This window comes from Nelumbo nucifera, chromosome 1 (genome assembly GCF_055504915.1).
Source record: "Nelumbo nucifera cultivar China Antique chromosome 1, China Antique-T2T, whole genome shotgun sequence".
Classification (NCBI taxonomy): Eukaryota; Viridiplantae; Streptophyta; class Magnoliopsida; order Proteales; family Nelumbonaceae; genus Nelumbo; species Nelumbo nucifera.
This window is the reverse complement of record NC_142649.1, coordinates 29,313,125-29,457,303: the sequence shown is the minus strand read 5'-3', so window position 1 is coordinate 29,457,303 and position 144,179 is coordinate 29,313,125. Positions and strand designations below refer to the sequence as shown.

At 39.9% G+C, this 144,179-nt stretch overlaps 2 protein-coding genes across 6 annotated transcripts; both read right to left on the bottom strand.

Moving 5' to 3' along the window:
- Nucleotides 1-21,096: 21,096 nt before the first annotated feature.
- Nucleotides 21,097-25,645, bottom strand: LOC104589944 (phosphatidylinositol 4-phosphate 5-kinase 2-like). The gene is made up of 8 exons (XM_010248425.3): nucleotides 24,261-25,645; nucleotides 24,005-24,169; nucleotides 23,666-23,831; nucleotides 23,432-23,542; nucleotides 23,135-23,328; nucleotides 22,876-23,006; nucleotides 22,663-22,756; nucleotides 21,097-21,912 (listed from the first exon to the last, which is right to left on the bottom strand). Exons 1-8 carry the CDS (start codon nucleotides 25,451-25,453, stop codon nucleotides 21,600-21,602), a joined length of 2,367 nt encoding a protein of 788 aa, XP_010246727.1. The 5' UTR covers nucleotides 25,454-25,645; the 3' UTR covers nucleotides 21,097-21,599.
- Nucleotides 25,646-77,092: 51,447 nt separating this feature from the next.
- On the bottom strand, nucleotides 77,093-140,452 carry LOC104589943 (oxysterol-binding protein-related protein 1C-like). 5 transcript variants are annotated; one of them, XM_010248421.3, is made up of 10 exons: nucleotides 139,158-140,452; nucleotides 138,561-139,067; nucleotides 135,168-135,267; nucleotides 115,592-116,043; nucleotides 103,753-103,908; nucleotides 93,222-93,389; nucleotides 92,999-93,139; nucleotides 77,781-78,011; nucleotides 77,558-77,671; nucleotides 77,093-77,427 (listed from the first exon to the last, which is right to left on the bottom strand). In XM_010248421.3, exons 1-10 carry the CDS (start codon nucleotides 139,779-139,781, stop codon nucleotides 77,260-77,262), a joined length of 2,661 nt encoding a protein of 886 aa, XP_010246723.1. In that variant the 5' UTR covers nucleotides 139,782-140,452; the 3' UTR covers nucleotides 77,093-77,259. The 5 variants fall into 5 exon arrangements, with proteins under 5 accessions (XP_010246723.1, XP_010246725.1, XP_088752408.1 ...); XM_010248423.3 differs by having other exon boundaries at nucleotides 138,711-139,067; XM_088896282.1 differs by having other exon boundaries at nucleotides 138,744-139,067.
- Between the last annotated feature and the right edge of the window lie 3,727 nt (nucleotides 140,453-144,179).

Genomic DNA, 144,179 nt, shown 5'->3' with positions numbered 1-144,179 from the left:
TTCAAGTTAGTAGTGGAACAGCCTCCATAGGTCGACAGCCGCTGTACTGCATTAATTTCCAATGGTGGTCGATCGAAATGGCCACCACCCAGCTTCCTTGTTATATCCCTCCCTCGCTAGATATCTAATTCAATTTGTTGATTCAAAAAGCAAAAAGGGTTTCCTGGAAATGTAGTAGAAATTTATTTACATAGGGATCGATCGATTTGCTAGATCCGTGTATTTATACAACTCATCCTCCTTTTTTTTAGCTACGTGATGATCTGAAAGATTAACTAATATGTAGACTAGACACCCCAGATTGACCATGATTTCTCTTCCTAGTTCCTCCTCTAATTTTCACTGTTAAAGTTTGAATTTTCTTCTCTAACGACGTCTGATAGGTGACCCTTTGGATTCTTCATGCTTACTTTGTTTGATTACAGGATTCTTCTCTTCCAGTTCTAACTTTTAACTACTGAATTAAAGTTTGAACCTTTTTTTTACTTAGTCATAATTTTTTAGTTATTGGAGGATATGACAAGTTAACTTGGGACTGTCCATCTGCAACCCAACCCTCTGGGCTTTCCAGATCCCTTCCTGGCTTATTCCATGGTCGCCTGGTCTTACCACTGTCGATTGGAATCTTCTCTTCTTCTTCTTCTTCTTCTTCTTCTCCTCCTAACTTCTTGTACTGTTAAAGGTCGAATATTTCTGGCTTTATGCCTTGCCACCTAATGGATTCTCCTCAACTCGTCTTAACTTGGGCCATTTATTCGATAGATGAGCTTCTGGGTTGACGATGTGCATGTTAATTCATAGAATACAACTGATATGGGTTATTACAACTTATTAAGCTCTTTCCTTCCTGCTAGCTAAGTGCCTGTCTGGGGGGTGCAGAAATTTTGGTTAAGTTGCTTTCATTAAGCTGCCTTGGAGAAGCCACAAAAAGAAACTTCTTGTGAAAGCCTTCTTTTTCTCTTTTTGAAGGCCAACTATTCTGAGCTTTCTGGTTCTAGGGTCGACGGTTTTAGCCACCGGTTTTCTGGTTGAAGGCTTGACCATCCAGTTTGACATTAGGACAGTCTATTCTGATAAAAATTAATAATTAAAATAAAAATATTCAAAAAACTGTTGAACAGGTTGACAGACTGATCCAATGGTTTTTTGCCAAAAACCAAATTTGAGGTAAAATGAAACCGGTTGTCTGTATAATTTACAGGCCAAACGGTCCAATGGACAATTCATAAATATTGCCAAACATTGATCATATGCTATCTGGGTGGGCCCGACTTCATAAAGGAAAGCGAAAGCGAAAGCTCTCCCAAGCTGGTACTTATTAACGTTTGGATAAGCTTTTGCTTTTTGAGCTTTGGGCTGTATAAAATAAAATTGAGACAGAAAAAGTATTTTTGGGCGTTTATACCAAAGCACAAAACGTCATGGGCTCTAGCAGAAGCCACAAATACCAGAAGCTTATCCAAATGCACGATGAATTATTGAAGCTTGAACCTTCTTTTAATGGCGTGAAGATATGAAATTATAACATAGGCCGTCTGAGGACATAGAGCTTATAATGCACCATGTCAGCCATGAAAACGTGAGAGAATATAACATAGACCCTCTCCACCTTTTGGGCTCTTCCTCTCCCCAGTCCCGACTCTGAAACTCACATGAAGACGTGGAGAATATAACTTAGAAAATACCTCCTCTATATTGACCATGTGCACGCTTAACTATAAGGTCTCATTCCATGGTGGTCTATGTCCTACCACCTATTAGTCCTCTTCCCATAACTTCTAAATTTTGAAGTTTGAATTTTTGCATAAGCAAACAATTGAGCCGAAAAGAATAAAAGGTTTTGTTGTAACATGAAATTAGGCTTATTAGGCTGAAGTTGCCACGTGGACAAAAGAATAAAGCTGCAAATACAATAGAATCTTACCTAGGATATGTATCCACTTGTACAGATGTTCCTTCACTAAACGACATGTAGCAGATATTTTTCCGAGTAAAGCCGGCCGGAGACCGCAGTTGCAACGTGTCAAGCCATAATTGGATTAATAGAGTCTATCCATTGCTTCTTCCTTGTCATGCATGTATTTGAAAGATCATCTCGTTCCCACTTGTCCTCATATATGCAACCACTAGCACCCATATGTAGTAGGATTAATATAAGGAAAATAAAATTAATTTTAATATTAGGATCCATTTGCTTTCATAGTCTGAATCAGAATTGGAATCAAAATTGGAATTGGAATTGGAATTGAAATAAACTGGAATGGGATTTCACTTTAAAGGGAAGGGAGAAAACATATTCCCTCAACCATTCTAGCAGGAATGAAAATGGGATTCTAATTCTATCCAACCAAACAGTTGGAACCAGAATGGCCCACTCCAATTCCCGATTCTAGGCCTCTATTCCCACAAACCAAATGAGCCCTTAGCTTTTGATAATGGGGTACCAAATGGAAAATTACAAGGTGCATTTAGTCAGTCTTCATGATCTCTAACAAAGAGAGGAATGTCTCTAAGTTGCAGACATTGATATCACTGAACACATATGTGCTTGATAAGCTTTAGACCATAACTCATTCACAGTTAGTGAAAAGTAAGACAACAAACAAATACAACTTTATCACTTTCTAATTCATGTCCCCAAAATCATAATAAGATCATAATGAAAAGAATGTGAAGCAAAAATGAATTGAAGTTTCAATAATTCTAAACAGAATTTCCCTTGTGCCTGGAACTATTAGTGCCGCAGATTCACCACCACATTCAAAGTTTCAAACCACACACACAAAAGGGTGCATGTATCATGATCCACTTGGAAACATTTTTGTTTAATTTCCTCCATTATTAGTATTGTCATTTGAATTTAATTTCCACAGATTTGATTCATGGATTCAAGATCAAATGTATCAAAATCATGGAGATACGCGCACAATATGCAGTCATCATATTGGCAATTTCGTTTTTGTTTGTATTGTGGATGAAAATTCAACTGCATGTGACAGAGCAAAGAACACTTTGTTTCTACATCAAGCATTACTTTAAATCAACTATTTTTAATTAGTAAAGGCTATTCTAGTAGAATGAAAAGGATATCATAGAATTGATTTTAGAGTTTGGAGAATTTTAAAGACTGGCCGGTTCAAATTAGTTGCATCATCTACACAGAAATGAAAAGGACATCGATGCAATTATACAAGGAAAAAATGCATCTGATTTAAGCTCTGGAAGGATATGAATGTACCTTCCATGGAATGAATCATTGTTATCTAGATATTCTTACTCATATAGGTTAGGTTTCCCTAATCTTCCTTGTCTTTTCTTGAGAGAGAGAGAGAGAGAATTGAATAAAAATGATCAGAATTAATTTGATATTGGGAGGTTGCAAAAGCAGTCATTACTTGGTGTAATAGTAAATTCTCGGCTGGGTTGTAAAGTGTGAAAACACAGGTTTGAGACTGAGAGCGGCCACTTTGTTCAAAAATAAATGTCAAATGTCAGAAATAGCCGGGACCAATATTGGATACCTAATTTGCCTTATTGGGAGGTTGAAAATCTAGAGAGGAATAAAACAGCAAACAATTCTGCATGAAAAAAGTTGCATTTTAGATTGACTGTAGAAGGATAAGTGTACCCCATTTCATGACCAGACATCAAACTATAGCAAATGACTTTGTGAATAACAACAAAACATCTTCATTGCTTGAGTCCAAGGCCTTAATTAAGATTCCTCACTTACTACTAAAGTTATATAGCCTCAATCAGTTCTTTTTGGTAGGCAAACAGCATCAATCAATTGGGAACTGGTAAAAGAAGCTTTAGTAGAAAACTAGAAATGCAGGAAGAGCACAATCCAGATGCTTTCAACTGTACACATCCATATATACCAAGGAAAATTGCATACATCTAGTCAATTAAACAGTGTTGTAATGTTTAAAGTGCTAAACTTTTATTGAGGTTCAAAGAAGAAAACCTGAGTCACCAAAAGGAAATATCGTATGAACATCCAAGTTTTCAAAATTATATTGATGCAAGACACTAAAGTTTACAACCATCTGCATCATAGAATGCTAGGGCCCGTTTGGTTCACGGGAATGTATAGGGGTCTAGAATTGGAAACAGAATGGATCGTTCAGATTCCAACTGTTTGGTTGGGTGGAATTGGAATCACATTCCCATGGCATTCCCCATTTGAGGAATGGTCATTCCATCCCCCTCCCTTGAGAATGAAATTCCATTACAACCTATTTCAATTCTGATTCCAATTCCTATCTGAAACAAACAGACTATATATAGGAATAGATCATTCCAATTCCAAGAGGTTTTGATTCTGATTCCAATTCTGGTTCTGAGTGTAAAACCAAACAGATCCTAAAGCCTAACCATATCTGATCATCTATTCCATATGCTTGAAACACAATTGTTCATGTCAGCTTATTCTTTTATATTTACAGGTCAGGGAGGAAAATAGAAAGAGTTCATATTAATTATATACTCAATTCACATGTTTTCTTTTATAGGAACATTTATATATTGACAATGATCTAGCTAGGCTTTATCTTAGCCTTGGTAATGAAAACAAGTACCCCTTCTAATTAGGTAATGTTTGAATTATTAAAATCGATAGAAGCCTTTCTCAAGAGAAGAAAAGGAGAGACAAAAGCTCTTAGGATTCAAATCTGTTTGAGTTGAATTAGAATATGAGCTAAAGTTAGCTTCAAGTCATTTGGTAAATACTCTCTCAAGCTTTGGCTAATATTTGAAGTGATTATTATATTAAATTAAATGGGTTTTTTTTTCTCAAATTCACTGATAATTTTGCTTTCAAATGATTCTCATTAATTATATATTTAGTTTTAACTTATCTTGACATTTGACAAAATAGTGATTGACTATTTACAAAATGGAGACACAAGGGCAAAATGGTCACAAAACTCATAAGCTCCTGTTACACAGTTGAAATCTTAATAATTGTTTTTTAACACTTTTCTAAGATAAATTGTATTTGAATTCATGTATTATCACTATCATCATCATTGCCAGTTCTGTTCCTGTGGTTCTTCTTAGAAGATTATGATATCACATAAAGAAACAGGAAAATAACTGTTGCATTATAAAAGCATCATCAATGTGGACAAAAATCAATCATATTGAAAGATGATGGATTATCAGTAATATAACCCACAAAAAAATGTGGTAACATGCAATGTTTGGGAAAATTCCCTGAATTCTTTTAAATGTTTGAAGGAAGAAATATTACCGCAAATTTGTTTTCTGGTTATTATTTTTAAGGACTTTTGTATGGAAAATAGATGTTTTGATATTCAGGAGCAAGGTTCAAGTTATTGCCCCGATAATCGGTTTTTCTGACCGTTGATCGGGTTCGAGATATAATATAGTTGTAGGTAGATTTCAAAGGGAATAAAAAATAAAAAATAAAAAAAAAAATAGATTTGCTAATAAAAATGGCCGGGACAGAGTAGGATAAATTTGGACAGCCCAAAAGTATATATATATATATATATATATGGGTTTTCATATAATAATGTTTCTAAAAAGCAACTCTTAGCAAATGCTCCCCAATATTTTTGTTTTCCACAGTCGAAAGCTCAAAAAGCAAAAACTTATCCAAATGGAGCCTTAACCTCTCTAAGCAATCAGAAACATGAAAAGAAAAGAGCCCTCTTTGTCAACCGGATTGATATTATCTACTTCCAGGAATGACTTTTGAGTCGCTTTCACAAATTCTTTATCTGCCCCCCGTAACTGAGCAAGGGAACATGACCGGTTCGGTTCTGTCTGAACCGATGTAATTGATCATATCTACCTATACCTCTACTGTCTGCATTCACATACCTGTGTGATTGCCAATGTTTTCTTGCATCCAAAAACTTAACCATTTCTTCTATTGTGTCATCAATTACATACATTTATTTCAACCACTTGCATCCAGAAACGTAGACCATTTCTGACCTTCCTTTTGCCTTAAGAGTAGATCTGTCCATGGCCGGGTTTTGTGTCCAACTTTATACGGTCTTAGGCTCAGGTTTCGGATTGGGCCTATTAGAGTTTTAACAAAAGTCAAGTTCGATCTCGGCTCTTGAACAGGTTTACTATCCAGTCCAAATATATATAAGTACATGTTTGGATAGAATTATTCCTTTTCCCACTCTTGTCATTGGTGAATTCCCTATTCAAACTGATGCTTCTTTTATTTTCTTTCTTTCATTTTACATTTTACAAGCATGAATAATTTTCATCGTTCACTATGGCTGTATTTTGCTTTTTCTTGAAGCTTAAAGGCACATTCATTCAATTTTCAACAAGATTATATCTTGAAATTGAGTATCGACCTTACAAACATGGTTTTCAAAACCGGACCAGACCGAATGGTCAGACCGGAAAAATTAGAAACCGGTCAGGTGATCGATTTCAGTTTTCCCCAAAATAAAAAATTTGTCAAAAACTATTGATTTTGGTCAACAAACTGCTGATCTGAATAATTAACCGTTCGAACCATCCGAACGATTTTAACTGTTTTTTTTTTATCAGAATGGCCGACCATTAGACCCGGTAACCAGATCCCTGACCGGTTCGGTCTCCGGATCGCTTTTAAAAAACCATGCTTACAAATGAAAGAGGTGATACCCGATCTTTAGAAACATAATACTGATTAACATATGTAGCAAGTTTGTGAGATAATCGATTACAACCTTGAGATACAAAGAGCACTAAAACTTGAAAAAAACAAGATCTGCACTCCTTAATTATATGGTGTAATCTTCAAGGAGGGTGTACCGTCTATGTGGGAATTGAGCAGATCCACAATAATTTAAACATCATTCTCAAGATGTAAAGCTTGTAAACCCAATCTTCGAGCCATCCAATAATTATTCGATAATGGTTAACAGGAAATAAAAAAGAAATAGAAAGTTGAGAGAAAATTCTTAAAAGATTTTTACTCAAGTTTTAATTTTTTCTTATTTTTCGATAAACCAAACAAGGCATTAGTGGAAAAGTAGAAGAAGATGAAATCATCACTTGTTTTACTTTGCCATAGTCTGCGTTTGGCCCAAAAATGAAGGGAGTAACCGAGTAAGCCACAGTTAGCCACATAGGCCATTATCAAGCTTGCAGCCTACACCATTTAAAATTTGTGTTTTTCAGCTAAATTTTTGCTCCTTTCTCTTTCACATAGCAAAGTTAATATATTCTTCCAAACAGGCCCTAAATGACTGATATGTACCACAAGAGTTGAGTTGATGGCATCTCTGTGGCAGGGGGCTGGAGCCTGGAGGTGCAGAAAAGATGGCAGCAACCCCTGGGGTGTTGGCTCTTCATTGGAATGCAGATTGTCTTTTCAGTGAGTTTGCACTTTACACAGTCTCTTAACTAATCATTCCGAGTAAGACCTTCATCCCCTCTTAACCCCCAATAATCACTCTCTATCTCTCTCTCACCATCCACAATTTCCAATGGCTAAATCAATCAATCAATCAATCGATCGATCAAAATAAAGAACTTAACACGTGTCACATGTCGAATGAATCTATATCACTGCACAAGGGCCCCACCCAGTATCTAAATCTAAAGTATCTACTAATCCAATTCGTCACTTTGAGTGGGACCCATAAAATTATCGGTCCCACGCCTTTGCATGCCCAACACGTACCCATTAGTCAGACCCTCAGATTATCTTTGTCTCACCCATTAAAAATTTGAATTCTTGATGCATGGGGTGTGAGAGAGAGAGAGGATTCAAAGGCAGTGCCCCAGTAGGCCAGTACAGTAATTTGGTCCAAGACAAAGAGCAGCAACACTCAGTGAGCCAAAAGAAAAAAAGAAAGGGCGGGAAACTGTCGGTTGGTCTGAAACATACTAAATAAAATCATTTTCAGAGGACAATCTTGTCCTCCTGATTTAACCTTATTTACCATTAGCCCCATCCCGTTTCGTAACGGCTGAATTTACTGAACTTATTTGCTCTTCGCTTTGTCTTTTAGTTGAAATATTTCAGAATATGACAATTCTATCCCTTTAAGACAACCACATAACGCCATAAGCAACTCAGTTCAATTGGAGGATAATCATCACAGCCGTCGAAACCGGCAGGCTTTGATAAGCCAATTAAATTGATAGTTCAAACTTCAAAGGCTTAGCATTGATCCAATAGAAGAATGAATTATTGAATCAAAAACCAATTCTATCCCTTCAAGCCTAGCACAGTAACTCTTGAATTGATCTTAATTGTTAAATATTTCCGTAGAGCATTGATTTAAATAAAAACCAATCACGTGAAATTACAGTGTGAGTGCAATCAACCTTGGTAGAAATGAAAAACCCAAATCCAAATCCACAGAAAAAAGGAAATGCACCTGCACCCCATGATTTGGGAATCCACCCAAGTGAGGGATTGCAATATGTGATATGTCTGCCTAAGTGCCTAGTGCCTAGGGATTTGAACTTAAAAATTAAAACTAATTTGGGTTCAACCTCTCAGTAAGGGAAGCACGCCCCTGATATTCCACAATTTCTAAATACTCCACCCCAAATCCATGGATTTCGGCATGATCAGATCTGGTCAACATTTTTTTAATGTGGCCCAAAAAATCTTGCAAATGATGAAGAGCGCCAAACAGCCCTAAGCGTCTTAACAGCAGCAGCAGCAGCAGGCACATGCACAAAGCTGTAGTCTGTAGGTCACAGAGACTAACAGCTCAGTCCACGCACTCCTTTTCAGTATTCAGTGTTTATTAAAATCACCCATTTGGATGTCATTTTAAACATTCTTAATTCCTTATCCTCTGCCACTCTTTCCCTACTTGGACTGGTTAGCCGGTTGATCGGTTAACTGTTTGGTTTTTTTTTAGGTTAATCAAAAAACTGAACTGATCTTTCCATTTTTCGAAAATATCAAATCGATTAGTAGCATTTTTTCAATTCGGTTTTTTGGTTAAATTTAGTTTTCGGTTTTTCAGTTTTTTATAAGCACCCTAATGACATCTCAGAAAAGTGTTTCGCTTTTTCGCTTTACAATTAGACCTGTTCATGGGCCGGCCGGGAGGGCCGGGCTTTCATTCTGTATTAACAGAATTTTTTAAGGCCCGAGCCCGAGCCCGGCCCGACCATCAGGCCTACAATTTGGGCCCAAACCCGACCCTCATAAAAAGCCCGAGCCCGAAATTTAGCCCATACTATTAGCGGTTGAATAGAGAGAGAGAGAGAGATTATAAAGAAAAGAATAAAAATTTTATATATTAAATTATAAATATATATTTTAATAAATATTATATTATTTATATATTTTATATAATATATAAAATACATATTATATATTTTATAAAATATATAATGCTGAGTCGGGCCGGGCCGGTCCGGGCTCGGGCCAGGCTTTTTTGACAAATCCCGAGCCCGGCCCGAAACACAGTCGGGCTTACTATGTTAGGCCCGAGGTCAGGCCCGCGGGCCTAATTACATGACCAAGCCCGACCGGGGTGCGGACCGGACCATCGGGCTACCTGGCCCATGAACAGGTCTATTTACAATTAGACCTGTTCATGGGTCGGGTCGGGCTTTTACTCTTCATTAATGGAAATTTGTTAGGCCCGAGACCAACCCTGATAAAAAACCCGAAGCCCGAGGACTCACCGCCAATGATTGTGTTCGTCAGAGCTGAGTTTGTGGTGACTGTGAGCTGCGACCTGTGATTTTAACAGCAGTTATCAGTTTGCGTTTGAGCAAGAGAGAGAGAGAGAGAGAGAGAGAGAGAACTCATCGCCGTCGCCGGTGCCTATATTCACCGCCTCGCCGTCGTCGGTGTCTGAGATTTGAAAGAGAAGTGAGATTTGAGAAGAGGAACGAGAGAGAGAGAGAGAGAGAGAGAGGACTCACCGTCGGAGTTGTTGCGCCGGTGAACGTTCGCCGCTTCGCCGATTGTATGGCTGCCTGAGAGTGTGAGGACTGAAAACTGTGGAGGATGTGGAGAAGAAAGGTTCAGCTGGAAAAAGAGGTGAAAGAAAGAGGGATATTTGACTAGGGTTTTTAGCTTTAATTATAGGTCAGGCCGAGTCGGGCTCAGGCCAGGCTATTTCGGCAAATCTCGAGCCCGGCTCGAATTTATTGCAGACTGGACTTTTTAGCCCGAGGTTAAGCCTGTGGGCCCATTTGCATGTTCAAGCCCGTCCGAGGGGCAGGCCAGGCCAGGCCGGGCATGAACAGGTCTATTTACAGTGTGTCATAGACTGTGATATAGAAAAGATATGATATCTGAAAAACTTTTGATCAATCAATTGAAATCATAAACGTGGTAGCCAATCAGGTGTTATTTATCAAAATTTATGAGTGGATTTTGATCGGTCAAAACTCTTCCTATACCATATCTTTTCCACATCATAAATTTTTCCTATACACTATTTTGAGGTGTTTTGCTCTATTGCAGCCACATCAGCATTTGAATCTGCTTTTGGCCGTTTTCTCAAAAAAATAGCAACAAACGTAATGGAAAAAAATGCATCATTAAAAAAATTAGGCCAATAACATTTTTGACATTTTTTGCTTCTCCAAACATTGCAGCTAATGTGGTTCCGACATGTGGCAATGGAACCAAATACATCCCAAACATTGTCGCCTCTTTGTTTGGCACCGGTGCGATTCATAAGCGATTCATTTTTTAAAGAATCACCTAACGGTCGAAATTTAAAACATAAAAAATGTATTTTATTAAAATATGTTCTCTTGGTAATGACAAATGGATTCATCTATAAGTTAACTCTCCAATAGACTTATTTTCCTTGTTACTGAATAAAAACTAACCCATTAAGAAAAACAAAAGGCATAGAAACTAGACTAAGAACCAAGGGAGCACCCATCAAAGTTGAACTCTGTCTCATACACTCCACGTGGCTTTCCTTCCAATTAAGAATTGATGTTGGACTAACAATTTATAATTAAATTTATACGCCAATTAGTAGGACCCCAACTAATGAAGTAGGATTACCATGGTTACAGAAGAACGATGCCAAAACAGAGAATTGGGGCAATTCCAGGAACAGATATTTCATGGAGCCCACAGGGTTCTTGACTTCTTGTACAGCTCAAAATAGGTTTAGTAACATCTATGCTTAGATTTAAGTAGTTGGTTATTTGCTTTTGGACTTTGTTCTTAGGGATATAGAAATTTCCATTAGTTTTTTTAGATAGATAGAGAAATTAAAATAGAAAAAAGGATTTACTAGTGCCACTTCCCCCTCCATATTTCTTATCATACAAGAAGGGTGGGATATTAGTAAATATAACCAAATAAAGGTGATTGTTAGGAGTGGTCACGAGCCGAGCTCTTCATGAGCTATTTGAGCTCGGTTCATGAAAAGCTTGGTTTGGCTAGGTTTCAACTGAGTTTTGAGTCAAGCTCGAGCTTAATAGAGCTCGGCTTATAAGGCTCGCGAGCCGAGCTCATATATATATAACATTTTCTTAAATCGAACTCGAGCTTACGAGTTTTTGACTCAAGCCGAGCTCGAGCTCAAGGTTCTAGCTCGAACCAAGTTTGAGCCTTGTACTACCTTGGTGAGCCAAGCTCAAACCTCGTACTATTCGGCTCGGCTCGGCTCGAATCCACCCCTAGTGATTGTAAATGAGATTTTTAGAGAACTCCACAAATATTCAACTATCCTCCATATATGGCTTTACTAGAAACTTAGAACTAAATACTATATCTAGACCATGGTAATAAGACTTGATAGAGAATGGACCAGATTTAGAACATACCCAATATCTGGAATCTTGAGTAAGAATATCAACTGAATGAGATTGAAGCAGAACCAATAGTTCTGACACCTAGGATAGTTTCCAGTCATTAAAATTTCGCTTGAATTCTGGAGAACAACCAATAGAACCTTCTTCCACCACATACACCAAAATACTCCTGTTGCCACTTGGAAACTGATGAGGGGTAATTTGGCCCGACTTGTTAGCACACGGACACGTGGATCGACTTGATGACTGGACAACGACTCAGCATTCCTTACCACCTCAGCAGACTAGGTCAACTCGGGTACCTCGGCTAAGACCGAGGTCCGAGCAGCTTGTGATGGTTTGACTTGCCAAGGTGACATGTAGGCAATTCCTAGAAGCTAGCCAGCCTTATCCTTATCCTACCCGGATTAGACGGACTGAATAAGTCTTATCAGCTCACACGAAGCCCACCTCCGAGTGTGGAACGGATTCCTGGTAGCACGGGTTGGGAATCTCGGAGGTGTTTCGTAAGACCTACGGCAGCTTGCCTATATAAGGGCTTCAACCCTAGTGCTACAAGGTACGCGCAATTATTACTCACTAGCTCTCTTACTTACAAGCTACCAGCTCGCTCTAAATCTCCTTTGTTAACTTAAGCATCGGAATGCCCACACTGGGTAAACCACCTCGGGTCCTCTGAAGCATACTTTCCTTGCAATTCGACTGGCCAATTAAACAGACCGACGTCCAAGCTTCCATCCAATTAGGAGCAACAAGATCGTACACCATCAAAAACCAACATGTACAATTTTGAAAACAAATCACATATAAAGGCTTCACTTGTTCAAACACCCGAATGAGCGATTGAAATCATGGTGGGACTGGATGTAAAAGGGATCTGTTTGTGATAAGCTAGAAATGTTAACTCGAAGGAGTTGGGACTGGATGTAAAGCAAATGGCTTTAATAGAAATAATATGGATTATTATTGAGAGAAATATTAGGGAAAACTTTTCCACTTTCTAATAAGGACAGAAGGTAGAAACGGTGAACCAATAACAGGGGTTCATTTATCTATTGTAAATGGTAAGTTTAACACAAGTTAGAAAACACTTTAACAGGGGTTCATTTGTTCGTCATTTACCTTGCAACAACCCTGTTCGACAAAGGCAAGAGTAAGAAGAAATCCCTTCCAACGACTATCTGCAATGGGATGCATTAGAGGTTAGGATAAAAAAAAACAAGTGTCGATGATGAGAAGAAAAAAATGGTGTTCGAACAGCGGCCTCACCAGAATGAATGTCGATGCAAAGGAGCCCTCAACGGTGGCAAGAAATGTGGAAGAGGAAGCTGAACAACCAAAATAAGGGTTTTTTACTGTGGGTGTGCCTTCCATTATCATGGGTGTGCGAAGCACTGAATCATTATTATCTGACGTGGCAAGTTGCCACATTGGATTAAACCTGGAAGCACGTTGGACTACGTTTCTGAATCGGTGGGCTAATTCAAGAAACGTTAAAAAGGTGTTTCCCCTGAAAAAGTGAAATTGGGAATTCCGAGGCAAAAGTGTTTTTTGACCGTTTCTTAGAAAAACAAGGTGCCAAACACGATTTTCACACCAATTCTGTTTGTTTGCTAATGTGTCATTGTTGCCACTTCAGCAAAAACGAATCGCTAGAAAATCGCATCGGTGCCAAACACCTTGCCATTAGGGTTGCAAAACAGATCAAATCGAATCGGTTGCAAGTATATCTAAATTTCACTCATTTATATTCAAATTTGAATTGAATTATATCATAGGATATCTAGCAATTCAAGCCAAATTCGGATTATAATTGGATAGTAGATAGTCTAAATAAATTAGATTAAAAATTATAAAAATATTATACATTATTAATAAATGAACTAAAAATTACTTCAATATTATTTTTATGAACAAAATTAATTTAAAATTACTTCTTTAAAACTTGAACCTATGACAATTTATTAAAAATACAACACTCAAACTGAATTTAATGGTAGTTAGACATAATATAAATTTTAAGTATTATATAAACATATATATTTAAATTAAATTGAATCGAATATCGAATAGGGGTGGATTTTAATTCGAACTAGTGGGGACCCGTGCCATGCACGGGATTTATCAAGAGAAAGATAAATAATAAAAAGGGTCATACACTAAAATACCCCTTACAGTTTCATGGATTTACTAAAATCTACCTTATAGTTAGCATTTTACTAAAACACCACTTCTAATTTGCAATGGATTTAATTAATCTTCCATTAGATGACAGTGTTGACCTAATGTTCATTTAAAAAAATTTAATCAAAAGAAAATAAAAATAAAAGTACCATTTTACCCTTAATCACACATGAGCAACTACTTATTGGCTACATTTGTTCAATTGTTAGGGGTATTTTTGGAATAAAAAATCATGGGAAGGGCAAAACAAAAACTCCTTAATGAAATCGTGGGCCTAAGGCCCCAACCTCGATTCTAAAATTAACCCCCATCCCCATTCCCTGACGGGGATGGGTTCCACGTGGGGACCTGAATCCCCAAAATATTTTTAGACAATAGTATTTTTTTAAATAAATAAAAATTTTAAATTATAAATAATGTTTTAAATATATTTTGATATATATATATATAATATAAATAATATAATAGTATATCTAATATAAATAACATTTAATACACACACACACATGTATGTATGTATGTATATATATAATCGAGGTCGGGGTGGGGCGTGGACCTCAATCCCCATCCCCGACCCCAACATCGATTGGGGATTCCTATTAATCCTCGTCCCCACCCCCGCCTCGCCAAAACAATCCCCATCCCCAACCCCATTGGGTCGGGGAAGTCAAGTCCCCATCGGGGATGGGGAAAATTGCCATCCCTAAAAGTGTGTTCTAATAAATGACCCTAATAGAAACACATAAGAGTATACAATTGTTTTATATTTTCAACTTTTTAAATAATTAATAATTATTCATATTTTATATACTACTTTTAATAAAATTTTAATAATACAAAAATAACAATAATTAATTTCAATTAGGTTTATTTATCAAACTGATGAAACCAACCAACCCAATTAACTCGACCCGAGTTGGTCGGTTTTCTAGTATTCTAGCTTGGCTTTGGTTAAAAAATTTCCCAATTCGATCAATTTGGATCAGCTCCACTTTGGCCATTTGTAAATCGACCAAAATCGAATGTCCTAACCATAGATATATATTAATATTTTATATTTTAAATATAATTTTTAATGTAAAAAGTGGAAATTTTTCCATATTTCTTAGTCTAAAATGTTTTATATCATAAATCTAATTTTTAAATTTATTATTTAATAATCACACTGTAATTTTTAAAATTAAATTAAATTTTTAAGTTTAAATCTTTTGAACAGATTGACCAAACCAAAAAATCGACCCAAACCAATACAACTTGAGTGGGTCAGTTTTCACAAAAGTTTAGTTGGTTTCAGTTGACCAAGTCCCTGACTTGACCAGGTCAATTTGGTTGGCCAAATAGCCTACGACTGCACCAAACCAACTCATGAACACTTATAATTTCAGCTAAATTAATAGTCTTATCTCTAATAAATAACAATAGTTTAATCTCCCATAATTATTGAAAATTTATAGAAAAATACACAATTATTGAAAATATATTGATAATTACAGAAGTTACAAAAATACAATAAGTACTAAAAATATATTAACTTAGTTAACAAATAGTATAATCTCAAATAACAGTTTAATCTATACTAAATATTAATCAATAACTTATAACAACAACACAATAAGTACAATAAAGTAATTTTAAACATTTCAATAATAGTACTGTAATCTCCAATAATTATTGAAAGTTTTCTATTAAATAACTTAACAAAATAAATTTATACATACTTATTGAAAACACAATTATCATAAAAGACAATAAATATTAATTTTAGTGTATAAAATTATATAATAAATATAGGTTAAGTGTTTAAAATTATTATTAATAAATATTATTTTTTGAAAGTTATTTTCTCAAATTATTACATGATATAAGTGAAATTAATTATTTATAATATTACGTAAAAATATTAAATTATTATTAATTTCAATATTATGTTATAACTACTTTTCTACTTTTTAGATTTTTTTAAATTTATTACATAATTTATTTATTTTAACTATTTAAAATCTAGTTATGTTAAATATTTTGTTATTTAAAATGTTTAGTTATTTAAATACTTAAATAATATGTAAAATATTTAAATTTTTAAAATATTAATTATTTATTGAATTTAATTTTCCATAAAATCATAATTTATACTATGATTACATAATTTCATTATTAAATTTGTAATATATTAAATTATTATTCATTTAAATATTATGTTATAATTATTTTTCTACTTTAAAGAATTTTTTTAATTTATTACATAATTTCGTTATGTTAACTATTTAAAATCTAGTTATGATAAATATTTATTATTTAAAGATTTAAATAATATATTAAATATTTAAAATTTTTTGTTATTTGAATTTTATTTATTTAAAGATATTATATATTACTAAATATTTAAAAAACATTTAAATTGATAATCCAGAAAAAAAATAATTTAAATTGTTAGTACATAATTTTGTGATATATTTTATAAAAATATAAAATTATTTTTTGTGTTTTTAATAAATATTTTAGTTATTTTATAACTTTTTTAGAATATTTAAATAATTCTTAAATTTTTTATTCCATGGTTTCTTTAGATAGATATAGATAAAAAGTATGGGAGAGGATAAATAGGAATTAGAGATAATTTAGGAGATAAACTCTCTACTAAATTAGAGATAATTTTGGAGATAAATAGGAATTAGAGATAATTTAAAAGATAAATAGAAATTAGAGATAATTTAGAAGATAAATAAGAATTAGAGATTGATGAATCATATTTTTGTGCTAAGTACCTCGTCATTTGGTTTGCTTCCAAGTGGCCGATGACTCAGAGGCCGAAGTGGAGAATTTTGCTGGGTGAGGACCTGGATGCCGAGCTGACCAAGCCAAGTTGGGAGTGGACTAGGTGTCGAGCTAACCAGGCCGAGCTGGGGGCAGGCTAGGTGTCGAGCTGACTGGTGGCGAGCTGGATTGATTGTTGAGCTTCGTAATTCTTTAGAGACCTGCAAGGAATCAATGTCAGAGGACCCGGGGTGGCTAACCCGGCGAGGTTGCTCCGATGCTTAAATCAGTACTTTCATAATAGACTGCGAGCTAAAAAATCATAAAGTATGAGAGCTAGAATATGCTTAAATGCCCTCCCATGTCATTGGGGTTGGTGCCTTTATATAGGCATTGCTTGGCGTGGGCTTCATGCACCGTATCCGAGATTTCCACGAGGTCGTCTAAGTGGTTCGAGATTCCCGGAGGCAACCGCCATGCACGTTGACCACCCTCCAGAATGTTCGATACGTGGACCAACTTCCAAGGATCGTGGGAGTGTTGGGATATGCGTGTCGAATTTGTCGGCGAGCACGTCTCGTAGGTCGCCACCTAGACCTCAGTCAGGCTAACACGCCCTCGAGGGAGGTCATTCCTTGCGCCGAGGTAACTTCGGCCAGTGACGAGGTGCTGCAGGTCAGCCCTGAACGAGGTGCTTCTAGCCGACCTGAGTTGTGGTTGAGGTCGCTAGTTCAGCATAAAGGCTGGCCACCAGGTCGGCGTCAGTGCCAGGTTGCCAGGTCGGCGCCTGTGCCAGGTTGCCAGGTCGGCGCCTGTGCTAGGTTGCCAGGTTGGAACACCATCATCTTGGCTAAGTTGTTACCTAAGTGGTTCCGGGTGTCACCTAGTTGTTCCGAGATGCCACATGTCACGATGTCATTGGAGGGCCAAATCCGCCCTCATCAATTGCCCCCACTCCCGAGCTGAAAGTAACTCGACGGAGGGAGTAGATTGCTCCTTTTGGCATGGAATGACTAATTCGATGAGCTTGTAAGCATCGATCCAATTTGCTTCTCAAGTCGGAAGAGTCCAAGTGTTTGCAGCCTTGTGCAGGACCTCACCATCTTTATTTTCGGGGCCCGAGAGCGAATTCATCTACTCGAGCAGCGGTGGAGCAAGTACCCCAAGGACATCTACCTTATTGAGGATGTGACCATCAAGAGGTTCTGCGATCCAGCTAAGTACCTCAAGAGTGAAGCTCCTCATGCCATTCTTAAGAGGGGGTTCTGTGTGACTGCTCTATCAGGTTGCTCCACCTAGGTAGATTTCGGCGCAGCGTCCTTCGAACTGGTCCCAGCCAGTGAGTTTGATGCGGAGCTTGCAACCGAGGTGGAGGTCGGCTATGAAGAAATCAAGTTTGCATCCATCATGGTGCTGAGAGCGAATTAGTCTTTCCTTTGTTTTCTCGTGCTGAATGCAAACTGCTTTATGTTTTGTCCATGCAAAAGAGGCGACTGGGTCTCACGTGGTGCCGAGGTCTTTTATCAAATCGGTACCTTAGGCCCTTAGGCTCTGGGAGCGACTCGCAGTCCACTCTCCTTACCCTTGATTTTTCCCATGTCGAAGAGGCAACTGGGTCTTATGTGGTGCCGAGGTCTTTTATCAATTCGGCACTTTGGAGTTACGGCTGCGCTGCATCAGCCTCGTTAGTGACGCCAGTCACCTACTCCTACAAAAAGCTACTGGGAGCTCGACCTATGGGGGAAACACTACTGACTTTTGGTCACCAGCTCGCGCGGGAGCCCTTGAAGGATCAACCGGCAAGGGCGTCCATGCAGTTCATTGGCTGCCAACTCCCGCGAAAGCCACGAAGAGCTCATCTTGTAAAGGGTACCTCGCAAAGAGGATTAATGAGGCTTTATCCGAGTTGAAATAAAGTCGGTAGAGCTGCTTAGTCTATTGGCCACTTCCTGCTTAGTCTTTGAGTTCATAAAAAATGGAAATTAGAAAGTGAAAGCTTTAGTTTCTAAAAGGTGAGAACTTAGCTTTCTGGAAGAAGAGGACTTAGCCTTTCAGAAGATGAGAACTTAGCTTTTTGTAGCGTTTCCCACAGACGGAGCCAATTGATGAATCAATTTTTTGTGCTAAGTACCTCGTCATTCGGTCTGCTTCCATGTGGCCGATGACTCAGAGGCCGAAGTGGAGAATTTTGTTGGGTGAGGACCTGGATGCCGAGCTGGGAGTGGACTAGGTGTCGAGCTTACCAGGCCGAGCTAGGGGCAAAGGACTCGGGGTGGCTAACCCGGCGAGGTTGCTCCGATGCTTAAGTCAGTACTCTCATAGTAGACTACGAGCTAAAAAAATCATAAAGTATGAGAGTTAGAATATGCTTACTTGCCCCCCCCCCCCCATGTCATTGGGGTTGGTGCCTTTATGTAGGCATTGTTTGGCGTGGGCTTCACACACCGTATCTGAGATTTCCGCGAGGTCATCTAAGTTGTTCAAGATTCCTGGAGGCAACCGCCATGCACGTTGAACACCCTCCGGAACGTTCGATACGTGGGCCAACTTCCAAGGATCGTGGGAGTGTTGGGATATGCGTGCCGAATTTGTCGACGAGCACGTCTCGCAGGTCGCCACCTAGACCTCACTCAGGCCGACATGCCCTCGAGGGAGGTCGCTCCTTGCGTCGAGGTCACTTCGGCTAGTAACGAGGTGCTTCTAGCCAACCTGAGTTGTGGTCGAGGTCGCTAGTTCGGCATAAAGGCTGGTCGCCAGGTCAGGTCAGTGCTAGATTGCCAGGTTGGCACCTGTGCCAGGTTGCCAAGTCGGCGCCTATGCCAGGTTGAGACACCATCATCTTGGCTAAGTTGTTGCCTAAGTGGTTCCGAGTGTCACCCAGTTGTTCCTAGATGCCACGTGTCACGATGTCATTGGAGGGTCAAATCCACCCTCATCAGAGATAATTTTAGAAATAGTGGGAGATAGTGGGAGAGATAGTTTAGGAGTAATTTTAGAAGAGATTATTTAGGTTATTGGAAAAATGCATCTTATTGGTTGTTTAAAAATGACATAGAATTAAAAAATAAAAAAATAAAAAAAAATAGATAAATACTTTTTATCAAAGGAGAGACATGAGATCCCGTTCGGAGGCTCGCAGCCCTAATTACCATTTTTTCAGAAAACGCAATGTAAACAAAAAATGCAAAAAGCTGACGTATTAATTTATCGAAACGCAACGATGTCAGAGAAACGCGCTTTTCAAGCAATCGATGCTACGGCCACCTCCTACGAAGCCTACAGCATCTACAGCTCTAGACCTCTAGTCCCAGACTCCCAGAAAAGCCCACAAAACCCGAATGACTAGACTGGTCGAGCCGGACGCATCAATGAACTACGTACGGTTCAACCGTGTATAGATGTTTACAGGTGCAAGTATTGGAATAGATCTGGACCGTTAGTTAAAGTAAAAGGGAGGGTCCCACGCGCTGACATGAAGTGATTGGGCAATCTAGGGGATGCCCAGGAGCACGTGCAACGTGTACGTACGGCCTTTGTCTCCACACTCCAACAACTCACTCGTAATCTCTTCGCGATATACTCCCCGTCCCCAGTACTAATCACCACCTTCTAAATTTTCACTTATTATTGTAAAAAAATTTAAATTTTCAATTATTACTGTAAAAAAATTAATTAAAAGAAAATACAAAAAAAAAGAAAAAGAAAGAGAGAGAGAGAGAGAGAGAGAGGTACGGAGGGTGTTTGTTCGAGAGAAAGAGAGAAGTGTGGCAGAGCGGAGATTTTGACCCCTTTTGTGAGCAGCGCGAAGCCCGATGCCTCTCTCTTCGCACTGTCTGGGGTTAGAATCCGTTAAATGACCGAACTGCCCTTCTTATCTCTTACGCTGAAGAGTGAAGAGACTCTGTGTTCTCAAACATCTGATTCAATAGTGCCACGTGGACGGTAGACCTTGCATCATTGGATCAGATCGTGGTCAACGTTCTCTGTTGACATACCCCTTTCTCTCTCTCGTTCTCTCTATTTCCACATCTCTCTCTCTCAAGTTCCTCTCCATTAAGGCACTAAACCAATTTTGCTTTGCCGTATTGGTTCTCTTTTTTTTTTTCTTCTGTTCTTAAAAAGAAGCAAATGACTTTTGTATAAATAAACAGAGCAGGGAAAATTAAATAGAGCAAAGAAAGGTTAACAGAAGCTCACACCAACGCATCTTCTTGTGCTTTTCTCTTCTTTTCATGGCTTCTTCCCTCACTGCCCCCCTTCCCCACTGGCCCAGTCCCACTGCAAAAGAAACAAAGACCCCAATGGAGAGAGAGAGAGAGGATGAGTGAGTGGGTCTGGTAATCTTTCATCACAAGGTTTCTTCCTTGGGAACTCACGAGAAAAAGAGATACAGAAATCACAAGAGCGAAATAATAGAAAAATTCAAAAATCTTAAAATTGCTTTATCTATCCTTTAGCTGTACTGTACACTTCTTATTCTCCGATCACCATTTTAAATCTCTCACTCGGAAGCGTTTTTTTCTCTATTTTCCCGTATCATCTCCCGAAATCTTCACATTTCCTGGTTACCCAAAAAAAAAACGAAAAAAGAGAACCCAATAAAACAAAAATAAGATTCCAATCCTCCCGCCTGTTTCAAACATATACAGATCCTCCCGACCCGAACAGTTCATGTACATGGCTGATCTCCAAAATTCAGCCATGAAGGGAACTCCCCAATTATCCGCATATCATCGCCACCAGCAGCGCCACCAATCAGTCCCAGAAATGCTTTGGGCCAATTACAAGCCACCACCTGGGACCATCTGAACCCTGGTTGAAGCTCCGAGGGATATGACCTGCAATTTGATTGCTGATCGATGGATCATGTTGTTCCCACCCGTGTTACTCTGTTGTTGCCCTCTTCTTCTCAGCTACCTGTCCTCTATGAATATTCTGCGTATAAAATCTCGGAACCTCTTTGAATAGAGCTTTGGATCAACTGCGGATATGGAGGTTGGGTCGACCTGCAAGGACTTGTATGCATGCTCTAGCTTCTTGCTGATATCGTAATCCTGGAGAATGTCAATGATCCCGAAGTAGAGGACTACTTCATAGATCTCACCAGTACCTCGCAAGGGTGTCAAATTGCCACCCCCACTTGGGTTAAACTGCTCAAAATCACTCCTTCTAACCACCTGCTCTGCTCTTGCCGGCATATTTGCACCTAACCGAACCAGCGGCTTCCTGCCGGAACAAAACGCCCTCAACATCAAAATAGAAACCCAACTTCGAAACCATTATGCATGATCATCTCCAAGAGAAATTATATAATTCAAAGCAAGGCTTAATCTTTTCCTACATAGCAATTATTATGTTTATCTCTTGTTTCCTTTTGTTTCCAATTTGGGATGCATGGACAAGTATACAATCGTATATTCAGTAATTTTAAGTTATTTAGAATTATTAGGTCACAAACCACTCAGTTTGAATCACTATTTGCTAAAACTTGAAAGATACAGACATTAAGGATTAATTCTTTAACAAGAGATTGAGATTAAGCCAACTGAAAATCAAACTAAACTTTGTTCTCATCCATGAAGGAAAGATCACCTTGTACATACCCCACCCACAACTGTTGCATGAAAACCAACCCCAGTTTCACCAAGACAATCCAAACCACTTTAAATTATTCCCAACACCATCAAACTCAAATGGGAAAATGATTGAAGAATCTAAACCTAAGGTAGGAAACTCCAACCACAAGATGTGGTAATGGTCGGCAGTCTTTGTGATGAGAAATATTCTTGGATGATAGAAACAGCAAAGTGAAGGACCATTTGTTTTGATAAATAGCAAAAAAACAAGACCAAGTTTAAACAAAAAGACTTGCTTCCATAATTTCAAAAAGGTGACTTGTAATTTACGCCCAGAGTGGACGAACAAAAATTTAGGAAGAACAAAGACAATCAACTGAAAAAAAATAAAAAAACATACCGGCCAGCCGGAATCCGGCTCATATCTTGTGGTGCTGCTTCAAAAAACTGGCATCCATTCAAACCCTTTTGGTCTTGATATGAATCCATCTTGCCTGAAATCAGCAGAATCACATCCATTTTAAGCCATGTTTTTAACTCAGACATATCTACCACCATCAAATATCTAAAAGAATCCAATAAAAAAGAAGGTAAAAATTGGTTTTATCCTTACAGGAAGTCATAGTTAATGGAGAGAGCAATGTCTTTTCATCAGAGTATTCGTCACAGAAGTGAAGACCAACCAAAAGACTATAATCCATTATTCTCTCAGCTTCCAAGAACTCACAATCTCTATCAATTTGACTGAATAAAACCAGTGAACCAATGTCATCTCAAGCACCATATAATCAGATCAATGAAATAATGAATAAAGAAAAAAAGAACTTATATTCAATCCACTTACAAATTAAATGAGATATATTCTTACTAACCTAATGAGCTCATCAAACCAAGACCGTTGTAGGCGAAAGACAAAATTGAGATCAAGATCCTTAAGGGTGGTTGTCTCATCGATTTCCCCCTCAGGCTTGTCAGTTGTTCGGCCATGAGAAGACCCTTTGAGATCAAACCGCCTATGGATGCGATACTCAGAGCAAAATAAATTTCCCATCACAATGAAACGAGTCTGATTTCCAACCAACAAAGTGCAGTATTAAAGAAATGAATTATGAGTTGAAGAAACTGCTTAGCTAAACCAAACCCATTTAATTCTAACCTTCCAAGCATACCTTCTGGCCGCCCACAGGTTTTACACAATGCACACCAAAGAACTTAGTGACCAGGGAGTTCTCATACCGACAAACATGTTGGTAATAGCTTGGAAGCATTCTAAGAAGCACCTGAATATGGATTACCAAATTGCAGTTACAACCAATCATCTCGCCCTTAATTCTGCAATTGAAAAGATTTTTTTGTTTCTAAGATTTAACGGATTAATAGGTCAGAGAAGGTAGGTAACTGACCTTGACCTCAGATTTCTTCACGGTCTTAATCATGAACCGATCATCCTGTGTAAGATAAAAGAAGCTTCCACTCTTCCCTGGGGAAGAGAGCTCTCTCAGCGCATCATTTCCACAAATGGCTAGCATGTAATCCGCGGGGTCGATCTGGAACAACTCTCTCAGATGTCTGAACACCGAATCAAACACAATCAACACCATGAGAGACGGAAATTTAACAGAGACGAAAGACTCCGATGCTTGAAACCAGAAGACTACATCCTATTAGATTCAAATTCATCATGAATATTCAAACAGAAAGCAAAAGTTCTATTGGGTATCTTCTAAAAAAATAATTGGTACCTGAACACCATGGGGCAGTAATCCTTCCACCTGAACTCCACGGACTGATGAGGGGGCGTAACCTTTGATCCTTCCGGTGGAAACCTCGTCCAGAACTTCTCCCTGGGATCGAAATCACCAGGCCTAAGGTTCCGGAGTATCGACGCAGGCTTCCCCACGGAATACCTAAAAAGATGACACGACCGTGATTCAAGAATCGTACCAACAGCAATGGGAACAAAATGAGAAACACTGACCAATCCATTCAACAAGCTACCTGATACCCAGTTGGAGATTAAGCATCAAATCATAGTTCTTATGCCCCTTCGATATCGTCTGCCCGGGTTTCTTAACCTCGCCGGTGAAACAACACGGACTCCTCCGCCGCAAGGCAGCCACTCCCTGATCCAAGTTCGTTCCGTCTCGATAAAACATCGAGGCTTCCACATTATCGATGATATCACAAGTGATATCACCAGCTTCCCCATCTGATTCCCAAATGCAAATCCGAGGAAAATTCCTCTCGGCCAAGCTCCCCCTTGCACCATCGACCGAAGACCTCTTCCTAGTTGCCAACAGAAAGTTTTCTTCAATCAATGGACTCCTCTGATTACAACTCTGATCCTTAACGCTGCCGGGATAGAACGTACCATTGAGTTGCTGGTTTTTGAGATCCTTACCCCAACTACCCACATAGCAGCTCCCGTCCGGCCACGTGAAAACCCCATTTCCCTTCGGAACGCCGTTATCCCACTGGACATCGTACCGATTCCCATTAGCCCAAATCAAAACCCCTCTTCCGGACATCACACCGTTCTTCCATTCTCCGACGTATTCATTCCCGTTCTTCCACACGTACCTCCCATGCCCCTCCTGTAGATTTTTCCTCCACGAACCCTCGTAGAAATCACCATTCGCGTACCTTTTCTCACCAAACCCATGCTTCCGATCAGCATTCCATGATCCCCGGTACGTATCTCCGTCAGAGCCGATGAAGGTACCAAACCCGTCCATTCTCCCACCCTTAAATTCGCCTTCGTAGGTGGCTCCAGATGGCCATGAGAACTTTCCCTTCCCGGAAGCCTTCCCCCTCCGCCACTCCCCTTCGTACATACACCCATCCGTCCAGAGATACTTCCCGGTGCCGTGAGGCACGTTCCCGGCAAAACTCCCCGTGTAGAGATCTCCATTCGGCAGCACCTTCTCGACGGTGGCGCTTGTGGTGGCGCCAGCGCCACTAGTGGGTACGGCGAAGGCAGCAGATGCGATTGTAGTAGTCGGCGCTACCCTCCTCGTACCCGCCTGAGATCGACTTCGGCCGACGACGAACGGCGCTGGAACCACCACGGCAGTAGCCGTGGCTGCCACCTCGGGCTCCTCTTTACTATATTCCTCAGATTTCTTCTTCTTGTTGCCGCTGTTGGTGTTATTATTGTTGATTCCTTCATTAACCAATGAAGTCTCTTGCATTTTCGATTTCGCCACTCAAACTCGCCGGAAACTCGCCGGAACCTGCAGCTTCACCAGCATTTTCCCGGCGACTTCTCTCTCTAGATTCTTTATCTATTTTTACTTCGTTTTTCTCTCTCTCTACTCAAGTCTTTTGCCTCGAGCAGCAGCTGAGAATCCTACAATCTACATACAGAATCAGAGAAGATAGCCAAAGCAACGAGAGAGATACCCAAGAACCCAAAAAGAAAGAGAGAGAGAGAGATTTATACCAGAATGACTATAATGCTCTTAACTTTTGAAACAATTCCTCAACAGCATCTATGATTTCATGATGACGTGACGAAATAGCCTACGGACTGGGAAGCTATAAAAATAATAAAAATGTAATTTAGGAAAAAGAAATTACCCCTGCAAAACCACAAAAATTAAATTACAAAATTACAAAAGTTCCATTGCAGAGGTAAAGCTGCGTTTGGATGAACGGTGGACCCGTGACATGTTGGAAGGTTTGACGATTCTGTCTCTTTCTCTCTCTCTGGAATCTATATTTCCTTATGTTGGTAAAGTTATGTTTAGGAACTTTATTAGTTTAATCGATTTTTTAGGGCTTAAAATGGAAGTATAAAATAAAATCCTTATTTAATATATGGAATTATTCTCTTGATTTTAGGTTAATTGTGGGGAAGTGTTTCTTATTCTTGTTTGGTGTCTTCATTTTGTCAAATAATCTATTATTTTGGCAGATAAGATTTATACCATTATTCTATAAGAATTTAATATCATCTATTTAGACCATTTTTTTAAGCCCATTTATTTAGACCATTAAGTTCACAATGAGATGCTGACAATATACTAAAATAGAAGCCCTTGTCAATCAATTTTCATCAAAAAAAAAAAAAACTATTAGGTGAAATGTTGAGATCAATCATTCATCCTTAATGAATCATTGTTGTGTTTGGTTTGGTGGGCTCATGTAGCAACTTCTCCATGCCAAAGTATATTGAATTTCAAACCGGTTCAACCACCCTCTAACTATCATAGGTTAAAAGTATCGACGCGTATCACACAGTATCATATAATATATATTGATTTTTTAGGATCACTATGCTAAATATAGAGAATTAGAATATTTTGATAAATTTGATCATTAATAAACATGTTAACATATTCATGCATAAATATATTTTGTTAGAAAATTAAAAAAAAAAAAAAACCAGTCGGTTGACAGGTTTAGTGCTCAATTTTGTATCGAATGTATCAATCTTTTGAACCATCTTTACTGAGGGTTGTGTGATGATAGTTAAGTGGCCAAATCGAATGACTTATTGCTTTGTCTTTTAGTGAATGCCATTAGTAATAAGTCATTCAATTCAGCCACTTCAGTACATAACATATAAGGGCTTTTTTTTTTTTCACAATTGCTGAAGTGGCTGAATTGAATGGCTAATTTCTCCATCTTTAAAGAGCTCGGTTTTAATCATTAAAGAGGCTCCTTAAAAATTTATTCACTAAAATACAAAATAATAAATCAATTCAATTCAGCAGCTTCAGTGCATATAATAATATACTTAAAAATTTTTTTAGGTGGGTATTTACTATTTAGTGGTCCATGGGCTTACCGTTCAACTATTTTCTTATAAAATCAAGGGCCATTATTTAATTAAATTAATTAACTGGACCAGCTAATTAATTCAAATTATTTATTTATTATTTAAGCCTTTTAAGCGGAACGAGTCGACTTCTTCTGGTTGAATTTGTTAAGTTTTGAAACATGCGGGGGCGATCCAAACGGTCGCTTTTACAGTTGGGCCGGGGGAGACTGAGTTGGCACGTTTAATGGGCCCACGGGCTGGAGTTTTAGCTGTCGTGGGCCCATGTTCGTATGTCCCTATCGAAATGCTGCGCACTTCTTTCGCTCTCCTTCTGTTTTGTTCCTCCGATGGCCACGTGTCGGTCGGAATCGATGCCGAAGATTCGCGGTAAAGATCGGCTCGTCAAGTCACGCGCTTGCTGGGCCCACCGCCCCATGTGATATCACTCCGACCCGGTACACTACACTCGTATTTCCAACACGGAATTCGTTCTCTTAATTACGTAAATGCCCTCCACAGTGTTGTTAAATATCAGAAGTTGTGTAAAGCCTGGCGCTGCTTGGCACGCTCCAAAAGTGTTGGGCTGAGGGGCAGAATTGTCATTTTATGGGTGATGTCATTTTCGACTTTTCCCGGGTGCAACGAGCCGCGAGGAGTCTCCACGTCACATTTTTATGATCCTAGAGAGACGTTTTTCATAGGGTCTGTTTGGATTATTAAATTACAATGTAATCAAGGAGAATGTTCCTCGACACTTGCAAGTTACAAGCTTGAGTTTGTTCTGGCCTTCTTTCTTGAAGGGACCACAATTATTTGGGATCACAAGATTCCTGACCCGACCCGTTTCTGTATTTTGCTCGGATTCTTCTATATGCTTCTCAATCAAATGTATTGACCCATCACAAACCTGAAATAGATCAAGGGGACCACTGTATTTCGATATTATGAATCCTAACATTACTTGTTTTGTGGATTGCCGACCCGGATCCATATCTGAATAACATGATCCATTTTTGTCGAGTTTGGGTTTTTTAGTCAATGGGTACACAACAGGGGTGTTCATGTTTCGGTTAACTAAACCGTGGGGTTATTTTTTTAACCGAATCAATCTAATCGGTTTTTTAAATATCCAAATCAAAATCGAATTGATGCAATTGGTTAATCGGTCGATTGGTTAACTGTGGTTCAGTTTTTCGGTTTTTTTATGCACTCAAAATTAAAAAAAAAAGGAAAAAACCTTCTCTCTTGCAATTTCAAGAGACCGTTGGTCAGTCGGAAGCCATCTTTCGGTTTGAGCTTTTTCCCATTGGGGAAGACGAAGAGAGATGAGATACTAAGAGAGTAAGAACTGAGAGAGAGTGACTGAGAGAGATGAGAGATGAGAGACTGGGAGAGATGAGTGACTGAGTGAGAAGAGAGAATGACTGAGAGAGAATAACTGAGAGACCATTACCCGTCGATCGGTCGGAGGCTGTCCATTGCTGTCGGTTTGGGCTTTTTCCCGTTTGGGAAGATGAAGAGAGATGAGAGGTTGACAGAGTGAGAATTGAGAACTAAGAGAGAAAGGGATTAGGTTTAGGTTAATTCGAAGAAAGAAGAAAGAAGGGGTATAAGGGTATTCGATTTTAAAAAATATAAAAATAAAAGTATAATATATAATACAATATATATTAGTATATATATATTTCAGTCAGTTCAATTAACTGTGAGTTTTTTTAAAAAATTAACCGAATTCGAACTGATCAATTCGATTAACCGATTTTTCGATTTAATTATGATCGGTTCAGTTTTTCATTTTTTTTTCTCACCTCTAGGTACAGCCCGATCCTAAATCAAATTCCACATTTAATTAGGGTTGTTAAATGGATTGGGTCGAACAGAAGCGAATTAACTAAATTGTTTAGGGTTTGGGTCTGCAATATGTCTCCCAATTATAATTAGATGATGATGTACATCAGCATATTACAAATATACCCCCAGTTAAATACCTATTATTTTCTGTCAGCTTTGGTTTATGCTAATCCGAGAGGTCAAGTTGGTTTCAGTTTGGTCTGTATAAATCGATCAAAATCCATTCGATCTGATTATATATATATATATATTTAAATTTAATTTTTTTAATATAAAAAATAGAAAAATCTCATATTTGATCATTTAAAATATTTTTTGTTTTAAATTTTATTTTTTCAATAATATCATTGCAATTATTAATTTTGTTGTTCTAAATTTTTTATCAGATCAAACCCTGTTTTTTAATTTAACAAATTAGTTCTGATATATTTTTTGAATTCACCTATCAAATCGAGCCGTATTGATAATTCTTCAATCCGATTAAGTCGGTTCAGTTGGATGAGAGTACCGACTAAAGCCTGTGAATCGGTGTATGAATCCATAGATGTATGAGTAGATAAAATTGTAACATGGAACCTGGATCTTGTATCCTAATACCATGACATATGAAATGTCAGAGCTGTAGGGATGGGCAAACGAACTTCAGAATAGAGCTCTCACCTCTCACCATCTTATGGTCCCCCCTCCTTCATTTGGATTCAATGAGTACAAGCTTGTCTTTAGAGATTCTTACAGGAGCCAGTGGGTCCTACAACAACCCGATCGTAATTGGTTCTTGATGGTTCAACCCACATGGTTCAAAACACCCAACCCAACCCATTTTGATTAAACCCAATTTAAGCCCAACCAAGAACACTTAGCCCACAAGCCATTACAGCCATGCTAACCACAAAACAATGAAGACACCCCAACCATTAAATCAGCATCCCTTGGCTTTTTTGTTTCTTAGCAGGCTGGTTCTTTCCAAATGGTTTGAAGCCGGGCTGGTTCACATGGTTTGATATCCGGTTGGCTCGATATTTTCACCCCTTGCTTAAAACCTAAAAGGAGTTTGTGTTCCATTTAATGGTTTCTTTAACACAAATTACTTATGGCCAAATTCTTTAATACAACTTGAATTTGTGGGTTACTTAACCCAGCCCTTAGAAGGAAGGTAGTCGTGTACTTGAGGACAAAGAGAAGTTCTTAATTAAACAAAACATGGTTAATTCCATTATTAATAGCTCTTGCTTTTTTAGGCTCTAGGCAAAGGTAGCTTTTTGGCTCCTTGGCTTAAGGCCCTGTTTGGGAGCGTTTCTGCATTTAAGAGGAGCTGCTACAGAGAAGCCGCTCAGGTTGAGTAGGTGTGGTCCGGATAAGCTACTTAAAGTATATTCACGTTAGAGTTGTTAAAACAGCATTTCAAAAGTTGCTTTTCGGCTTTCTGGATTTTTATCAAACATATCAGAAGCCACTGCCGGAAAACCCTCCCAAACGGGCACCGAGTACAAGTATGACTCAAACAAGAACTTGGGGCTTTGAACAAAAGCCACTACAAGGACCAAGGTCCAACATTCTGTTACACTATAACAATACCCATTTAGGATTTAAGACCCGGGTCCTATCCGGATCCACTCAAATATAGACAAAACCATTTTTTTTTTCTATTTCTGCAAATTTGTCTTTGCAGGTAGAGAGTTGTAGCTCCCCATTTGGGCAATTGATTATAAACCACATATATATTGCCCTAACTTAGATGTGACAAGACATGAGCCTGATATTGGGGTCCATAAATGGGCAAACATGGAACCGACCCCCTTGCACTCTCACAGCAAGAAAGATATATTCTAACCCTAAAAAGCTTCAAGCAAGAAGAAAAATTATATTTTCATATGGAATGGGCTTTTGTTGGTTAGATTGATGATCATGCTGCTGCTAACATCAGTTTCTATCAATATCAAAGAAGAAGAAAAAAAAAATAATAATGGAATTTGGATCTACTTGGTCCTTCACTAAAACATGGTTACTGCTTCTACAAAAAAAAAAAAAAAACATGGTTACTGCATCCACAAAGCTTGACAAATCAAGTATTCATTATAATATTTTATACATGAATTAGGCCAATAAACTTAGTAAGTCCAGCTAGGTATGACTCATGTTTGCACATTTTATTATTAGATGTGGCAACCCAAGATGGATTCACATTCACTTGATTTCTTGGTACCATCTTTTGTTGATCTTTGTCCAAGTTCTTCTACTATTATGATGAATTAATTAAGCTAGCTTTTAGCTTGAACTAAAAGAAAAGGGATATATCTAGATCTATTTGCTTGAAACATGCATGAAAAGGACTAAGCAAAAGTTAGAAAAATAAAAATGTAGCTGAGCAATAAGGATAGAGTACTTTAATTATCATCAATTATCTTTTGAAACAAGAGTAGAAATCAGCAACTTTGGAACATATCATACACCTCTGTGTCTTCTTCTTCAATTCATCATCTGTATTATCACCTCTTGCCTTAACCACAAAGGTTGAGCCTTGGGATTTTCTTATTTAGCTTGATGTCATTTTGACTTAATTACAAGATAATTTGTCCCAAAATTAATAATGAACCACCTATTTATGATTTTCCTATTAATCTAATCTAGACACCTTATCTTGTTATAATAAACACTTCCTTCCAAAAATAAAACTAATCAATATACCTTTTGGCTAACTCCCACTCATTATTCTTCAAAACAAACAAACAAACAAATAAATAAATAAATAGATTCTAACTCATCTATAATCTATATCAGTGCATGGGCTTTCATTTGGTTTGGATAAGTGGTCCATGTTAATTCTGATTAGAGACTTTAGCAATCAGAAACTCAGAATGGATGGTAGGTTTCCCTAGCCTATATACAATAGAAATTAAAGCATTGTACTTTATATGCATATGCATTAATTGGACATCCATCCAAAGGTGATTTAATTTCTCTATTGTAGATATATGGGTCCTCCAAAAGGGTTATTTATATGACGCTAGACATGCTTTAACAAAAGAAAACTTGATACTTGCTATAAGTACTATCTCTCACCAAAATTTGAGGGTTTATCTTTCCTCCCAGTTTATATACTTATTCCCCCAAAACTTTTGAGATTTTATTTTCAACTTTGTTCCACCTTCTCCTCACAAACTGTCATCACTTTATTCTAAAGATAGAGAAAAGACATGCAACTATGTCAAATGAAGGAAAAAAAAGGCTAAACAACACTCTTCTCCAAGGTTTTTTAAGTAGTACTATTGTTCGAATCTCATCTTTCACAAGTTGATTTTTATTTCCCAAAGCATGTTCTTTTTATTTCAATTGTATTGTCCCATGGAGCTCACATCTGCGCCCCCACATGCGTATCTCAGCGTGCATTGGAAACATTTCTTATACTTGTCATTGGGACATGTTCCCAATACATGGTTGAGATGTGCTGTGGGGCGCTTGTGAGGCACGCTCCATAGGGTGCAGATGTGAATTCTGTCCTATGTACAAATCTCGTTTTCTCTCTTGTCTTCAGAAATACTTTTAGACTGTTTTTGAGATCTTAATTTTCGATCGTTTTATTTAGAAATAATTATAAAACTATATGTGTAATCAGTAAGTGCAACAATGAATCGTTCAAAGTGTAAGATTAGTAAGCACAGCTTTAGTAATTTTTTGCATATAGTTCTTGTAAAATTTACCTTGGACTCCTAATAAAAAGATTCTTAGGTACCAGGTCCATCCTTATTCTATGATATTTTGAAATTTATTTCTATATGTAGAATCACATCTACAAATCCAAGCTATCTATCTTGCTATAGTAACATAATTCCCCTTCCATCCATAAAATCTAATCCTAAGAATACATAAAATTTTAAGAAAAATTAAGGCCCAGAGAAAAATTATAGAATTTGTAGCATTAATAAATGGGAAAATTCCCGATAGGTATCCTGTACTTTATGCCGAGTGCCAATTTAGTACTCGAACTTTAAAATGTGACAATCTAATACCCAAACTTTCATTTTGCAACAATCTAGTACCTATCTTCAGTTATGTATATCACGTGACCTCATGTGCAATTTAAGAATTTTGAAAATGTCAAAATTACCCTTAATAGTTCATATGCACCTCTCTCGATTCCAACAACAGCAAAGACCCATCTTCATTCTCGGCTAGGGAAGAGCGCCTGGAAACACCCGAACCAGATCGGTGACGTCTCCGCCTCCGACATTGACGGGATCTTCCCATTACTCTTTCATCCACCTGAGGTCTTTCTCTCTCCTCTTGAGCCCCAAGACCAGAACCGTCGCCGCCCGCCTTTAGCTACCTTGAACCTTTCGACTCTTCTTCCACTTCAATCCAACAGAGCCCTAAAGAATGTCTCAAGACCAGCGACTCTAGACCTTCTACCACGAAGCTAACAACGAAGATTTCCTTGAGAACTTCCACTGTTAGAGCCTTAGGTATCTCATGCGGTGCTCATGCCCAGATTAGTAGCTTTACGGCCTCGAGGTCCCTCTAGTAGAGGTTCTCCTCTACTACTCTGACGAAACCCGGAATAGCATTTCCCAACTCCCTGAGCGTTTCCAAGCACCAGGCATGAAGTGGGAGTCCAAATGCTCTTACCCTCCACCTCCGAGTTCCTTTGCACCTGCAATTCCTCCCAAGGATTGGCGACCGCCGAAACAGAGACAACTTTTTTCCTCGTATTGGGTATGGACTCTGTTCACAGACGAGTGTTTACCACACTGGCATGGACGCTATCAAGGCTGACCTGGTAGGGAGAATGAACTGGAGAAAGCAAGAGAGAACGAAGACCGTTGGAGAGTGGAAAGCCAAGGTCTACAAACAATGGCGGTGAACAGTGTTGGTAAATGGGGTCACTGTAACTTTAGAGGAGAAGCTTTGAGGCGCGTCTGAAGACACTGTCTTTAGAACGTTATTTGCCCCCATTCAGTTTCACTGAGTTTGCTGTTGGGTTATAGGCAAATTCAACAGAGCCTTGGGCGAGAATCTACAACCAACAAAGTTGAAGAATCTCCGAAGAAACCTTCTATGAGACTGTAGTAGACCGAACTAAGAGAGAGAGAAAGTGGATTTCGAAAATGTGTGTTTTTGAAGTTTGATTAATGCTCCTTAAATAGTTTATGAAGAGGTATGAAGAAAAGGTAGGTGTTGGTTCAGAGAAAGCACCTTGAACAGTCACAATTTCAAACATTGTGACTGTTTAAAAAGTAGTTAATAGTTAATGACTGTTAACTTTGAATTGTGCCTCTTGATCACACCCGATCGAATCGTGACCGTTGATCTCATTGACGGTGACCAACGGTCAGCATCGCACCAAAACCAAAGCCACCCTTCGCGAGCCACGTGGGTGCGCACAAAGTGTGCCTCTAAAGAGCCTCATTGCGCTGCACACACACGCGCACACACGTTGCACGGTATCAAACTCCCATACTCTCCTCTACTATTTCTAAGGAGTGTAAATCAGCTCCTATTAAAATACTGGAAACAAAGCTTATAATTTTTCAATGTGGGACAAGTTCAAAATTGGGTTTTGTAAGAGAAAAACTAATTTTTCAATCAAGTGTGCAGGTACAATTTTTCATATAATTGACCAGTCAAACCCATTGGATTTAATCTCTTATGAGATTAAAATCCAACAATCCCCCACATTGATTGATCAATTACATAGTTCTCTCTTAATTCAAACTACTATGACACAGTTATGCATACAAAAGGTGTTTATCAATTTAAACCTTTTGTTAGTATAGATATCTCATAGCCTTGTCAAAGTTATTGGTGGTAAGACCTTAAACCTATTACTCTCAAGACAGATCAGAGACACCCATACACACAAAAATGTCCACTCTCTACAAGAGTTTCAAGTTTTGCTCAGCACTGTTATGGCCATGTGCTTTTTTCCTGGTTTCATGAACAATCCCGAGAGTAAATCCAAACTCTCATGAGAAGCGACACCACTTCTATGTTCACATAGGTGAACTTCCACTATGTGTTCCGTTATTTGACACATTTCAAAACATCATTAAGAGTTTAACTCAACCGTTCATCATAACGGACAACACTGTTTATGTTGTGATGGGAAATTTCTCAATGTTAGTGTTAACAGTCACATTGTTGTAACTTGTTGTTACCCATTAAACCCAATACTGATGGTTTTTCAGTTCAGGTCAGGTTACCATTACAGGTGATTAAGTAAAGGGTTTTAATCACATCTCTTTGGTTGTCATTCTTACCAATTTTCTGGCCAAGCCATTGGTAAGAGGATCAACCAAGTTTTTACTTGACCTCACATAGGTTATAGTGATGACTCCATCTTGAATTAGTTGCCTAACAAATTCATGTCTCAGACTTTATATGTTTGGACTTACCATTGTAGGTACCACTGTAGGCTCTTGATAGAGTTGCCTCACTATCACAGTAAATGGAAATTGGAGGCATAGGACTACGCCAAAGTTTTATATCCAATAATAAATTCCTAATCCATTCAGCCTCTTTTCTAGCAGTTGCTAAGATTATGAATTCGGATTCCATGGTCGGGTGAGATATACAAATTTGTCTCTTGGATGCCCAAGAGATCGCACCCCCACCAAGGACGAAAATCCATCCAGAGGTGGACTTGTTATCTCCATTACCGGTAATCCAACTTGCATTAGTGTACCCTTCTAGTATAGCTTGATAATCACAGTAAACCAAGCCAAGTTCCAAGGTTATCTTGAGATACCCAAGAACTCTCCCAATTGCCTTCCAGTGCTTTGCACTGGGATTACTTGTAAATCGACTGAGTTTACTTACTGAAAATGCAATATCAGGTCTAGTGCAAAGCATAGCATACATCATGCTTCCTACTGCACTAGCATACTCAAGTTATGCAATTTGTCTACTAGTATTTTCTACTAGCTTTATAGTAGAATCATATGGCGTGCTATATTCTTTAAACCCTAAATGCTTAAATTTCTCAAGTACTTTATCAATATAATGTGATTGGCTTAATGTATAACCCCTACTATGCTTTTTAACTTTTATTCCCAAGATGGTATATACTTCTCCTAAATCTTTCATCTTGAAGATAGAGGATAAGTAGTTTTTAGTTTCATTTATGCCAACCATATTTGTACCCACAATAAGCATATCATCAACATAAAGACATTCAATTACTCCATAATTTTCAGTGAATTTTGACTAGATGCATCTATCAGCACTATTATGTTTAAAACCAAAAGCTAGAATTCAAGAATCAAATTTCTCATACCATTGTTTAGGTGTTTGTTTTAATCCATATAGTGATTTAACCAGTTTACAGACTTTCTTTACATTTCTAGGAAGAACAAATCCTTTTGGTTGTTCCATATAAACCTCTTCATTTAAATCACCATTTAAGAAAGCAGTTTTAACATCCATTTGATGAACAGATAAGTGATAAATGGATGCTAATGCTATGAATGTTCTAATAGAAGTTCTTCTAGCCACTGGTGCATAGGAGTCAAAGTAATCAATCCCTTCCTTTTGAGTAAATCCTTTGGCTACCAATCTAGCCTTAAAAGTTTGTACAGTTCCATCAGTGTTGTATTTTCTTCTAAACACCCATTTACATTTTATTGGTTTTGATCATGGAGGCATGTCTACTAGTACCCATGTGTTATTTGACATTATTAAATCCATTTCATCATTTATAGATTCCTTCCAAAAGACAACATCTCTAGAGGTTATGGCCTTGCTATAGGTTTTTGGATCATTTTCAATGTTTGGAACAATGGGTATCTTATTTAAAATCTTCTCTCTATCAGTCTCAACCAGAAATACAATTGACTGAGTAGAGATAAAATCCGAACCTAAGTGTTTCTTTGTTCTTTGTCTTTCACTTCTTTTAGGTCCTATTGTAGGTGTTACAGTTGTGTCATTTATTCTTTCAGTCTCATTATTATCAACAGGTATTGAGATCTGAGTTTCTCTTTCAGGTTTTCTGTCATTTTCTGTAGATTCAGAACACAGTTTATTTTCAAAGAATTCAACATATCTAGTTTCAATTATTATGTTGGACTTTAAGTCTAGAAGCCTATAGGCCTTGCTATGTTCTGCATATCCAACAAACATACTTCTCTTAGCTTTGAGTCGTAACTTGGTTCTTTTAGGATCTGGAACTCTATAATATGCTAAGCACCCCCACACTTTTAGATATACTAAATTAGGCTTTCTTCGTATCCATAATTCATATGGACATTTGTTATTAACTCTAAAAACAATTCTATTATGCAAATGGCAGGCTGTTAGGAGTACTTCCCCCCACAGGTTTAAGGGTGCATTAGCTTTTAACAACATGCAGTTTATCATTTCTGTAAGTGTTATTTTTCCTTTCGGCCAGACCATTCTGTTGAGGGGTATAGGGAGCAGAACACTGATGTATTATATCAAATTCTTTACAAAAATAATTAAACTCATTTTTAAAGTATTCAACACCCCTATCACTTCTAAGAATTTTAATTTTCTTTTCTAGTTGATTTTCAACTTCAGTCTTGTACAGTTTAAACATGTCAAAGGCTTCACCCTTAGTTCTCATAAGGTAGACATAGGTGTACCTAGAAAAGTCATCTATAAATGTTATGAAGTATCTCTTACCTCCTCTAGTTAATACACCATTGAATTCATAGATGTCAGAATGAATTAGTTCTAGAAGTTGAGAATTTCTCTCAACACTAGGGAAATGTTTCTTAGCCATTTTAGATTTTACACATATCTCACATTTTTCAGTTGATTCATTACTGTAAACAATTATACCAAGTTTGCTCATGGTCTTTATGGATTTAAAATTCAAGTGTGCTAATCTATCATGCCATAAAGAGAAAGAATCAACAATATAAGTAGAAACTTTTCCTTCATTAATACTTAATTTGAACATACCATTACAACCATATCCTTTTCCAAAAAACATCCCATTCTTGGATATGATTAGTTTGTCGGATTCAAAGACAACTTTGAATCCCCTCTTACAGACAAGATTTACGAAGACCAAGTTCTTTCTAATGTCAAGAACATGGAGAACATTCAGGAGAGTTAGTGTCTTTCCGGAGGTGAAGTTCAACTCTATGTTGCCTCTTCTAGCAACTTTGGCACATGTTTGGTTTCCCATCTGTACCTCCTGGCCATCAGTCACTTCTTCATATGTCTTGAACAAGGACTTGTCCTTGCAAACATGAACTGTGGTGCCTGAATCAAACCACCATCCAGAAGACGAGTCTGTCATGTTGACTTCAGTAATCATGGCCACTAGATTGTCTTCTACCATGTTTACAGACTTGGTACTCCTTTCTGATGTCGGCAGACTCGGGCTAATGCCCCTTCTTTCCACAAGCATAGCAGGATCCTTTCTTATTGTTGTTCTTATTGAAATTCCCATCCTTCTTCTTTACTTGTAATGCAGGGTTAGTCTTCTTCGATCCGTTTTCCACAAAATTGACCTTAGAGTTCAGCATACCGGCCAGGGTCTTATCCCTACTGTCTCTAATCCAAGACTCTTCTTCAATACGAAGGTGTTGCTGAATTTACTCCAAGGTAAGTTCTTCAGTCTTGTGCATAAGATTCTTCCTGTAATCCTTCCAAGAGGGTGGAAGTTTGGCAATGATTGCTCCCACTTGAAAAGATTCAGGAATGATGATGTTAAGGGATCGAATTTTATTGACTATCACCTGTAGTTCATGAACTTGCTCCAGTATGGGTTTATGGTCGTTCATGGTGAAGTCAAAGTATTTTGCAATAAGATACTTATTCGTACTTGCTTCTTGCACCTTGTATTTGAATTCCAGGGCCTTCCAGATTTTCTTTGGAGATTTAAGTTCCTTGTAGAAGCTGTAGAACCGGTCTGATAAGGCATTCAGTATGTGTCCTTGGCACAGAAGTGAGTCATCTTCTCATTTTGCTCTTTCCTTCTTTAGTTTTCCTGAGTCTTTACCAGTGGGTTCAGGAAGTGATTGCAGATTCGGGTCCAATAGATAGTATAGTTTTAGTGTGGTCAAAAAGAAGATCATCTTGTCTTGCCATCGGTTGAAGTTTGCTCCATCGAACTGGTCTAGTCGAACAAGATCTTGGTTCAACATCTTGATCGAAGCCATGCTTGCTTCCGCCTTCATTGCAGATTAACGTTCTAAAATTGTTGGTAAATGGGGTCACTACAACTTTGGAGGAGAAGCTCTGAGGCGCGTCTAAAGACACTGTCTTTAGAACGTTATTTTCCCCCACTCAGTTTCACTAAGTTTGCTGTTGGGTTACAGGAAAATCCGTTCCCAGGATACAACAGAGCCTTGGGCGAGAATTTGAAACCAGCAAAGTTGAAGAATCTCCGAAGAAACTGATGGTGCGCAATCCGGCCGGTCTTAGCTGTCAACGACCTTGCCACTGAACTGAATTGCATGGAACCCAGTGTAAAGGCTCTGAAGCTCAAGTTAGAATCCTTCAAAGGCAAGATAAAACCAGATAGCGCAAAGTTTGCATACCTTGTTCTTGGGGGGTAGAGAGCCTTTTATAACCACCTCGCACACTCACTCCTAAGCTTCTGTCAGGTCGGGTATGATTACTTCCGTGCTTCTGCCAGTTCGGGTGTCATCACCTCTGCTGGGGCAGAACCGCCACTGCTCTTTTTGTCAGAGCCGTCTCTGTAACTGGAGATGGCGGTGGCAGGTGGCCGTTGAAGTGCGGCTGTCAAGCGTTAGATCCTGAGTCAGTCAGGTGCGTCGCCCCTAGATACGGACTCCTTCGGTGTCAGGTACGGTGTGGTTTGTCTAGTTCGGCGTCCTGGAGGCGAAGTGCTGGAGTGGTGTACGAGGTGAAGTCTTGAGTTCGGATAGGGGAGTGTCCCGAACTGCCATGAGGTGGGCCAGTTCGGGTCACTGCTTTGTGTGGCTCGGGGCCTAAGGGAGAGTTCAGGCTCCTCGTAGGGAGTTCGAGCTCTTAGTAGGGAGGTCGGGCTCCTCGTAGGGAGTTCGGGCTCCTCGAAGGGAGTTCGGACTCCTCGAAGGGAGTTTGGACGGCTGGTTTCTTCCCTTTGGTGCTTGCGCCCTGGGTACGCTGTTTTAAGTGCCGAGCTATTCGTTTTTGCCACGTGGAGTGATTGCAAGGTCGGACCAAATCTTCCTTCATCAATTGCCCCCACTCCTCATGCTAAGGGTCTTGCCCTGGCGCGGGGAGTTCGAAAGGTGTCAGGTGGATTTTCCCTGCACTTTGAATCTTGGTTCTGATGGCGCGAGGTGCATTGTCAGGGTTCCTTGGGTTTCTTCGAGCGCCTAAAAGGCGGGAAATGTGCCGACCTGCCTAAACGCTGATAGATGCGACGGTGTGCACTTTATTTCGAAATTTCAAAAAGGCATGCCACTTGGGAGGCGCGATAGCAGGCGTCTTTTCAAATTTGAAAAAATGCGCCGCTACCGCTTTTATTGTGAGGAGACGTGTGCTGGCATTCCATCAGTTTCGAAAAGACGTGCATCGGCGCTCTGTCAATTTTAGGAAGACGTGCGCCGGTGCTCTGTCAATTTCAGAAAGACGTAAGCCAATCACGTCTCGGTCTCAGGGGACGTGCGGTCAGTGCGGCTGTGGGCCGTCGGATTGGCTTTGATCTAAGTCGTCGCTTTTCGATCACTGTGAGTATAAATAGCGGGGGAGGGGGGGTACCCCAATCGTTGTCACTTCTGTATTTCTCTCGAGCTCGCGTCTAAGTTTCAGCTCGCATCCAGGTTTTTCCAGTTCGCGTCTAGGTTTTTTCAGTTCGCGTTCAAGGTCTTTTGCTCGTCCAAGCTCCTGTAGTCTACAGCCTTTTTTCGGGTGAGTACTTTCCTGGAATCCATCTTACTCCCTGATGTCTAGCTTGGATAGCTCAGATAGTCCTTCCAACGGGTCTGATGCAGGTTCTACGAACCGAGTTGCATCCCCTGATAGCCCTAGCGAGCCGGAGGTAGAGCTCGAGGAAGAGTTCGAACTCATAGGCCGAGGCGCTTCGGGTAGTTTGGCGTCCACCTCTCGTCGGGGTCGGATGTTAGACAAGTTTGGCCCTTCGACCATGACGCCCGAGGGGCTTCAATCCCTCATTACCTACTATAACTTGCCCGGGGAGTACGCTTATTTCATACCTTCGGGTAGCTTTCCTTGGGAACACGGTCCTGATGAGATCGTGATATTCCGGGAGCAGCTCGCCATGGGGCTGCAATTGCCTTTCCATCCCCTCCTTGTCGAAGTCTTGAACCACTTCGGCGTGACGGTCGGCCAGCTTCACCCGAACTCCATTCGAAATTTGGTGGGGACAATCTCCTTATTTTGCGAAGAGAGCTTTCCTTTGGACTTGGAGATTTTTTCTTCAATCTGGATGCTTAAGAAGCAAGCAGGTCCCCTCCCCGGGCGTAGGTGGGCATATTACCTGTCTCCTCGCCCGGGCTTTAAGCTTTTACATGAACTCCCCAACAAGGTCCCAGCATGGAAGCGGGACTATTTCGGGGTGCGAAGTGTGCTAGGGTGGCCGTTTCAGACCGGGTGGGGGATGGCCACTCCTGACTCCGGGGTCACACTTGACAAAGAGACGGCGAAGGGCCTTCGGCAATGGGCGCGGCTTGGGCTGAAGTGTCAACAGTATCTGACGGAGGCCAAGCTCATTGCGGCCGGCCTGAGCTCGGGTAGGTTCTTCACTTAGAGATTCTGTCCTACTGTCTTTCTTGCTTTTTACTGATGGCGAACTTCTTTTCGCAGGTGTGATGGACTCTCGAGGGACCCGTGGTGGGCACTTGTTCCAAGGCATGAAGAGGAGAAAGCGGGTTGCCAAGCGAACTCGCGCCGAGATGCCCTGGGATGCGGAGCCCGAGGTGCCGGACTATCCGTCAGAAGATCTGCCCAGGGAGCCCGAGATGGTTCCTCCAATGTAGGAGCCGGCAGGGGTCCCTTATGCTGAGACTACTTACACAGGGGCTCCTACATACTCCGGTGCTCCTACTAACTCCGGGTATGCTCATACGCGAGCTGGGCCCTCAGGCTCGGGGGCCTCGGGGGATTTCAGGAGTGTGCTGTCGCTGACCCATGCTCTTCAAAAGAGTAAGGAGGCCATTTTCCCCGAGGAGGTCACGACGTGGACTGATCTCCCTTTACATCAAGTGGCCTGTCGTGCCGTTACCCATGCCATGGTGGTAAGTGTTCTCCCTTTTTTAGAGCTCTTTGGCTTTCGTTTTGTTGGTTCTTTTGATCACTCAGTTCTTTTTGGTAGGTGAATTCTTCTATTCACGCCTTGGCGGCTCAGGTGAAGAGGAGCTCGAGGCAGGCGCGAGCTGCCAAAGAGGCTCTTCGCACTGCTGAGACGACTTCGCGAGCTGCTGAAGTGGCTGCTCGTGCTGCCGAGGAGGCTGCTCGTTTTTCATGGATCAGGCAGGCGAGGTCTCAGAGAGATGCCGAGGCCATGGGAGTGGTGGTGAAGCACATGGCAAATTTGAGGCTGGATCTGCAACATCAGGTTGAGTACCTTCAAGAGGACATCAGGGAGAGGACGCAGATCTTTTCTCAAGGTATCGAAGATGCCAAGAAGAAGGCTGTCGATGAGTACTTTGCTTCGCGCTTTGATGATCTGATGGTGGATTCATACAGGAGGGGTTTTAAACTAAGCCGGTGGATGATCCGGAATACATACCCCAAATTCGATTTTAGCGCCATATCCACTTCGCGCATAACTCAGGAGATGGCTAATGTTGCTGATGGTGAGCCAGACTCCGAGGGTGAGGCGGGGCCTTCGGGTATTGTTGAAGTGCCTTCTGATAATGAAGAAGTAGCTTCGGGCTTGTAAATTTTTTTTAAATGTACTACCTTACTTTTGAAATGGAATGACTTTTTGGTTAAGTGTTGGTTGTTCTTTCTCCCGAACTGAGCATATTTGTCGAACTAATCATACGTCCGATCTATTTCCTGCCCGGGCTACCGCACTCGTGCGACTTATTTTGGTGGTGATTTTATCCACTTTGCTTGATGGTCTATAGGTAGTATCACCTTAGGTTGATGATGTTCCATGCTCGGGGTACTTGCTTACCCTCTAAGGTTTCGAGCTCGTATGCCCCCCTGAGTGCTTTCTTTACTCTATAGGGTCCTTCCCAATTTAGTCCGAGTTTGCCCATGCCGGGTTCGGGTACCATGATCTTATGGAGAACCAGGTCGTCGACACGGAAGCTCCTCTTCTTTACTCTGGCGTTATAGTACCGAGCTACCTTTTGCTGGTAGGCCACTGTTCGGATGTGCGCAAGGTCTCTTACCTCATCTAGTAGGTCGAGGTTGGTGCGTAACTCGTCTCCGTTTGTCTGGTCATCGTATGCTTCTAGTCGTAGTGTAGGTATTTCGATTTCCGCCGGGATTACCGCTTCGGTGCCGTAGGTGAGGTTAAAGGGGGTCTCTCCCGTAGCGGTTTTTTCCATGGTTCGGTGAGCCCATAGGACACTTGGTAGCTCATCCGCCCACAACCCTTTAGCTCGGTCTAGTCGTGCTTTCAGTCCGCGGAGGATGGCTCCGTTCATTACTTCTATCTGACCGTTTGCCTGCGGGTGTGCGACCGACGTGAAGTTCTGACGAATTTCCATATTTTGGCACCATTCTTGGAACTTGATATCCTCGAACGGTTTGCCGTTGTCGGAGATTAGTACCCGAGGTAGCCCGAAGCGACATACTATGTTCTTCCAAAAGAAGTTCTGTAAGTTTCGGGCTGTAACTGTTGCTAGAGGTTCAGCTTCTATCCACTTTGTGAAGTAATCTACTGCCACAACTAGGAACTTTCTCCCACCTGTTGCTGGCGGGAATGGCCCCATAAGGTCGATGCCCCATTGTGCAAAGGGCCATGGACTGGTGAGGTACTTGAGGTCGGCAACAGGCTGATGGTGGATATTGGCATGCTTCTGACACTTGTCGCATTTTCTGACGAGCTCGACGGCTTCGGCCTTCATCGTTGGCTAGTAGTATCCTTGTCGAAGTGCCTTTTGAGCGAGGGCTCTGCCCCCCAGGTGTCCGCCGCACAGACCTTCATGAGTGTCGCGGAGTACGAGCTCGGCTTCGGCAGGTCGTAAGCAATGCAGGTAGGGGAGCGTGTAGGATCGTCGGTACAACCGTTCGTCTATTATGACGTATTTGGCTGCCTGGCGCTGCACCCTCTTGGCTGCATTGCGGTCCGCAAGGAGGGTTCCATCTAGCAGGAAGCTCGCGAGTGGGTCGATCCAGCTCGGCTCTGCTTCAAGAACGTGAGCGACCTCTTCTGCCCCATCGAGAATGCTGGGCCAAGGTAAGTCCTCTATGTACACAGTTCTCATGGCATTGTGACTCGTGCTGGCTAACTGGGACAGGGAGTCGGCCTCAGTGTTCTCTGACCTCGGGATTTGCCTGATGAAGTGTGATTGGAAGATGAGCAGAGCCTCCTTTACTTTTGCCAAGTATGCAATCATAGTGAGCTCGCGTGCTTCGTACTCGCCTGTAACTTGGTTGACCACAAGCTGGGAATCACTGCAGATAACTATGTGCTTTGCTCCGACCTTGTGCGCTAGGTTTAGCCCGGCTATTAGTGCCTCATACTCCACCTCGTTGTTGGATGCCGCAAACTCAAAGCGTAGTGCGTATTCCAATTTCGTCCCACTCGGGCCGCGTAGCACTATTCCAGCCCCACTGCCCTACTGGTTCGAGGATCCATCTACGTGAAGGATCCAAGGCTCCTCATTCCAGTTTGCGTTTGGCCTAACCAGGAGAGATGCTACACTGGCTTCTACTTCACGGGGTTCGGACTCTATTGGCTTGGGAGCTCCGAGCTCGCCCGAACTGGGGATCTCGGGCTCGACCGGCTTGGGGGTTTCGAGGCTAAAGGTGCACTTGGCGATAAAATCTGCCAAGGCTTGGGCCTTAATAGCTGTTCTTGGCTTGTACTGGAGGTCGTACTCGCTGAGTTCAATGGCCCATTACGTCAGTCGACCGGAAACCTCGGGCTTGAGTAAAACTTGCCTCAGAGGTTTGTCAGTCAGGACGATGACGGTGTGAGCCTGGAAGTACGGGCGGAGTTTCCGAGCTGCTATCACTAGTGCGTATGCTAGCTTTTCTATCTGCGGGTACCTTGTCTCTGCTCCCTGCAAAATTTTACTAACATAATAGATGGGTCGCTAGACCCGGTCTGCTTCTTTTATTAGTACCGAACTGACCACCTCGTCGCTTGCCGAGAGGTACAGTTCTAAGACGTCGCCCTCCTCGGGCCGGGCTAAGGTTGGCACACTAGCGAGGTAACTTTTTAGCTTGTCAAACGCGAGCTGGCAGCCTTGGGTCCATTCAAACCCTTTGCCTTTGACTGCTTTGAAGAAGGGTAGGCAGCGGTCTGCTGATTTGGACATGAAGCGGCTTAGAGCGGCTATGCGGCCGTTTAGCCTCTGAACTTCTTTTACTTTCCGGGGTGGTCTCATATCTAGGATGGCTTTTATCTTGTCCGGGTTGGCCTCAATACCGCACCGGTTGACAATGTACCCTAGGAACTTGCCCGAGGTAACACCGAAGACACATTTGTTAGGGTTCAGCTTCATGCTAAATTGACGCAGGATTTAGAAGACAGAATCTAAGTCTTGTATTAATTCCTATGAAAACTGTGTCTTGACGACCATGTCGTCTACATAACATTCTATCTTCGTGCCAATCAAGGGCCAAAACAGCCTATTTACAAGTCTTTGGAAGGTTGCCCCGGCATTTTTTAATCCAAAGGGCATGACCTTGTAGCAGTACAGGCCGAACTCGGTTATGAAGCTGGTTTTTTCCTCATCGAACTAGTCCATCCTGATTTGGTTGTAGCCCGAGTAGGCATCCAGGAAGCTTAGCAACTCATGCCCCGAGGTCGCGTCCATTAGGTGGTCAATTCTGGGGAGGGGCAAGCAATCTTTCGGGCAAGCTCGGTTCAGGTCGGTGTAGTCGATGCAAATGCGCCACTTGCCGTTTGCCTTTTTCACCAGCACTGGGTTAGCTACCCAGCTCAGGTAATAGACTTCCCTTATGAAATTTGCTGCGAGGAGCTTCTCGACCTCCTCGTCGACCGCCCTCCAGCGCTTTGGGGCTAAGTTGCGTTTCTTCTGTCTAACGGGTCTGACTACAGGGTCAGTATTAAGTTTGTGAGTTATCAGGCTCGAGCTAATACCGGGCATGTCGGCCGCGGACCAGGCAAAAATATCTAAATTTTGAAGTAAAAAACTCACCAGTTTGGTTCATAGTGGTTCCTCGACGGAAGCACCGATCTGTAGTGTGCGAGCTGGGTCTGTAGCCGAAGTCGGGACTGCGACCGTTTCCTCTGTGGGCGAAGCTCGTTCCTCGCCTTGCTCTGCAGGCCGCTCCAGTTCAAGGTCGTTGGCCACCTTGGTTTTTTCCTTCAGGGCGGCAATATAACACTTGCGGGACTCGAGCTGGTCGCCCCACGCTACCCCCACACCGAAGTCTGTAGGGAACTTCATTGCCAAATAGTAGGTGGAGACCACTGCCCGCATGATATGCATGATTGGCCGCCCTATTATGGCATTGTATGGGGAGGGGGTCGCGACCACCAGGAAATCATGGTTGAGTCTGACTGTACAAGGCCATGTGCCGACTTCCACAGGTACTGTTATTTTTCTGAGGGACCTAACTTCCTCTCCGCTGAAACCCACTAGAGGAGTGTTCGCGGGCTTCAGCTCGCTCCTCTGTAACTGTAGCTGGTCAAATGCTGACTTGAAGAGGATGTCCGCTGAGCTGCCCGAATCTACGAGTACGCGTCTGACCTCGAAGTCGCTGATCCTTAGTTTAATGACAAGCGCGTCATCGTTGGGGTAGTGGATCCCTCGTGCATCGTCTTCTGTGAAGAAGATCGGTTCTTCAGTCTTTGGTCTTTTTGGGGGGTTCTGTTCCTCGAGGGTCGCTTCGCGAACTGACGTCCGGGCTGCTACCGAGGTACACCCTGCTACCATCAAACCTCCCACAATTACATGGATGGTTCCCCGAACTGGCCTCTCTTCCGGAGGCTGTCGCTGCAACGGTTCGGCTGGTCTGCTGCTAGATTCGGGGGCATCCTTTCCATGCTCCCCTTGCCGACCTGCCTTATTGTTATTATTGTCATGCTGTACAAAATTTCTTAAGTATCCGCGACGGATGAGTCCATCTATCTCGTCCCAGAGATTATTACACTGTTCGGTACTATGACCGTGGTCTCTATGGAAACTACAGTACAAATTCTTATTTCTATCGTTCGGATTTCCCTTTAGGCGAGGTGGCCACTTTACGTATGGGGCATCCTTGATCGTCATTAGGATCTCAGTCCGCCTCGTGTTTAATGGCGTGTAATCCGTCTGAACTACTAGGGGAGCTCGGAACGACTGGTTCGGCTTCGACTCTCGGGCTGGGTTTTTCCTGTTGATTGGGTTGGAGGGCTCGCCTTCTCTCTCTCTTTTCTCATTCCCGCTTTCGGTTCGTTGGTTGATTTCTTCCTCTGTTCTCATGAACTTATCCGCAAGCTTGAGGAATTCGGCCACGGTTGCGGGCTGGTTAGCTATCATGTGCCATTTGAACTCTTTGTGCGTTACTCCTCTCTTGGCCGCCGCGAGCTGCACCGCGGGGTCTAACCGCGGTATCTGTAAGCATGCTTCATTGAACCGCTTGATGTAGCCCCAGATGGATTCTCCTTCCCTCTGGACTACTCCGAAGATGCTTTCCTCTGTTCTAGGGCACCGCTTGCTGGTGACAAAGTGTGCGGTGAAGACCTGCACGAACTGGGCCCAGCATTTTATCGACCCGGGGGCCAGGTTCCTGTACCAAGTGCGGGCTACCCCCCTGAAGGTGGTGGTGAAGGCCACGCATATGCACGATTCACTGGCCCTGGCGAGGTGCATTTGGGACTGAAAAGTGTCAACGTGGTCGTTGGGGTCGAAGGACCCATCATACTTGTCCAAAGGTGGGAGCTTAAAATCTCTGGGCAAGGGGACCGCTAGGAGTTCTGATGCGAGGGGGGAAGGAACTGAGAGAATCGAGGCAGCTCCTACCTCGTCCGAGCTCGTCTCTTCCTTGCCTCTGAGCTCTGGCAGGACACGGGTGGCAGTTCGGCGACTTCGCCGGCGCCTTCGTTGTTGAGTGGGCCTGGTACTGGCGCTGTTGGCCTCTGTGTTGCCGAGCTCGATGGGCCCGGAATGCTGGTAGTCTGCTGCCAGGGCACCGAATCGGTTTTGCGTGAGCGGGAACTCGGGCTTGGAGCGCTGAGGTGCCGACCTTGTGGGCGAGGTTCCTGACCCGCCTGCGAGCTGCGCGGCGGAGATGATTTTTCTCTCTCTTTAGCCTGGGGACAAGGCCTGGCTGTTAGGGGGGTTCTGGGGCCGGGAGGCCTTTCCCTGGTGGGGGCGTCCATCTTGTCGGGAGGCCTTAACCGGCATCGGAGCAGGGTGTCGAGGTGGAAGTAGTGGTTGGTTCAGCGGCAGTGGGGGGAACTGCTTTTGATATTGATACTGGGAGATGTTGTGCAGTACTTGGTGCTGATGGAGCTGGTGTTGCTGGAACTATTGCATTTGGGCTTGCATTGCCCGTATGCACTGCATCAGGTCGTCCAACCGGTTTTGGCTGGCTGCCAGGGGGACGACAGTTGGTTCAATAAAGATTGTCTCGATAGGGGGAGGAAAGGGGATGCTCATGGCAGGAAGGTTTACAGGCGCCACTACTTGTGGCGCATTCAAGCTGGAGATCCCATCCACCGAAAGGGGGATGGTGAACTGTTCGACGCACACCACGGGGACTTGAAGTTGTTCCCCGGTGGTGTTTGTCTCCGTGCCACATCCGGCGTTGCTGGAAGAAGCCATGAGTGTTGGGTTTTTTGAAGAAAAGAGGTTATGAGAGTTTGGAGGGAGGCTTTTTGAAGAGGATCCCACAGACGGCGCCAATTGATGGTGCACAATCCGGCCGGTCTTAGCTGTCAACGACATTGCCTCTGAACTGAATTGCAGGGAACCTGAAATGGAGAAGATGAGGAAGCTCCGGGGGAAACCCAGTGTAAAGGCTCCGAAGCTCAAGTTAGAATCCTTCAAAGGCAAGATAAAACCAGATAGCGCAAAGTTTGCATACCTTGTTCTTGGGGGGTAGAGAGGCTTTTATAACCACCTCGCGCACTCACTCCTAAGCTTTTGTCAGGTCGGGTATGATTACTTCCGTGCTTCTGGCAGTTCGGGTGTCATCACCTCTGCTGGGCAGAACCGTCACTGCTCTTTTTGTCGGAGCCGTCTCTGTAACTGGAGATGGCGGTGGCAGGTGGCCGTTGAAGTGTGGCTGTCAAGCGTCAGATCCCGAGTCAGTCAGGTGCGCCGCCCCTGGATATGGACTCCTTCGGTGTCAGGTACGGTGTGGTTTGTCTAGTTTGGTGTCATGGAGGCGAAGTGCTGGAGTGGTGTGCGAGGTGAAGTCTTAAGTTCGGATAAGGGAGTGTCCCGAACTGACATGAGGCGGGCCAGTTCGGGTCACTGCTTTGTGTGGCTCGGGGCCTAAGGGAGAGTTCGGTCTCCTTGTAGGGAGTTCAAGCTCTTAGTAGGGAGGTCGGGCTCCTCGTAGGGAGTTCGGGCTCCTCGAAGGGAGTTCAGACTCCTCGAAGGGAGTTCGGATTGCTGGTTTCGTCCCTTTGGTGCTTGCACCCTGGTACGCTGTTTTAAGTGCCGAGCTATTCGTTTTTGCCACGTGGAGTGATTGCGAGGTCGGGCAAAATCTTCCTTCATTAGAAACCTTCTGTGAGACAACTAGACTGAGAGAGAGAGAGAGAGAGAAAGTGGATTTCGAAAATGTGTGTTTTTGAAGTCTGATTCATGCTCCTTAAATAGTTTATGAAGAGGTATGAAGAAAAGGTAGGTGTTGGTTCAGAGAAGTCACCTTGAACAGTTACAATTTCAAACATTGTGATTGTTTAAAAAGTAGTTAACAGTTAACGACTGTTAAATTTGAATTGTGCCTCTTAATCACACCCAATCGAATTATGACCATTGATCTCATCAATGATGATCAACGGTCAGCATCGCACCAAAACCAAAGCCGCCCTTCGCAAGCCACGCAGGTGTACGCATTGTGTAGATTGTTCCTTATCAAGAGCAATGTTTTTTTGTCAAGTCAAAATGTGGTCTAATAAGGCTAATAAAATTGTGTAGTTAAACCCAAAGAGTTAAAATTAATAAGGCCAAGTTGAGCTTAGAAACCATGCCTTTTAGTGAGATATTTAGATGGGCTCAAAATTTGAAGAAAATCTAAAGTTCTGTTATAAAATAATGTTAAAATTTGATTTTTATCACTTTAGTACTTTTTTCATGATCTCTTCTTGTTTGACCTTGCCTTTTTCTTTTATTTTTCAAGAAATCTTCCAAAACTTGAAGAAAAAGTTAGAAATTTTTTTTTTCATGAATTCTTCCAAAATTTGACACTGTGTTTTATTTTATTTTATATATATTTCTATGAAAAACTGGAATAATCCTGGATGTTGTTCTAACGAAGTTTAACCCTTTGAATGAATCCATTCAGAAGTACGACTACAGTTGTTGAAAACTGATCTAATTTTCTTTTTTGAAGCCTGTCAAGGCAAACCCTTTGAATGAATCCATTGAGAAGTACGACTACTTTGAATTTATCAAGTGGTAGATTTGTTGAAAACTGATATAATTTTCTTTTTTGAAGCCTGTCAAGGCAAAATTGATTAATTGCTTAATGAAATATCGTTTTGGATATATACAATCAGGAAGAAATTCTGGAGGCCTAGCTAGACCATGTATAACGATGAGAAGGAGATAAAGCAAAACATTATAAGCGATGAGCCACTTCGTTGGCTGATCATCTATGAACAAAAGTAATTGAGCATTGAGAGAATTGAGTCAATAGTGTTGAAGATAATGTGCTCACGTCCAATTCAGATCAGTCTAAGCTGCTCAGGTAACTAGTTGGATTAGTTCTATTGTACAGCCTAACTAGATAACTTGTATATCCACTGATCAATCAGAGTAAAACTCTGAGTTCAGTTCTATTGTAACTTATCTTCTTATTTATCATTTTAAATGCAGCAACCGAATCACCCAATATCTGTGATCGGTTTTTTTCTTAACTCCTCTTGTCTTTCATGGTATCAGAGCCTCGTCAGTCTGAAACCATGTCCACTCAATCCGGTGCAGTTGTGTCAACCAATGCTCATCCATCTTTGTCGCCCTCTACACTTGTTGTTTTTGGAAACAACAGTTTCCCAAACACCATCTCGGTAAAGATGGATGGTCGTAACTATCTACTCTAGAAATTTCAAATACTTCTAGCATTGGTCGGAGCGAAACTAACGGGGTATGTAGATGGTTCTCTCACATATCCCTCTCGGTACCTTTCGGATAACACTACATCCAATCCAGCTCATTCGTCGTGGGTCAAACAAGACCAAATCTTGCTTAGCTGGCTCCTTGCTACTCTTACCGAACCAGTGATCGCACAACTAGTTGGATGCTCTACAAGTCGAGATGCTTGGCGCATGTTGGAGAACTTATATGCATCCAAATCAAAGGTTCGTATTACCCAACTTCAGAACCAACTTCTACTTGTCAAAAAGGATGGTGATTCCATGCACGCTTACCTTCAAAAAATCAAAAGCGTCACTGACAGTTTGGCAGCTACTGGATCACCTCTTTCAGACTCTGATATTACTCACCATGTTTTAAAGGGGCTCGGGGCTGAATACGATGCCTTTGTCACATCCATTCAGACTAGATCCGATGATCTCAGCTTTGGAGAACTCCAGGCTCTTTTGATCAATCAGGAGATTCGAATTGAATCTCATATGCAGTCTCTATCTTCGTTTCCCTCTGCTAATTACTCGTCCAAGAATTCCAGCCCAAAGCCTCGATAGTTTGAGAAAGATTCCAAGGACTCCAACAACACTGGCAAGTCTAAATATGCCAATAACCCATGTCAGGTCTGTGGGGATCGCAATCATCCGGCTTTCTGGTGTCGTCATTGGTACAATCAACACTTCAAACCTAAGTCCAAGAAGACCGCTGCACCCAATGACTCTGCACCAGCAGCATATAACACGTCTCTGAATGCTTCAAATGAGGATGACTGTTGGTACCCAGACTCCGGGGCAACTAATCACATAACCTCGGACTTAAGCAAACTACAACTACATTCAGAATACACTAGTCCTAATCAGGTCACTGTTGGCAATGGTGAAGGTTTGGCAATATCTCATACTAGTTCCAGTACTATATCATCTGCCTCTTGTTCTTTACTTTTGAAAAACATCTTACATGTGCCTAATATACAAAAGAACCTACTCTCTGTGGCTCAGTTTGCTTTTGATAATGATGTTTACTTTGAATTTCACCCTCACACTTGTGTTGTTAAGGATCGACGATTGGGAACACCTCTACTTCAAGGGACAACTAAACATGGTCTTTACAGTCTACCTCTATAGATGAATAAAGCTGATGAATCAAATAAAACTGCATTTCTCGATGTTCGCACTTCAGTAGATACTTGGCACTCTCGTCTCAGGCACCCATCATCAGCAGCAGTTAGCATGTTGTGAGTGGTTTTAAGCTTCCAGTATCTAGCATGTCTTCTTCCTTCTACTCAGCATGTCCACAAGGGAAAAGTCACCGATTGCATCTTCCACAAACCAATTTAGTGTATTCAAGGCCTTTAGAATTAATTGTTTCTGATCTATGGGAACCTTCTCCCATCACCTCCATATGGGGCTTCAAATATTATATATCATTTATGGACTGCTATAGTCGATATTCGTGGATTTTCCCTCTTTTTCAAAAATCAGATGCTTTTAGTGTATTTATTAAATTCAAACAACATGTTGAATGCTTGCTTGGCCATCCTATCCGGTTGTTTTAGTCTGATGGAGGAGGTGAATTTTGTACTTTCGTTCCTATCTGGCAAAGTTGGTGTTCACGCCCAAAGAGGACAGCAAGATCCACTCCTGCTGAAGATGACACAGCTATAGGTGGAACGAAACCAGCAGAGTGCGTCCTACACACTGGATCCTTCTCAAGAACCCTCTGGAAACTCTGAGCACCAAATCTTTTTCAGTCTTTTCTGCAAAACTGATGTCAAGAATTGATTTCTTGATTTCTTTCTTCTGCAAAGATCAAATCTTGCAAGAAGGAATGGCGGCGGCTGGAGGAGAACTCCTAGGATGAAGATGGCCGAATTGCTTCTCTTCTCTATGAAGTGTGAATGAGATCTAATCTCAATTTGCAGGATGCTTTCTTGATTTTCACCCTTGATTCGAAATCTGATATTTTTCTCTTAGTTTTTCTCCTCTTTTCTTCTAGATTAAGAAACCTCCTAATTAGGAGTTATCCCAATCCAAATCAGTATTTGGATAGGGGATGATCTAAATCCTATCTGCAGATTAAGTTAGCTTACTGATAATCTTATCAGGAGTTTACCAGATCCAAATCTGATTTGAATTTGGTCTCCTAGAGTGGATAAGGTTAAAAGGCCCTATCATTTTGCTAACATTAATCTCAGATCTGCCCCATAGATGGGTGATCAGATCAGCCCAGCTCGAAATGGGCTTTTGGCCCATTTAAGTGTTCAGTCCTTAACTAGTTTCCAATCTGCTGCCCAGTTGGGCTTCTTTGTATAGCGTGGGACCCAAGCATTGATCTACACAATAGCCACATGGGTTCGGCCCAGCCTTTATTACAAGGCCTATCTGAATATACTAAAAAGCTCAGTGAACCCCTGAGCCCATCACATGGACCCTATGGGCCTGACACTTACATTAAGTGGTCCTTGGGCCAAGCCATCTTATAAAAACCCAAGGACTGTGGGCAGGTGCAAGATTAGCCCATCAGGTACTATCCTAAACGGTCTTACACTTAACCTCTCAGCCCTTAATAATCAAGCACTGCCCGATAAGAGAGGACCTCTCCCTCGGCTACAAGGAACAGTGCCGCACTCTCTACTCACATGGATCTCAGGAATTAAAACCATTTGCAAACATTTTGAAACCGTACATATACATATATATATATATATATATATATATATATATATATATATATTTATTAATTTTGCAAAACAAAATTCCAACGATTGAAATCAACTGCCGACAGTTTGGTTTCCATTAGAGAGAGTGTATTCCCGATCATTACCTTTGTCCGATAAAGGGGTTGATCCTGTCACTATGATCACCCACTTAGATGAATTCTCAGACTGTCCCAACATACCCAGGTTTTGATCCCCGCTAAGGATCTCACTGATTGGCATATCAAAGACAGCCTGATCCGACACCTAGTGAAGTGTCATAATCGAGTCTAGGGGTTAGGTGTAACTTTCTAGTTTTGCCCATCTGTCTCCAAGGTCCAGGGCAATACTGGAAATCTGGTCCAGTTCAAGGATTCGAGTAATCCCATACTGCCTGTGCCTTGGGTCTTACCCTGGTGGCCGAGACAGGCCATCGCAACACTTGGTGGCACACCAGTATCAGCCTTGGTAGGATAAATCTCCCCAGACTTATCCAATGGCTGTGAACATTTAAAACTAACACGAGTCTCTATAAGTGTCCAGTTTTAGGGTCTTACACAGAATTATACCAAACAACATGAATCAAACATGCACTTTATTTATTTACACTAAATGTCAAAAGTACATCAAATCGGGTTGAAGATAAGGGCATACAAAACTGTCTAACAACTCCCACTTGCACTTAGGTCCAATCTGGTACAAGCCGGAGTCCCATACTTTCCACGTGTTTCTCAAACACCTTCAGTGTCAGTGGCTTAGTCAATGGGTTTGCCACATTATCCGCTGATGCTACCTTCTGAATTAGGACATCCCCTCTACCAACGATCTCCCGCAGTACATGGTACTTCCTCTCGATGTGCTTTGAATTCAAGTGGGCCCGAGGCTCTTTAGCCTGGGTGATCGCTCCATTGTTGTCACACAACAACGGGATGGGTGATGTGCTGGATGGAATCACTCTCAATTCGTGTATGAATTTCTTCATCCACACGGCTTCCTTGGTAGCTTCACTTGCGGCAATGTACTCGGCCTCGGTTGTGGAATCTACAGTGGACCCCTGTTTGCTACTTTTCCAGCAAACAACACACGATCCTATCGTGAAAACATACCCAGATGTAGACTTTCTATCATCTGGATCCGACTGGAAATCAGCATCGGTATACCCTAGAACTTGTAGTGAACTACCAGCAAATACCAAACAAAACTCTTTTGTCCTTCGAAGGTATTTAAGTATGTTCTTCACAGCAGTCCAATACTCCTACCCTGGGTTGGCTTGGAATCTGCTTACCACACTCACCGCCTGAGCAATGTCCGGGCGAGTGCACAGCATGGCATACATGATGCTCCCTACGGCTGAGGCATAGGGAACATCTCTCATGCTCTCAATCTCCTCAGAAGTCTTTGGAGACATCTTCTTGGAGAGAGTGACTCCATGCCTGAAAGGAACATTTCCTTTCTTGGAGTTCTCCATGTTGTATCTTTTGACAATTTTGTCAATGTAAGCAGCCTCGGATAATCCAATTATCTGCTTCGATCTATCTCTATAGAGTCGAAGACCCAGTATGTATGGAGCTTCTCCAAGATCTTTCATGGAGAACTGCTGTGATAGCCATACCTTGACCTAAGTCAACATTCCTACATCATTCCCAATGAGTAGGATATCGTCCACGTACAACACCAAAAAGGTGATCTTATCCCCACTGGACTTCCTGTAAACACAGGGTTCATCCGGATTCTGCTCAAAGTCAAACATTTTGACAGCTGAATCAAAACGGATGTTCCAACTCCTAGAAGCCTGCTTAAGTCCATATATGGATCTATTAAGTTTACATACCATGTGTTCCTGACCAACAGCAATGAAGCCTTGCGGCTGCTGCATGTAGATATCTTCACTAAGATCTCCATTCAGGAATGCGGTTTTGAATTTGTTATTCCCCGCATGCGATGAATTTGTTATTCCGTTTAACAGTAATCATATTACTAAAATAAACAGTATATCCATCAATACACAGTTTAGAAACAGAAATTAAATTTTTTCTCAAGTTCTGTACATAAAGACAATCTTTAAGTACACACACTCCTTCTCTAAATAATAATTCTACGGTTTCTATTGCCACAGCTGCAACACTTGCAGTCGTTCCCAAGAATAGTGTCATTTCGCCTTCACTCAATCTTCTGCTAACTTTGAACCCCTACAGTGAGTTACACGCATGAGTTGAAGCCCCGGAGTCAACACACCAGGACACAGAAGTAACTAACATATTAGTTTCTCTGACACAAGTTACGATGTTACCTTTCTTAGATTCCAGGTAGGCAGGACAGTTCCTCTTCCAATGGTCGGTCTGCTTGCAGAAGGGACAAACATCAGATGCCTTGTTTTTCTTCTGCTTTATAGGCTTGGCAGCTTTCTTCTGGGGCTTCTTTGCCTTTCTCTTTTTTTTGCCTGATTTGTTAGTTTCAGCAAGCATAACCACAGGCTCATCCTTCTTGAGTAGATCCTCGGTCCTCTGCAACATATTGCTGAGTTCCTGGACGCTGACATTCAGCTTGTTCATGTTGTAGTTCATTGTGAACGCATTGAAGAAAGAGGGCAAAGAATTCAGGATGGCATCCACTTGTGTGCCAAGATCTAGCCCGGATCCAAGAGCTTCAAGTTTGATAATGTAGCCCTTCATTCGAAGACAATGGTCATGAACTTTCTGCCCTTTGGACATCTGCGCGGTCATGAACAGTTTCAGGACCTTCTGTTGAGTAGAATGGTTCTGCTCTTCATACATTGTCTTTAGACTGTCCAATATGTCATTGGCTAGTTCGATCTGATCGAACTGCCTCTGTATTGAGTTGTCTAGTGAGGCAATGACAAAGCAGCGGACTAGGGAGTTCTTATCCTCCCAATCTTGGTGGTCCCTCCTACGGGCCTCAGAAGCCCTATCACCCGGACGCTCCGGGGTAGGATTTTTCACCACCTTATCTAACTTTTCAGAAGTTAGGATCAGCATAAGATTTCTGTACTAGTCGACATAGTTTGGGCCCTTGCTTGTTATCGTCTAGAAGCTTTGCGAATTGACCGTTTGCCATTTTATGATAAAACAACAAAGATGTTAGTCCACAACCTTAGTTTGATTCATGTTACCTACATAGATATGGATTTTAATCTATGTTCCATTTCCATTTGTTCATCTCTGATATTTCCCTCCTTTCTCAGTGACAGAGACGATGAAATGTCTCTAGAAATGTGGGAAATCACATGGGGTGCGTGAAGCCAACTGTTTTAACTGCATAACCCCACCACCTTTCTGTGACAGATCATATCCACTCATCAAATGAGTTTCCCTTTGGCCTCTGTCAGACAAGGTTCAGAGCCGTTTTCAGGTAAACCTTTCTGTCCAGTGAGTGCTCATCCATCATATTCAATTTATGCCAAGGTACCATGAGAGAGTTCCCATTTTCTGGTGAAACCTCTCCCACATCGGTCTATGACGCCCCTATCATCTTATGAAACACTCTGACAGATCCAACAGCAAATGGATAGCCCAATTTTATGGTGCGTTTCCTCATTACTGAAGGACCCATCATTGTGCTAATGACGGAAGGCCTTTAGAGAGTCCACCATATGGATCTCCCTATCAGATGCACTCATATTTGCTGGAGGGAACTAAATTATGCCCTAGTTCTAATTTAGGTCAAACTAGAGTGGCTCCCACTGACTTTTATAAAGTTAGATTTCTGGTGGGCCTTAATCGGCTAGGGTTTCCGCACGCATCCCTTTTCAGGGTAGTGGGGCCCACCAAGTAAGGAGGGGTCATCCAATGACCTTAAGGGACACCATGGCAATGATGTGCATTCAGCCATGGTGTGCGCAAGAGCCACTAACGAGTCATCATGGGCTGAGTGCTTATGGCCCATGGTCGCAACACATCAAACATCCAAACATCACATGTAAAGGAAGAATTGATCCAATCAATCAACTGCTGTAAAGCCCAATAAACAGCCCATTTAAAAACATAACATTAACAGTTAATGTTGACTAGGTATATGGGCTGAATCGCAGTTAACAGTTCAGCCCATACAACTTTTCTCACAATAGTGGGCTTTTGCAGTTTTAACCATTTAAAACTGGGCTTTACAGGTGGGCCAAATTAATCCCTGTAATTGAACATCAGATTTGGAACTGCAAGAGGGAGAAAAATTGGACTGAAAACAGTCCCCTTCGAACCCTAGATTCGGTCCAAACAGTTTTGGTCCAATCTAGTCCGAAATTATCTGAAACTGATTTTCAATTAAGAGTTAATTCATGAAAGATCTGAAATTAAACATTTTGATTTTAAGCAATCACAAATCAACTATGGACTGTTCGCACCACCTGCAAAACAGAGGTTAATCACTAGGGTTGCAGTTTTACAAACTGCAAATCATAGAAAGCGATTTCTCCATCTGCAAATCCCCAGCGCCACCTTCTTCTTCCTTCTTCTTTAATCAAGAAAAAAAAATAATAGAAATTCTATTTCTATTAATTAATTACATTCTTGATCAAATCCTATACATTCAGTCTAGAAAATAAAAAAAAAAAATTATTTACAGACCGAATTGAATAAAATAAATGAAAAAAAAGGAAAAAGGGTGCGTAGACCATCTGCGCCAAGTCTGCACTGCGATCTCCAGGTTCGAACATTCCATTAAATCAAAATAAATAATGAAAAATTCTAAATAAATTTGGATTTAACAGAAATTAATTTCAGATCAATCGCCCTTAACAAGAAATAGTTTCTTGAAATAAAGAAAACAATCTGCAAAAATCTTGGCAGAACATCTTCTGTCCATCTGCGCAGGTTCAGATATGATTTTCTCTTGGTTCAAGATTCGAACCTGTGGCTCTGATACCACTGAAAGAATGGTAGGATCCATCTAATGGACGCCATAAAGGTTACGGAATGGGTGGGCGAATTTCAAAAATTTTCCTACCTTCTTCAAACTGGGAATCATATTCCCTTAATTTAGAATACAATATTCAAGGATCCTACTTGAACCTTAATCGAACCAGATCTGAACCAAAAAGAAAATGGAGGATTATACCTGATCCGGAGAAGCAGTATCTCCCAAAGTTGGTGTTCACGCCCAAAGAGGACACCAAGATCCGCTCCTGCTGAAGATGACACCGCTGTAGGTGGAACGGAACCAGCAGAGTGCGTCCTACACACTGGATCCTTTTCAAGAACCCTCTGGAAACTCTGAGCACCAAATCTTTTTCAGTCTTTTCTGCAAGACTGATGTCAAGAATTGATTTCTTGATTTCTTTCTTCTGCAAAGATCAAATCTTGCAAGAAGGAATGGCGACGGCTGGAGGAGAACTCCTGGGACGAAGATGGTCGAATTGCTTCTCTTCTCTCTGGAGTGTGAATGAGATCTAATCTCAATTTGTAGGATGCTTTCTTGCTTTTCACCCTTGATTCGAAATCTGATATTTTTCTCTTAGTTTTTCTCCTCTTTTCTTCTAGATTAAGAAGCCTCCTAATTAGGAGTTATCCCAATCCAAATCAGTATTTGGATAGGGGATGATCTTAATCCTATCTACAGATTAAGTTAGCTTACTGATAATCTTATCAGGAGTTTACCAGATCCAAATCTGATTTGAATTTGGTCTCCTAGAGTGGATAAGGTTAAAAATCCCTATCCTTTTGCTAACATTAATCTCAGATCCGCCCCATAGATGGGTGATCAGATCAGCCCAGCTCGAAATGGGCTTTTGGCCCATTTAAGTGTTCAGTGCTTAACTAGTTTCCAATCTGCTGCCCAGTTGGGCTTCTTTGTATGGCGTGGGACCCAAACATTGATCTACACACCAGCCACATGGGTTCGGCTCAGCCTTTATTACAAGGCTCAGCCGAATACACTGAAAAGCTCAGTAAACCCCTGAGCCCATCACATGGACCCTATGGGCCTAACACTTACATTAAGTTGTCCCTAGGCCAAGCCGTCTTATAAAAACCCAGGGACTGTGGGCAGGTGCAAGCCCATCAGGTACTATCCTAAATGGTCTTACACTTAACCTCGCAGCCCTTAATGATCAAGCACTGTCCGACAAGAGAGGACCTCTCCCTCGGCTGCAAGGAATAGTGCCGCACTCTCTACTCACATGGATCTGGGGAATTAAAACCATTTGCAAACATTTTGAAACCGTACATATACACATATATATATATATATATATATTAATTTTGCAAAACAAAATTCCAACGATTGAAATCAGCTACCGGCAGTTTGGTTTCGATCAGAGAGAGTGTATTCCCGATCATTACCTTTGTCCGACAAAGGGGCTGATCCTGTCACTATGATTACTCACTTAGATGAATTGTTAGACTGTCCCAACATACCCAGGTTTTGATCCCCGCTAAGGATCTCACTGATTGGCATATCAAAGACAGCCTGATCCGACACCTAGTGAAGTGTCGTAATCGAGTCTAGGGGTCAGGTGTAACTTTCCAGTTTTGCCCATCTGTCTCCAAGGTCCAGGGCAATACTAAAAATCTGGTCCGGTTCAAGGATTCGAGTAATCCCATACTACCTGTGCCTTGGGTCTTACCCTGGTGGCCGAGACAGGCCATCCCAACACTTGGTGGCACACTAGTATCAGCCTTGGCAGGATAAATCTCTCTAGACCTATTCAATGGCTGTGAACATTTAAAAATACACGAGTCTCTATAAGTGTCCAGTTTTAGGGTCTTATACAGAATTATACCAAACAACATGAATCAAACATGCACTTTTTTATTTACACTAAATGTCAAAAGTACATCAAACCGGATTAAAGCTAAGGGCATACAAAACTGTCTAACACCATGGGCCCATGCATATCACCTGCTGCGTCTCTATAACCTTTGCAAGAACAAAATATTCATCCTATGACTACACGAGCCAAGGCTGGCATTTTTTGCCCCTCCAAGAAATGCTCGTTGGTCTCTACTCGGTATCCTTTATTTGAGGTGGAATCCACATGCTTCTCATCTGCTAATCGCCATGCTCATTGGAGAGTTGCTATGCAGGATGAGCTTGATGCACTACTACGGAATGGTACATGGGATTTGGTCCAACCCAATTCCAATGCTAATGTTGTGGGCTATAAGTGGGTTTTTCGTATCAAACGAAAACCTGATGGCACTGTAGACCGCTACAAGGCACGACTGGTTGCCAAGGGGTACAATCAGCGTGAAGGCCTAGACTACAGTGAAACGTTCAGCCCAGTTATTAAGCCCACAACCCTTAGGGTTATTCTCATTCTTGCTATTTCTTAGCACTGGCCCTTGCACTAGCTAGACATACAAAATGCCTTTTTACATGGAGAATTATCTGAAGAGGTTTTTATGCAACAACCACCCGACTTTATTGATCATGATCATCCAAATTATGTGTGTTGCTTACGCAAGTCCCTCTATGGGCTCAAACAGGCCCCTTGGGCCTAGTATTCGAAGCTCAGTTCATTTCTCACTGCTGAGGGATTTGTCATGTCTTAATCTGATGTCACTATTCATCTCTGCTCATGATACTACACCTTTGTATGTATTTGTCTATGTTGATGACATCATTGTCACTGGGCCTAACTCGGATGCCATCTCCAATTATTTCAGCAAATGGGCTTTTGCTTTGCACTCAAGGATCTCGGCCCACTTCATTATTTTTTGGTTATTGAAGCCATACGCACCAAATCTGGGCTCTTTCTCTCTCAAAGAAAATATATGCAAGATCTATTACAAACTCTCTCTATGGATAGCATCAAGCCCATTAAAACACCTATGGCGTCCTCCACTTAGCTCTCTTGCAATGATGGTGATCCCCTTCCGGATCCCAGCACTCACCTTGACTTGGCTTATGTAGTCAACAAGGCGTGTCAATTTATGCACGCTCATACTACTATTCATTGGGCCTTTGTTAAGCGTATCCTCCGTTATGTCAAGTATACTATTGATGCAGGCCTTTGCATTCAACCATGTGCTTCTTTTGATGTCCAAATATTTTCTGACTTTGATTGGGCTGGCTGCCTCAATGATAGGCGGTCACACGGTGGTTTTTACATCCACATTGGTGACAACATTGTTTCATGGTCTTCCAAGAAGCACACCACTAAAAGAGAATAATAAAGTCAGAAACATTTAAAATAAAATTACTTGTTTGAGCCAACTTGCTTAATTCCAAACTGTTTAAAATGAGTATGTACATTGACTCAACATTGGAAATTAAATTCTACTAAGTGACAAGTTGATTTACCAATTCTTGGCTTCGTAGGCTGTATTTGTTTTTCAAAGTAATGAAGAAACAAAAAAGTTGAGAGAAAGTTTATATAATTATAGGAAAAATCTATGATGCCCGAGTGACATGAAACTAGTAAGGCTTTGGCCAATCAAAATCCTCTATGAATTTTGATGAAAACCCACTTGATTGTCTACTATTTTTATGATATGATGCGAGTTGATTGGTTATGGTGGTTTTTGATGCCTTTTCCTTGTTAACGATATCTGAGAAAATATGTCCATGCATTTGTAGATCGTTAATTTTCTTAGAAAATGGCGATGTATCTTGTTTGGCAGTGTTGCTATTAAGTACCAAGTAGATACAGCAACACTAAATAGCATTTTTTTTTTTGTTTGGTAAGACGTTTCTTGCTCCACAGTTTTTCCAAAAAAATGGTTGCCTTGTCAATGCCACATCATCACACCGCGTTGCATCAAATAGGATGTTTTCATAGGAAGCAGGTTCCACAATTTGACAGGTAGTAACTAGTAAGGCATTTTCCCATTGTTTTCTCAAAAAATGCCGAACCGAATAACAGTTTCCATTGTCAAAAATCAAAACGCTCATTTGGTGCCAACATGGCACTGTTTTTTCTTTTTTTTTTTTCACTGAAAAACAAACAATGGTGCCAAACATGAAACATCCCCTAAAAGTTTTTTTGTTTTTTTGTTTTTTTGCACCATTTCTTTTCGGCATCACAGTACAACCCTTATTTATATGACATTTCTATATATACATATGCAACTGATTAATATCCAAATCCAAAATAACGATGTTTGGTAGGGCTTTCGTTTATTAATAAATAGTGTTAGTTCATCACTATGTAGGCATTTGTCCCAAAATGTTATTTCGTAAGTCTGTTTATCAAATAAATCTCTGTCTTGGTTTACATGCAAGCCAATTGTTGAGGGAAGCTTTTGATGTAGCGCGAACTGGTTATTCTTAGCTGGCAGGGGCCTCGCTCCTAGGTGGCAATGGACAACACCTGAGAAGGAGAAGAAGACGAAGGATTCCCGGAGAGCTCGCCCGGCGGGAACACTCCGATACTTAAGTTAGAACTCGGTGGAGAGCTTAGAGAGTAGTAAAGGAAAATGAGCTTAAGTTAGAATTCGGCGAGAACACCCCAACTCCGAAGTTCGTGAGGAACTTCATCGCCAAATAATAGGTGGAGACCACCGCACGTAGAGTGTGGGTGATGGGTCGTCCTATTATGGCGTTGTACGGGGAGGGAGTTGCGACCACCAAGAAGTCGTGGTTAAGCCTCACTATGCTATGCCAGGTGCCGACTTCCACAGGTACTGTGATTCTCCCCAAGGGCCCGACTTCCTCTCCGCTGAAGCCCACCAAGGGAGTACTTGCGGGCTTGAGGTCGCTCTCTTGGAGCTGAGGCTTGTCGAATGCTGCCTTGAAAAGAATGTCTGTCGAGCTGTTGGAGTCGACGAGGACACGCTTGACTTCGAAGTCATTAGTCCTTATCTTTATGACGAGCACGTCATCGTGGGGGTAGTGGACCCCGCGCACGTCGTCCTCAGTGAAGAAGATCGGGTCTTCTGTCCTTGGCCGCTTCGGGGGGTTTTGCTCCTCCCTTCCAACCTCTCGAGCTGAAATCCAAGCTGCAGCCGAAGTGCAGCCCACGACGATCGAACCTCTGACGATCACATGAATAGTCCCCCGAACTGGTCTCTCTTCAGGGGGCTGCCGCTGCGGCTGCTCTGCTTGCCTGCTGCTGGGCTCGGGAGCATCTCTACCCTGCTCCCCTTGCCGACCTGCCTTATTATTACTGTTTTGTACAAAATTTTTTAAGTATCCGCGACGGATGAGCTCTTCTATCTCGACGTGGAGGTTCTTACAATTCTCGGTACTATGACCGTGATCTTTATGAAAACTACAATACAAATTCTTATTTCTTACATTGGGGTCCCCTTTCAGCCGGGGTGGCCACTTCACATACGGGGCATCTTTGATCGCCATAAGGATCTCGGCCTGCTTCGTGTTCAGAGGTGTGTAGTCAGTCCTTTCTGCTGGAGGAGCTCGGAAAGGCTATCTTGGCCTTGCCCCCTGAGCTGGGTCTTTTTTCTTCTTGCTGTCCCCTTGGATCGATGACTCACCTTCCCTTTTCCTTTTCTCGGACACACTTCCATTTTTCTGGTTGATCTCCTCCGTTCCTATGAACTAGTCCGCGAGCTTGAGGAACTTGGTTACAGTCTTGGGCCGATCGACCACCACGTGCCACTTGAACTCTTTGTGCGTGATGCCTCTCTTGGCTGCTGTAAGCCGCACTGCGGGGTCCAGGTCGGGTATTTGTAAACAAGCGTCATTGAACCACTTGATGTAACTCCGGATGGTCTCTCCTTCCCTCTGGACTATGCCGAGAAGACTCTCCCGGGTTCTCGGGCACCGCTTGCTGGTGACGAAATGGGAGGTAAAGACTTGCACGAACTGCGCCTAGTTTTTTATTGACCTGGGCACAAGGTTCCTGTACCATGTGCGGGCTACCCCTTTGAAAGTGGTGGAGAAGGCCATGCACATGCTGAACTCACTGGCCCTAGCCAAGTGCATCTGCGACTGGAAGGCATCGACGTGGTCATTTGGATCGAACGATCCGTCATACTTGTCCAAGGGAGGAAGGTTGAAGTCCTTTGGCATAGGGACGGCTAGAAGTTCTAGAGACAGGGGGACGACATTGAGAGGAGCGGAGTGGCTTTCACTTCATCCGAGCTCACCTCTTCCTTACCCTTGAGCTCGGGCAGGTTGTGAGTGGCAGTTCGGCAAGCTCGGCGGCGTCTCCGCTGCTTCGTTGGCTTGGCATTAGTACTGCTTGCTTCTGTGTTTCCGAGCTCGATGGGCCCAGGAAGGGGCACTGATTGCTGTTGATGGCTGTGAACTGAAGGGCCTTGTCTACAGTCCGCGGCCAGAACCTTGAACTGGTTCTCAGCGAGCAGAAGCTCGAACTGTGAAGGCCGAGGCGACGCGGGTCTGACTGGTTGAGAGGCCCCCGACCTGACTACAGGCTGTGAGGTGGGGGGAGTAACTTGTCTTTCCCTCCTGCCATGGGATGAGACCTGGCTTCTTGCTTCTGAGAGGGTTCTGAGTTCGGGAGGTCTCTCCTTGGCGAGGGAGACGCTCGCTGCGATGACGGGGTTGGGCCTGCTGCATAGCGGGGTGTCGAGGTGGAACTTGCTGTTGATGCTGAGGCAGCGGTGGAAACTGTTGCTGGTACTGCTGTTGGTAGACGTGGTGTAGCATTTGTTGTTGGTACAACTAAAACTGGTGGACCTGCTGCATTTGAGCTTGCATAGCTCGCACGCAATGTACCGGGTTTTCTAGCTGGTTCTGTCCGACCACCGGGAGAACTGACAGTTTTGCAAAGGTTGCCTCCACCGACGAAGGGAGTGGAGCATTTATTGGCACCATGACCTGAGGCACGCTCAGGGTAGGGACTCCGTCCGTGGAGAGGGGTACAGTGAACTGGCCAATGCAGACGGTAGGGAGCTGAGGTCCTTCCCCGGAGGTGTTTTGGTCGGCATTTCGTCCGGCGTTGTTGGAGGAAGCCATTGAAGTCTTACTAAAAGTTGTGGTGATTGGTGTAGGAAGGCCTTTTGAAGCGGTTCCCACAGACGGTGCCAAATGATGTAGCACGATCTGGTCACTCCTAGCTGGCAGGGGCCTCGCTCCTAGCTGGCAACAGACAGCACCTGAGAAGGAGAAGAAGACGAAGGATTCCTGGGGAGCTCGCCCGGCGGGAACACTCTGATGCTTAAGTTAGAATTCGGTGGAGAGCTTAGAGAGTAGTAAAGGAAAATGAGCTAAGAGTAGAGATGCGCACTTCGTCAAAAAATTCCCTTTGCCCCTTGGAAATCGGGGCCTTTATATACTGATGCTCTGTCAAATCGGGTGTAACCGCCTTTGATTCTCTGCTACAACCGTTATTCGCCAGGCTGATTCGATTGGTGCAGGTATCCGTCGCAGAGTACAGTCCTGTCAGTTGAGAGACGTTATGCAGAGCTGGCGTGCACGACACTGCTTGACGTGAGATGTGGGCACAGTCCTTTGGATTGGCAAGTGCTGCACTGCCAGACAAGAGACATGGGAGCAGTCTGACAGGCACGGTCTTGTCAGATGAGAAGTTTCTCGAAGACTCCGGGTTACTCAATAGCGAGCTACCTTGTAGCAAGCCGCTCTGTAGCGAACTGTAGTGGGTTGTCTTGTGGTGAGCTGTTTTGCTGGGGTTTCAGCGAGCTCATTATGCCGAGTTGTGGCCAAGCTGTCATTTACGTCGAGTCATATCCACGTGTCCCATAGTTAAGAGGTCGGGTCAAATCACCCTCCATCAGCTTTGTTTTATCGTTTCTCCCAATACCAAGGTGTTTATTTACTATTTCGCTTATGTAGTGCTTAATGGCATCTAACTGTCAATCAATAATAGAAAAACATTTATCAACCACTTTTCCTCGGTTTTGAAGATAGATCAAGTACAAATGTTTATTAAATAAGAGAAAACCATAGCAAACATCCCCCAGATCCAATGGGAGGCTGGTTGTAGACTTTTGGAGTTCATTGACAGCCCTATATGGCAAAATTGAGTCCCATTTCCTATTTCATGTAATGACTCATACATGATTTTTTGGATCATTTACTAGAACACCTATAGTTTTCATTACGTTTCACTAACAAGTGATTGCTAAGGATTTACGGATTCGTGATTATTTATTTCAAAAATAACTCCTAATACTTGATGTAGAAAACAAAATTGACCAAATAAAGTATCTACAAGTGTAACTATTACCTTGCAGACTTTTCAGAGCTGATGGAAACTCGTTAAAACAAAATGCAATATGTCATTAGCCTAATTAACCTGCAGGAACCAGGGTTGTGTTTGGTTGCTCTGGTGAGGTCCGGTAGATTTCTGGGGTGAAGAGCCTAAACTCTAGTAATAACTAACTAACTAGAATTTAATTCCCATTTTCTATAAAGTAAACCTAAAATCAGGCGAGCTGATTGGAACTGCCAAGTGTAAGTAAGAACCAACTAACTAACAAATCCATTCTCGGTTTCTCACTTATTTTGATTTTGATTGTGGCCATCCTCCTGCACTTGCACTGACTTGTGTAACAGTATCAGCAGGTACTTAGTGAGTGAGTGCTGTGTACACTACAGTTGTATGTTTCCACCCCATACTTGATGATATCTCCAAGCTCCAAACGAACACTCGACGCTCTTTAAAACCAAAAATCCTTATGATTTATCCCGATTCCCGACAGGCAGCACAGCAGGCGCCATGAGAGCTGGCGAATATATCATAGCCCCTCAGCCCCCTCTCTCTCTCTCTCTCTCTTTCTCTCTCACACATACAAACATGAACCAAACAACAAGACAAACAGAGAAGTCGATCGGGACGAGTGTGGGTGTAAGTGAAGTCACACTTCAGGCTTCACATGCGAAACAATGAATGGATTATGGATGAATGAATTCCCTGATCCTCACACTCTCAGTCTCTCTCGGTCTCTCTCAATCTCAATCTCAGTCTCAGTCTCAGTCTCTCAATCTCATTCTCGTTGTTGCAGTTGACGACCCAATTAGAAACAAAAACGCAGGGAACAAGATCCACTCCTTGTCCTTGAAAAATCTAAGTGGTCAGGTCACGGTTTCGTCACAAAACCGTTTCTGCAGGGGAGAAATAAAGATGCCTTGGCCCTGTGGGTTTGTGGTTTGTTGCAGACGACCTTCTAATGCTTTGTCCTTGGGCGTGATTGAACGGTCAAGATCGATTCGATTGGAGGGTGTGTCAAACTGTACATCAAATGTCAATCCATCCATCCACACGCCGGCCAGACCCTTGAAACAAATTAAAAACTAACCATCTAGAGACTAGAGCTAGAGCTAGAGCTAGATAAATCTTCCATCTTTTTGGAGTACTGTCAGAACTCAAATCCCCTTCTTTCGTCATCTTCCAGCAACCAGCAGCATCTCAAGAGTCAAGTCTACTCTTTCTTTCTTTCTTTCTTTCTGCTCCAGAACCAGAAGAACATAAACAATTGCATATATTGGTGCGACTGTTAGATTACTGTTGTATACAGCTTCTGTCAAACTTCCAAGGATGCTTTTTTGACCGTACTGCTTATAGCACGCTTATCAGAGCCAGAGAGACTGTTTTGATTATCGGTTGAGCAGTCACAAATCTCATGACTTGGACTCTTGAGGCACAGCTACACGACCACTGGGAGGTTCGGGGCTCACAGAAGATCACGGAGATGGAGGAGGTCCATCACATCACATGATGATATAATTCACTCCATGAAATGTGTTATTCCTCTACCTAGCTAGCTCGATCTCTGTGTTACGTTTCTTAATTAATTGTTTTTTTTTTTTTAATCTTTTCTCTCTCTCTCTGCTGGTTCTGGAATCTGGTTGAGAATTGAAGTGAGATCATCCAACTGTCCAAGGTTGGTTTCTGGACTTTCCAAGTTTCAAAATTGGATGATACAAATGGGACGTTTTAGGTTGCCAAGGAGAAACTGCAGCTCCTTTTGGCATAGGCCTGTGTTTATCTATCTTTTCGGTTAATCCGTGTTTGGCCCATTTGAAAAGCAAATTTCGAGGTTACCCAAATTTAATTTTTATTTAATTTTCTACGATTTCTCTTAGTTTGCTTGTTCTATTGTTCTTGGTTTAGTTAACTGGTGCTCTGTTGTATGCTTTCTTGTTCTCTGGTGAAATGAAATCTTTGGTTTACCAATATATATCTAGGATTATATTGGTTCTTGCATTAATTTGAACTCGAAATTGGTAAACCCTCTGGATTGCATTCTCACCTATGATCGATCTACCCCAGTTTAATCCGGTTGAGTTTCAATGTAATAATTAATTAGCTACTGAGCTGTGTTATGTTTCCTTACTATAAAGCTATTCATTCCAAGACATTTTAATACACACCTCTGTTGCACATGTTAATTTTAAATAACAAAAATAATTTTATTATTTATCAAATCATGCATGGTGTCCTTTTGGATTTAATTAGTAAAATTTCTTGTTTAGAAACAAGAATACTTCAAATAAAGTGTCTAAGGAGAGAATGAAAGTTAACACCTTAAGAGGAAATTAAATAAAGTGTAAAGTATGCGGGCATTTTCCTGTTTTTTGGTTTATTCTCAAAGCCATTTTTTCTTGTTTTTTCTCAAAGGCATCTATTTTTTTTAGTTATTTTAAAATTGAACAAAATAACTTAAGTGATCAATCACCTTTAAGACTTTTAACACTCATCGTTAATACACCATTAACCTCCTCTCTCTCTTTCTCTCATCTTTCTCATTAATTCTTTCAATAATCTTTTCTCATTAATTATGCTATTAACTCTCTCACTCAATAACTCATGCCACTAATTCTCTCTATGTCCATTATTCCATTAGATTGCATAAAATTCGTTAACTTTATATATATTATTTGCATTAATATGTAATTATCATAATAAATGATATATTATTATACTAAATAAGATACTTCCATTTATGTTCCTTTTGAAAATAATAAAAATTAAGTAATCATAATAAAAATAATTTAGTAATTAAGATACTTAAATAAAAATAAAAGAGAAGCTAAATTAAGTTTTGATAAATTGGCAGTTAAAGATGAAACAAGATGGAGGCAAAGAGCTAAAATTGTTTGACTTCAGTCAGGAGATAAAAGTATTCATCTCTTTCACAAAATTGCAAATGCTCGGAATAGGTCTTCTATAATGGTAAGCTGGAGTGAGTGGGATGGAAACTTGGGGGAGTCGATTGCTGAAATTAAACAAATTGTTATAGGTTTTTATAAGAAGTTATACAAAGAAAACTAGTTTGGAAACCACTTCCCTCAAACTTGCCCTTAAAGATTTTGAGTGGTGCGCAAAAACAGTGGCTTGATAGACCTTTCATAGAGGAGGAAATTAAGAGCGCAATTAAAATGAGGGAATTGAGAAGTCTCTTGGGCCTGATGGTCTTACAAACATCTTTTGTGCTAAATGTAGGGATTTTGTTAATCATGATTTAATTTGGTTAGTGTTTTTCAGGCTATCCATGATAATGCCTCTATGCAAAAGAGCCTAAATGCTACCTTTATTACTTTATTTCTGAAGATAGAAGGGGCTACAAACATAAAAAAAAAAAGAAAAAGAAAATTTTATTAAAACAAGGTTTAAGGCATCTAGAAACTGATATAATCAGAATGCAGGTGATAATTATATATATATATATATTGGCTCAGATATAAACATATATTCACTTATTGATGATTGAAGACAATTTTACTAAACCAAGACCCTTCCAATTCATCAAGGTGCGGAGAAATTTTCCAAGTTTTTTTTTTCTCATACTTTCGAAAGATAGTTCACAACATGATTATTTTTGTTTGGCAATATTGTTTCATGGTGCAATACTAACCAAATAATTAATCCCGTTTGAGTTGATGCATTTTCATTAACTGCTTGCTTAATGAAACAATAAGTTATCTTCTCATGTTATCATATCATGAAATTTTACTCTTGATATTACATCTTCTCTATCTTAGTAAAAATGTTTTGAACAAAGAATCCCATGTTAATTTGAAACTCCTAGCTAGTGAGATTTTTCATTCTCTTAAGGGGGCGTTCTTTTTTCGGATTTTGAGAGGAGGAAAATTGGTCAATAGGATTTTGGTTCCCATTGACTAAGAATCGCATGTTCTTTTTCAGATTTATGTGGGGACCACTTACCCGGGTAAGTGATACCTATCTTCTAGGTAGGGAAATAATTTTACCACCTAGGGAAAAAGTTGCCAACACTTGAATGAGACAAAAATGTCCCTTTTAATAATAGATTTTTATGGCTAAAATGGTTATTGCCTTATTTACACAAGAAATAAAAGAACATGGATAAATGCACTAAACCGGGTAAGCGTTTTTTAGGAAAAACTTACCCAGATAACTGTATTTACCTGAATAAATAATTTATCGAAAAGCAAATAAAACCTAAATGATATTCAATTAATAATATAATTGTATTAGTCAAGAGGAAAAGTTTAATGATTGGTCTGCAAGTCATGTTTTTGAGTTCATCACATGGAATGAGAGTCGATGATATAGAAGTCGATCATTCTAACAAATTAAGACAGTAATAATTGCTTCATCCTCTTAATTGGTTTTGATTGATTATGTATGTTGTTCCTGTGAATAGTACTTTGAAGTTCCTCGATTTGATCACTTCATGAACTGTTTATGATGACTTAACTACTGCTGACCATTAACCAATTAGAAATGGTGCAATCAGCATTGAATAATTGATATTATCTCTCATTCTCTCTCTCTATGGCTTCTAATGTTTATTAGGCGGTTGATTGAATCATGCGAAGTAAATTATTACCAAAAACAGGATGTTGTAATAATTCTGAGCCATCTGGTTGGTGCAGAGAGAGATCTGAATGAAGCAACCGCATATGAAGATTTGTTCTTGTAACTTTCCTACACATTGTTCAATTTTAAAATAGTACTCTAAATAGGCTTAAACAAAAACCATATGTTTAAGACATAATAGATTAATATATCGCAGGTAGGGGTGTAAACTGTATCCAAAAATCTGATTTTAACATAATTGAATCAAATTTTGATAATTGGAATATGGCCAGAGTCAATTAGATGAATATTTGTAGGATGACCTAAATACCCTTTATTTTTCTCTAACAAAATTTTATTACAAATTATTTCTTTATTTATAAGGAGTATGATAATAAAAACAAATTAGATCCGATTCAGATTCAGATAGTCAAATTAATTGATGGGATTCAAATATTAGTAAAATTCTGATTTGATTGGCCATTTTAAGAATTCATAATATAATCGAATCGAATTTGAATAATTGGTTTTCTAACCGAATTTGAATTGTACCTGACCTGAATCACTTTGTACTTGCTCCATCACACCCATCACAGGTGTTCAAATTTAAATAGAGGAGGCATTGAAGCACAACCCATTTTTAATAAGGGTTACACTTAGACCTAAGGGTGATCACTGATCAATTCAAGTATGAGAGTTGTCCTTTTAGGTAAAGCCTTCATTTTTATTCCCACCAAGTTGTCCTCCTTGTCTTCATTTATAAGAGGATAGACACGCCAAACCAAGCCAATTTTAGGAATTAAATGAGGTCATAACTTATTTCTTGTGCCATAGGACCAAAGCCTAACCAAGCCTGGCCTAACTTGGGTTTGTACAGTATTATTTAAAAAATTAAACTTTTGTTGTTAGATTATGTAGGCTCAAAAACTGGCACAGATACAGACCCAGGCCTGGGTCTGGAGGGCCTAGGTTATAACCCATATCATAGGTGCTAAGCCCGGTCCGACCCATGATCACCTCACATTAATTAAACATTGGTTCCTTTGTCTTTTCACCATGGATGTGCCCAAATCATGTTGGTAAAATTCTAAAATTGGGTACGTTTAGCCATCCCAAACATATACCATAAGAATTGTAATCTTTATCCAATTCCAACACAAAGTCAAAACGAACAATGTCATAAGGTGATTGACTTTGAACCAATTTATAAATTAAGGCTGTGTTTGGTTGCAATGCAAATAAATCTGCATTAATGCAAAATTATGACAGTGCAAATGATTTGAGTGTAAATTCTGACCTATTTTTGTTTTAAATTTTAGCTTATTTTGTTTGATTGCACTACAAATTATGTAAATTAAGACGCTAAACAGAATAAAGTAAAATCCAAAACAAAATTAAACAAGAATTTGCATTTTTTCATTTGCATTCCTATGCATTTGTACTAGTGCAAATAAATTTGCACTGCAATCAAACACAGCCTAAAGAAGAAAGTAATAATTTGACGTTCACTAATTGAAATCATGAATAAAAATGTAGAGTAATTTCTTTTATCAGCATAGATAATTTGTTTACAACATCAGGGAATTTTTTTGAAAGAGATAGAAAAGGCAAGTTATTATTGGTTAGTGATTAAGGAATCTTTTCTTTTAGGGTCATTTACTAGAACACCCACTAGATTTACTTAAACCTACCCTATACTTTCCATTTTACTAAAACATCCCTTCTAGTTCGCAACCTATTTACTTAATCGGCCTTACAAAGAATTGTTTGTTTTGCCATTTGAAAATGGTAACATGATCGCCTAAACTGAATGAAAAATGTTCAAGGCCATCGGCCCATTATTATTTATTCCAAAATTATCCCCCAGCACTGCTTTATACTACAGAAAACAAAATTGACCAAATAAAGTAGTTGCTCATGTCTTATTATGGGAGAAAATGGTATTTTCATTTTTATTTTCTTTTTATTAAATTTATTAAATGGATGCTAAGGCCAAAACTGTTAGTTTTCATTGTCATCTAATGAAAGGTCGATTAGATTGCAAACCACAGGGCATGTTTTAGTAAAACACACACAATGAAATAGGTCTTAGTAAATCCATGAAATTATAGAGGTTTTAGTAAATGACCCTTTCTTTTCATAAAAAAATATGATGCTGTTATATATTGCCATTCCCCTTCTTATTGGGAACATTATTTAAATAGCCATTGACTAAAATCACCCTTCTATCTCAGCTGTTTTGCTGGGTTTTAAATTGGATACTTAGGTATTACAATAAAATCAGGAATCTTGGTCTTTGGGGTTATTTCACTCCGAAGACACCCAATTATGAAGGGTGTGAAGTAATAAGCAAAAGTAGTGGCAAAAGCATCTTTCATATATAAACTTCTTCATTTAATCTAGAATATACTTCTAGTGTAGTGCTTCCAAAGTAATTTCAAGGTAAAATTAGCATATGTTAATTAATTTGGTTTTCAGAGCAGGACTCTGGACAATTATAAGAAAACCATTTTGAGACTTTACTTGCTTTTAAAGGATTAACATGCTTTATTTGGAAAACAGGGTGAAATGTTGAAGTTGCATCTTTCATAACTTTTGAATAATACCTTCCACCCTTTTCAGATATTTTTTCAGGCCTTTTGACCATAAAATATTGATTGCTCGTTGAATCTTGTGAATCACTTTAATGTGTGATTACTCCAAATGCATGGTGGGGCAAGATTTTGAAAAAACTGTTATTGATGGAAGAAAAAAATGTGTGAAATGACACGCCTTGGTTCAAATTTGCATTGCATATTGACATAGCAAACGTTCCAAAGATGCTCCAAATGGAGTGCAACTTGATCGATTTGTCTTAATTCAATTAATTCTGTCGGTGACTTATCCAACTATCTATATATACTGATGTGATCAGAGGTTAGAAGATTATATGTAAAGATGCTATATTATACTGATCAGAGTACAACCATACGATTTCAACCATTTGACATTATCGATATTCTTCGTCTGTTGGGGAGGTTTCAAGAAAAATTCCAAAGGAAGCCCACAAATAGGGTTGGAGAAACTTCTGAGTTGTGATCATGTTAGCCGGTTGTTGGTCCAGCAAACCCTGGATACCGGCCAATTATGTGGGGAACCCTAACTAGTTGTACACATGCAGCTGCATACGTTTGTGCTTGTACGGTGAGCACTTGGGACACAAGGTATCTCATTTCAGTGGTTGAGGCTATCCTGAATTCCTGATTGTTGAAGAGAATGATGGATTACTTGAATAAATCCAAACCCCCATTAGTTCACCCAGTCCAAATGGTCCATCTAAATAGGTGGTCCTCTCACCCTTGTTTTTTTTTTTAAATTTCTATTCAGCTATTATTTAATGAGATGTGATTAGGGCATATCCCATTTTTTGATTAACCGGGAATATCCTATGTGAAAAGAGAAAACAGTTGCCATGTAAAAGGTTGGTATGGGTCTAACAATCAAAACAGGGGAATAGAAAAAGAAGATTAGCAAGTAGAACAAGGGAATTTAGCAAGTTACTATTAAGGAGGACAAAAATTGGCAATTGAAGTTCCCTCATTAAGAGAGAGAGAGAGAAAGAGCAAAGGTACCATTATTAAGGCTGCAATTGGGATGATTCCGGGGAGTCCCTTTTGCGGCTTTTTGAAATGGGAACTTCCTTCACGCTTGATGATTTTTGATAATGAAATTCACAAGCCATTTTTCTTTGTCCAAAAGAAGAAAGCAGTGAAACCGCCGCTTTCAAAGTTCTGGCTCCAACTGGTTCAAATGGCAGAAATGCTTATCTAACAACTTTTACTGCACCTGAATTTTGTATGTGCATAAGTTAACACAAAAGAAATGCCTGACGCTCTCCCAACTATGGCGTTTCTCCTTCCAACACTACAACTCTTTTATTACTATTTCACAGCTTTTGTTAATTTCGAAGTAAAAGAAAAAAAAAATTGATAGGTATGTCGCTTGTCATTTGGAATGCATGTGGGGCTGATATTTGTAGGGAGAGACCATCTATACGATTCCTCATATGCCATTTCCATCTCTATTTCAGCTTATGTGGCTGATTTCTTCATTCATGCATGCTTCATATTTTCACATGAACTTGCATTACTTTCTCCTGTCAATTTGCTCCCTTGGTTTTACGAAGTAGAAAAGAGATTAAAACTCAGTTTCGACTTGACAAAATGAAGGTGGTGACAACGAAAGCCACATACTTCTCAGAAAAACAATGACAACGATTGGTGACATGGAGAGCTGTACAGAAACACTTACGAAAGAAAAGAAACAATGGTAAGATGGTTACTTGGAGGACACAAATTCATTCAGTTGGATGCCAACATCTCAACTTCTATATGCACAAAGTGCAGGATAATGATCTATTTAACAGCTCAAGTGGGGATTCGGATGGGTTCCCTATTGAGTGTGGTACACAAGGGTCTCAACACATCCCAGCCATGCATTGGGAATATCTCATCATAACAAATACGAAAGATGTTTCCTGAGATGTGTATATGGGGCACATGCGGGGTGTGCTCTGAGAGGAGACTATCTGAACTCCTCCAGTGTAAAATTGAGAAGGGCCCTTCTTACCTGGTGGTGCGTAGTGGAGCACTAGTGGTGAACGAGGATAAATATTAGTATACAAACACAAGACGTAGTTTCAATGTGCTTGGAGCATTTGCCAAGATTGGAGAGTTCAGTCTTGAACTAATTAATTGCTGAGCCCACATTCTTTGTATCATTACCCAGAGTACCCACTTAGATCCCATCTTGTGAAGGTACGAAACAATAGTTGTATTTAGTTGTTTGGAGTTTGGACAACTCCATATCAATTGTCTGGATGACCAGAAACCAATTGTCCATATGGATGATGAATCCTTTTGCTACATGACTGATGTGGCAAATTCGTCCACATTGACAGAGATTAGAAAGAACGCTTCAAGAAAAGAACATTCTGAAGTTATACAAGGGGCTGATTCACTTTGCAGCAAATGGATCCACATGGTAGTCATGCACGACGGCTCAAATTGGAACCTCCACATGAGCAATAACATCATCCAGGCGTGAAAAGCTTGCTTGGCTCCAAAAGGCAGAAGCTTCTTTTGGTTTTTTAAGTCTGGAAGCTTCAATGCTGGAATGATTAGGCAATAGTCCAATAAAGTGGACTTTAATGCTGAAAGGGATACCAGCATGATGGCAACCTGGAAAAAATGCATTCATCGCCTTGGATATGACAGTGAAAATGAACTGGATGCCCTACCTAGCAATTCTGGGAGAAATATGGAATTCTGTAGAAACAGATATTGGCTTGAGTATGTTAAATTCATGGGTATCATATCCCATACATCCATGTTAAATTCATGGATCGATAGATGTTCCCAATGTATTGTTGGATGCCTGTGCTTTGGGACTATATTTTTTGCTTTCAAGACATCCCGTCTCATCTCAGTTACCTGTCCAATCGCAAATCTCAATCAGAAGGGTTAACCTTTTGGTCCTTTCCATGAGTTGTGCGCGCGCGTGTATGTGTGCGTGCATGTGTGTATGTGAGAGAGAGAGAGAGAATTCTTTTTATTAAATTCCAACACCTTCATCTATTCTACTTACATGCATGCAATGTGGCATTTAAATTGCTCGAAAATGGCAAGCATTGGCAGCCAATCGAGTATTAGAAAAAAATGGAGGGGAAAGAGAGGAGGGGGGTCTTGATTCTATTAGTCTAATGTTTGATCTATTGGGACATGGCCAAAGATATCAGGACAGGATTCCCACCTTCCCTGTTTTCTAGCCTCCCAATACCCACCGATGTAGCGGTATGTTTCACTTCCTTTTTCCTTTGCAAACCAACGTGGCTTCCAACCCCTCTCTTGCATCTTCCTTGCCTGCAGTTTGATTAATAAATGCCACCATTAAATAATATCTCTAATTCATTCCTTTTCAATGCAAAACCAATATCCTGAGGGGTGGGGAAGAAAAAGGCCGAAAAACAGGAAGGCAACATATATAATTCACCTGCCGTTGCCTCTGTTCTAGCCGCAACTTCTCTGAGTTAGCTAACTCATATTCCCCATTCTCAAGGCACCTTTGATCTGGTCTAAGCCTTGAATCCGTGGGAGGTAACTTCTCCTGCATATATAGATCAATGTTGGATTATTAACTGAAAAACATTATTAGTGATGAAACAAAGATGATCCTGGAAATTGACATAAACTCCAAATAGGTCCATTCAAATAACCTTGAGCCCAGGGGTAAGCTCATTTAGTGTTATGGCAAAGCGTGTCAAGTTATATCTGGTGGGGAAATTGGAAGGCTTGCTCCTCTTCCAGAGAATGCGGGCTTCTGACAATGGTTGTGATCCTTTTCCCTTCCCAGAGTAGTCTCCAATAACATAATGCATGCTTTCATCCCATTTTCCAAATAGTGTGGCCACTATTTTACCATTCCTATCCTGCACAATGCCATGTACCTGCACCACAACTTAATCTGTCACAATGGTCCAACTGTCTACAGCCACTACCTCCTCCCACCATAGCAAACAAGATATGACTAATGGTAATTTCATCATCTTGATTCGTTTTTTATCAATAACCAGAAATTTTATTAATTATATCAAAATGTGTCATCTTGGTTGTTTTCAACATTTTAAAGTAAAAAATACTGTCCTTTGCTAGTTAAAAATTCTAACATGCTAAGTGACCAACGCATGGAGCAAAAACGGGATTTTGATGAGAGCTGGAGTATAAACTTATTACATGCTGAAAGACAACCAGAGTATATGCTGATAGATAAGCAAACAGATCAGAGCCACGGTTCTAGAACATTGAAATTATAATTAGTTCTGTCCATTACATAATTTATGTTGGAAATTGACATGACTATGTATTACACATTGTATTAATAGCATTCATGATATATCTTTGACAAACAAAGGGTAATAGGCTACTATGGTCCCATGATGCATCTCTGCACCGTATGTTTATAAGCAGTCTTTGGGAATGGAATTCTGCAAAAATTAGCATATATTTGGATTCCTTGTGTGTGTCATTCAGATAATGCAGAACTCCAGAAAACTGGATTTTGCAGCCAATGGATAATTGGTTTACATCCCCAATCCACATGAAGCCAAGAATACACCCAGGGTTTACATCCACAAAATCAGCCAGTAGGTAATCTGGGTTTTTGCAGGCTCAATGTAAATTTTCTGTGCATCAGTTCCATCTTAGTACCACATCAAAAAATTTTCAAGCGACTGTCAAACTAGAAAAGAGAACAAATAAATAGCTTGAGATATTTCACATGTAAACCTTGCATCTTCTACATGTGAAAAGTCCAGATGTATTGTAATACAATAGTCCTTGTTGTACTCTTAAATATATTCTTTTATTTCTTTTTCTCATCTTTCAAGTTTCAGCCCTGTAAGGGCTTTATTGTAATTATACATATCATTAATATATATAGGACTCTTTGCGGGTGGGGATCGATTCATTCCATTTAGGGGTGAGCATTATTCGGTTAAAACTGAAAAACCAAACCGAAAACTTCGGTTAAAACTGAAAAACCAAACCGAAAATTTCGGTTTCAGTTTGTTCGGTTTTTGGTTAATTCAGTTCAGTTAATTTGGTTTTTAGAATTACAAATTCAGTTAACCGAATAAACTACACTTTAGTATATAATATGTAATATATAATATAATATGCAACATATAATATATTATATATTTATATATTTATATATTAATGTATTAATATAATGAAATTTGATTTTATAATATAATATATATATGTTATAATATTTGGTATAGAATATATTATTAAAATTCGGTTTTAACCGAAAACTGAACCGAAATTTTCGGTTTAGGTTATTTCAGTTTTTCTAAAATTTTTCGGTTCGGTTTTTATTTTTCAGTTCGGTTTTAAAATTTTGTTAAAAACCGAACCTAATAAACCAAATGCTCACCCCTTTTTCCATTGACACCCCTGAATTCTTATGCTCTCTTGTTCAAACCAGTAGAATAACATGGTATCACAGCAGGTCAATTATACCAGCTATTGATCCTATTTGAAAGCTTGGATGTTGAAGGGTTGTTTAAGGAGTTTTTGGACTGTCATCAACTTTTGTTTGAGGCTTTTTCTGAAGGTTGTTTTGATCAGCCAAAGCAGGTACAATTTTCTTGGAAAAGATGCCTAACAGGTTAGTGTTTCATTGATTTCTTAGATGATCCGATCAACCTAAGATTCTGGAGTTAGTGTCACCTTAGCCTTCACTTATTACCAGTTTGGTCTGATCAAAGTTTTGATATGTTCATAGAAGGGTTTTGACAGTCCTGTAACATTCTTTTTCTGGATTGTCATCCTTCTAGATTTGCTGTTAAGGGTTTTCTTTTGAGAAATCCAGTTTCTTTTAGTGGTGTGATACCCCCTTCAGTGCTTGGACTGATTCTTGATCAAGTTTGGCTGGTTGATCACGTGTCTTCTCTCATTTTAGCATCAGTTTCAGTGCTGTTATTTTGTTTTGGACTGTGATTATTATCTGGAATGGTTGAGAAGGTTGACATTATTCCGGTGAAATTTGATGGAACTAATTATAGCATGAGGAAGTTCCATTTTGTAGGGATGCAAATGGATTGGATCACATTCGAATCCGATCCGACACTGTTCATGTCGGATCCGATCCGATCGGATCTGATAGGACTAAATTTGAATTCGAATCCTATCGGCAAGTCGGATCTTCGGATCTGATCCGATCCAACTTATATAAATATACATGTTTTTTATAAAAAATAAATAATATAACAAAATTATAAAAATATAATGTAAAAGATATATTTATAAATAAATAAATAACAAATATATGTGTATTATATACATATTTATATTTATAAATACATAATATATATTAGATCGGATCTTCTCAGATCGGATAGGGGGTGATCCGAATTCATCCGATCCAGTTGCACCCCTACCATTTTGATTTCTTTGTTGAAGGAAAAGGTTTGTAAGGTTATTTGGATGGGAAGGTTACTAAACCTGATGAAACCAATGCCAAGGCCTTTTTCACAATAGAAGCTAGATAATTGAAAAATACTCCTGGATTCTTAGTTTGATAGTGTCCCATATTGTTGTGCCCATGAGAAGAATGCAAACAACTTATGAGATGTATGCCTATTTGAAGAAGGTTTACCATCAATCCAATAGGGACTATAGTATTAAAATACATCAAGACACTCCACATACCTTTGATACGTCATGTGTTTCTTGTTGTTTAATCTCATCTGTTGCTTCTCAGCTTGGATACAAGTATTTTGTTTTGTTCATTGATACTGCACCAGGTATACATGGATTTGTTTTCTTCAGCACAAGTCAAAAGTTTTTCCTACATTTCATCTATTTCACGCTATGGTATGAGTTCGACTTCAATCTCGTGTGCATATGTGGTATGAGTCACATACCTTTGATACATCATGTGTTTCTTGTTTCAATCTCATATGTTGCTTCTCAGCTTGGATACAAGTATTTTGTTTTGTTCATTGATATTGTACCAGGTACACATGAATTTGTTTTCTTTAGCACAAGTCAAAAGTTTTTCCAACATTTCATCTATTTCATGCTATGGTATGAGTTCGATTTCAATCTCATGTGCGTATTTTCCACTCAGATTCAAGGGGAGAATACACTAATGGAGATTTCTGTCCTATTTGAAGAGCCAGGGAATATAAGTTTAATGAAGCTATTCAGATACACCTCAACAAAATGGAGTGGCCAAGCATAAGAATGGACACGTGCTTAGTGTTGTGAGAACCTTACTACAAGAGTCTCATGCTTTATTTTCATTTTGGGTAGAGGCAGCTACTACAATTGTGTTTTGATCAATTATATCCCCTCTTCTGTTCTTGCTAATATGTCTCTCTTTAAAAAAAAATGTTTAGTCATCCTCCGGACTTATCTAATCTTCATGTTTTTGGATGTCTTTGTTTTATACATCTTCCTTCTCAAAAACGTTCTAAGCTATCTGCACAGTCTGTATTCGTGCTTCTCGCAATGTTATTTTCCTTGAGCATATATCCTTATTTATTGGAGTTACTAGATTGTTTGCACCATCTATTTATACTTTTTGCAAAACTTTGATTCACATGATGTCTTTCCTCCAACTGGTGTAAAGGATTTCCTCATCTTCTCTCAAAAATGGATAAATGCCCTAGATCCTATGCCTATGATCCCCCTTCCTCCTATTTTAGACCATCACTCTACCATTGCTCTTGTAAGTGATATTCCTTCTTCAGACACCCCCCTTCAGATTCTATTTTTGTTTCTATTACTTCTCTTTGTCACTCTACTCGTATTTCTAAACCACTTGACTGTTATGGATTTCCTTCAAACCATAATTCCTTGTTTGTTGTCTTATCCTCCACAAAAACTCCTCAATCATATTAGCAAGCCATTAATAGCCCACACTAGAAAGAAGCAATGGATGCAGAAATTCCTGCTTTACATGAGAATACCACTGGGTACCTTGTGCTTATACCCTCAAATGCTTCTATTATTGGGAGTCGTTGGGTTTATACTATCAAATTGAAGGTTGATGGTTCCCTAGATCAATACAAAGCTCGTATTGAAACCTCCCATGGAGATTTTAACCGTTGCTGAAACAATTGTAAGTAGACCACCTCTGTTAGAATCTTCTAAAAGGAGGCACAAAAATATCCAAAACACTTGTTATAATTTGGCCTGCCTTTGAGTTCTGTTAGTCTGATAACAGTCAAGAAGAAAGAGGAAGAAAGAGGGAAGAAAGAGAGAGAGAAAGGAGGAGAAAAAGAGAGAAGAAAAGTCTGGTTCGAATTAGGGTAAAAGTCACTCCCCCATTCGGCCAAACATGTTTTTATATTATTAATAGAATGGAAAAGACACATGTGCCCTTATTTAAGTGAGGGACACTAGTTCTAATATAATATTACAGATCAACAACCTCAACATAAGTATAAAGACAGAAATACCCCTACACTAACACTCCCCCTCAAGCTGGTGAGTATATATCATATAATCCCAACTTGTTACATATGTAGTCCACTTTTCCCCGACTCAACCCTTTTGTAAATAAGTCTGCCCACTGGTTCCCTGTATTAACATATGCAGTGTCTATCACTCCATTCAGCACCTTCTCTCTCACAAAGTGACAGTCAACCTCTATGTGCTTGGTTCTTTCATGAAACACCGGATTAGAAGAAATATGAGCTGTAGCCTGATTGTCACAATAGAGCTTCATTGGATGTTGTATCCTATCTCCTGTAGAAGGTTCCTTAGCCACCCTAATTCACAAGCAGTATGTGCCATAGCTCTATATTCTGCCTCTGCACTACTTCTTGCCACAACTATCTGCTTCTTACTTTTACATGTCACCAGATTACCCCTAGAAAAGTGCAATAACCTGTAGTAGACCGCCTATCAGACATAGAATCATCCCAGTCAGCATCAGTATCCCCTTCTATTTCAAGTGTTCCACCACTTTTGTATATCAAACCACGACTAGGGGCCCCTTTTAAATACCTCACAATTCTTAGAACCGCATTCCAATGAGGAACCAGAGGTTTCTGCATGAACTGGCTTACCACACTAACCACAAATGAAATATCTGGCCGAGTAATGGTTAGGTAGTTTAGTTTACCTACAAGTCGTCGGTATCTACCAGGGTCTTCAAACACTTCACCCATATCACTGCTCATCTTAGTATTTGTTTCCATAAGTGTTTCGGCTGGTTTAGCACCTAACAAACCTGTTTCCTCCAGCAAATCAAGCACATATTTCCTCTGACACAAATTAATACCGTGCTTAGACCTTGCTACTTCTATCCCCAAGAAATATTTCAATTTACCAAGGTCCTTTGTTTGAAAATGTTCCTGTAGAAAAGTCTTCAACCTGTCAATGCCCATTTTATCATTCTCGGTAATAACAATATCATCTACATACACCACCAATAGTATTTTTCCTGTCGGAGAGTCATGACTGAAGACGGAATGATCAACTTGGCACTGTTTCATACCAAACTTCTTTACCACCTCACTGAACCTACCAAACCATGCTCGAGAAGACTGTTTAAGCCCATATATAGCCTTCTTTAGTCTGCATACCTTACCATCCTCCCCCTGAGCAACAAACCCTGGTGGTTGCTCCATGTAGACCTCCTCGAGCAAATCACCATGCAAAAAGGCATTCTTGATATCAAGCTGATATAGGGGCCAATCATACATAGCAGCAAGAGAGATCACAACACGAACCGACCCTATCTTAGCAACTGGGGAGAAGGTCTTTGTGTAGTCAATACCATAGGTTTGGGAGTACCCTTTTGCAACCAATCGAGCTTTTAGGTGTTCAACACTACCATCAGGCAAATACTTAACAGTATAAACCCACTTACAACCGACAGCCTACTTCCCAAGAGGAAGAGCGGTGAAGTCCCAAGTATGATTATGAAGTAGAGCTGAGAGCTCTTCTTCCATTGCACGGCACCACCCTGGAGAGGCAAGGGCTTCCTGAACATCCTTAGGAACAACAACTGAAGATAACAAAGAAATAAACTGGCAATGGGAAGCGGAAAGGTGAGTGAAACATGATTAGAAATAGGATGAAGGGTGCAAGTGCGTTTACCTTTCCGCAAGGCAATGGGAAGATCAAGATTAGATATTGGGTTCGGGGCTGGTGTGGAGACAATTGCCGGATCTGTCGACGGTGATGGAGCCGGAGGAGTAGCAGCCGGTACACGTGGGCGATGTGTATACACTTGACGGATAGGTGGGCGTTCAACAGGTGGTGGCACCGGAGGCAAGGACTTGGTCACGGCTGGAACAAGGGGAACAAAATCAGCAACTGGAAGTGGAAGAGGGGGAGGTGATGAGGAGGAAGAAGCATCACCGGACCCCAAGAAAAACGGAGTAGACTCAAAGAAGGTAACATTAACACACACAAAGGAACATCGAGAACTAGGATGGTAACACTTATACCCTTTCTGGGTCCGAGAATAGCCAAGGAAGATGCACTTAAGGGATCGTGCATCTAACTTGTCGTTCCTGGGGCCCAGATTATGGACGAAGCAGACACCCAAATACCTGAGGAGAAAGAGGAAACAGAGACAAGGTGGGAAACAAGGTAGTAAATGGGGAATGACCATCAAGGATAGACGTGGGCATCCGATTAATCAAGAAGCAAGAAGTAAGCACCGCATCACTCCAAAAGGGTTTGGGAACATTCATGTGATGCATGATGGTTCGTGCTATTTCCAAGAGATGACGATTCTTTCTCTCAGCCACCCCATTTTGTTGTGGGGTGTAGGTACATGAGGTCTGATGTATAATGCCATGTTGGTCCAAGTATTCTTGAAATGATGAAGATAAATATTCACGGCCATTATTAGAACGAAAAATTTTAATGTGAACATCAAATTGATTGCGAATCTCAGCATAAAATTCCTGGAAGATGGTAAACAATTCACTTCTTTCTTTCATTAAATAGAGCCACGCCATCCTTGAAAAATCATCAACAAAAATGACAAAATATCTATATCCATTGTATGACATCACTTTATAAGGACCCCAAACATCCGAGTGAATCAAAGAAAAAGGACTCGACACACGGTTATCAACCCTAGAACTAAAGGGAACACGATGGTGTTTCCCAAACTGACATGAGTCACAATCTAAAACAGAAAGTTGACTCAACGAAGGAACCAAAGATTTCAAAACTTTCAGCGAAGGATGACCAAATCGACAGTGCCACTAGAGAGGAGAGAGAGATGACTGGAGAGCTGTTGATGTTCTTCCACCACCGTCAAGATAATACAATCCACCAGCTTCATGCCCTCCATCAATCTTCATCCCCGTCTTGAGATCCTGAAAAACACACATAGAAGGGTAAAAGGTAATGGAACAATTAAGTGACTCAGTCAACTTACTAACAGACATAAGGTTAAACGGAAATTTAGGGACATACAAAACTGAGGATAGGGATACAGGTCCAGGTCAACATTACCAACACCACAAATGGAGGATGTGGAACCATTAACAAGGGTAACAGATTGTGATGTTGAGAAATGAGAGAGGGAAGAAAACACACCTGGAGTTCCAGTCATGTGATCGGAGGCTCCGGAGTCAATAATCTAGGGATTGGGTGTGGATGCCAAACAAGCCATACCTGAGTGTGCGAAAGTAGCCGTGTTCTGCTGAGATGTGGATTGGACAAACCTCTCATACTCATCACGTGGAACACTCACCATCTCCTTCCCGGAACCATCTGTGGATGTAAGAGGCATCTGATCAGTTGAACGATTCTCCTGTCTAGAACTAGAATTGGTGTCACTAGTCATGGCATGATTGGCCCAGGTTGAGGGTGGACCATGCAAGTCATAGCAATAATTAATGGTATGTCCATCCATACCACAATGAGTACACCTCCTCGGACCTGAGCCACGTCCTCTACCACGGGCTCCCCCTCAATCTCTACCTCCAGTACGACCACCATCACGGTTATATGTAGGTCCACCACCACCACTTTTGCCATATACCGGACGACTGCTACCACCACGGCCAGACTGAGCTCCTCGAGCTCCACCTCTAACACCACGACCCCTTGACACTGCAAAGGCTAATCTATCTAAGACATTAGATTTCTCAGTAGATCCAATAGAAGTCCTCCGAAGTCGAGCAAACACCTCTTCTAAAGAAGGGAGAGCTGACCCTCCTAGTATCTGAGCCCGTACTGGTTCATACTCGGATTTCAGCCCCACCAAAAATCGAGTCACGTCAAGTTGTTCTCTCTGTTGCTGAATTTTGACATCAGAAGTGAGGGGGTGCTAAACATTCAACTCATTACAGATGTTTCTCACACTAGCATAGTACTCCTCAAGACTCTGATTGCCTTGTTGCAGATTAAAGTATTCCTGATACAGCTGATATACTTTGGTTGTATTGTCTTGACCAGAATACAACTTCTTAGCATGGTCCCACACATCTTTGGCAGTGTCAAGAAACATGAAATTTACACTAATCTTGGGTTCCATACTATTCTATAACCATGTGATAATCTGTGCATCCTCTTGTTCCCAGTCTTCATACTCGTGAGAATCAGTGGAGGGTTTCTCCTCCCTTATGTGTTTCACCTTCTTTGCCTTCAGAAAAACTTCTACAGATTTAGCCCAAGGTACATAATTCTCTCCATTCAGTTTAATGGAGGTCATTTGAACATTCAGGTAGTCAGTAGGTATCATCACATTAGATTTGCTATCACTGTTATCTCCCATTGCTGAATTCTGTTATCACTGAATCACTGAATTCGGCACACTGCACACTGTTTGATCACACTGATCACACTGGTTTCAGCACATGCTATTGCTGAAGACTGCAATCTTTACACCACAAACCCTACCCTACAACTACCTAAAATCTCACCACTATATGAGCACCACTCCTCCTTCGAATCACACAAAAAACAGCATAAACCCTAGCACACTACAGTCTGAAATTCCATCATACGATCTAAAACATAATTCCTATTTGATTCATAACAGAAAATATGCACAGAAATCTCTTACCTCATCACTTGAAGGACAAACCACACGAGAAAAAAATCAGTCCACACAAGACACCTACTGCACCAAATGAATCAGCCCTCTTCTCTTCATCGATTAGGGGAGGGCTTCTTAGAAACCACAACAACTGACCACACAAGACACAACTGGAGGCATAGAAACCTCCAAGGGAAGAGGGCGACCACTCCTTTTCAGCCCTTTCCCTTATCTCCAATCGATGGCAGAAAAATCAAGGGAAAACCCTAGATTGAGTGCGCAGAGAACAAAAATCTGGGCAGATCCGAGTTGCTTAGTTGAGCTTTGATACCATGTTATAATTTGGCTTGCCTTTGAGTTATGTTAGTCTGATAACAATCAAGAAGAAAGAGGAAGAAAGAGGGAAGAAAGAGAGAGAGAAAGGAGGAGAAAAAGAGAGAAGAAAAGTCTGGTTCGAATTAGGGTAAAAGTCACTCCCCCATTCGGCCAGACATGTTTTTATATTATTAATAGAATGGAAAAGACACATGTGCCCTTATTTAAGTGAGGGACACTAGTTCTAATATAATATTACAGATTAGCAACCTCAACATAAGTATAAAGACAGAAATACCCCTACACTAACAACACTCATGCAATTATTATTGAGGCTGGTTTCTACCAAAAAATAATACAAATTTTATAAACAACAAAAAATGGAGATTTTAAAGTTGTAGCTTTGCCTTTCAACGATTGATATGAAGGACAAATTTGGAAAATAAGGTAATTTCACAAAAAAGATTGGAAGGGTTTGGGCTAGCGATTCATATGAGGAGAAAATTTGGAAAAATAAACAATTTGGTTAAAAGTAACTACATGGGTATTTTGGACATTTTCATGCCACTTTTTAGAAGATTCTAACAAAGGGGAATTACATGCAACTATGTCAAAAAGTTTAGAGGAGGTGATTGCAATTGCCAAACTTTAGAGGAGGTTTCAACAACTAGAAACTTCAGGGGAGGTTTTAGCAATTTACCAGCAAGAATATTGTATTGACTATGAAAAGATATTTGCCCTAGTTTCCAAGATTACTACAGTCCGTATTCTCTTGGGCTCTATTTGATGTTTACTCTTGGCCCATTTACTAGCTAGATGTGAAGAATGTCTTCCCTCATAGTCAGCTAAAGGAGACAGTGCATATGAAGCCTCTCATGCCTAACTTTTACCCATACATCAAAACAGCCCCTTTATCTCCTTTGTGCTTGATGATCTAGAGGAAACCCCAACTGACTATCTTCATAGCCCCTTTATCTCCTCAAAATTTCTCTCAACCATGACATAGGAATCTGATTCTCCATTTTTGGATTCCAGAGTCATTTTCATAATTTCTGCCTATTTTGACCATTGGATCGATCTCCTAGAATTTCAGCTATTTGTATTTTCTTTTTAGTTGTCAACTTATTAGTTTTAATTCATTGGAAAAAAGGTTTGTTGTCTTGATCAGATTTAGTGAGTAGGGTCCTCCTAAAATGACATTGTTTTATTGCTGTTGTAGGTTTATGTATGGCAACTCAATGTACATGGAGGATACCTCATTTTTTTGTGATCAATACAATACCATCACCTTCAAAAATATATATAAAAAGAAAAAAAAAAAACATGACATTCTATTGAAATTGTAGTTTTGTCACTTCTCTTTCAGACTATTCCTCATAGACCAAAATACTGCCCCAATGAATCAATTCTTAGAATGAGTTTTGAGCCCAAAAAAATGGTCCCAGCAATTTTTGTACATCTTAACTTTAAAATGATTTTAAAATCACAAGATTCGTCAAAATTAAGTCCCTGAAAGAATGCCAAATGCAGCCTTCGTTATGAGAGTTAAGTGGCTTTTAGTAGAGTTGTAATAAAAATAGAGAAGTGTTTTTGTAGTCTGCTCAACCCTCTTTTCTACAAATAAGTCTTAGATCATTAAAAGTTGCACTGACCAATTTATTTCTTTTTTTTGGAAAAATAAAGTAAAAATCCATTATGAAGGAAAAAGAAAGTACATGAGAAAGGTGATAATAAGACATCACCTGAAAGAAGAAAGAAAACCCCACGAAACAACACCGGCTGAACCACAGCCTCACAACAAGACCCTAAAACAAAAATCACCTCAACTTATGATCTCCTATTCCCCCTTGAAAAGGAGACTTAAAAAACCCCCTTCCCCAACAACTCTGCTTTAAATCTTACTCCTCCACGTCCTCAAGTTTGTCATCACAGCAACTTTTAAGGTCAGCTGAATCATTTTCCTTCCTTCTACTGTTCTCCCATTCCAGGAAAGCTCTACTAGCAAACCCCTCACCTCCTAAAAAGAAACAACCTAACAATTTACCAAATAGAACCTCCTTATCAACTAATAAATCCAGTTCCACTCTCTTCCTCCAAAATCTCCGAAATCTCCCTGACAGCTTCTATTCCTTCCTCACCAACCAAACCAACCAAACCAAACTTATTTTCTCCTGAATCTACACTCTTACCAACAACTTAATTATTTTTAGCCACACCTTTTACCCCTTTTCTTTTGCAAACCCTCTTATATTTGTTACTAGGGCCTGTCCCTACAAGACCATCGTTAAGTCGAGGAAAGACCTTTGTTCCATGAATAATATGTGATTTATTCAAACTATTTGTCTTCTTCACAGTCACAGCATCAACACCAGAAACACCTGTCGATGTCTCATGCTTTCTTCGACCAAAATCAATACCAACCATTCCCACAATCACTTTAGTAATTGGTTCAGAGTCAAATTTTTCCCCCTGTATCAAAACTACCCTCTCCATTGAGCACTGCTACATCATCACCTCAACCTGGAGTATTCAAAACCACCTCCGGAGCAGCAATCTCAGCTATGCATGAGGTTATCTCCCCACAGATTTCCACCCCACTAAGATTGTTTACAATGTTAATATAAGCAAAGTGATCAACAGTCGTGCAAGAAATAAAAGTAGATAAACATGGTTCCTGTACCTTTTCAAGGCCAGTAGTCATAGGTGACACAACTTCTCTCACATTTTTTTTTGAGAACAGGTAAATAATATCATTAAAAGAAAGAAGGAAAACAAACATGTACAACAACATTGAACCCTGAGAGTACTTGGAAGGCCACAAGTGCCCCACAACTTGATCTAAACCCTCAGTCTCCTCCTAAACACCACCTTTCCCCCTTGAAAAATCGTGTTCACCCTTCATCTTCACCCCCCTCCTTACTACTAGCGTCTTCTTTCCGTTGTCAAACCTCAAATGACCCAAACCCAATTGATCTTCAAGCAATTCTCCTTAACTTCCCCACTCCCATCATTTGCAATCATCACCCTCCCTCTTAAAATCCAATCCTCTTCCTCCAATTACCCCTTTTTACCTCTTTAGATTCTCATTTATTGAAGCGATCCCCACTCAAACTCCTCGCCTCCCTAAACCTAATAACTTGATCCCCTTCTCTCATCAAAGCCTCGTTAGTCGTTAATAGACTCTTGGGCTTCTCTACTCTCTAGGCCACCCGTCTCCACGTGACTTTCTCCTAAATTTTCTACCCTCAATTCTCCTTCCAAGTTTACCTCTCTGCCCTTCAAAATTTTTAGACCTTTGTCTTCCACCTACAGACAATTGTTCATCTTCCAAACCTCCTCTGCACATCTTTCAAACACTCCCCACCATTCTCAGGCCACAAATTATCCACCCCTCCTTAACCACTTGCAGCATTTAATCTGACCTTGAGAAATGTCCCATTCTCTCCTTCCAAAATTACTCTAATATTCCCTTGAAAACCAAAGTCTCAAAAAACCTAGAATACAAGAAACATCTTCCACCTCCACGAGGATTCTCATCATATCCAATTTATCCCACATTACATTTCTATTGTCAAAGGCAAAGAATCTCCCACAGCAATCCCCAATCTCCTAAAAGGTCAGAATACTCAAAGTGTGTAAAGGAATGCCAACCACCCCTAACCAAATTGCACTTCATTTCGCCATTTCACAGATCACCCCTGCTACTGGGAACCAATGCCCTAGGCGAAGATGGAGTTCTCTTTGCTTCAACTTCTCAGCTTCCAGGACCCAATCCACCCCTCCCTTACGTGAAATATGAAAAGGAATAGACCACGATTAAGTCTTCTTACTCCAATCACCCTTTCCTTTCCCCATTCCATAGTTGCCCAAGGTTCAACCCTTATCTGCATCCAAATCACTTTCAATGAATCTTCTAACTAATCTCGCTTGAAGAACCTTCATCTTCCCCACCTTCCTAACTTCAACATGAACAACACTGGCAAACTTATAGAATATAGAACTGACATATCAGATTCAAAAACTGGTTTTCTTGAAGGATTTTCTTTTTTTTTAATTCTTGTCTCTCTTAATCAGGTAAGATCTAACCTTGCTCTTTTAATTCTTGCATTCGGATCTAGCCTCTACATTCTTTGTTAATTATTGGATTAATCTTTGATTAATTCTTTCCTTCAATGTTGATTCTTTTCATTCTTGCATGATTTCTTGCAACTTGCTATTCCTCTTGCATATTTCTTGTTTACCTAAAGAATCTTGTCTGGAGATTCTTCTTTCTCAAATTTTTTCCTTGCCCAGACCTATTTTCCTACAGTATCCCTTCATTCTTCCTTCCCTTTGATCCATAAGACTTGTCCTAAAGGAAGACAAAGGGGTTATTGCATCCCTATTCACCCAGTCCTAAATAGTTCTTAAAACCACCATAGACCTTTGTGAAATCTACCATATTTTCATAAGCAACAGAAACAGAAATTCTATTAATATTACAAGAAAGCAGTCAAACACAACAAAGATACTGGTAACAGGAGGAGACAAAAACGTCCAACTGAGACCTGGTTGCAGTCATTCATTATATACAAAAGGTCAAAACAATTACAAGGAACCCCATGGCATGGTATATGCCAAAGTAAAAGCCATTTCTCTAGTTAGAGCATCAGCCTTGCTAGGTATATAGGCCCCATATGGTTCTCCTCTATTATTTAGTGATGCTTATGTAAGCAGAAAATCATCTCTAGTGACAATTGACCTACCCTAGGCCCCATGTGATTCTTTCAAGTTGTGATAGTTATGAACACTTGTCTTAAGCTTTTGTTCCTTTTCAAATGGACATATACCAATGCTTCAATTGAATATGTGGTGATTATATTTTTTTGATGGATATATTTTTAAATGCATGTGTTTATGTTATATGTACATGTTGAAATAAATCTTCTTCCTTATAACTATTCAATAAAATTCAAGCATACAAGGCAATTGGTGAAGAACTCCAGCTTAGGTAAGTGGCATTTCAGTTCAGTTGTAACCACAAGACACCAAAACATTGTCCAACGAAAAACTGAACCTTTTTTAATTCTAGAAACATTACACATCATTGAAAGAAACATTCAATACAGAAAGTAGAATGTGTAAGGCACCTCTAGATGGCACATGGTTGACCAGCCTACTCTCTATCTTATTTATGAGCAACATGATTTACCATTTACAGTATGAAGAAAATGACAGTAGGACATAATACATATAATGAAAACATCAATTCTTCAGATGAAGCTAGACATGATGTTACACCTTAATCCATTATTCAGGATCAAATGAAATTTACCAAGAAAACCCAAGATCATATATACTTATCACTTTGTCAACTTGCAAACAGCTCAGGTTAAGCTGGAGAACATAGAAAGACAATTTAAATCCCTCACATAAATCTTGACCCAAGCAACCAAGGAGATGATAAAATTGACAATGTACAGTATTCTATTAGCATTATTACAATAATAACATTAAGTAGGAAGAGGTAAATACACTTCCTAGATGAATATTGGAAGTAAATGTTTAATATCTATGTTCAAATAAGGGTTGCAAAGAGATGAGATATGTCACCTGATGAGGATTTCTATCTATGATTGACTGCTCTTTGAATTTTAGCTTGCATGAATATTCACGATTCCCTTGTATGCACATTGTACCATAGTGATCACAATAAATTTTTCCCAATATAAGGTTGTAAATGGATGTTGTTACCTGATGGGACAGGATTCCCCTTTTCACATGGTACCTCATTAGGAATGAAATTCAATGATTTCAAAAGGACTAGTATTTATACCTTGCTCCACTGAAAAACTTCTCCATCATCAAACTCGAGAGTTATAATGCCAACAGGATCAAGCTGAATAGAACGACCCCAAAATTTGCTCTTGAGATTGCTGTCTCCCCAAAATTTCCAACCATTGCCCTCGCAATGGCATGCGATAATCATGGGATGATGACTTACCTGTGATAAAGGAAAATCAATTGTAACTATTTGATTTTAAGTAACATGAAACTTTATAAGGAAAACAAGTGTGGAAGAAAAGATTCTATCCTGAATACATTAAATTAAAGAAGAGACACTACTAAATCCTAGTGTTTTAAAAGTGCAAGGTGAAAAAAAATCAAGGGGCTTTTTGCACCCAAGGCACACACCTTTTTGAAGGCACAAAATTAAAAAAAAAATCAAAAGAATCAAAATAAAATTGAAAATAATACTAATTCAAAAAAAATACAAACTTAAGTTTTAAAAGAAACTAAATATTTTAGAACGCCCATTAGTTCAAATTAAAATACATAAATATAATATAAAAAACATATTCAAAGTGAAATGCAGAAATGAAATCAAACATGCAAAAATATTCAAGCAATCAACAATTCAAGAATGTGAAACTTCCAATCACTATATTTCTCTCCTAATTGCATTACTCCATGTGGTTAATGTGACGTTAAGCATCTTGAATTCCTATTTCAATGAGATCAGCCATCCACTCTATACCAAGCTCCTTGAGGCAAGCCCAGGAAAGTTCATGTCAAGGTCCCAAAATATATATAAAGAATGGTTTTGTGATTTTAGTTGCATTTAATTATACTTTAGGATTAGGAATCAAAGGTTTGATGAACTATATCTTGTATCAAGAATGGCAAGAGAAGAATACTAGAAAAAGGGGTGGTGTTCTGTTGGAGCATTAAACGAGTGAAGTGAGTGAGGTGTGATCGAAACCATATGGCTTGAACCACACCACACTCCATGAGGTTTTGTGCAACATGATGTGGTTGTGTTATCAGAAAAAAGGCTTTAACGAGTGTACATTATACTTTAAACCCCAAGTTACTAACTATCCACTAGCATGACCACACTCTGCAACTTGTCTCAAGTCAAGAGTTTTTCCTAGATTATTGTCTGTATAGGGGCTGGGCTGAATGGGCCCTAATCTTTCTTTAATTGCTTATATTTATTTGTAGTTGTCTCCTTTTGTTAATGGGCCTTAGGCCATGTTTGGGAGTGCTTAAGTTAAGAATAAGTGCTTATTCGAATAAGCACTTATTTGCATTTGGCACCCAACTTTTTCAAGTGCTTATCTTTTAAAATAAACACTTATTTTATATTGGGCGTTTGGTAGTCTTTTTTTCTAATAAGAACTTAAATAAGCATTTGTGACTATTTTGTCCTTCATTTTCTTTTAAATTTTCAAAATATACCCTTTGAAAACACTTTTATTAAATTACTTTTATAAAACCTTTTTTATAGGGACTTGTTTGGGCTTACCTCGAGGGGCTTGGTCGGTGTTTTGGGGGCAAAGCCCCAGGCCCAGTTGCTAAACACAGAATTGTAGATCCTCAGATCTCTCCCTCTCCCTTTGCTATCTTATCTGGAACCATCGGAACTGCAGAGGTCGGATGCTATAGGGGAATTGCAGTTACAGCCTTTCCCCCTCTTCCCTCTCCCTCTCATTCTCTTTTCCGGTGCCATAGGGGAGCCGCCAGAACTGCAGAGTTTCAAGATGAAGAAACAATGGCACCACTCAGATCCATTCCTTTCTTGGTTTTAGGTGGAACTCACACTCAGCTGATTGTCTCTATCGTCTACCTCTCCACTGATTTGTAAGACTCCTCCAGTTCGACTTTCACTTCCTCCTTGAGCCCAGGAAGGTCAGCTTTGAAGACATGGGATCTCCTTCTAATCAATGCAAGCATTGGCGAATGTTGTTGTCTCGATTGGGAATTGAGGTGTGGTAAGAGCAAAGGTGAAAGGAAAATCCCGAAAGGGATCCCAAATGTCTAGAGAGAATGAATCAAAAATGTTGCTTTGTCGACCACCAAAGATGCTTGGGATGATCAACATCTCTGCTCCTAGGTTTTCATTTGAAACAGATAAAGAAGTAAGAGAGAACTGAAACACTTGCTAGCTACGTGTGAAAGCTTATGAGTTTGAGAATGCTGGAATAATGAGGAACAAAGCCTCTAGATGAGACTGAGATGGAGGACCCAGAGATGGAGACGAAGAGGTTTTAGGGATGGTATTTTAGGAACAGAGGTCAAAGGGTATTTTACGAATTTTTGACAAATATATCAGTCATGTGATGTCACATGTAATGGAAAGTTAACGGATGCTAACGGTAAGGGTAGACTTGGCCAATTCAGAAACAGTAGGGGTAGCGTTAAACAATAGTCAAACAGTACGGGTATACTTGGTAAATTAGCTAAATCATAAGGAAAGTTTAAGAAATATAAGCAAAAAACAAAGTAACACTTGCTTAAGCATATGACATGGTTAATAGTGAAGAGAGTAAGTGGCAAGTACATTTGTAGGGACCACCTCCACCTATTGAGCATTTTGAACATGTAGGGATGAAATCGAAGGGAGTTGATGAGAAGAAGTTATATGTGATTATTGTATGAATCCTGTAGAGATGATGGGCTGAATGGGCCTTAGTTTCTTTCTTTTTATTTAGTTATGTTTATGTTTGATGTTGTTGAGTAGTGGCCCTTAGTTATGGGCCTACTTTCTACTTTTTTATTATTGTTTTAGTGTTGATCACCCTATTAAGGGTATCCATGTAATTGTACTCATTACAATTAAAGAATAAAAGATATCTTTGGGGGCTGGAGAGAGGACCAAAATACTCCCTTCCTTCTTTCGTTTTCTTCCATCTTCCTCTTCCATTACATCTATCTCTTCCAACTTTGCAATCTTCTTCTCTTCTCTTTTTTTTCTATTTTTTTATTTCAGATTATTGTAGGTGGGATCTACAACTTGGTATCAGAGCGACGGTCCTACACTCCTTTTTCTTCTCCTTAATCCCATACACAGGTTGTATGGAGAGTTGATTGGTTAATTGAGTAGCAGTTATTCAGCATAGTTAGAGGAGGTTTTTGGAGAAGATTGCAGTACTTGTTTGGGGCCCAAGGCAGGTTCTTGGAGAGTTTCCTGAAAACACTAGCTAACTGAAGAGTTTTTAGATTAAGGGATACAGAGGGAGTATAGAAGTGGCACTTGGGGCTAGAATAGAAGCACTTTGATTGTCTTTGAGATCTGATCGACCCAAGTTGGAAAGATTTCTGATGCGTCTGGTAGGATTGGCTAGACTTTCTCCCTTTCTCCTATTTTGTTGGGTCCACTGAAATTCCTAATTTGGTTGTTAGAAGAGCAGTTTTGGCCATAGAGCAGTAAATCTTGACTAGTAACACCCTATTTTGATTTTCGTTTTTCTCCGTTTGGCCAATAAGAAAACTTGAGGTGAGATGAAACACCCACAAATTCCGGGTTTGGTCCAAGAGGGTCTATGGAGAACTGTTGGGTGCAGCAACCTCAGTGGAGTTGGACGGAACCAATTTTTTGGCATGGTCTCAGTCCATAAAGATCCATATGGGGGTACATCATTGGGACTAAGTAACTTGCGGAGGATGACCCTACCTATGAGAGGTGGATGTATAAGAACTACACTGTAGTAATTCGGCAATAAGAAAACTCATGGCAAGATGTCTGATAGCATTAGGATCTAAGTCATTGGAGTTTGATCCTTATCCCAACAAAAACTTCGATGAGTTAGCGATGACAGAAAGAGGATGAGCCTAGTCGAGATTAACTGTGTCCTGGTTAGCAGATTCCCTATTTAAGATAATAGATGAATGAGGAAAAAAGATAGATTCTTGGAAACAGGTGGAAAAAGGTGCTACTGGCCCAAGTTAATGAAAACAGATGGGGAAGGTTCATCAAGGTAAGCCGATGGGAGGTTACAGAAAAAATGCGCAACATCTGCATTCCTGAAGAAGCAAACAAAAGCAGTTGGAAGTCTTTTCTTCAGGTTTTAACAAGTGCTTCACCCAGGAAGTTAAGCCAAAACTTTTCTGTCCTTTCACCAAAATCTTTTCCACAACTGGAGAAAAAAAGCAGAGTAATGGCGACGGGAGGTTCAGTTCATATTTCCGTTGTTCACCAAACCGGCCCCTTTGGCAGTTGGAAAACAGCCTTCGTGTGCACTAAACAAGAGGACTTGAGCTGGAAGGAAGTAGAGCTAGGGCTCACTGCAAACTTCCATGTCCTTGAGTTAGTAAGCCTAAAACCTGTTGATGCGAACAAAGCCATAGGTTTCGCCCCTTCAGACGAAGCAGTAAAGCCCTGGACGAAGCTGGAAGAAGTCTGCGTCTTTGGTAAATGGGTTTCAATTTCTCGTTTGTGGCCAATGGTGAATGCAGCTCCCTCTTATCTGAAGTTCAACAGTTGGATTATTGTTCGTGGTCTCCCTTTCCATTTGTGAACAGAGATGTTTGAGCTTATCGGAAGCTTGGGAGGTGTGCTTGTAGAAATTAATGCCAGAACGAAAAATTTATAGGAATTGAGTTTCGCTCGACTAAAAGTTAGGAATAGGGGGACTCACTTCATTCCTCGGTCTGTTCCTATCCTCAAAAGGAATGGCTGGTTTTTCTTGTCAATAGAGGTGGAGAAAACAACTGAGTCAGAGAAGATTTCCGAGTTACTCATTCGAACAGATCTAAGACACATAGAAAGGCATGAGAATCTGATGGGCCACAAGTCGAGTAGGTCAGGTTGCGTAAGGCCCAAGCTTCGAAAGAAATTCTTACCAAGAAGAGAAACTCTTCGAAGCCTAGAACATGCAAGCAAGTTGTAAGGCGCAAAGGGCATATTCATAGCAAAAAGGACACAAGTTAAAATTTAAATCCCCCGAGGATGGGATTGACCCAGCAAGCAATTCGAATGCAATAACCTTATGAAACCCGAACCCGACCCCACAAGGCAGCCTGACTAAGAGTTGGGCGTCATCAATAGCAAAGCCTAGGAACTCCCTTCACAGTTTACCCAGAAACTCCCCTCAGCTTGGCAGGAAAAGCAAGAGAGGTGAATCGGCCACCAACTACTGACTCAAGCACTCGACCGGACTCTACAGAGGGAGAGGAGGAGGAGGAAGAGGATTCAGACCTAAGCTCGTATGTCTCAGAGGAAGTTTCCGATGCACGGGAGGTAGCCTTCAGAAGATCAAGATTGCTCTTTGAAGGGAGAGAAAACTGGGGAAGCATAGAAATACTTCAAGAAATGCAATTGGTGAATCCAAATTACGGAGCTGGCTCTGATCCGGGGCACATGAAAAAAAGAAGTGGTCCTTCCCCGGCCTCAGCTTGTCGTCCCAATCCAGGCTCTTCTCACTACCCTATTCCCAGTCTTGTTAATACTTCCTTTTCTCCTTCAAATGCCACTTCAGAAGATCAAGATTGCTCTTTGAAGGGAGAGAAAACTGGGGAAGCATAGAAATACTTCAAGAAATGCAATTGGTGAATCCAAATTACGGAGCTGGCTCTGATCCGGGGCACATGAAAAAAAGAAGTGGTCCTTCCCCGGCCTCAGCTTTTCGTCCCAATCCAGGCTCTTCTCACTACCCTATTCCCAGTCTTGTTAATACTTCCTTTTCTCCTTCAAATGCCACTTCTCTTGTATGCCCTGAAGCACCTTCTTTTTGCTGTATAGGTTCAAGTGATCGGCTATCCCAACCGAAAGCAAGTGTCCCAGGGTTCTTAAACAACCAAGGAGGAGATGACCCACATGGACCTACCTTCGAAAAAGAATTAGGATGACACCAAAGAGGCGAGGCATAATGATTTAGCTAGAAGTTTGGGAATAGAGCACTCCAATAGAAACATGGAAGCCAGAGGGGAAGAGGAAGACCCAAAAAGAAATGGAATTATGGGAACTGGGATTAAGGCAGAGGTGGGAAAAAAGAAGGGAACAAACAGAGAACTAAGAAGGTTACAATGGGGACTGGTTGATCAAGTGGTGGAGACACACAAAGGCACATGGGGTAGAGCAAGTAAGGGAAAATGCTTGTCAGATTCCTAATGAAGATCCTAAGCTGGAATGTCAGGGGTTTGGGAGGGGATTTAAAAGGAAATCTGGTCAAAGAAACACTCAAGAGGGAAAATACAGACATCATTACTCAGGAAACAAAAAGAAGAATCAGTGGAAAGGAAGTTAGTTAAAGCCATCTAGGGAATTAAGGGAAGGAAGTGGGCAACTCTGCCAGCTACAGGGTCAGCGGGAGGGATCCTTGTAGCCTGGAGAGAAGAGGTGGTGTCAGGTATAGAAGTGGACATTGGAGAATTTTCTATTTCAGTGTTGTTTAAAATCATTTCAGATGGTTTCACTTGGATTTTGGCAGGGGCATATGGGCCCAACTCCCCTTCTGATAGATCAAGGTTTTGGGATGAACTAGTCTCTATGCATGAGGCTGATGATATAGCTTGGTGTGTAGGAGGTGAGTTCAATGCACCAGGTTCAGTCACGAGAGTTCCAATGGGAGGGATTTTTCTGGGTTTATTGCAAGACACTATCCACATGATTTTACTTTACATAATGGGAGATTCACTTGGAGTAATTTACAGGAAAACTCAATCAGATGTAGACTGGACAGGTTTCTATTATCTGCAGATTGGGAGGAGCATTTCCCAAATTTATTCCAGGAAATCAGAACCAGATGCACCTCAGATCACTGGCCAATTGCTCTACAAGTGTTAAGAAAAGGAAAACGCCCTTTCAGGCTGGAGAAAGTGTAGAATTTTCATAAGGACTTCAAGGGGAATATAGCCAAATGGTGAGAGGAGTGCAAGGTAGAAGGATGGGTTGGCTTTTGCTTTCTGCAAAAACTGAAATACTTAAAAAGGAAATTAAAGGTGTGGGGCAAAGAGGAATTTAAAGCTTTCTTTGAAGAAAAAGCTTCTTTAATTCAGGATTTGGAGGCACTAGATGCAAATGAGCAGAATGGAATTCTAGACAATGAAGGTAGAAGTCGGAGGGAGACCTTGAGGAATGATTGGGAAAAGATAATTAGGAGAGAGGAAGTCTATTGGAGGCAAAGGTCTAGAGTAAAATGGTTAAAAGAAGGAGATAGTAACAAAAGGTTCTTCCACAGTTTTGCTTCAGGAAGAATAAGGAAAAACTATATCTCTAAGTTAAAGGTGAATCAGAGAGAAGTGGAGGATCCAGTAGAGATTGCAGATAATTTGAGAAATTTCTTTAATGAGCTCTACACCAAATGACCAAAAGCACTAACAAGTTGTGTTTCTTGAATAGCTGGGACAGTTCTGTTCTAACTGAGGAGAAGCAGATGTGGACATGTGGTTGGAGAGAGAGTTTGATTAATATGAAGTCAAGGAAGCTGTCTTTAACACGGATGGTGATAGGGCCCCTGGACCAAAAGGATTCCCCCTTCTTTTTTACCAAATTTGTTGGGAAACAATAAAATCTGATTTGCTGGAAGTATTTACAAATTTCTTCAACTCAGCCACAGTAAACAAAGGTAACAACTCTACTTTCATTACCTTAATCCCAAAGAAGAAAGGGTCCTTGGAAGTCTTTACAAAATACTAGCCAAGGTTCTAGCAAGAAGGTTAAGGGAGGTGTTGGGGGACCTAATTTCCAGAAATCAGTATGCTTTTGTGAGAGGAAGGCAAATTATAGACAGCATTCTGGTGGCTAACGAATGCGTGGAAGAAAGAAGACATTCTGGTAAATCTGGAGTGATAGTCAAGCTGGACTTGGAGAAGGCATATGACAAAACTGACTGGGAGTGCCTTCTAAACATTATGGGACTAAGGAGATTTGGAGAAAGATGGGTGAGTTGAATGAAAGGGTGTATCAGTTTCACCTGGTTCTCGGTTTTGGTAAACGGAGAACCTAAAGGTTATTTTCAGGCCAGCCGGGGACTCAGACAAGGCTGCTCCCTATCCTCGCTCCTCCTTACACTGGTAGAAGATGTCCTAAGTTATTTTATTGAGAAGGCATCTAGTTACAACCTGTTGAGAGGATTTGAGGTTGGTAGAGAAGCTTTTCCTGTAAATCATTTGCAAACTTTTTGCAAATGATTTAATCTTATTCCTTGAAGCTGATTTGGAAAACATCAACACCTTAAAAGGAATAATTAATTGCTCCAAGATGGTGTTAGGGTTGCAAGTTAACTTTTCCTATAGTAGCATTGTGGGAATAAACACAAGTGACAGCCTGATGATTAGCCTTAAAGAAGCTTTAGGTTGCAAAGTGGAAGAGTTTCCTATATCTTATTTGGGAATGCTTCTAGGAGGAAATCCAAGAGCTTTATATTTTTGGGACCCAATAGTAGAAATGAATGTAGCTCTTCTGGAGAATGGTTATGGAGTTTTCCATTGGAATGTAGCCAGCACCCTTGGAAAGGTATCTCCTCTGTCTACAACACTTTTATTTCCTCTATTAGATATAAAGTAGGTAATCGGTAAAAAATTAAATTCTGGACTGACTTGTGGTGGGGGGACAACTCCTTAGCCAATTCCTATCCTCGATTATTTAACCTTTCACAAGCCCAAAATGCCACTGTTGCAACCTGTATCCAAGTATCCTCACTCACCCGACTGGAACCTAAGCTTTAGAAGGCCCTTAAGGGAGGTCTACTTGTCCCCCTCAAAATTGGACCAAAGAATCTAGAAACCTCACCCAGCTGGGAAGTTCTCAACCAAATCTTTTTCCAGGATTCTAACTTCAAAAGTCAGCAACTATAAGTTCCCTGCCAAACGGATTTGGATTTCCAACATTCCTTCTAGAGTTTCCTCCTTGGTGTGGAAGGTTTGTCTGAAAAAAAAAAAAAAAAGAATTAACACTTGTGACTTGTTACAGCAGAAAAACAAAGGCGGATGGTACATCTCCCCCCACACTTGTATAATGTGCCTCAAGAATGGTGAGATGGCTGAACATCTTCTACATTGCACAGAAACAAGGAAAATTTGGTGCTTCTTCCTAAACCTAGTATGATACAGCTGGGTCTTTCCTGAACATATTGAAGACCTCTTTTGGCAATGGCAAGGAAGAGGTCTTGGAAAAAGGGGAATAGTGTATTAGCGCACTGTGGTTCAAGCAGTTGTGGGGGATTTGGGAGGAGAGAAATAACCAAATCTTCAACAATAAAGCAAAAACTTTGGGTGATTTATTATCTCATATCTTTCATTTGTGTAACATTTGGGCGCTGAACTCAGAGGAGTTCAAAGGTGTTTCCTTGAGTGACCTTCAAAGAAGCACAACAGAGATCTTGCATTCTACTCCAGCTTCTTTAAAAGCAACAAGCATCCCCCAGCCAAGAGTAGAAGAGGAGGTGACTCTGAACTTTGATGGAAGTGCTCTTGGGAGCCCTGGTTTAGCTAGGATTGGGGGCGTGTTTAAGGGAAGGGAAGGGATGGGAATTTACTGTGGGTTTACAGTAAGCCAATCGGGATGGCAGACTCTACAAAGGCTGAAGTGTTAGCAGTGCTAACTGGTCTCTGGATTGCAAGAAACCTTGGATTGTATTCCCTTGTCATCAAAGGAGATTCGAGAAACACCATTGGATGGATTGGAGAGAACGGAAGACCATGGAGGCTCACTCATTACTTGGACGAAGCTAGGGATCTTCGAGAAACCTTAAATGCTAATCTGGTCTGGATTCCCAGAGAGCTAAACTCAGTAGCAGACTGGTTGGCTAAATCGGGTGCCAATAGAGACTTTTTACATAGTGAGAGAAATGCCTTTGTAATCTGTGTATGCTTCCTGTTGTACATCCTTCCATGTACCATTTTCTAGTTTAATGAAATTTTTTTATCCTTCATCTCAAAAAAAACTACACTGTAGTAGGGCTGGTTAGTGAATTCCACGCAACCTCATATCAGTCAGCATTACTTGCAGATGGGAATTGCAAAAGAGGTATGGGGCAGTGCTATAGAGACCTATTCCTAGAAGTTGAAAGTTGTCAGGGCCTACAAACTGATGAGTGATGTGAACAATTTAAGACAAGGGGAGAAACCTTTGGTTGTTTATTTCTCAATGCTGAAATTTCTTTGGCAGGAGATTGACTTGATGTCGAGAGACTGATATGTAGTGGATGTGAACATAATCAACCTTTGGTTGTTTATTTCTCTACAAACTGTTGTGTTGAGGTGTACTAAAGATGTCGAGACTCATATATAGTGGAGCGAAATCGGGTCTTCGAGTTCCTCACTGAACTCGATCCCGAGTATGATATTGTCTATGCAAATATAACTGCCACATAGGTCTCCAATTTTTCTTATTATCACCTCCTTCCACAAGTGCAATGGCAGCCCAAACACTAAATTTCATTTTCCAGACCATGGTTAATAATATGATCCCAGCATCGAGTTTTTTTTTCATTACTTGTTCTCTAAGACAGAATTTCTTCCCATGTTAGAAAATTAATAGGTTTTTAGCAAATTAGGAATAACTAAGAATATAAAGCAAGTTGAGACCTACATAATGCAATGTGGAAATATTTTTAAGAGGTTTCTAGCCGTGAAGATGCAACCTTCTCTGAAAAAAAACGGAGACCTTTATCTGGAAAATCAGCCTCATATGTCTCTCCCAATAGTGGATTGAAGGGTTTGCAATTTCTTCCTTCTGTAGATGCATATCCTGACACAGCAAATGCCGCTACATTTAGAATCCTCATAAGGCTATTACCCTACAAGTTTCACCAATAAAGAAAGTGAATTAGAAGTGGGGGAAATGATTAAAAGGATCTGAAAAGAAAAAAAAAAAAAAAAACTGCAATTATATTGTATTCTTGAATGAATATTGAACAGTATGCCATATCAAAGCTAGAAATTGAGCCGCCATATTGTATTATCAATTTTGGACCACTTTAGAGATCTGGCATGTTGATAGTTGATATGTAATTTGTTTTAAAGTTTTGTTCTATTTATCTATTTCTTGTTGGGTGCCTTTTAATCACCCTTCACTGATATTGTACTTGTTTTCTGTATCTTAATCTTAATAAATTGAGTTCGACTATGACATCGGAAAAACATGTAACCAATGAACCTGTAAAATAAAGGTAGTAACCAATTAGGCAGTATTTATCAAATTCACAGGGTGGTTTGATTGGTCAAAGCTCTTCTGGTATCATGTCTTTCCACAAGAATAGTTCCTAATAATTTGTTTTTTATTTTACTAACAAAAAACTTGAGTGCAAAGTATAAATGTTTAAGGAGTTGAATCATTCAGATTCAAACATCTAAAAGATAAAAATATAAAATGTTTCTAACAAAATTGGCTCTCTCAGTACATAGATCCCTCCATTCAAATGGATAAATGGAATGAAGGATTGTCTTTTTACACTCTAGTCAAGATCCTTGTGTGTCTTAATATTGTTTTTTAATATGTCATTTTGATAATTCCACACAGCTGGTGAATTATCTAGTCATTTTTTGGTAGGTTAAGGAATAAAAACATCCAGAAAAAGCAGTCAAGTTAGAAAAAAAAATAATATAGAAAAGTCAATGCAAGAAACAAGACACACACACACACATGCACACAAACAAAAAACAAAAAACAGAAACAAAAACAAAACTGAGTCCTTTCACTTATCAACTCCCATCAAACCATCATTCCCTGTCAGCATCTCCCCATGGAATCTTTTTTTTTCCTTTTTCTGTTAAGGTACAAAGAAATTTCATTAAAAGAGAGAGAGATTCCTTCAAACCACAGAAGTACAAAGATAGAGGGGCTGATTCACAACAGTCATCATAAAGCAGGCTCCCCCATTGATTACAAAATGATCTGTTAGTGGTGTTAGTGAAGGGGTATTTCAGTCTTTGTACTTGTTGAGAATGCTGATGTGTATTGTTATGTTAGTTCGAGTGCCTCTTACTTAAAGAAGGGCACTCAAGTCTTTTTCAATAAGTCAATAATATAATAATAGGTCTGGCCGAATCAAGGGATTAACTTTTTTCCCTAATTCGAACCAGCCTTTCTCTCTTTTCTCTCTTCTCTCTTTTCTTCTTTCCTCTCCTACTTCTTGCTGTCTACTTTACTCTACAGTCAACGAACAAGACAGAATTCTATGGCAGGTCAAACTTCAACATGGTATCAGAGCTAGGTTCACCAAATCAGACTTGCTAGAATTCTGCCTTCTGCGCATTCGAATTAGGGTTTCACTTGGGGTTCTCAGTTGTGAGTTGGAGACTGGGAAAAGGGCTGAAAAGGAGTGATCGCCCTCTTCCCTAGGAGGTCTCTATGCCTCCGATTGTGTCGTTGGTGATTGGTTGCTGTGGTTTCTAAGCCCTAGTTAGGGCTGGTACGTGTGGTGCAGTGGTGTCTCAGCCCTTCGTATGGTTGGCCTTCAGGCGATGAGGTAAAGTTTTTTTTTATATATTTTTTTTTGTTATGGAATACATGAGAGGTGTAGTACAGTTCGCATGATGGGTTCTCAGATTGCAGTATGCTAGGGTTTATTCTGGTTTGTGTGTGATTCAAATGGCAATAGTGTCTACTTAATGGTGAAGCTTCCTATAGTTGTGGATTAATGTTGGTGGTGTTACAAGTGTGGTTTTCAGCTTTTGATATCGCTGAAATCAGTGTGTAGACCTCGGTGAGTAGGGGTTGTGGTGTTGTAGTTTTCAACATTTAATACTGCTGAAATCAGTGTACAGACTTCGGTGAGTAGGGTTTGTGGTGTTGCAGTTCTCAGCTGTTGAAATCAGTGTGCAGATTTCGATGAAGTGTCTGTGTGTAGTGTGCAGTGTGTAGTGCTCCTAATTCAGTGCTCAGAATTAAGGGAGTTCGGCAATGGCAGATAACAGTGATAGTAAACCTAGTGTCATGATATCTACTGACTACCTGAATGTCCAAATGACCTCCATTAAACTGAATGGAGAGAATTATGTCTCTTGGGCCAAGTCTGTAGAGGTTTTTCTGAAGGCGAAGAAGAAAGTGAAGCATATAAGAGAGGAGAAACCCCCCGCTAATTCTCAGGAGTATGAAGACTGGGAACAGGAAGATGCACAGATCATTACATGGTTGTGGAACAGTATGGAACCCAAAATCAGTGTGAACTTCATGTTTCTTGACACAGCCAAAGAGGTGTGGGATCATGCCAAGAAACTGTATTCAGGTCAGGATAATACCACTAGGGTATATCAACTGTATCAGGAATACTTCAATCTGCAACAGGGAAATCAGAGCCTTGAGGAGTACTATGCCAATGTGAGGAATATCCGTAATGAGTTAAATGTCTATCATCCTCTCACTTCAGATGTCAAAGTTCAACAGCAACAGCGAGAGCAGCTTGATGTAACACGGTTTCTGGTGGGGCTGAAGTCTGAGTATGAACCAGTACGAGCCCAGATACTAGGGGGATCTGCTCTTCCATCTTTAGAGGAGGTGTTTGCTCGTCTTCGGAGGGCTTCCATTGGATCTATGGACTCTAATGTCTCCGATAAATCAGCATTTGCAGTGTCAAGAGGCCGAGGTGGCAGAAGTGGGACTCGAGGAACCCAGCCTGGCAGGAGTGGTAGTGGTGGATCTACACATATCCGTGGTGGTGGTCGTACTGGAGGCAGAGATTCAGGGGGAGCTCGTGGTAGAGGACGTGGCTCGGGTCCACGGAAGTGTACTCACTGTGGTTTGGATGGACATACCATTAACTACTGCTATGACTTACATGGTCCTCCCTCGACGTGGGCCAACCATGCCATGACTAGTGACACCAGTTTCAGCCCTACACAGGAGAAACGGTCAGCTGACCCGATGCCTTCTACTCCCTCAGATGGTCCAGGCAAGGAGATGGTGAGTGTTCCTCGTGATGAGTATGAGAGGTTTGTTCAATCCAAGTCGCAGCAGAACACAGCTTCCTTTGCACACTCAGGTATGGCTTGTTTGGCATCCACACCCAACCCCTGGATTATTGACTCTGGAGCCTCCGATCACATGACGGGAACTCCAGGTGTGTTTTCATCTCTCACTCATTGCTCAACATCACAATCTGTTACCCTTGCTAATGGCTCCACGTCATCTATCTGTGGTGTTGGTAATGTTGACCTAGACCCTGTATCCCTATCCTCTGTTTTATATGTACCTAAGCTTCCATTTAATCTTATGTCTGTTAGTAAGCTGACCAAGTCACTTAAGTGCTCCATCACTTTTTACCCTTCTATGTGTGTTTTTCAGGATCTCAAGACGGGGATGAAGATTGGTGGAGGGCATGAAGCCGGTGGACTGTATTATCTTGATGGTGGTGGACGAACGTCAACGGCTCTTCAGTCATCCATTTCTCCTCTCCAGTGGCACTGTAGATTTGGTCATCCTTCGCTGAAAGTGTTGCAGTCCTTAGTCCCTTCATTGAGTCAACTTTCTGTTTTAGATTGTGAGTCTTGTCAATTTGGGAAACACCATCGTGTTCCCTTTCGTTCTAGGGTCGATAACCGTGTGTCGAGTCTTTTTTCTTTAATTCATTCAAATGTTTGGGGTCCTTATAAAGTGATGTCATATAATGGATACCGATATTTTGTTATTTTTGTTGATGACTGTTCAAGAATGACGTGGCTCTATTTAATGAAAGAAAGAAGTGAATTATTTTCCATCTTCCAGAAATTTTATGCTGAGATCCGCAATCAATTTGGTGTTCACATCAAAATTTTCCGTTCTGATAATGGTCGTGAATACTTGTCTTCATCTTTTCGAGAATACTTGGACCAACATGGCATTATACACCAAACTTCATGTACCTATACTCCGCAACAAAATGGGGTTGCTGAGAGAAAGAACCGCCATCTTGTAGAAACGGCACGCTCCCTCATGCACCACATGAATGTTCCCAAAACTTTTTGGAGCGATGCAATGCTCACCTCTTGTTTCTTAATTAATCGGATGCCCACGTCTATCCTTGATGGTCGTTCTCCTTTTAGTGTCTTATTCCCCAACATGTCTCCGTTTCCGCTTTCTCCTCGGGTATTTGGGTGTGTCTGCTTCGTTCATAATCTGAGTCCCGGGACTGACAAGTTAGATGCACGTTCCATGAAGTGTATCTTCCTTGGTTATTCCCGAACTCAGAAAGGGTACAAGTGTTATCATCCTAGTTCTCGTCGTTCCTTGGTATGTGCTGATGTTACATTCTTTGAGTCTACTCCGTTCTTCGTGGGGTCCGGTGCTGCTGCTTCCCCCACATCACCACCTCCTCTTCCTCTTCCTGTGGCTGATCCACCTCCTTTGGTTCCAGTCATGCCTACGTCCTTGCCTCCGGTGCCACCATTGGTTGACCGTCCACCCATCCGTCACGTGTATACACATCGCCCACGTGTACCGGCTGCAGCTCCTCCAGCTTCATCACCGTCGACAGATCCAGCTCCAGCTTCGACACCAGCCTCCGACCTAGATCTTCCTATTGCCTTACGGAAAGGTAAGCGTACTTGCACCCTTCACCCTATTTCCAATTTTGTTTCACTTACCCACCTCTCCGCTTCCCATCGCCAGTTCATATCTTTGTTATCCTCCGTGGTTGTTCCTAAGGATGTCCAGGAAGCCCTTACCTCTCCAGAGTGGTGCCGTGCTATGGAAGAAGAGCTCTCTGCTTTGCATCATAATCACACTTGGGATCTCACCGCTCTTCCTCCTGGGAAGCAGGCTGTCGGTTGTAAGTGGGTGTATAGTGTTAAGTACTTGCCAGATGGTCGTGTTGAGCGCCTGAAGGCGCGGCTGGTTGCCAAAGGGTACTCCCAAACCTATGGCATTGACTACACGGAGACGTTCTCCCCGGTTGCTAAGATAGGGTCAGTTCGTGTCGTCATCTCTCTTGCAGCTATGTCTGGTTGGCCTCTCCATCAGCTCGATATCAAAAATGCCTTTTTGCATGGGGATTTGCTCGAGGAGGTCTACATGGAGCAACCACCTGGGTGTGTTGCTCAGGGGGAGGATGGTAAGGTATGTAGACTTAAGAAGGCTATTTATGGACTTAAACAGTCCCCTCGAGCATGGTTTGGTAGGTTCAGTGAGGTGGTCAAGAAGTTTGGTCTGAAACAGTGCCAAGTTGATCACTCTGTCTTCAGTCTTGACTCTTCGGCAGGTAAAATAATATTGGTGGTGTATGTGGATGATATCGTTGTGACTGGGAATGATAAAATGGGCATTGACAGATTGAAGGCATTCCTACAGGAACACTTTCAGACAAAGGACCTTGGCAAGTTGAAATACTTTTTGGGCATAGAGGTAGCAAGATCTAAGCATGGCATTAATTTGTGCCAGAGGAAATATGTGCTTGATTTACTGGAAGAAACAGGATTGTTGGGTACTAAACCGGCTGAGACACCTATGGAAACAAATACGAGGCTGAGCAGTGATATAGGTGAAGTGTTTGAAGAGCCTGGCAGATACCGACGACTTGTAGGCAAACTAAACTATCTAACCATTACTCGGCCAGATATTTCATTTGCGGTTAGTGTGGTGAGTCAGTTCATGCAGAAACCTTTGGTCCCACATTGGAATGCAGTGCTAAGGATTGTGAGGTATCTGAAAGGAGCTCCTGGTCGTGGTTTGCTGTACAGAAGTGGTGGAAAACTGGTAGTAGAAGGATACACCGATGCTGATTGGGCAGGTTCTATGTCTGATAGACGATCTACCACAGGCTATTGCACCTTTCTGGGGGGTAACCTGGTAACATGGAAAAGTAAGAAGCAAACAGTTGTGGCAAGAAGCAGTGCAGAAGCGGAATATAGGGCCATGGCACATACTGCTTGTGAACTAGTGTGGCTGAGGAACCTTCTACAGGAGATAGGATATGACATCAGTACTCCAATGAAGCTTTACTGTGACAATCAGGCAGCGGTTCATATCTCTTCCAATCCAGTGTTTCATGAAAGAACCAAGCACATCGAAGTTGACTGTCATTTTGTGAGAGAGAAGGTGCTGAATGGGGTGATAGAAACTGCATATGTTAGTACGGGAAACCAGTGGGCAGACTTGTTTACAAAAGGCTTGAGTCGGGGGAGAGTGGACTACATATGTAACAAGCTGGGATTATATGATATATACTCACCAGCTTGAGGGGGAGTGTTAGTGGTGTTAGTGAAGGGGTATTTCAGTCTTTGTACTTGTTGAGAATGCTGATGTGTACTGTTATGTTAGTTCGAGTGCCTCTTACTTAAAGAAGGGCACTCAAGTCTTTTTCAATAAGTCAATAATATAATAATAGGTCTGGCCGAATCAAGGGATTAACTTTTTTCCCTAATTCGAACCAGCCTTTCTCTCTTTTCTCTCTTCTCTCTTTTCTTTCCTCTCCTACTTCTTGCTGTCTACTTTACTCTACAGTCAACGAACAAGACAGAATTCTATGGCAGGTCAAACTTCAACATGATCAAACTTGAATCATGACCATGGAATCATTACCACACAACAACACAAAGTTGGCATCTCTTCCCAATCTCTTGCTATCCAGGGAATAAAGAATGACAACCTAATCTTTGGAATCAAATACAAAAAAAAAAAACAATGTTAATATGAAGTTGTCATAAACAAGGGGGCAACATCAGATAGTCAAGGTCATATACTCCTCTGAGAGACAAACTGTCACTCCCTCTGATTATCTTTCATTGCATATTTGAAACCTTAATTAGATTAAATATGACATTGCATAATTATCTTAAATTTAAAACATAACTTTTCATGGTCAACTAGTCAGCACAAAGGCACCAACTAGCTGCCACATTGCCTAAGGGCCAAAACAATTAATCATTATGATTCAGGTGGCACGGAACACAAGGTGACTAGCTGCTTTAAGTTACAAAACTAGTAAAGCAAAGTCTCACTGCTAGATTCCAGTCCTCTGATTAATGTGTCACTAACCAAAAGAGGTGGACTAGTGCCCTCTCAGCTATAACAAAGTAACAGATGTCAAACTTCAAAGATTATATGAGGTTAGATTGTTGTATAAAGCAAGAAAGAAAATTACAAATACACCAATTTTATCTTTTTGGTGTTTTTTGCATTGTGCCTATTGGAGTGTGCTTCTTACAGGGTTGGTTATGGGCCAATTGTAAATGAACTTCCATAGAGAGAAGCTACTATAGTCATGTAGCATGCAGGCACTAATGTAGCCAATTTGATATGGACTTAAGGCCCCAAGAGTGAGGCCCTCTATTGCAACATCACATTGACAATAGTGATAAAAATAAAATTATTAGTATAATTTATCATTTACACATAAAGAGAAAACAAGTCAGAATAAGGATAAAACAAATAGATGCTATCACAAACTTGATACACCCAATTCCAAAACAAGGACAACTATAATTGATAATAGAAACAAGTACAAAAACAGGTACAGGATGTTTCCTAATGATGTGAAAAACGATTACAAATATAGGCTAAAATTACATTGGAATCAATCCATAGTCAGAATTGAATGTGGTTACACCTCTTTGCCCTTGAATAACTATGATTACATTGTTAATCTGTTTGTTATTAACTTCAAAATATATGTTGATGTTGATGGAAATATTGGTTTTCCAAATATAGGAAACATGTCTAAAATGTTGAAAATTCCATATGGAAATGTGTAAAAATTATTGACATGGTAGAAACATTGTGAAATATGTGGAAATATACAATAAATCATAGTTGTCAAGGCAATTGCCTAGATGAAAAGGTGCCCATAGAAGGTGGCTAATCGCCTATGAATTTTGTTCATGGCCCTATGAAATACTTGTATGTTCTTTATTTTTTGAGATTATAATAATAAAACCATTATTAAACTAAATTATTCATGTTGTGGGTTTATATACTAGTTTCTTTTATTTTTTTCCTATTTGTTAGGATTCAATTAACACACATGTTGGTGTATACTGTATTAAAACTCAAAGACTTCAAAACCTGAACCAATAAGCAAGGCAGAACTTAAAGTTCTGTCCAATCAACAGATTCTTCTTTTCTTCTTTTCCTAGGACAAAAATAGGGGATGGGGACTGGTAGTTGACTCATCATCTGCAGTTCATTCACCTATCCTTGATTAGCATGCCCCTATAGTAGATTGGGTGAAATTAAACTTAGATGGCTGTAGCCTTGGGAACCCAGGTGGAGAGTGGATATTTATAAACCATGAAGACATTATGAGCATCTATTGAGGACCTACAAGTCAAGGAAAGTCAGTGAAAGCAGAGCTGATAGCTTTAATGCATGGCTTAAGATACAGCAGGTCCCTCGGCATCACAAACCTCCATTTGGAAGGTGATTCAAAGACTGTCTAAAGTTGGCTGTAAACTAATAGGCTCAGCTCATGGTGGTTCAGACAAATGGTGAGGGGAATCAGGCAGCTTTCTAGAGATTTAAACACAAGATTTACATGGATTCAAAGATCAGCAAATGGACTGGCTGATGCTCTAGCCAGACAAGGGGTAAATAGGGAGAAAATGTTTTAGGGAACAATGTAAAAGCATTTTCATAGTCTAGCTAGTGCTGGTAGCTGGGTTACTCATCTGTTGTACCTATCAAAAATATAGGGGTCAGACCCTATTAATTTATGAATTTTCTTTTCTTTCTTTTACCTCTCATGAATATGTTGATTGTCTATGTTTTAATATTAAGTTCATACTTTTTTATGAAGATTATAGATAATTATTGATGAAAGATGGTTGCTGGTTGCTATGGAACCTAGAGAATAACAATAGTATTCATGGTTTTTACTCTAATAAATTCTTTGCTTTACCTTCTCTCAAAAAGATGAAAAAAAAAAAAGATTCATGATTTTTATTGAAAAAAAAAATCCATCACCTAGGCAACACCTAAGTGCCTGCCTAGGCAACTATGTGACAAGGCGCACCCTGTCACCCAGCCTCACCTTGGCACCCTGCGAAACTATGAATAATATTTTATGAAATGATAGAAGCATAAGTACACCCTTTTAGATTATTATCCTGTTAAAAATCATAAAACAAAGCCAAGAAAGACTAACAGACAAATTAACATGCTATGAAATTCTCTTATAAACTTTAAGAGTTAAAACTACATAATAAAGATCGAGCAAAATAAACTAACAGAAAATGCAAACAATTCTCTAATAGCTAAACCAAATAACCTATTATACAAACAAAAACGAAGATTTAACATTGATCTCAAAGAGAATTTTGGGCTGGTTCGAAAAGGTCATCATCTCCATTAAATGGTCAATAATACTGCTAATCCACATATCTGCAATAATACTGGATCAAAACAGTCATCATGTCAATCTAATGTACTCAAGGGGAATATGTCAATTCCAGTAATATTTTGTGTCAGCACACATGGAAATGGAAATGTCATAGAAATATTAGGAAATATTTTGACATTTTAAATCATAATATAAAACAATAGCTGGTTACTGGTTATTGGTGTTGCTGACTAGAATTTTATTTGGAAACAAGGCAAAGCATTCATTTATTACAATCAAAAAGTATAAAATTCCATGTACTATGAGACTGTACAAATGGTATACAACCAAACTCTTAAAACTTTACAACCAAGAAAATATTGTAATTTCTTTAAAAGATGTATGATTTACCAACCAAGAAAATACCATGCTCATCACCTTCTTTGTAATCTCCTCAACTGAGCTCTGTTTTCCTTCAAACATCCAAGAACTTCTCTTCCCCCATACTGCCTAGAATATAGCTTTTGGAATAATGCTCCAAGCCACTTTCCTACCTCTACTAACTTAACCAGTTTCTATGACATCTAGGTTGCACATAACCAAAGTTCTAATCTTTCATCAAAATTCCACAAGAAATAAATACACTTGAACATGCATACTCTAAAATTTCAGACAATGTAAGACAGTAGATCTCAAGGAAATGTCCATAAATTTCCAAATATTTCCATTTCTATGGGTACTGATACGAAATTTTACTGGAATCAACGTATTCCCCAGTGAACACTTTTGGCAATATGTGGACTATAAGAGAGTATTATAACATAAGTTGGTGACAATATTATAGATATTTGGAGTAACAATGTTATTGCCCACCTCACAACATGATTACCACTTTGAGCCAGCTTTATAGGACAACTTCACAATGTATTATTTTGCCTATACCCTTAGTTTCTTCATTTTGTTTAATGATTTAGAACAAGATAATAATTTAAAAAGGTGCCCTATGCTTCTTCTATCATTTCATAAAATACCATTCGGTATTTGTGTATATTTCACAATGTTTCCACCATGCCCATAATTTTTACAATGTTTCCGATTGATATTTCTGACATTTCCAACATGTTTCCTATATTTGGATGACCAACATTTCCACCAACACTGACATTTTAAACCCTGATCAAGGCCCCCACCATGGAATGGAAAAGGAGTATTCAGTGGAATCAAGATGTTGGAGTAACAAGCATGCAGGCTCGAACCTTTGGAACAACGAGAGAGAGAGAGAGAGAGAGAAGAGTGAAGGATGTTGTATAAACAAGGGAGTAAAAACAATCGTTAGAGCAAGCCACTTCAAATGGTTTTTCCTACAATGCATAACAACAAAGAAAAGCAAAACAAAATCCCTTATTAAAGAGAAAAACCAAAACACAAACAGAAAAGTACATAAATCAGCAAAGAGCCTGATTATGATACTTAAAAGGTATCATACCTGAAAAACTGATGACCAAATCAACTAGTATCATCCAATCGGTAACCATTAAACTGATATTCATTCAAATTCATCATGGAACTTTGATTAATTACACATCAACAAAGCATGAGCAATGGTCTCAAAGCATAACTAACAGTGATAATTTTACACATCAACGAAGCCCATCTCAGAACAGTCAAGTTTCTCCAAATCACATCAACAACAACTGAAACAGATTCAAGAAAAGCTATCATATGGTCTCAAAGCATGAGCAATGGGCTTCAGAGACTATAACATTTCCTTGACGGAACTAGAGTAACTATTAGTTGAATACCCAGATTAGATATGAAAGATTAGCTAAAGCAGGGGGTTAAGAAGTCTCGATTGTAAAGTGACAACATTATGCCCAAGTAGCTTTTTTATTGGCTGTGCTTCACCTGCATATATTTGTGTTCTTTGTACATCCTCTTATGTACACTCATCTTTTGTCCTTTTGAATATAATTAACTCTTTCTAAAAAACACTTGGTTTAACAAGAATGCAATGAGTACATACTTCCAATAATTTAAGGATACATAAAGATGATTATGGAGCAAACAACCTTGCAGTTTGCATATAGCAGAAAATTAATCAAAATCGATACTTACCTTATAAGATAGAATAAATGCAATAGGCAATATGCATGCATGGCATTTATATTACGTATGCATATGCATATATAAATATATGCATGTCCACTTCTTGGAAATAAAATGAGATGTCATTAAATTCCTATTGATAACTTACCCTTTTACCCCATTCATTTGCCTGGTCTATTAGGTAAGAATACTCCAAATCTTCGAAACATTTTTGCAATGAAGAGAGTGGCTCATTAAAGTAGACAGGAAGACAAACTTTTGTCAGATCCTTCCCAATGTTATCTTTAATCAATGACCATAGACTAACTCCCTTCTCTTTTTCAACTGGGTCAGGCAATTTCTTGCGCCTCCTCATACGAGGATAGTTAGTTCCAGCAAACTTAACTGAACTATCAATACTGCCCTCAGAATCACAAGCATAAGGTTCTTCATCATCAGAATCAACTGATGATCTCTGGAAATCAGACCCACTGCTGCTGTTATAGGAGCTTGATGAGAGAAAATCCCGTGTGTCAAAGAAAGTATTATCATCATCGTCTGTTTCCTCCTCTGCAGCATCATGTCTTTCATTGTAATCATCAGATTCGCTAGCACTTCCTTCTGAAAAAAACATTCCATGAGAGAAATAAGGTTTTCTGAAACATATCACCAAGGAAACTGGATAAGATAATGCACACTAGCAGTTGTGAACCTTCAACTTCAAAACATGATGATCTCCATTCTCCAGATATGGTAAATTGTCTTGCTAAAAGGGCATCCTGAAGGACCATCATGTGTGAAAGAAAGTTTAATTTTATTTTTTATTTCTTATTTGTGTTAGGGGAATGGGGTATTTTCCTTTACAACAGGTGGGCTTCATCATTGCAGTATTATAGTACTTACCATGTTCATAGACTAACCCCCCAAGTGCTGACTTTCTTACAGACTAACCAAGAAACTAGAAAGTAGTAAATGAGTTAACATAAGAATCAAAATAAAACTAGCTCATAAAAAGATGCAAAGAAAAAGGCTAAACCCAAAACATTAATGTGTTGATTCTGTATGGTAGAACATTCAGTCATACAATTAATTGCAACTCATCACAGACAATAAGATTTCACAGGAAAACATAAACTTCACTCTCTTGGTATATGCTGGTATTCTGGTAATTAGTACCTCTGACCTTTCAGTATCCGTGGTAAAATCATATGAAGAACCATGTCATATAAAGTTCTATGGAGAATAGAGAAATATTAGGATTGTTCAGAAATTGAGCACATTCATTTCAAGAAGTAGTTGACTTAGCCACCATAAGAGTGATCATCTGGGTGTAGACATTGAAGATCCTTTGGCAAGCAGCAAGTCAGTTGGCCACCATAAGAGTTATCCACTGGGTGAGTTGATGCGGGCACTGAAGATCCTAACAAGGGTGTTGACTATTCAGTGATCAGAGAGGAATTTCCAGTTGCTAGTTCTTTCCCACTCAGACCTTGTTGTTTTATATTTGGACTACTTGAACTGAACAATAAATTAAACAGAAGTTTAATGGATGTCCATCCATGAAGTGCAGAATTCAAACATAGGAGATATTCAGGGATAGAATTAATAATTTTCATTTCTGGATCAATTAGCGATCAGTGATTAATCAGAGCTCATATCTCCTTTTTGAAGACTTCAACCATCCTTTTCAAAGGGATTTAAAAGTTTACAATCCACAGAGACTGACCAAATGCGTGGATGAGAAACACTCCAAGTGACTCTGGAGGCCAAGTTACCAAATTATCAAGGAAAGACCCCTGGTCACTCCATTGGTTCTTAAATCAGCTAATTCCATTGCATGTCATCATGCCATAAAGTGATCAGAGATTATCCTTTTTGTGGATCTAACTAACCAGGTTGAGGGTGCCTTATGAGCATTTTCTCATACAGAAACCTTACTTTGGGCCTATAAATCTCTATTCTCTAGGCCACTTTATTTTTAATGTTTAACTTGGGCATTGTATTGAAGGTGCCAACAGGCTCAGTAGGTAAGGTCTCTGACCAGTTGTAGTGGAGACTTGAGATCGAATCCCACCTTCGCCAGGGTTGGGGGATTATAGGTTTGGGGGATGGGCTACCACCTGTTTTCTAGTTTCATGAATAAAAAAAAAAAAAAAAAACTTGGAAATTGTACTTACCACTATATTCATTTTTCATATTTTTACAATTTCACTTTCAGTAATCAGAAAAGATTGAAATTCAGATGTATGGCTATGGAAGCATGTATAGGGATCCTCTCATATTGATATGAATGACTCTCAAACTTCCATTTTTCAACGCAGGTTTCTTTTGAATTCTTTTTAAGAGAAATGTGGTGCATTTATTGAAGCCACTTTCAATACAATTGAATGATGAAAGACAAAAAAGAGATTTGTCTAGTAGGTGAAAAGCAAGCCTAGGAAACAGACAACTATAATTTCAGAAGAAATAGAAAAGGCATGAGAGGTTGCACTTCAGTCCCTTGTAATGGCTTCTGAATAATTTTAATAAAATTTTAAGTTCATTTATCAAAAAAAAAAGGAATCTTCATAAACTTTAAAGCAGCACGGCACATCAGGTATGCATTTAGGTGAATCAGGCTCTTCTAGCCAACCCATGAGCAAGAGGAATTTGGACCAATCAATGAAAGCCAATGGGATTACTGACCAAACAATTTTACCATGTTACCCAGCACACGATACAAATTAAAAGGCCGTTTGATTGGGTTTTCAACTTGAACTTTGATAGATGGTATAAATGGTGTATCGTAGTCTACTTTGGGATGTCTTGGGGGAGGCTTGATGAAATACATGTCAGCAGCTTGAAGCAAACTCTAGAATTGAGAGGTTTAGATCTAGTGTAGGACATGTTGAACTTAGTCTTTTCAGTTTTGTTCAATTGGGACCATCAAAATGGAATCTTGGCAGTTTCTATGGTTGATTGCCTGAATTTTGGGATGGGATTTGGTGGTTGATCATATGTCCACCAAATCAGCCAATCCTACATACAATACAGAGCCATAAGAAGGAAGAGAAAGAAATATAGATGAAAATTGTGTCAGCACCCAATTTTTGCTCGGTCCCTTCATCCTACATCTCTGAACCCACTTTCAAGACCCCAAAACATGAAAACAAATCCATTATCCTCATTTTGACACCATCCAAACATCAAACACTCAATCAGATCACATCAATAAACATCCAAGATACGCAAAATTCACATTCCATTTCCACAAAACCACTATCCCTTTCAATGGTTTCAATCAATGAGAATGGTGTAACCTCTAGACTTGAGGAAACAAAACTTAGTTGCACATCAAATGTCATGACCAAAATCCAAAAAAATCATTATTCATCATGCTACATTCCCTTTTGATGGTTCCGATGCAATATTCAAAACTTGACTTAACTAAAAATGAAATCCAATAACTGCCAAGATTCCATTTTGATGGTCCCAACTGAACAATACTGAAAAGACTAAGTTCAACATGTCCTACACTAGATCTAAACCCTTCACATGATTCAACACCTTACACCCATGCGCCAAATTTCAACTCAAAATCTCTTCATTTGACCATCCCATTGGCAAATATTCCAATTTGATGTTTACGATTAAACCACGCCAAAAGTTACAATCCAAGTGACCAAGGCTCTCTCATTAAGTTCAAACCTCAAAATAATCTACCCAACCAATCTCAATCACAAATATTTCCCTCTAAAACAAACAAGCTTACATTTCGAGCCCACCCACCGGTTGAGAAGCTTAAGCTAAACTCTAATTTGAACCAAACCTCTTGATCCTTACCTCTGATAAAAAAATAAAAAAATAAAAAAAAATCCATCTCTTCCATCAGATTCTAAACATACAAAACTACCTACCCATCAAATTTCAACCACAAATTCTCTCATTTGACTTATCATCAAACCAAGATTATGTTTCTTTTAATCCCATCGATTAAAGCTTGTCAGTCATAGATCTCCATCATAAAGACTCCATTTGACCAATAAAATCTCACTACCATGTTCATAGACCCAAAAACCCCTAGCATGTCAAATTTCATGACCTAAGTTCATTGTTTGACCATTGAACCAAAAAGATTTAGTTTGTGTACATCAAATTAAATAATCCACAATCTACACTAATCTAGGACTTAAAGATGGTGGGGGTGATGTCAGCCCTTCACTTAAACCCCACTAGCCCTTAGACCAATTAAGATAAGCCAAATAGACTAAAAGAACCCAAAAACACGAAGTAACTCTTCTTAAAAATAGGAAATGACATAAGAGCCATTTTGGCCATTTCAAATTTACATTTTTTGCCACTAAGAGGTCAAATTCAAGCCTGACATAGACAGGTTCAAGAATAACCCCATTGGGCACAAGAAACCCTAGAAAAATTCATATAAATCTTGGATTGATTGATTGACAAAAACTCAAAAGCTAGAGTTAGAACATGCCAAAACTGCCCATTTCTCTTAATATTCATGTTCTAACTTTAAAAAGCAAAAACCCTCTAAAAAATTCATTCTTTTGCATCAAGAAACAATTGCAAATCATTTTCATGGCCCAAAACATCAAAAAAGTGACATTCCTAGGCTCTGCAAGAGTTTCTTTCAAGTTCTACCAAGGCTAAATCAAAGAGGTAAGTCTCTCAACTTGTATTGTTAGTTTTTTAATTAGTTCTTTATTTGTTGGTACTATTTTTCATCATATATCTTGATAGTTTAAGTCTGAGTTGATTGAGATTCCAAATCTTGGGTAGTTCCCTAGGTTCCATAACCATCTTTCCTTAATAACTATCCATAATTTTCATAAGAAGATCATAAACTTCATGCTTAAGTCTAGAAAATCAACATATTTATGAGAAGAAAAAGAAGAAAGAAAAGAAAATTCAAAAAATATAGGGGCTGAACCCCCATTTTTGTTATAGGAAAAGAAGAACAAAAAATATAGGGGCTGAACCCCCATTTTTGTTATAGGAAAAGAAGAACAAAAAATATAGGGGCTGAACCCCTATTTTTGTTATAGGAAATGTGGAAGAAGAAAGATGTTGATTAGACAAAATTTAAGTTCTTCCCTTACTTATTGGTTCAGATTTTGAAGTCTTTGAGGGTTCAATAAGCAGTTAGCAATGTTTGTGTTGATTAAACCCTAACAAATAAAAAGATATTAAAAATAAATTAGTTTATAAACACAAAAAAATGAATATTTTTGTTTAATAATGTCTCTTTTGTAATTATAATCTCAAAAAAATAACAATACAAAAGTACTTTATAAGACAGTATACAAAACTGCTTGACGACTGGGCGAGGCGAGCCTCCAAGGGCACCTTGTTGCCTAGGTGTCGCCTTGACAACTATGGTGGTTAGATGGGTATTTGAGCAGTTTAATAAGATCGGAAGAGAAGAAAATTTTGGGGAGGGGGAAGAAACTTGGAAGGAAGAAGAAGAGAGGGAAGAAGAACTTGTTGAAGAAAAGTGAAGGGTTTTTTGGAAGAAATAGACAGGAAGGTAGTGGAGAGTGAATCGAATCATGGCTTCTCCTTTGGAATTTTCCTCCTGGCCAAGATACAAAGAGGGGCTAGCAAAGGAAGAAAGGTTTCTTGAAGTCAAGGATTGAAAGTATGCAATCTGGTGGCAGCCATTGGTATTTTGTTGCAGTTTGGATTTTTTTTTCTGAGTTTTCTCAGGTCAAGTGAGTCGACTTTGGAGAAGTTTATGGGAGGGGTGGGTTTACAAAATTGTAATTTGGATATTTGAAGATAGGTAGTTTTTGTATGGTGATATCTTATCACCCTCCCAGACTGTATCCTTTTTCCTTTTAATGATTTTTTTTTTCTTTTACTTTTCATAAAAACAATCCTTTGTCACTTTTACCACCTCTGCCTCCACAAAGGATTAAAATTTTGCAACATATCGTCCAATAAGTATCATATTGGTGGGTCACCAATATGTGAAATAATGAGTGTTCTAGGGTTTGAAAAAAAAACTAAAAAATGTGAAGTGTGTTGTTACAAAGTTTGATATGCCCCATCCAACATATCAGACTGTATTGGTACTTTGAACCCACTATTACTCTTTTGTCCCCTTTCTCCCCCACTTGGCTATTCAGCTTCAATCTATTGTGAAACAACCAAAGTTGAAACTACTAGATTACCCCCACTACAATCCATCTTATCATCTTCTTCCTCAAGCCAACCTTCCTCCTTCCCTCCTACCATTGTTCCTTGTAACTTAACATCATCTTTAACTCCATCCAAAACACTACTCAAATCCACTAAATCCCCTGCCTCAACCGTGTGGAGTGAAGTTGAATCTTCCCCTTCAATCGAAGTTCTCAAGTCACAAACCTCACCTACAAACTCAAACTCAAGAACAGTTGGAATACTACTCAAACCAAAAACCTCAATCAGCACCCTTGCAATGTCAATCATCTCCGAGGTCCTATTCCTATTGTCAAGCTTTAGAAGCTTCCAACAGCAATTTCCAATTGCCCTAAAAGTATGCAAGCACCAAGCATAAAGTAGAATTCCAAGAAGCTTCAAGCACCAAGCTGTAGAAGCTTCTTTGGGAGCACTATCAGAACTTGGTGGGAGGCGAATTGTAATTATAGATGGAAGAGATTCAAATTTTGGGAACCTAAAAGCAAAACTAAAAGTTTAGAAAGACAAAGTTTTTGGCTTCAATGGATGAAAAAAAAATCAAATTAAATCCCAAATTGAGGTGCTAGACAGGGTAAGAGTGGAGACTGTTTGAATAGGGAAGGAAAAGGTTATTGACCATAGAGCTCTCCTCCTATTTCTCAGTGGATGACATAGTTAGGAATTGGATACAAATGGCAAGTTCATATTCATGGAATTCCAAACCAATAGATGAGTGAAATTTTAAGGAGGGAAGATGAAAGGAAATTTGGATCTGAAGAGTGGTGATCAATGGTATGGAAATAACTCATCCTAATGAAATAGAAAAGTTTTTTTTTAATCAGCATAAGAGATTAATTTATTAGATTTAAAGAAATCTGTAGCAGTACAAATGATGACAGGGATGTCATCCCCAAGATCTTATCAAATTACAATTACAAAGAATTCCTAAAAAGGCTGATAAGTTACCAGCATCCCAAAGTACATCAGATTACAATTTAGCCCAAAACAAGCCATCTCTATCAGCTCCTTGCTTTGCCAATAAATCTGCCATTCCATTTGCAGACCTTCTTATCCACCCAAAAGTGGAATTGAATCTCTTTGCCAAGGTACCGATCACCCTAAAAGCATGTCCTTATATCCATGGAGCCGATCCGATATTCTTGGACCAAGATATGACTAACTGAGAATCTCCTTCCACTTCTAATTACCATACTCCAACTTGTACAGCAAGTCTTAATCCATGTAAGAGAGCCATCACTTCAGCTTGTACTGAATCTCCAAACCAATTGGTCCTGAAAATAATGCCACTACCACTCCATGGTTTCTGAAAACACCTCCTATTCCTGCCCGTCTTGGATTACCAATGAGCTACCATCAAAGTTAAGCTTCAGTTTATTGAAAGATGGAGGTTTCCAAATCATTCTTATGCTTTCTGCAGGCCTAACTGTTTGTGCCACTTCCAGGATCGCATTATGTCATTTGTTGAGAATTCTCAAAATAGATCCAAAGTTTTTACCCAATGTGCTGTTCTTACTGTTATGGCTTCAAACAGTTCCTCCTTTGACTAGCTCTTCTCATTAAAAATTCTCTGATTTCTTTCTTCCCATACAGTCCAGATCAGCGCTGCTCTCACTGTCCTCCACATAACTCTTCCTCTCTTCTTTTGTTGACTTATGAAACTGGAATTGAATAGGCCTACCACATCCTATGGAGGATCCCATCTGCAACTAAAGAGAGAACAAACGTATTTCCATATACAAACACAGAAGGGCAGGTAACAAGTAAATGAGGAAGGGTCTCACTGCTTTACTTGCAAAGGATACACACATGAGGAGAAAGGCATTTGTTTGGCCTTATTTTTTGTAGCAAGTCACAGGTATTGATCTTCCCAAGGAACACTTCCCAACACAAAACTTGTACTTTAGGAGGGATATGTTTACACCAGATTTCTTTAACTAGGAAAGTTTCCCCCAAAGGCTCTAACAAGACAAGATGGTTAAAAAAGGAAGCACAAGAGAAAAGGCCATCAGTTGAAGGGAACCAAATTCTTCCATCTAGAGAGTTAGGGTCCAAGAAAACATTTTCCAGCTTTGATAGTAAGAGGGCAAGGGAATCAAGCTCAAAATCGCTTAGACCTCTCTTAAATCCAAAATCCCAATTTATAGCAAGTTTTGTTGAACAACCAAATTTTGAGATGGGTTCAGCCTTGTAATTGGATAAAGAAAAAGAGTAAGGAAAATCGTTGTTTCAATGGTAGATCCCTAACCCAAAGATCTTCCCAGAATAGGACCCTCTCCCCATTACCCACATCAAACCAAGTGAAACTGAGAAATGTTGGAAATACCTCTATTATTGCTTTCTAGGGGGATCTTGAAGAAGTATGAGTTGCCAAAGTTGCATTCCAGCTATTTTCTGCCTTACCGTGAATGCTTCCAATGACCTTGTGTTGTGCCACAATCTATCTCTTTCTAAAGGAAACCTCCAGAGCCATTTTCCTAGTAGAGCTGTATTTCTCTTTATTAGATTCTCAATTATAAGTCCTCCCAATTCTGTAGGTTTGTATACCTGTTCCCATTTTATAAGATGGATCTCTTCTTTCATCCCTCATTCCCACAAGAAATCTCTCATAATTTTCTCCAAGTTCTTTGCAATCCTGACCGGTAGTCTAAAGGAGGAAAGGAAGTAGGTAGGCAAGTTAGCTAAGGTAGATCTAATCATTGTAATTCTTCCTCCCATAGAAATATAACTCCTCTTCCAAAAAGCTTACTTTTTTGTGAACCTTACTATTACCGGTTTCCAAAAGCTTTCTAACCTAGGGATACCCCCTAATGGCATTACCAAGATGCTCTAGGGGCCAACTCCTAATTCCGCAACCTAGTATTTCTGCCACCACCTAAATATCTTGTTCTCCCATATTAATTCCTCCCACACAACTCTTCCCCCAATTCAGTTACAACATTGATACCCTTTGGAAACCATTAACTAGAAGTTTTAAGTTCACATTGGATTCACTACATTCATCACAACAAATGATTAAGTCATCTGCAAAAGGCAAGTGAGTGACAACAATCTCCTCCCTACCAACTCTCCATCCTCTAAGCAAATTATTTAGATCAGCCTCAACAATCATTTTGCTTAGCACTTCGGCCACAAAGGTAAAAAGGAGAGAAATGGGATCTCCCTGCCTTAAACCTCTTTTTGTTGGGAAGAAATCCTGAGCTACTCCATTTACTAGAACCGAGAAATGTACTGAGCTAATACATCCTTTAAACCAATTCCTCCATCTCTCGCCCAAAATCCAAACTTTTCCAAAAGAACTAGAAGGACCAATCCACCATATCATAGGTTTTTTCTAGATCTAGCTTACAAATTAGTCCTCTCACTCCTTGTTTCTTTCTTTTCAGCCACACACTCATTTGCCACAAGGATTAGGTCTATTATTTGTCTCCCCTCTACAAAGGCTCCTTGGTTTTGGGAGATTACCAATGGTAACATGGATTTCAATCTTCCTACCAAAACTTTAGCAATGATTTTATAGAGGCTCCCAATTAGACTTATAGGCCTAAAATCCTTTGTGGTTTTCGCCTCTCTTTTTGGGCACTAGAGCAAGGAAGGTAGCTTCCATGCCTGGTGAGATTTTCCCTTTGCAATGGAATTCAAAAAACACCTCCATCAAGTCAGATTATAGGATCTGCCAACAATCTTGATAAAAAGCTATAGAAAATCCATCAGGACCCGAAGCTTTAGCTCTCTCCATTGAGAAAACTGCTTCACGGACCTCCTCTACAGTGAAATTCCTTTCAAGAAAGGCAGTTTGGGTTTCATGCAGTCTAATCCAATCCAAATCTTCCAAGTTTAGGTAGCTGTCTCCTACAATGGAAAAGATTGATTTGAAGTGATCCACAAGACATTTAGCAATTTCCTCCTCCCTGTCTATCACCCGACCTTCAATCTCAATGCTGGTAAATTAGATTTTTTCTTCTTCCATTTGCGAGAGTGAAAAAAATTGTGTACTACCATCTCCTTCCAAGAGCCATTTACATCTTGATTTTTGTCTCAAAGAGATTTCTTCCTTCCTTGGGATCCCTTCTAGCTCTACTTTTAGGTTCCACCTCTCTATTCTATCCTCCTGACTACATTCTTTTCTGGCCTCCTTTTGATCTAGCTCCTTTATCCTTTCCAAGATTCTTTCTTTCAACTCCTCCAAACTTCTAAACTCTTCTTTATTCCACTCTTTAATCCTTTCTTCAACCTCTTCAGCTTTTTCATGAAGTAAACCCCTTTATTCTTCAAATTGATTCCCCCTTCCTCCCACCACACCTTTATTTGCTCAACAAATTTTGGGATTTCTAGCCACATGTTTTCAAATCTGAACGGGGTAGGGCCTCCTAGTTGGAACTCTTGATCTAGGCATAAGGAATGGTGGTCAAAGGTTACCCTAGGTGATACCTTAAGTGCTAAGCCGCCCCACAATTCTTCCTAATCTACTGAAAAAAGGAATCTATCGAGTTTGGAACAAATTTGAGATTCTTGGAGATTTGACCAAGTAAAGGAAGCATTTAAAAGGGTTCTTTCAGCTCTAGAGAGTCCACTAGTGTATTGAAATTCCTCATGCATTTGGTTATGATCTGTCTTGGGTTATTTGTCTCATTTGTGAATTTAATAACATTGAAATCTCCCCCCAAGCACCACAGTCCCTCCCACAAACCTCTGATTGAGCTATTTCTTCCCACAACATAGCCCTATCTCTGTATAAGTTGGCGCCATAAGCATTTCTTAGGACCCATTCCTTTCCATCACTCATTCTTTTTCTTTTATTGGGACTGAGTATTGTCCAATCAGTTCCTCCATGCACTCCATTTTCTCATTTCTCCAAACAATAAGTATTCCCCCTGAAGCCCCCAAGGAGGGGGCAAAAGACCAGCTCAAACCTCTACTGTTCCAAATACTCCTTATCCATTTGCTATTCAGTTCTTAAAGCTTTGTTTCTTACAACATTAGAATATCTGGTTTCTCTTTTCTTACCACATTTCTAATCAATCTTCTCTTTTTTGAACTCCCTAAACCTCTTACATTCCATCATAGTATTTTCATTTTCACTCGTTAACAAGGCCCTTTCCTTTTTCTTCCAACTACTACTCATCTCTTGTTTTCTCCCTCTTTTAGCTTTCCCCCTATCATAGTCCACTCCACTAACTAACCTCTCTAGTTCAATCATTTTCCTTTTTCTTTTTCTCTTTTCTCCTCCTTCCTTCCTCATGTAAACTTTTAATTTATTGGAGTTTTTATTAGAATTCCTCTATTTTTTCCCTGCTTTTTATATTGATTCTCGGTTGCTCCATCTACCTTTATATCTGAATCGCCACTTATTGATCTCTCTACCACCTTTAGGAGGGGGTGGGTTCCCTGTGTTTGCAACTTTTCTTCAGCCTTCTCCTCTACCTCAACTAGCTTTGTCAAGTGTTCTAAAACTAGGTCTAGGTCCATGATTTCTTTCTCTTCCATTTCCAGCCCAACACCTCCTTTTACTAAAGCACTTTGGTCATTGGTTACAACAGGTATGGTTCCAACGGTTGGATCTGCAAGAGCAGTAGAGATTGGGAAAACATCAGTATCATTACCAGTCAAAAACAAAGGAACACAATCAGCAATGAATGGAGAGGGAAGAAGGGGGGGAAGAAACTCCCTGAACCGACGAAACTCTATCCTTCCCAGAGACAGGCTCAGATTGGTCATTTTCCTTCTCTGTAACACTTTGTATTGCTAACTGTATTTGTTCCTCAAGTGCTCCTTGGCTTGGTTCATTTTGGCCCTGTTGTCCCCTAGTACAGGCACCTTGTTCTTGTGTCTGATATGTATCTACTATCTCTTCTCCCCGTGATTCTTTCAGGGAACTCCTACAGTTTGTGGTAACTTCTTCTCTTAAATCTTGTGGACTTAGGATTTCCATTCTAGAGAACTCTTCAAAGAGGAGCTCTATTCCGAAGTGTTCTAGCTCCACAAATCTGCAACCCTTTGTTGAGTCCACATTTCCAATGCTTGATGGTTGATTCACTTCCTCTTCTTCTAAGTCCCTTATTTCTTCCCAGTCTGTCTCGTCCTCAGAGTCGGATTTTTCCTCTCTATTGTATCTTGGGTTAGGTTTATCAAGGGTGGTAGAGTTATCCGCCATGAGTTTTTTCCACCGCAGATTCTTCCCCAAGGATATAGGGAAAGAGGAAGAACTTTTAACCTAAGTTGTCTTCGTGGCAAGGACCAAGGGAGAACTTTGTTGTGTAGAGGGGGACGATGATAGATTATAGTTATCGTCCCCTATCGATTTAAAGAAAGTAGGCACATGATTCTTTTAAGGGGTCACAGTTTTGTCAACAGTTCAACCATGGTCTTAAGTTCAGACTGAACCGATTGTAGAACTGGCCCACCCTTGTTTGAAGTCGATTATAAGGCCTCTGCGTACGATGCTTTATGGGCCGTTGGATTAAGTTCAAGGAAATTTGAAAATATAGCCTTTAAGGAAAACTTGGTCATTCTTAATTCCTTGACCAAATTTCAGTTTCCCAACTTTTTTCTTTTTGATAGATAATGATAATGAAAATTTTATTAAATAAAGAACTAAGTATTCATCATACAATTCCCCACAAAGAGGCGCGAGGTGCAGCCTCCAAACTACATCATAAAGCTTACAATTGAGCCCAAAAGAGCTGATTCCTATGTACTCCTTGTTTAGCTAGAAGGTCTGCCAGCCCATTTGCCGATCTTCTTTCCCATTGAACTGTGACTGAAATATTTGAAGTCAGCCACTTAAATCTTCTCAAAGCCCCCCTGTATGGCCAGGCTGCCGTCTTTGGTTCTTTTAGCCATCCAATAACCAATTTGGAATCACCTTCAATCATTAAATGCTCCACTGCCAACTCTCTTGCATATTCTGCTCCTTGTAGCACAACTTGGAGTTCTGCATTTACAGAGTCTCCCCACCCTATAGGACCAGAAAATAGAGCTACAACCTGACCCTCATCATTTCTGAAGACTCCCCCTATTCCAGATGGCCCCAGGTTGCCCAAACTACTGCCATCAAAATTTAGTTTAATGACAACTGCACTAGGAAGCTTCCAATCCGCCACCGGCTTGCTTCTGATTGCAGAACTTTTAGCTAGTTGTTCCCAATTTCTCCTTATGTCATCGAAAGTGTAAGTGGAAAACAGATCCAAGGATTTTACCCAACTTATGGCCCTACATAAGATACTTTCTAACACACATGTTTGATCCCTCTCCTTGTCATTAAAGATTCTAGCATTTCGTTCCTCCCACACAGTCCACACCAAAGCAGCTCTAACACACCTCCACAAAACTCTTCCTCTTCTCTTTGGCCACCTGAAAGTTGTAGGATCAAAAAGATTGCAAATCTGCACCAGTTCTGTCCACCTGCACCCAAAAAGATCAAAAAGCTTTTCCCAAAGGCCTACAACAAAAGGGCAAGTGATTAGTATATGGTAGCAACTTTCCTCGTTAGCTTTGCATAGGGTGCACCAGTTAGGAGATATACAAAGACTAGGTCTTCTTTTTTGCCAAACATCCAAAGTGTTGATTTTCCTGAGGGAGACTTCCCAACAAAGGGCTCCAACTTTAGGAGGGACAAGTTTGGACCAAACTTCCTTGTTATGAAAAGGTTGAGGCAATGGAGAGGAGCACAAGGAAGCAAAGGAGGCACAAGAAAAGGAACCCGAAGGTAATGGCTTCCAAATACGGGAGTTTACAGAAGGAGGGTCCAAGCAAACAGAATCAATAGTTTTGAGGAGCAAAGCAGCCTGGTCAAGCTCAGAATCTCTCAAACCTCTTCTAAAACCCAGATTCCAGTTTATGCCAGAAGAAAAGGATGACGATACAAACCTTTGAATTGGCTCATTTTTAAAACACGAGTGGAATACAAGGAGGGAAAGAGGTCCTTGAGGGCACAGTCACCAATCCAAACACCCTCCCAAAACAAAACCCTATCTCCAGTACTAACATCATACCTGATCAGGTTCAGGAAAACGGGAAGAATAGTATGAATAGCCTTCCATGGGGATTTCAGCGTAGCACGCCGAGATACACCAGCATCCCATCCATTGTCTGCAACACCATGCACACTCCTTACCACTTTATGCCAAAGTCTATCCCTTTCTAGAGGCCACCTCCATAGTCATTTACCTAATAATGTTGTATTTTTCTTCCTTAGATCGCCTAATCCCAATCCCCCCTACTCCTTCCTCCTACACACTATTTCCCACCTAACCACATGATCCTTCCTCACTTCCCCCGACTCCCACAAGAAATCCCTCATGACTTTCTCTACCTTCAAAATCACCTTTTGTGGCATTCTAAAGACAGATAGAAGGTAAGTTGGCAAGTTCGCAAGAGTAGCTCTAATTAAAGTGATCCGACCTCCAAGGGAAATGTAGTTTCTCTTCCAAACTGCCAGCTTCTTTGTGCATTTTTCTACGATCGAATTCCAAAATCTTCATTCTCTTGGATTATCTCCTAGAGGCATACCCAAGTACTTCAAGGGCCAGCTAGATATGAGGCAACCTAAGGACTCTGCTACTTCACTCAATTCCTCCATCTCCAAATTTACCCCCACTACACAACTCTTTTCAAAATTGACCTTCATCTTCGACACACATTCAAACAACTTTATTACTCCTTTCAAGTTTCTAGCCTTTGAAGGATCTCCAGACTCACAAAAAATGATTGTCATCTGCAAATTGCAAATGTGACACCACAATACCCTCTCTTCCTACCCTCCATCCTCTAAACATATCCAACCCATCAGCTCTCAAAATGAGCCTACTAAATACATCGGCTACCAAGGTGAAAAGGAAAGGAGAAAGAGGATCCCCTTGTCTCAACCCTCTAGAGGCTGGAAAGAAGTCTCTAACCACTTCGTTAACTAAAACTGAAAAATGACAAGTTTTTAAACAAGCCTCAATCCAGCCACACCATTTCTCTCCAAACCCAAAATTCCTCAGAGCTTCCAACAGAAAAGACCAATCGACCATGTCATACACTTTCTCCAAGTCCAGTTTACATACAAAACCTTTCTTCCCCCTTCTCTTGAAGTCCTCCACACATTCATTTGCTATCAAGATTTGATCTATGATCTGTCTACCTTGAATAAAGGCCCCTTGTGATTGGCTTATTAAAGTTGGCAGGGCTGATTTTAACCTTAACGACAACACTTTGGCCAAAATTTTATAAATGCTAGTCACTAGACTAATGGGTCTAAAGTCTTTCGGTTGAACAGCCTCTTCCTTTTTAGGGATCAAAGCCAGGAAGGTGGAGTTGATCCCTGGACTTATAAAGTGAGACTCCGCAAACTCCTCAAATACTGCCAACAGATCTAACTTGATGATATCCCAACAATCCTGAAAGAAAGCCATAGTGAAACCGTCAGGTCCAAGAGCTTTAGATCTATCCATTGAAAACATGACTCCCTTTATTTCTTCTAATTCAAACTCCCATTCCAACTGATTTGCCACCTCTGAGTCCAATCTAGGCCACTCTAAGCCTCACATCCCCCTGTCTTTTGTAAACTACCTTGAAATGATTCGTGAAAACATTATCAATCTCCTCTTGATCATCCACTACTTCACCATTAATCTCTAACTTTTCCACGAAGTTTTTTCTCCTTCTTCCATTAGCGATTGCGTGGAAAAAATTAGTATTACCATCCCCTTCCTTAATCCATTGATGCCTTGATTTTTGTCTCCAACACATCTCTTCCCTTAGCACTATCTCTTCCAATTTCTTCTTCAAATTCCAATTTTTAACTTCGTTGCTACTCTTCTAACGATCCACCCAGCTCTTGCCACATGACTACTAGTCCTCCATTTCACCTTCATCTTCTACCTCCTTTCCTAAGCTCCAAAGCACCACTTCAACTTCTGATGCAAGCCAAATTGTTCTCCATTAGGGGTGAGCAAGAAAAACCAAAAAACCGAACCAAACCAAAAATCCGATTAATCAAACCGGTCTGTTCGATTTCGGTTAACCAATATAGAAAACTGGCGGATAACTGAATCGACTAGTATACATATATTTCTATATATTTAATATATATTTATGTATATTATATATATTATTGATTAATAAATATGCATTATAAATAAATATATATTTATAATATAATATATATTATTTATTATTTAAAATATAATATTTTATATATATTTCTATTTTTTATTATATATTTATATGTTTTTTTATAATATATATTATAAATATAAACAAAAAACTGATGAATTGAACCAATGGTAATCGAACTAGTCAACCAGTTAACTAATCGGCTTCGGTTCGGTTTCGGTTTCGGTTACTAGTTTTCCAAAAACCAGTAGGATCGTTTTGGTTTCAAAAATAGGCCCACGGTTTGGTTAACCGAACCAGAACACCCCTATTCTCCATCAATCATCTGCAAACAACTCCCGGTTACGGGGAATGTTTCTTGGTTTCACCCCCACGACCTTAATCTTTGTCGCCTGCAAGTCTTGAGTGTTGTACTCTACTAGGACTCCCCCACAAACAGCTGCAATTTTGTGGAAGATATGCTCTTGCCAGAGATTAAATGGCAGACCAAGAATTTTTAGCACAATCTCTCCCTCCAAACAGGTTTTCTCATTGCAGTTCAGCAACCAGTTTTCTAGGGTTATTGTCCCTGCTTTTGTTTCAAGAGTCAGCAAACCTGTTTGAATTTCCCCAAGGTCTACGTTTGCCTTTTTCTCTTCAAATGAAATCAGAAAAGTCTTTACTTTTGGATGAGTTTTTTCCTTCACTGTAATTACCTTTCTTCTTTCCCAATCTGTTTTTTCCCTTCCCATAGTATTTTTGGGACTGAGAACAAAGAGAGGATTGTAGCACCTGTTTTCTTCTCCTCTTCAACTGGCTTTCCTTGTCCTGCGCTTGAAGTAGTTTCCTTTAAGTCAGTCTTGGTATTTTCATTTCCCATCCCTTCTTCACTTTTCACCAAGAATTCCTCTAAGGCCCCAGCCAACAGTAGCCATCCCTGTTTTTGTTTACCTTCTGGTAAACAGATTAACTGTTTTCTCCCTTTTCCGAACAGTTCTGTTAATGTAATGAACTATCCAAAGTAGTTTCTTTTGCTTTCTGCTATAAATTTTTTCTCCCCTCTGCTTATCTCGTTCCTCCAACCTTGTTTCCTCACTGAGAATATAAGACCATCAACAAAGCCTTTGAACCATTTCAGCACCACCAGGTCCAGGATTATCGTTCCCCATTTGCCTTCTCTAAGCTTCAGACTTAAGCCTCCTTTAGTTCCGAGTTCCTCCATTAGCAGACTTTTCTTTTCCATTTTGATCTCTTTTCTCCTTTTTGTCGCTGGTGTGAAGTTCTCCATTTCAAAGTTCGACTTGGGCACCACTATCTTGCTTTTCTGACCTTGAAGGATCTATTTTCATCTTCTCATGAATCTGAATGTCATTTTCATTTGTGACACTCACTATGATTTTTGTAGACCATTTCAAGTATTCAATTGGTTTCCCCCACCCCCTAAGATAGATTTTGTGGGACTAAACCGGCCTTCTCTAGATGGGCGGATGGCATCAAGTTTGAAAAAACCTTTTGAGTTAGATGATGTAAAAAGAGCCATTTGTGTTATGGATAAGATATAGCCCTTGATCCAAATTATTTTTCAATGGGCTTCTACCAGGATAATTCCATGATAGTGGAATCACTAGAGTAGTTAATGTAATTTGTACTGCCTTGGTTCCCAAGAGATCAATACAAGTCACCCCAAGGACTTCAAATCCATCAGTCTAGTTGGTCACCTTTACAAAATAATAAAGAAAGGTCCTTGCTTTTCAACTAAAAGAGCTCTTGCCAACTATTATTATCTCCAAATTTCAAGGGGCTTTCCTTCACGGGAAGTAAATCAAAAACAAATTCTAATTGCCAATGAGTGTGTTCAAGACATCACAAGGTCAAGTAAGAAATGATGGGCATATAAGCTAGATCTAAAGAAAAGAGATCTAGTAGTGGCAAAAAAAAAAATTGTGGATTCAGGGCAAAATGTAAATATTGGATAAGAGGATTTTGAAATCCTTCCATTGCATGATCTTGGTGAATGGTATCGCTAAGGACTTTTCCTGCCAAGGGGAACTTAGACATGGGGATCCATCGTCTCCCTTTCTTTTACTTTAGTAGTAGACATTCAGAGTAGACTGATATCTAGAGCTGATAGATTGGGTTCAATGGATTGGAGTGGGAAGAAGCATGATCAAGGTGACTCATTTGCAATTTGTGGATGATATTATAATTTTGTGAGAAGATGAGAGAGAGTAAGGAGCTAGGAACTTTAGCTCTTAATTAAGTAGTTTAAGTGTATATTGAATCTGAAGGAACTTGGGTAAGGGTTGTATTGCGAGGATCTAGATTGATAGGGAGATGATTGGGATATATGCAGAAATCTTAGATTGTTTTGTAATGGAATGGCCCCTCACTATCTAGGGCTCCCTTTAGGAGGCAATCCTCGAGTCTTAAGCTTTTAAAATCGTATTATAAAGTTGATCCAAGTTGTCATATTTATCATCTTATTTCACTTACAAGTCATTTGCTTTTAGAATACTTAGTTTTCCTTTCTTTCAAATGCAAACATCTCTCAAAAATCATCCATACATAGCTAAGCTGAAAGGCTAAAAAACAATGGTCACTTCAGCTATAGCAATAAGATTTTCACTTTGGGTAGCAATTCTATATTGTTACAACTCCTTACCAGTGGTTTAGTCTAGTTACTAGTAAATGTCCAATGAAAATTTAAACAAAATGTACAGTTGCCTAGATTCAAGTGCTGTAACTTCAATCAGTGCATGAGATTTGGATTAAAGGCATAGAATCCAGAAATACATCCATGACATAAATTTTCTGTTTGTGTACAAATAAAGGTAAAATGAAGAAATGCCCACCTTTCAAAAAATAGAAAATACAAGTCAGTTCTTATTGGACAAACAAAGGAAGAAACCTGAAGTAATTGCCTTGCTTACAGGTTCAAGGCTTGGCAAATGTAGCTACTATATATTTAGTTCTGAAAAACCTGGAAGCTGCTATATATTTAGTTCTGAGAACCTGGAAAATACCATATTGTGTGCCAAGAAAGATGGGCGAGGCCATGATAGCTCATGTACTACCTGAATGAGGTTAGAGATAATCTAAATACCTCACCAACAACCTTGTTTTGGTTTCCTAAAGTGATGAATGCTGCTGTTGATAACTTCGATAAGGCAGGCATTGGAAGGACATTTTTGTAAAGTGACAGATCTATCTGTCTAGTTCTTGTTTCAGAGAATGGGTTTACTATTATATATCTCATATAATGCCCATTCTATTATGTGCTCCTTTCTTATGATTAAGATAATCTTCAAGTTACTCTCCTCAAGAAAAAAAATAACAAATAAAGAAGGAAGTTTCACAGAAACCTATTTCAAGGGTTCTTTTTAACATAAATCAAGTGAAACATTTTGTATCATTGGAAGATCTAATTAGATAACAAAATTAGCACATCTACAAATAAATAAGAAATCAAGCATTAACTAAGAGCATACCACTATATTTTTCTTGTCTTGATATATTGGAAGACTCATACTCCTTTGATTGCTTTTGGCTCTCATCAACAAGTGTGTTCTCCAAATCAACTTTTTCTGTCTACATAATATAGCATACAAGAGTAGTTTTTCAGAAGACCACTAAGAAAAATACTGGACTAACATTTAAATATGCATTGCAAACAAGATAAACTATTGATGCAATAAACATGGACACATAATAAATCCAAACTATGGGTTTCATAATAAACATGGACATATATATATATATGTATGTATGTATGTATGTATGTATGTATGTATGTATGTATGTATGTATATATATATCAGAACAACAAAACAGAGGTAACATTGCCAATGGTGAAACTAATGCATTGACTTTCTACAAATAGGAGATTAATTAATATAAGAGATTGATCTTTAGTTTTTCATGAATCTATTTATAAAAGAAAAGGATTAGCTTGAAACTATGAGTAGGGCATTAGAAATATTCGTGTGTAGAGAAAATCATAGCATTGTTCAAGCATTACACTGTGCAAGCAACACTACATGGTTGCAGATAAAGTTCTGAAAGTAGAACTTTAAGGGTTCATCTGATGCAGCTACCAGCCTACCACCACTATGTGAAGTTGATTCTCCAAAATTCCACAAAAAAACATTGTCAAAGCAAGAATTCTAGAGAAGGAAAATGGTATTGTTTTTATCATAAAATTAAGCATTTTATTGATTTTAGAAAAAGAATTCTATACAAGTAAGAAGTGCCAATGCCCCCCCCCAAACAATTCTGGGTCAGCTAATGCTACCCACGTTTTTCTTTTTTATTACAAGTTCCTCCCTAGGGGAATCATTCCCCAATACAATTGACTTCTCTCTGCCCCTTGTCTTGCCAACACATCAGCCATGTGAGTTGTGAGACTATTTTCCTAAAGTCAACAACTGCTAAGGCTCAGTTTGGAAGGAGTACAAATAGAAATATGTAGAGTGCAAAACCTTGTATTTTGTATTTTCTTTTTTTAAGAATCAAGAAGAAATTTCATTAAAAGAAAAAAGATTACATCCTAACACCCTTGATTGTCTAGATGACACACCAAATACATTCTTAAAGCTTCAAATTGAAAAGGAGTCTACATTACAAGGCTGTAAGTCAAGGGTATTCCAGAAATTTTCCAACAAATCAGCTTTGGAGACTTGATCAAAATCTGGGAGTATGAGAACCCAATCTGAGATCAGATTGGACACTGTAGCTACCATGTATTCTATATTGTTTGACCTGTTCTTCAAAACTCTTCTGTTTCTCTTCCTCCAGATAGACCAACATACTGCAAAAGGATACAACTCCAAATAATCCTGGCTTTCCCACTGCCTCTGAGCTTTGGCCACAAAGAGAATATTTCTGCTGAAGTTGATGGATAGAAGCCACTCATCCCAAATAGGAAGGAGAAGATCTTCCATATGAAGCTTGCTATGCTGCATGAGAAGAACAAATGGAAGATTGTTTCTTCCTCCTGTTTGCATAAATAACACCAGCTGGCAAGATGTAATCCCTTAGGTTTCAGATGATCAGAGGTGAGGATGTCGTCATGTGCAGAGGTGAGGATGTCGTCATGTGCCACCAACCAGGCAAAGGCTTCTACCCTTGGGGGAACTGGGTTACTCCATACTCCTTTTATCTGATCTGTACCCCTTTCTTCTCTTACTAATGCTTTGTAGAATGACTTAACTGTGAATCTGCCTCCCTTACATTCTTTCCACCAGATACCATCTTCTATGTCTCTAGAAATGCTGGTCCCTTCTAATTTTTCTAGAAGCAAAATACACTCTTCCACTTCTTGGTCTAAGAGAGGCCTTCTGAATTTCAGATTCCATATCAATTGCTCCCCTCTCCACTCATAACATTAGGCTATTGAGACTTGTTATTCTGTTAACTTGTATAATCTTGGGCACACCTCACTTAACTTCCCTATCTCAAGCCACTCATCTTCCCAAAACCTCACTCTAGAACCTTCCCCCACTTTAAACTTGACCAAGCTTCTGAATTCTTGATTGAAACTCATGATTCCTTTCCAAACACTCACCCCATAGGAGCTTCTCACTTCCCTTGGTTCCCACCTGAATCTTATCACACCATACTTCCCAACCACCACCCTCTTCTACAAAGCCTCCCTCTCTCTCCCTTGCCCAAACCTCCACAGCCATTTCCCTAGAAGTGTTTTGTTTATTAACTTTACCCTCCTCAGCCTCAAACCTCCCCCCTCCTCTGGCTTGCACACCTTTTCCCACTTGACCAAGTGATATTTTTTGGCTTCCCCCCACCCCTTCCCATAAAAAGTCTCTTTGAATTTTCTCAATCTTCATAGCCACTTCATTAGGAACTCTTAGCAAGGAAAGGTAAGTTGGTAAACTAGCCAATACACTCTTTAGAAGTGTGATTCTTCCACCCAAACATAGGTACTTAGCCTTCCATCTGTACATATTTTTTATGTATTTGTACTGTACATATTTGTATTTGTACTCTTTCCAAACTGAGCCTAAGCTCCAAATTATTTTGCAAATGCTCCACTTTCATACTTCTTAGATATGCCATTGGTGTAACTGATAAAGCTCTAAATCATACTGCATAGAAGCATGCAGCTTCAGGGCAGGGTATCTGAGTGTGCATATTTCCGAAACAATCACCTTCTTCTATTAACTATATCCATTCTACTTGATGATTTTATTGAGAGAAATATCTGTCAATATTACTTACTCAAAATAGCCATTTTTAGAAGACAAGCCTAACCCCCATTCCCCCAAGGTAAAAAAATAAAATAAAATAAAATAAATAATTGTCATTAGAACACAATGTCATGAAAACTTTTCCAGGAAAATCTCTATAAATAAAAGAGAACCGACAATCTTAGACACCTTAACATAAAGGCTATTTCAGTTCCATGGAGCAAATATTTAACTACAAAAAGCAAAAGGTTGCCCTCAAAGATATTGAAATGGACCTGCAATTAGTAGATTTGAGAAGCATGACTTATGGTATGGCTATCAAATAAGTATAGAGGATGAGAGGAGAATCTAAAGGAAACTTAAATGTTTCTTCCAGAGTTCATTCAATCAACAATTTAAGAGAACAAATAATCACAAATCTGAAACTAGTAGGGTATTCCTATCATCGTTACTTCCTGGTTGCTAATATTTTGTTGAAGAAAACGGAGAAAATGGTATGCTCCAAAAGGATTATGTGGAATTCGTGAATTCCCACAGATCAAAATAATTAACCTAGTTTCCAATATCCCCCATATAAAAAATTAGGAAATAAACTTTCTTATTAAAATTTCTCATAATTATCATTATAAAATAACAAGATAAATAAACAGATTAGAAATCTATGAATGAGATAACTACCATAGAGATTAGAGAAGGCAACTCAATCACAGAGCCAAACCTTGGCTTGTGACGTCGTAATTGATTTGCTACCGAAGAACAAGCACAACAAACCGAAGAAGAATTCTGAATTCCATTTGCATGATGTTTCCTACGAATGGTTAGGTATACCTCTAACTGCCGTAGTGTGTCAAGGAGTAGTACTTGTTTCTGCTTGAGGAGCAAAAGCTGGTTCTGAAGTGCCGAAAATTCGCTCCTCATTATCTGCTCGCTATCTTGAATAGCCGCTTCATTGACACCTTCTTCCAATAGTCGCTGCCTCAACTTTTCCGTTGAAACAGTAATATTCTCTAGAGGAGCCATAAGTTCGCTATTCGACATCCGCGGGAACATGTCCTTCACCGCCTGTAATGCTTCCATCCATGCCAGTCGATCTTCCCTTGTCTCAGCCCTCAAATGCAGCCTCTTTGTACCGGTAAAAATCGAAAACCGCTTGTCGTCCGATTTGCTCTCTCGAATCGACGAAACCTATTAAAGAGTCGACCTAATTACGACTAAAATTCAATTAATTAACCAAAGTGGCAAACGAAAAATATGTTATTGAGAGACTGGACGGACCTTCAGGTGAATTTCACCGAATGGCTTCCGCTGAAGTTGGGCTTTACCGTGCCTGGGGCGACAAACACGACGCATGGACTCCTCGCCGATGATTCTTATTCCCTTCTCTGTTTCTTGATTGACATTGATTTTATCGGGGCCATGGATCTTGTAGTACGACAGAACGCCATCCTGGAGCACGAACCAGCGGGGGCGCCAGCCTTTGCCGTAATTCACCCACTTGTACAGAATACCGGAGATTCCATTTCCGACGATGTCATTTATTTTAACCTCCCGGTGATCCCCCAACAACAGTTGGGCCTCATTCATCGACGGCAGCCTGGACGACAGGTCACTCATCGAAGGCTCAACTCGCTGCGTCATCCGGCAATGGTCGAAATCGTTAGTCCCGCAGTTGTGGTTCATACCGTTGCCGTGAACGCCATTGCCGTGGTTGCAGTTGTTATTGCCATTGAGGTCGACGGAGGATGTCCGAGGATACGCATCACGGCTGCCAGCAGCCAAGTCGGATCTCGCAGTCGCGGGAGGTGGATGCCGAGATATGTCAAGCATATCCTTTAACTGAGAGGAAGTCGCTGCTTGGCTCCGCTCGGAGACGGTAGAGACGCAGCAGAAGGGATGCATGAAGCTGGATCAAACAATATATCATTCCAAAGAACGAAATCACCGTGAGCCAGAGGCAGTTAACGAAAGAGAGAGGGAGGCCGTCTTGATGCTCACAGGTGGCGGTAGTGGTGATGGACGAGTGGTGGTGGTTCGCCGGAAAAGTCGGCTGTGACGCTTGAACATATTTGACGAATAACTCTGTTGAGCAGAAATGCCGATATGGCGTCCTACGGACGGTTATTTATTTATGATTATCCATTTAGTTATTTTTTCTTCTTTTAGAGAGAGAGAGAGAGATAAAAGGACGGCGATTCCGAGAACTTCGCCTCCGCACGAAACAGACAGTTTCACGAGGGAGTTAAGGAATCCGGCGGAGTTTGACCGGAATCCGACGAATCCACGGCGGCAAAGTCAATTCGCGAGAACTCCAGTCTCGCTTAAATACGCGACTTTTCTCTGTTTTATTAATTTTTTAATCCTGTTATACAGATTTTGTTGCTATGTAGCTTCGCAGCCTTACAGCCGACGGCGCGCTGTATGGTTGACAGCTGGCAAGCTGACAGAGCAGGTGTGACGTGGCGTTATGGTAATGGAGATGGAACGTGGGGACCACGTGAGAAGTTCGGTTCCCCTCTGAGGGAGTTAGGGAGAGAGGTTGAGGTGGCGGTGAGCGACCGATGCGTAGGTTAGAACTGGGTAAAAGGAGGGACGACTGCAGAGGGAGAAGGATAAGTCATTGCGAAAGTGGTGTGGAGGATAGCACGCGCTAGGTGCGTAGTACGCCTGAACTGTTCCGAAATCGTGCAAATAGTGCATTAATGACTGCATGGGTTTCCCGAGATCACGCACACATGTGGACGGCCTTTTTGCACAAATAACTGGTCCGACCGCGAGAGCAGCTTATGACACGCGTGAGGTAGGAGAGGAATATTCTCCGGGCAGCCGGAAGACCGGGCCCGAAATGGTTTTGACCGGCTCAGGTGGTCCACGGGTGTATTGAAGGAATAACGGAATCGGTTATCGGTATATACTTTTTAAAACTTACTTACTCATTAGAATTAGTAGGTGTTTGGCATCGATGCTGAAAACATCACACCGTTTTCTCGTGGAATTGTTTATTTTTTGTTTGGAACCGTGTTCTTACATAAATATTTTCTGAGAAAACAGTACTTATTTTTTTATTAATAGAAACATTTTTAATATTGATCTATATTATTCAATGCACCGTTTTCTCAAAAAATATTGAATTTGGCATTGCTCTAAATCGCTCTTTTTCGATTTCCAAGATGTGGTCTAGAATAATATTTTTCTAAAAAATGACACCATACAAGAGGACATTGTTTGAAGCGTCGCTTTCTCTGATATGGCATGTACGTGGCACTATTTTTTCAGAAAACAACATCGAAATAATAGAATCATAGTAAGTCACTATAATAAAAAAAAATAATAAAGAATTTACGACTTGGTAGCTCGAGGAACTATTGAATTTTATGATCTAGGCCTTTTGTCGTCGTAGATCTAGTCTAGTTGATCGATCAAAATGAAAGGTACTTAAAAATTACGAGGAAGTATGGCTAAAGGCCTAAAACTACGTTTTTGACACTAGGGGTGATCATGGCCGGGCCGGGCTTTGCACTTATGATAAGGGCTATAGCTTAGGCCCGGGGTTTCGAGCTTAAAACATAAGCCCTAGCCCAAGTCTACACGGGCCCAGGCCAGGCTGGGCCTGATTCTGGACCAATGTCTTTCATATATAAAACATTACATATCTATAATATTTTATATTAAATGACATAACGTGCATATAAACTTATTCTATACATTATATAATATAAAATATTATATATAATATAAATTATACATGTCATATTATAATATTTATATATAAAATATATATATAATTAAAATAGCATGTATACATATGTATACATTATACACAAAATGTATAAGTTTAAATATATGCGAGCCGGATCGAGCTTGAAGTATTAAGCCCAAGCCCAACCCTAAAATTTATGAACCTGAATTGGGCCCGAGCCCAGGCCAGGCCTGAACACAAAATCCAGGCCTAAGCCTGAAACTTCTGAGCCAAGCCGGGCTGAAATGGTCACCCCTATCTGACACCCGGTTAAACCAGATTTAGAATATCCATTTCCATGTCCGATTGGATTCGGATTCCATAAACTTGCTTTTCGGTTAATAATATGTGGGTTTAACCACCTTGGATATTGCATAACATACCTATATACATATTACATAACTATATAATTATGTATATATATATATACCTGAGTTATAAAAAATTATATGAAATTTATAATTAATAAATTCAGCATCCCATATTTATTTAAATTTATTTTGTAAGTGAGTCAAGTGACTAACTTTTTTAAACTTCTTATCTTTTAATTCTAAAAATAATAAAATGGACTTGAGTTAAATTAAAATCCAATCCTAATCTGATAAGATAAGTTTCAAATTTAATTAACCTAAATTTGATTAGATTTGGAATTTAAGTTTTGATTGGATTTTGGCGTAGCTAATACAATCCGTATCCAACTTGATTACAGCCCTAATGGCCTACTACCAGGGGTGCAAATTGGGACAGGTTGGATTGGGGTTTTGCTAAATTTTCAAAGGGAAAAACCTTTAACTATAGTCTGATGTAGTTGAAATTCTTCGAATCTAGCAATTCAACTTGTAATCCTACTTACAACCAAGGTTCAAAGTATTGATACCAGTCGATACATCGGTAGGTAGGAGTGAGCACTCAGTTTATTGGGTTAAAAATCAAACCGAATAAATTGAAATTTTGAAAACCGAACTAAAAAAATAAAAACCGAAACTGAAACTGAAATTTAGAAAAACTGAAAATTTCATTTATTTTGGTTAAAACCGAATTTTAATAATATATACTTTATTATATACATTATAATATATATTATGAAATCGAATTTCAGTATATTATATATTAATATATAAATATATAATATATTATATATTGTATATTACACATTACATATTATATATTATATATTATATAATAATAAAAAGTTCGGTTAATTCGATTAACCGAAATTCTAATTCCAAAAACCGAAATAGCCAAACCAATTTAACCAAAAACCGAAAAAACCAAAACCAAAATTTTCGGTTCAGTTATTCGGTTTTAACCGAATTATGCTCACCCCTACCTATAGGGCGTATCGACCCTTTTTTTAAAACTATACTTATTTTTTGTCGATTTTAATTCAAAGAGGCCAGTTTAAATACCAGCTACCCTCTGAACCAAGCCCTGACCCAATACAATCGCTATAAAAGCATATCGGAAAGGGCCTGATATGATACATATTCATCGATACATAATGATTTTTTGAACCTTACTTACAACACCAGCACTTTGATGAATCGCTGGTTCGATCCAATCCAAATGGATGGAGAATGGTCAAAATGGGTTGGTTCTAGAAGCATTTAGTGATGAACATTTAAATGGTGTTTGGTATTGTGCTAGTAGAAGTATCACGTTTGTAATAGATTTAAGCATTGGAAGTTGGGAAAAAATTGGATTGAGCATACAATAAAGTACAATGTTAGAATTGTTTATTGTTGTTAAATGTAGATAAGTGTCATTAAATGCCATTAGGTACACATAAGTCAAAAAGTCTCTAAATAAGAAGTGTCAAATGTAATTTTTTTTTTCTCCAAAATTGAATTTCACATAACACAAGGTAAATAATAACGCAAATGGCATTATTTGAATCAGTGGATGCCAAACAAGATTTTGGTTTGGCAAAGTCAAAATGCTTGATAAAACCGCTCCACGACACCAATATTATTAAATTCAAATCCGATGGAAATCAATAAGACCCATATCCAACCGATCTACATTCCTACAATTTTGATGAATCTTTTGAGTTAGAACTATTGGTCCAAATGAAGAAGGGTCAAGTAACAACTGACTCGTTATAGTTGCCACTAGGGTGGGTGAGAGTACGGGTGCAATCGAGGGGCCCATGGCTCAAAAGCTTGAAAATGAGTATATGTAGCGAGGGGGCCCATGCTTTTGGGGCTAATGACAAACCACTTGGTATATATAACTTAGAATTAGATTTGTGTGCAAATGGAAAATTAAACAAAATAAGATTTTCTTTTCAATTTTTTTGCATGTCTTTATAAATAAAAGGAAACTTGTGCAAAATTGCATTTGGTTTCAAAATTAATCCAAAAAAATAAATTTTGTTTCCTATAAAAATCACAATTAAAACTTAAAAATCAAGAAATATTTTACTTATGCTAACCCAAAATGCAAAAATTTTACCTCCAAGAACGTTATTAAATCTCAGAGTCATAAACTTAAAGGTCATTAAATTACAAAATTATAGTTACTTAATTGTTTAGGTAATTTTATTAATTTATATAAGGGTA

Excerpts from the sequence above, each read along its gene's own strand:
- LOC104589944 (XM_010248425.3), bottom strand. The coding sequence starts at position 25,453 with ATGCAAGAGACTTCATTGGTTAATGAAGGAATCAACAATAATAACACC. Across the intron at positions 22,757-22,875 it reads TCCATTAACTATGACTTCCT|GCAAGATGGATTCATATCAA; the intron begins GTAAGGATAAAA and ends TGCTGATTTCAG. Across the intron at positions 21,913-22,662 it reads AGCCGGATTCCGGCTGGCCG|GAAGCCGCTGGTTCGGTTAG; the intron begins GTATGTTTTTTT and ends TTGTTCCGGCAG.
- LOC104589943 (XM_010248421.3), bottom strand. The coding sequence starts at position 139,781 with ATGCATCCCTTCTGCTGCGTCTCTACCGTCTCCGAGCGGAGCCAAGCA. Across the intron at positions 93,140-93,221 it reads AAGTTTTTCAGTGGAGCAAG|GTAACAACATCCATTTACAA; the intron begins GTATAAATACTA and ends CTGTCCCATCAG. Across the intron at positions 78,012-92,998 it reads TAGATAGAAATCCTCATCAG|GTACATGGCATTGTGCAGGA; the intron begins GTGACATATCTC and ends GTTGTGGTGCAG.